This window comes from Marmota monax, unplaced genomic scaffold, assembly GCF_021218885.2.
Source record: "Marmota monax isolate L192 unplaced genomic scaffold, Marmota_monax_Labrador192_F-V1.1 WCK01_AAM20220418_F8-fsc00034, whole genome shotgun sequence".
NCBI classification, from domain to species: Eukaryota; Metazoa; Chordata; class Mammalia; order Rodentia; family Sciuridae; genus Marmota; species Marmota monax.
Genome location: NW_026693934.1, coordinates 8107965 through 8229860, shown reverse-complemented (window position 1 = coordinate 8229860; position 121896 = coordinate 8107965). Strand labels below are relative to the sequence as shown.

The following is a 121896-nucleotide window of genomic DNA, read 5'->3' as shown; positions in this document are numbered from 1 at the left end:
TTACTTTGAAGCAAATCTCAGAAAAGTTATCATTTCATCTGGGATATTTCAGTATGTATGAAATAGAATTCTTAACTGTTAGTTGGCAGCCCTTCTGTTTCTTAATGGCTTAAAAGTGAAGCATTAATTGAACAGCATGTTGCTCTTCCCCCAAACCAGATAACTAGTATGATTTTTATTTTATTACTTAACCCAAACAGGATAAGTTCTTTAGGGAGTATGGTGACAGAAATTGGTGGGATTTTATCACCTATTCAGGGCCTGGCAATCAAAAAACAATTTAAACGAAAACAGACCCAATGTATTTTAGGTTTTTTAATACAATCTTATCCACAGGAATCTAGGACTTTGTTCTACCTTCCTTCTGGTACTTTACTGTAATCATTTACTGTACAGAAAATTTTCAAATATCATTAAGCCAGCCAGACAGAAAGGTAGGGAATACTAAATTCTTATCCTAGGAAAAAAGAGCATTCTCTAGTCTAAGGAAGCTTCATCATCAGAAGGCTGGGCCTCAGGGGCGGGGCCTTGGCGATACTCCGCCCACTATCCCTCACTGCCCTCCGCCCCTCCCTCTTGCGCTCTTCTTCCCGGCAGTCCTAGCGCCCGACCCGGCGCGCCTCAAGATGGCGGCTGACAGTGAGGTGAGTTCCCTGACTCCTATCTTATGTCACTAAGTTCGCACCTCCACGTCATCGCTCTGGAGCTCAGTTTTTTTCATTTCTTTCCCTCCCTTTCCCTCAGCCCGAGTCCGAAGTATTTGAAATCACAGACTTCACCACTGCCTCGGAATGGGAAAGGTGAGTCGCATCTCCGGTTGCCAGTACTCTGGGCCCTGGCCTGCCCCCGCCACTTTCCTAGCCCAAACATAACACTTGTGACGCCGCTTCTGTGAGAAAAGTAATACCCGTAGGTCCCGAGTCATCCTTTTTCTGGTTAGATACAGACCTCTTCCGCATCCCGTCTTGACAAGTCCCGGCCCGCCCCCGTCGGCCAAACCCTTGACCGTGGGGCTTTTAGAAAAAGTTTTGTTTACTTTCAGCCCACTTTCACTACACCCTTGCCCACACACAAAAATAGTTGCCGAAACTACCACTACCGTTCCTATTTTCATTCTTGTTTAACGCATTTGATCATTAGCAATAAACTTCGCAGCTGCATTTTTTCTTCTGTGGACATCGGTATTCCATTTTCAGGATGAGGCCTTTCTCAAGTGTATTGATGGTGGTCCATCTGCTACACTCCCACCATCTCCATCCCGTCTTTCAGAATAACCTTTTTACAAAGTCTGCATATGGCTTAGGAACGTTTTGATTTAAGTTTTAACAGTTCAGTGAGTGATGTGCCAGGCTTCCTGTGCCTGACAAACTCGGAACAGCTGTATGAGTGGAATTGTTATACCACTGATATTAGTGGAAAGCCAGTTTTGTGGAGGAGTGATAGCTTAGATTAAGGTTTCTGTTCGGTATCACAGAAACCCTTCAGTTTTGTCAGTGTTGAGGTCAGTATTTAGATTGTTGAAATTTTGTAATCTTTCTGATTGGGAGGTAAAATTTGTGAACACGTAATTAGATGGCATAGGAAAAAATATTTTATTTTATTTTTTTTTTTTTTAAAGAGAGAGTGGGAGAGGGAGAGAGAGAGAGAGAATTTTTTAAATATTTTTTTTTTTTTTTTAGTTCTTGGCGGACACAACATCTTTGTTTGTATGTGGTGCTGAGGATCGAACCCGGGCCGCACGCATGCCAAGGCAAGCGTGCTACCGCTTGAGCCACATCCCCAGCCCCGAAAAAATATTTTTTAAAAATCCCTGTTGGAATAATGATTTGACTTGCAGTGTTCCCCTGACAAGACTATACTCATCAGGTAGTGTGTCCAGGGTCACGCCAAGGGGAACCCCTCTGCCCCCCACTTAATCCTTATGTTTAAAAAAAAAAAACCAAACTGCAAATAGTTAAAATGAATTCCAATTGGCACTTTAACTGTAAAAATAGTAGTTTAAATAGGGATAATGTTTTGGACTTAGAAATTGTTGGAGATAATTTGTAGAAAAGCTAGGAAATTAGCAGATTTGAAAATAGAAGGTGGGTGGGGGGGAGAAAATAGGCAGTTGAAGCTTAGTGCTGGTGCTTATGGTCCTAGTTAATTGGGAAGCTCAGGAGATTAAGACCAGCTGGGCAAGATAGGGGACCCTAGACAAGACTGATTGGGAAGGGGTTGGTTAGACATGAGAAGGGCTAGACATCTGACTGGCAGGTGAGAATGAACCTTTCTGACTTCATGAAGAAATATTTCCTATTGACAGGAAATAATTAAGATTAATATGGAAGATGAGACCAGGTTGTGGAAAACTTCCAAAGTTAAGTGAAGGAATCTACATTCTATACTTTTGACCAGTGATTCTCAGGTTTTTGTGTGCATTAGAATCATAGATTGCTTGGATCCACCTCAGAATTTCTGATTCTTTAGGTCTGAGGTGGAATCCTAAAATTTGCTTTTAGAACATGATCCCAGGTAAGGCAGATCCTGCTGGTGAGGAGACCACACTTAGAAAAGAACCAATGCTTAAAAAAGTAGTGAGAGAATCTTGATTTTTAGAATGGCCAGGTGAGGTAAAATGAAAGTGAATATCATGACTTGATTCTTAGTTAGGATGGTGATTTGAGGACTGGAGAAAAAGAAAGGAGAATTGTAAGATATTTTAAAGAAGATTTAGATAAATGAATTTGATATGTATGAGAGTGGGGAAAACCAAACATGGAACTGCAGTTTCTTGCCTGAAAGAATAAGTGTCAAAGTGACAGCAGTTTTGGGCCTGTTGAATTTGAAATTGGTATCTTGAAGGTAGTTAGAAAAAAGTAATTTGAATTTAGGAGGGTGGGGTGAGAAAACAGTATTTTGAATGGAAAAATGATCACTTTTCTCTGGTTAAATATTTAAAATATCCTGAAATAGAATATTAAATCCTTTAGTTCTTCATATGGAAACAATTGTATGAGAACACAAAGTAGTAAATTTGTTTCTTGGCTTTTATGCTCTTGTTTGAGAAAAAAAGTTAAGACTTTGAACTTCTTTAAAACTTGAGCTAAACAAGATTATTTCTGCTTTTATTATATATCCTTAAATTAGCCTATTAAACTTACAAGCCTTTTATAATCAAAATGTTAAAATAAAAAAATTATCTTTTAAAAGAAATTATATAATAGGAAAAAAATGTGAAGTTACATATTTAGAGAAAGCTTTTTTGTCTTCTTCCTAGGTTTATTTCTAAAGTTGAAGAAGTCTTGAATGACTGGAAACTGATTGGAAACTCTTTGGGAAGGCCACTTGAAAAGGTCAGATCTATTTGCTGCTGTCTCTAAATTAGTATTTACTTTGAAACCTCTGTTTTTAAGCCCTTTGCTATATTTGGCACATTTGAATTAAATGTTTAATTTTAAAGTTATGTATAATCTGTAGATATTAAATGGCTTTTGGAAAAATTTGAATTTGTGGCAAAAGATATGTGTAAGACATTTGTGAAATGTTTTTTAAATAATAAAGCTATATCTCTATATATAAAATGTCATTCTTTGTGAGTGATTTTTGTTTCATTAGAAGTTTACTTTTCTCTTGCCTTATTCCTTGGAATGTTAGAAAAAATTTTTTTCAAAGTTTTTTAGTTGGTCAAAGAAAAATTGTATTTACCAACTTCTGTGTATTTTGTTTATAAGGAAAATTTTTGGTTTTATAACATGCTGTTAATTAACAATATTTTACTAAATTTTTGTGTTTTGATAACCACATACAGTAACCACTTCCTCACCCATTTTAACTTGTTTTAAGAATTTTATGTAAGAATGAAAAAATTATTCAATATTGAGGTAGAACTCTAATTCTAATCAAAAGTACTGATAATTTTATTCACAAACCACACCCAAATGTTTCCTCAAGAATGAATTCTGAGGAACAAACCTAATTTTTGTTTGATTCACTGAGGGATTCTAACAATTTTATCTTAAGTTTATGTAGGTGTTTAGTATGTTAATTTCATTTGAAGTAAAACTAGTGATTCTTTTTATCATCTATTATTAACTCAATAATAGTTCAACTGCAATTTACACTCTGTAAAGAACTCAATTCTAGATATTTGTAGGGATTTTTAGCTTAGAGCGGCGATACAGAACTTGAGGCTATCAGAAAAAACCAAACATTCGGATGTTTTCTTTATCCTTATGAATATGAGCAGAAAAAGTAACACCACCTATAGAAATCACACATGATATAAAGATTTTTTTGATTATGTAAATTGATTTACTATATTAAATGTTTTTTGTTTAAATTTTTTAATAAAGAGAAAACGTGAAGTTCTCAAACTGTTTGCCCTATTCCACTTGAAACAAATACATAACGATTGATATAGATTCCAGTAAGATTAAAGGGTAGATATAGCTTGGACAGGAAAAGATTTGCATTATCAAAAAAGAGAGTTGAACCAGGTATTTATAAGCCCTAATATTCTTTAATTGTTTGATTTAGGTGCATTTACTGAGTACTGCTATATGCCACGTGGAATAAGTAGTAAACAAAATAAGGTTCATGCTGTCATTGAAGGTAAATTCTAGTGAGGGAAAGAAGTAATAAATAAATAGATCAGATTAAAATAGTAAATTCTAAATTCATTCTGAGATTTAAATTGTCAGTATATTTACAGAAGGTAGCATACTAATAAGTATGTAGTAGAGGCTTAAGAAGTGTTAGTTCAGCTGTTTTCTCCCTACTGAACAGTAGCACATAGATGTGGAATACACAACTAGACTTCAAAGTGAGCTGTAGAAACAATTACAAATAAGATTAAAGAAAGCATAAATGGCAGGGATTATTTGTCTCAGAAAAGAACGTTTAGATAAAGTTGTAATAAGAGACTTTATATAATATAAAGAAGAATAATTACTAATCCTCTTCCAACTGAAGAGGAATTAAAAGAAAAAGTTTTAAAAACTTATGGAAATTTTCAAATAATATGTAAAGTTTACAAAATAGTATAATGAACCCCCAAATCCATCACCCAGTTTTAACAGTATTCTGCCATTTCTTATGCTGTAGTATCTCTGTTCAATTCCTTAACCCTACTAGATTTTTAAATAGTTCTTAAAGATAGAATTTACATACATTGTAATATACAAAATGTGACTGCTTAGTTTTAACAAATCCGATGATGTATTCACATTATTACCAAGATGAAGGATGTTTTGTCACCATTAGAAAGATCTCTAGTGACCCTTTCGAGTTAATCCCCATGCCCCCAGGTATCTGCTGTTTTTATTATATACACCATAGATCACTTTTCTTTGTCCTAGAGTTTCATATATAGATGTCTTCTGTTTCTGTGGTTGAATGAGATGGTAGATATCATTCATACTTTTGTTCTACTTTTGGGTTTTTCTGACTACTTTCAAGATTATTATTATTATTATTATTTTTTAAAGAAACTTTGAGCTCTCTGTCAGTGATGTACAAAGATGTGTTTTCTTTGTGTTTTTTCTGCTTGGGTTTAATATTGGATAAGGTTTTCAGAACCCACATGATTTCTCAGCTCTGTCTTGTCTTTGGTTTCAGAAGTTTAAGTAAATATAGCATTACTTAAAGCAACTATTAAAAAAGATTTTCTAAGGCAGGTTTTAGATTTTAGTATCTTGGACTTGATAAGATAGATAATGTTTCATGACATTGGGAAAATTTAGGCTATTATTTATTCAAATGTTTATTTTTTTTGCCCCATCCTCTATTTTTCTGTGTCTTAAATTATGTTTGACCTCAATACTTCTCCCAAAGGTAGTTTATCATTCTGCTAATCTCAGTCCTTTTGTCTCTCTTTTAGGTTGGATACTTTTTTTGTGATTTTGAGTTTATTTACTCTTTCTTTTGTTGTCTCCAACTTGCTGTTAGGTCCATGTGATGTATTTTTCAATTCAGTTATTGTACCTTTTAGGTCTATAATTTCTATTTGATTCTTCTAATTTCTGTTTCTCTGAGATTACTTATCTTGATTAAAGTTTATCTTGGAGATATGTTTCTTTAGTCCTTGAACATATTTATTATAGCTAGTCTAAAGCCAGTTGCATTACCTAGGTCTTCTTGGAATTGGTTTCTGTTAACTTTTTATTTTTTCAAATTAAGTCACATTTTCCAGTTTTTTATTTGCTTGGCTTTTTGTGTGTGTATGTGTATCTAGTAAATTTTAAATTTTATGCTTAGATTATGAGTGAAATGTAAAGACAATATAACCTATATTTCATTATGTAAGCATAAATTTTCATTGATAAAATTTCTGTTGTGTTCCTATGAGAATTATGTAAGCATAAATTTTCATTCATAAGACTCATAACATTTCTGTTGGATTCCTCTGAAGAGTTTTTGGTTTTTTTGTTCTAGCAAACACTTATTTTAGCTGGTTTAAAATTCCATTCCACGAGACGTACATTGTTACCCTAGGTACATGTATGATTGCACAAATGATGTGACTCTACTTCGTGTACAACCAGAGAAGTGAAAAATTGTGCTCCATTTGTGTACTATGAATTGAAGTGCATTCTGCTGTCATGTACAACTAATTAGACCAAATAAATAATAAAAAATTCCATTCCATTTTTAATGATGCCAGCAGTGCTCTTAATGTGCTCAAGTCTCCATTGTACATGCATGATTTAATAGTGTTTTATACATTTTGAGGTTTACTCCCTTATTGGGGCAGTGTTTTATACATTTTGAAGTTTACTCCCTGATTAGCTTCTTTCCTTCAAGATTGTTTTCACCTCAATTTTAGAATTGCTCTGCCAGTCTTGAGCTCTATTCTCTGTTGACGAAATCTAGCAAAGTTTATCATCGTGCAGACCTGAGTTGTGCATGGATTAGAATTCCCTTAGATTAGCAATTCTTAGTCTGTGATCTGAAGAATTCATCTTGGTGCCTGAGAGCTTCTGAAGGGTTGTCAAGACCCTGCCTTTTCCAACTGCTTTACTTTTGTCAGGCCAAGTTTTCTTCCCATAGTATTTCAGTTGAAACAGTAGATTGGAAATATTGAATGCAGAAGCAGATATGAGTATCCTGTTGTCTTTTTTAAAAAAAACTATACATTAAAAAGATTTGCAAAATGTAAAATAATGCTACTCTTATTAATTTTTTTCCTGGCAACTAGAACTTTATGTTAACATATAACAAGCGCATTATCATTTGAAATTAATATTTATGGGGGGTGCTGGGTTTGAACCCAGGAAAAGAATTAGAAAAGAATTTTCCTGGTTTGAACCCAGGAAATGAATTGTATATGCTAAAACACATGCCCTACCACTGGACTACACTTCCAGCCCCTTTCTCTTTAATTTGTAAACCACTGGTTCCTCAGTATATCCTTGGTTTGGTATAGATAAATGAGCTTTGTGTTCATTTAGCAATTTGTCCAGCCATTGTGCCAGTAGTTGGTATAACCAGGATTTAATCTAAATCTCACTTGCCTTCAGAACCCACATGATTTCTCAGCTCTATCTTGTCTTTGGTTTCAGAAGTTTAAGTAAATATAGCATTACTTAAAGCAACTATTAAAAAAGATTTTCTAAGGCAGGTTTTAGATTTTAGTATCTGGGACTTGATAAGATAGATAAAAATCTTGGTGGTATAAGTATGATCCTGCTTGAAGGAAAGGGAATTAAACTTTCAAATTCCTTTTAGCTTTGTAATTTTATGATTTTATATACCTAGCAAAAATTATAAGTACTTTTTATAAAATGTTAAGTTTAGGTATGTCATGATCTGGTGGTAATAGAGTGATTTAGTCAGTGACTGGCTCTTTCCCCTCTGAAAAATTCATGGAAGAAAAACCATTAACTTTAGAAGGTATTGAAATGAGTTCAGATTTTTTATACCCACTCCGCAGAGTCAAATGACACTTCTGTGCTTAGAGTTTATACAACAAATTTAAAATAAATTTGGACTATAAGTTTTCTCTAGTTTGAAAACTTTTCAAGCTAAGTTATAACAATAAGTCAAATCTTGGGACTGATACAAATTTTATAAATAGTTGAGTTTCCTTTATTTGCATTTTCTCAGAACATTTGGGTGTTTTATGGATCATTAAAGTGAGGAGTAGAGTAATTTTAATGCTGAAGTTTTGGGGAAAACTTCAGATAGTTCTGGGCTAGTCACTGATGGAAATACAGTGTTTCTGAGATGAATAAAATGAAAGCAACATTTATCTGCTCACAATGTTTAAGGAATAAGACTATAATAAATTTATAGTCTGTTTTTTTCCCTCCATTTTTATTTTTAGTATCTATGGTGTCTTTTTCTTTGGAGATCGTACAGAAGAAAATAATTGACATTTGATTTTATTTCTTTTTTAAAGTTTGGGGAGTTTTTGGTGTTAATGTTGTCAAAATTTTTATTTTTGTAAGATAAAAATGGCAAGAGATACCTTCAAGAGGCAGCATAGCATAGTGATGAATGAGGGCTCTAAAGCCATACTGCTTGTATGGAATTTTACCTCTGTTGTTTATTTGCTTTGTGCCATTGTGCTCTTCCAATTAATGTTGACTCTTAGGGTTTTTTTTGAAGTGGGGAAGGGAGGGCAAGTACTTGGGATTGAACTCAGGGGCACTCAGCTGTTGAGCCACATCTCCAGCCCTATTTTGTATTTTATTTAGAGACAGGGTCTCACTGAGTTGCTTAGTGCTTCACTATTGCTGAGGCTGGCTTTGAAATCAAGTTCCTCCTGTCTCAGCCTCCTGAGCCACTGGGATTACAGGTGTGCATCACCACGGCTGGCATTAACCCTTAGTTTTAACCCTCTCTCTCACATATGTCCAGGAGCTGTAGAGGAGAATATAAACAAGTAGAATTACTTAACACCTTTTTTGTAAATAAAAATTATTCATTAATCCTTAGAGCATCTAGCAATTAAAAACCTAACACCTTGCTGGAGGGAAGGGGGAGTGCTTTATGGTATGTAAAGTATACTGGCTGAGAAGGCTTAGGTTTAGTTTTAAGATAATGAGAGAGCTCTATAGACATTTTTGGATCAACTGTTTCCTAATTATTTTCTTTGGCACAGTTTTGAAGATTTGCTTGTTATTTAGTTGCAGCATGATAACTAAATATGATTGGTAAAATTTTCAGTGTGATAAGTCTTAATACACATTATTAATTTCATGTTGAACTTAAATTTGATATGGGGCATATACCACTAAAACTAATAAATAGAGCTGTATAAATATTTTTCTTAGAAGTCTTAGCCAAAACCATTTACTCACTTATTTTATGTAATAAAATGTCTCTACAACATAATTCTAAATAGCAAACATCAGTCTTATATGTGAGCTGTTTATAAGTAATTAATTTCATTAAATGACATCCTCATTTAAATTTTACCACTTGGTTTGGTATAGATCACATTTTGTTACTACAAATGCTACAAAAAATAAAGCTGTGATCATTTTACAATTGGCAATTACATCTCCAGTGCTGTGACCCTTTTTTAGGGAGTTTGGCATACAGAGGATATGATCTAGTAACATTGGTTATAACAGTTAATTTGCTGATTCATTTATTTCTTTCACATGACCCATTGCCTGGTAATCAGTAATCAACCATTAGCTGATTGGTTGTCTCCTCAGAACATGTGATTAATCCTTTGAACTTGTCATGTTCCTTTTGCAAAAGATAAACAGCATAAACAGATGATATTTAGTTGCTTAGAGATTTTGTTAAAATATAGTGATGATGGCATTTTCTTAAGCATTATGCAAAAGGCAGAAAGTCTTTTTTCTATGTCTGGTACATTTTAAAGTAAATAATTATGTAGTTAAATTCTTCTGTGTTTAGTTTTATAAATATTTTCTTTATGTTTTGGTTTTAGTTTTTATTTTTTCCCTTTTTGAATTAATTTTCTCCTTTTTTCCTTCTGACTTTGATTTAGTAATTTTATTTTTTTTCTAATTTTATATTCACTGCAGAGTTAAGTTTTATGGATGAGTCATATTCTAAAATATTGTAAAAGTGGTTGTTTTGAAGCTAGGTTGCATTTTTCCATATGGAGTAATATTTAAATGTTTCTAGGGTGGCATAAAATATTAAATTTCTTGTCCTATTTCTGGGGCCATGTTCTAAGATTGTCTTCCTCTTTTAAGCTATTTCTTTTGTTCATTTATTTGTTTTATTTTATTTTTTAATGTGGTATTGGGAATTGAACTCAGGGCCTTGTGCATGCAAGGCAAACTCTCTACCAATTGAGCTGTATCCCCAGCCCAGTCATTTATTCGTTTATAAAGTGCCAACTATGTACCAGAAATTTTTTCCTTATTTTGTGTTTCTCAAAACAACATTCTCCCTTTGCATTTCCTCACTTCAAGATTGTTGAATCCTTTTCCCTTTGCTCCATGGTCATTTATTCAGTCCGTCAGTTGTAAGTATTTCTGTTGCTCTTTCTAGGAAAGTTACAACTAGAGACTCATAGCTGTTCAGGCAATTAATCCAAACCAGATATCTAAGAAAATTACAGTAGAAGTTACGTTTTATAGTACTATTAAAATTAGAGTTCTGCTGGTTTAAAGGATTTATAACTTTTGGTGGTTAGAAGGATCACCACTGTGTGTGTGTGTATGTATATATGTGTGTGTGTATAAAGTGAGCTCTTTTTTGAGAGATGGTGCATAGTATTCATCAGATACTCAAAGAAGCCTGTGACCCCAAAACAGGTCAAATAAAAGCTGTTTAAAATGACTTTTGTGCCAGGCATGGTGGCACACACCTGAAATCTCAGGGATTCTGGAGGCTGAGGCAGGAGGATTGGGAGTTCAGAGCCAGCCTTAGCAACTTGGCAAAGCACTTAGCAACTCAGCTAGACCCTGTCTAAATAAAATACAAAAAAGGGCTAGGGATGTGACCCAGTGGTTAAGTGCCCCTGGGTTCAATCCCCAGTACCAAAAAAAAAAAAAAGTTTTTTGTATGTTTTTATTATTTTTAAAATTAATGTATTTAGTTTTGGTGAGAATACCTCTGCAAAGTCTTACTTGAACTTGAAATTTTGGAACAGTTTGCATGATGGAGATTGCAAAGCTATGAAGAAGCCGTAGTTTTCTCTCATATACAGAAGTGGTAATTTTTTAGTTTTTAGTTGATGAAATTTGTTTTTGTCTTTAGCCATTTTTACTGATTTCTGCTGTCTTGACTCTGAGGCCAAAAGCTTCAAGTTTTGCTAGCCCTTAAATGTTAAATGCTCAAAATTACCTACTTCTTTCCTTCATTTCTGGTTTCTACCCCATCTTCACTCCCATAGCCAAATGTATGCTAATCTCCATCATTAAAAAATAGTTTTATTAATTAATTTAAAAGATTCGAAGGGCAGGGGATGCAGCACTTTCTAGCACGTATGAGGTTCTGTGTTCCATCCCCCAGCACTGGGGGAAAATTTTTTGAATGAATAATAAATATTCTCACAAAAATTATTTTTGGTTTTGTATTTTATTAAAATACTAAAGGAAAAAGAAAAATGAAATTGACATTGTTATGCTTCTAAGCACAGAGTTCCTTATCTAAATGACTAAAATTAGTCCTCCAAACTGCTTTTGGGCTCCTGTCTCGGAATTTCTTTTCACCATTTAGTTCTCAAGTTTTTAAAAGAATGCTTGTGATTATTACAGAAAAATGTAAGACAAGTAAGTTAACGCTTTTACATTGTTTGGAGAAATATTTTGGAGCAAGAGATCTGTCTATCTAAATTGTCTAGAAGGTTTTCTTGTGGAGTCAGTTTCCTAAAATTAATTCTGTTCTCGTTGTCCTTTGTTGTTGTTTCAATTTTTATTTTGTACTCCCAAATACTTTACTTGAAAAACTTAAAATACCTTTAATTGTAAAATAATGTCACCAAACTAAATGATGTTTGTATTTTAAAAAAGTGATAGTCTTTGCATTATCACTTCCTCTCATCTACTTTCTACAGCTAACAAGTTTTAACAGTTTGTTCTTTTCTGTGTATACACAGAAAAGTATACATATTACATTTTTAACAAGAAAATGATCATATTCTTTTATTACACTGCCTTTAAAAAAAACTTTATCTTGTTGTCACTTTTGCAACATAGGACAAAAACATCTATCATTATTTTAGTGCTTGCACTATATATAGTTCATTGAATGACTGTATCATAATGTCTGTACATAGTCCTATTGAAGAATATTTACTTTCTAGTTTTTGCAGTTATGGTATTATGGTAAGGTAGTAAGCATGACTATGTATACCTTGCATATTTGTATGAATATTTCTGTAATAAAGAGTTCTATAGGGGCTGGGGTTGTGGCTCAGTGGTAGAGTGCTTGCCTCGCCCATGTGAGGCCCTGGGTTTGATCCTCAGCACCACATATAAATAAACAAACAAATAAATAAGTAAATAAATAGGTATTGTGTCCAACTACAAATAAAAAATAAATATATTTTAAAAAGAATTCTATAAGTGAAATTACTAGATCAGAGGGGATGTGATTTTTATATTTAAGGAATATAGCCATGTTTTCTGTCAAAATGGTTAAATGTATTTACACTCTCACATGTGTGTGGGGGAAAACACCCAGAACCCCAGTCCTCCAACATTATTTTCATTTTATTTTTACTAGTATGATAGAATAAAACTGCCTCATTTGTATTTATATTTCCCTGAGTACTTTTAAGCATTTGTGTTTATTAAACACTAGAATTCCCTTTCTGAAGGCTTATCATGTACACTCACCAATTTTCTGCTGTCTTGTTGAATTGTAGAAGGGCTCTTAATGTTTTTATGAGTGCTAACTCTTGCAAATATTTTTCTCAGTCATTTTCTTCTTAATTTGAATGTTTTTGTTTCCCAAGAGTTTATGTATTTTTTACTATGGCAAAAATACTTCACATAAAATTTACCATTTTAAGTGTATATAGTTCATTGGCATTAAATACATTCATGTAGTGCAAATATCTTCACCATCCATATCCAAAACTTTTTCATCATCCCTAACAAAAATACTCATTCAAGAAAAACAAACTCATATAAGAGGAATATACACTGGTTGCCTATTTGTGACTAGCTTATTTTATTAAGCATAATGTCTTCAAGATTCATTGTATTGCAGCATCTGACAGAATTTCATCCCTTTTAAAGGCTGAATAATGTTTCATGGTATGTATATACATTTTTTAGTCGTTCATCTGTTGATGGTCATGGATTACTTCTACCTTTTGACTGTTTTGAGTAATGCTGCTATGAACAGGGGTGTACAAATATGTGTTTGTGTTCCTGCTTCAGTTCCTTGGGGGTATAAACCAGAAGTGGAATTGCTGGATCATGTGGTAATTACACATTTCATTTCTTGAGGGGCTTCTATATTATTTTCTATTGTGGCTGTATCATTTTATATTCCCACTAGCAGTGCATATCCTGTACAACACACTTATTTTCTGGTGTTTTAAATAATAGTCATTTTAACAGATTTAAAGTAGTATCCCAATGTGCTTTTGAATTATTAGTGACGTTAAGCATCTTTTCCTGTGCTTATTGCTTTTCTGTGTATATACTTTGATGAAATGTCTATTCAAGTCCTTTATTTTTTGTGGGGGGGAGTACTGGGGATTAAACTCAAGGGCACTCAACCACTGAGCCACATTCCCACCCCTATTTTGTATTTTTTATATAGAGACAGGTTCTCATTGAGTTGCTTAGTGTCTTGCTTTTGCTGAGGCTGTCTTTGAACTCATGGTCCTCTTGCCGCAGCCTCCTGAGCTGCTAGGATTACAGGTGTGCACCACCATGCTTGGTCCTTTGTTTATTTTTTAATTTGTTTTTTTAGTTGCTGAGCTGTAAGAGTTCTTTAATATTCTGAATGTTAATCCCTTATCTGACATGTGATTTTCAAAGATTTTCTTCCATCCTATTGGTTGCTCTTTCGCTCTGTAGATAGTATCCTTTGTTGCACAAAACTTAACTTTGATAGACAAAAAGAAAAAAGTAGATAAATTGGACTGTTTTTTGTATCAGTAAATCATTGTGAAATCCAGTATCAATGAACTTTTCCTCCATGTGTAAGAGATTTATAGTTTTAGCTTGTATGTTTAAACTGGATGTTTAGTTTAATTTTTATGTGTGGTATATAAGGTATCAAGTTTATATTTTTAAGTAGTTAGACACTTTATGACTTCTAGATTTCATATCATGTGTAATCTTGTTACCTTAAGATTATAAATTTGTTCTTTTTTTTTAGTACTTACTCTTTTAAAGAGATTTATTTTGTTCTAAAATATAGATATCTACATAGAATTAATTTTTGTGAATAAAGTGAGTCAGTCGTCTTTTATTCCTGTAGTTAGCTGTCTTTTCCCAAACTTAATTCTGTTGAGTATGTTTCCTTTATCATTTAATAAGTTCCATATATACTTGGGCCTGATTCTGGATTTCTGGATTCTGAATATTATCTGTTCCTATAAATATGCTTTTTTTTTTTTTCCTGGGGATTGAACCCAGTGCCTCATGCATCCTAGGCAAATGCTGTACCACTGAGGTACTTCCCCAGCTCTAGCATTTTATTTTAAGTACTGCAAATTTATTGTACATTCCATTAGAACAAATGTCGGCCCATTATTTTCCAAGTTTTTCTTGCAGTTTTATTTATTTATTTTTAAATATATATTTATTTTAGTTGTAGGTGAACATAATGTCTTTTTTTTTAAGAGAGAAGAGAGAGAATTTTTTAATATTTATTTTTCAGTTTTCGGTGGACACAACATCTTTATTTTTATTTTTTTAATGTGGTGCTGAGGATCGAACCCAGCGCCCCCTGCATGCCAGGCGAGCACATTACCTCTTGAGCCACACCCGCAGCCCCATAATGTCTTTATTTTACTTTATGTGGTGCTAAGGATCTAACCCAGGGCCTCGCACATGCTAGGCTCTACCGCTGAGCCACAGCCACAGCCCCTCTTGCAGTTTTATTTTTGCCATATTAATTTAAAAATAAGAGTTTTATCCACTAAAAACTACTCATACATGCAGAATATTTGTAAACCAAGGATTGTCTTAAGTTATATTCATTTAGTTTTAAATTGTGGCTTTTTTTTTTAGCCAAATTTAACCAAATGGTGGGGGCGGGGCTGGGGGGACCACCTAATGAAAGAAGGATATCTTCTGGCAACGTTTTTCCAAGTTCTTGCCTTTTTTTCTTCTAATAAGTACTCAATTTTGTTGGATCATCACTTCTGAATCTTTAAATTTTTTTTTGTAGTTGTAGATGGACAGCATACCTTTATTTTATTTATTTATTTTTACGTGGTGCTAAGGATCGAACCTAGTACCTCAGTGTCAAGTGCTCTGCCACTGAGCTACAGCCCAGCCCTCACTTCTGAATTTTTGATATCAAAAAATCTAATATTTATTGAGTATTTACTGTATACAGGACACTTTCTGAGTACTTTATCATCTCAATTCTCAAATGCAATCCTAGGAAGTAGGAAATATTATCCCCATTTTATAGATGGAAAACTGAGGCACATAGAGAAAATCAATATGCTCAATATTAATAAGGTAGTAGGTGATAAGAAGTACTCTGAGTGCCAGGTGTGTTGGAGCACTACTGTAATCCCAGTGGTTTGGGAGGTTGAAGCAGGAGGATCAGAAGTTGAAGGCCAACCTCAACAATTCAGGAGGCCCTAAGCAACTTAGCAAGAGCCTGTCTCAAAATGAAAGGAGCTGGGGATGTGGCTCAGTGGTTAAGTGCCTCTGGGTTCAATCTTGCTGTACCAAAAAAAAAAAAAAAAAAAAAAAGGAAGATGCTCTGTGAACCCAAGAAATCTGCCCTCAGATACAGATTTCCTTTTATGATCACTGGGATATACTATTTTCTCACTGTCTTTTTAATTTCCTCCCCCTGCTTTCATCTTCTTTGCTTTTTCCATTTCTTCTTTCTCCTTCCAGTGTGCTTAGGGGAATTCTAATGCTGTCATCATTTTATAAACCTTCACAGAAGATTTCAGTGATTCTCCGTTGTCTGTAGGGTTAAGCCTAAATTGATATTCTAGTCTTCATAGTCAGTTCTCTTTTTAGCTCTTCTGCTCCTTTAAAGGAAGCTTCAGCTAAATAGGCTATTTGTTCCCTAAATTTGGTATCCAGTTTGCTATACCAGCACCCTATCTGCTCTTATTAGTTTTATCATACTTACAGGCAAACTGAAATCTGATTTTCTGTACAAACCTATTTATGACTCATTTGCTCATTTGGCATTTACCGAACCATCTCCTTAAATTCTAATCTATTGATCTCACTGATTATCTTTTTTTTTTTTTTTTGGATATAATCCAGGGATGCTTTACCACTGAGCTATATCCCCAGCCCCATTTATTTCTTTTTTTGAGAAAAGATCTTATTAAGTTTCTTAGGACCGCACGAAGTTGCCGAGGCTGACCTTGAGTCTGGGATTAAAGGTGTGTGCCACTGTACCGGGCTTAACTTGTTCTTGTATGGACTATTGAATGTGTAGTATCTAAGTACTATATAGTAAATATATATGGCTTAACCTCTAGTGAGAAGAACAGGGCCATGGCATTTCAAATTCTAGCTTTACCCCTTAGTGGTGTGGTAATGTTAGGCAAGTTTTTAAATCTCTTAATCTTTATTTAAAATATATTTTTTAGTTGACAGTGGACCTTTATTTTTTATTTATTTGTATGCGGTGCTGGAATTGAACCCACTGCCTCACACATACTAGCAAGCACCCTACCACTGAGCCACAGTCCCAGCCCTAATCTTTTCTTTTCTATAAAATGAGGTTAATACATCATAGTGTTATAAGGGTTTTTTTGTTTTTTTTGTTTTGTGTGTGTGTGTGTGTGTGTATGCACACATGCATTATCTGGCTTAGTAGCACTTCATTTCTATCCTCAGAGGCATGGATTTGTGATCTTACTTTTTAAAAATATTTGTAATGACTTCAGGTATATGCAATTGGATTAATTAAAATCCTTGAATACACATATAAGATATACACACATATAGATGAGGTCATATATACAGATAAGGTCGTATGAATGGAATCATACTATATGTGGTCTTTTGTATTTAGTTTTTTTCAAACAACTGTTTTCAAAGTTTGTTCATATTGTAGCATTTATCAATACTTCATTCATATTTGTTGATGAACCATTATTCCATTGTATGGATATAAATAATTTGATTTACCCATTTGTTTATTATAGGAAATTTAGGTTGCTTCTACCTTTTGGTTACTATGAATAATACTACTGTTAACTTTGTGGTAGTTTTTGTGTGGATATATGTTTTCATTTCATTTGAGTGTCTATTAGGAGTAGAATTTCTGGGACATGTAGTAATTTTAATTTTTTGTGAAACTATTTGGCTTTTCCAAAGTGGTTGCTCTATTTTACATTTCTATCAGAAATATAAGAGTCTGGATCTGTACATCCTCACCAACACTTATTCTTATCTTCATTATAGCTATCATGGTAGATATGAAGTGGTATCTCATTTGATTTGCATTTTCCTGATGGCTGGTGATGTTGAACACTTTTTTATGTTCTTATTTCTTATTAATATATCTTCTTTGGAGAAATGTCTACCCAAATCTTTTGCCCATTTTAAATGGTGTTGTCATTTTATTATTCAGTTTTATGAATTCTTTATATATTTTGAATATAAATCCCTTATGAGATATATAATTTGCAATACTTTTTCCCCATTCTCCATGTTATAATATGTATATTCTGAGATGTCCTTTACTTTCTTAATAACATCTATAGTTTTAGCTCTTTCATTTACACCTGCAATCCAATTTGAGTTAATTTTTTTGTCTAGTTTCATTTTTTTGCACAGGGATACCCAATTGTTTCAGATATTTAAGGTATAGGGAATATCTTTTGGATTAGAGCATGTGCTATTTAGAATTGTTAGACTAAGTCATAAATATATGTAATATATTAGAAACATACTGTTTACCTCCTAGCATCTTTGGAACTTACGGGAGTTATTATGAATCCTGAAAAACAAACAAATAAAAAAGGTAATTCCTAAAGTATTTACTAAGTGTGCAGGTACTGTAAGTACTGGGCTACAAAGATGCATAGAACATAGATTTTGCTTTTCAATGTGATTAAAAAGTTGACAAAAAGAATAAGGTGCAGATTTTTGTGATTTGAACGAGATCCTGAGAAACAATCACAAACTGCTTTGATAAAGCAGGAATGAATTTAGATTGAATTTTGAAAAATGAGTAAAAGTATGCTAAAAGAATAAAGTACAGAAGAGCCACAGGTATGAAAGAAAGCATACTGCTGGGGAAATACAAGACTTAAGGCATCATCCTAGCACTGAGTAGATGGAAGATAGCTGTGGGAGATAAAATTGGAAAGGGGTAGACTTTGTAGTTCTACCAGTATGAATACCTGGCTTTCTTGGAGGTACTTCTGATGAAACATTTTGTTTCTTATTACACAAATGTTAATATTACATTTTAAATCCATAAAGTTAAATATTTGTTTTATGCATAATATATATAATGTTTAAATATAGGAATGCACAATTTAGAAATACAAATATGCATGTATGTACTCAAAAACTTTTTTTTTCTTTTTCTTGGTACTGAAGATTGCGCTCAGGGGCATTCAACTACTGAGGCACACCCCCAGTCTTTTTTTTTGTGTGTGTTTTATTTAGAGACAGGGTCTCCCTGAGTTTCTTAGGAACTCGCTAAGTTGCTGAGGCTGGCTTTGAACTCTCTATCCTCCTACCACAGCCTCCCAAGCTGCTGTGATTATAGGTGTGCACCATTGCATCTGGCAACTCAAAAAATTTTACTGATAGAATACATGATTAAAAAACCTGAGAGGCCCTTATTGTAGGTTACACAAAACCACTGAAGTATTTTTTCCCATTTTTTTGGCGCATTATAATTATACATAATAGTGGGATTCATCATTACATATTTGTATGTGCACATAATTTAGTAATATAATTTAGTCAGTATCATTCCTCAGTATTTCCCCTTTCCCTCCTCTGCTTGCTCTCCTGGTTCCTTTACTCTACTGGTCTTCCTTCAATTTTCATGAGATCTCCCAACTTTTCTTTTCCTTTTCCCCTCTGTAGCTTCCATATTCAAGAGACAGCATATGACCTTTGATTTTCTGAGTTTAAAGCCATTGAAGTTATTTTAAGTGGAGGAAGAACAAAATCAGATTTGTATTTTAGGATGTTAACCATATGGAAGAGGATGGAAAGCTGGGAAACTAGTTCAGATATTATGAACATTTCAACTAAGGCAGTGAGTGATCTTCCATCTTGCTGAGGTCTTGGGTCCTAGTTTAGAATGTATCTGAGTTACCTAAAGTTTATTGAGTAGATTGACAGATAATTAAAGGACTATTGGGGCCAAATTATGATGGCATTTAATACTGTTGTTCTTTCATAATTGCCATTATCTTCTTTATTTTCTTGTGGAAAAAGAGTATCTTTCCCTCTTAAATTTTTCTCAGATATTAAAACCTTTTTTCCCCCTTTGTTCTTACCTCTTTTTGAAGCACTGTATTACTGATTTTTTGTTGGATTATGATTTATTTACACACAGTTAACTGTACAGAACTCTAGTATATAGTTTGTTCTGACAAAAGTATATACCATCCAAATCAAAATATTCCAGGAAGATTCCTTTTTTTTTTTTTTTGCCAGTCTGAGGTAACTGCAGTTTAGATTTCTTTCACTGTATAGTAATTTTGCCTTTTGAGTTTTGTATATACTTTGTGTTGTTACATATATCAGTTCTTTTTATTTTATGAGTATACTTTAAAATATTTGCCCTTTCTCCTGTTGATATTTAAATTATGTCCATTTTGGACTATTATAAAGCTTTTGTGAATGATTTTGTGAGCTAATGCTTTGATAATTTTTTGATGTATTCTTAGGAGTAGAATTGATAATTTTGGGGGTATTTACATGTTCAGTTTTATTAGAAACTGCCAAACTGTTTTCTAACATGATTTTATCATTTTATGATCCTAGCAATGTGAGATTTCAAGTTGCTCCACATTCTTTCTGACACTTGACATTGTCAGATTTTTATTTTAGTGATTCTTTTAGGTCTGAAATGCTGTCTCATTGTGGTTTAATTAGCATTTTACTGATGACTACTGATAATGAATAATCATTTAGTAATTCATCATAATTACTGTTTATGAGTCATTCATAGTTTCTTTTGCCAAGTGTCCCAAGTCTTTTGCTCATTTACAAAATCGAATTAGTTAATTTTCAGAATTATCCTCATATATCCTGCATGTGAATCCCTTTTCAGATGTATGTATTTTGAGTTTTTTCTTCAGTCCATGGATTCTCCAATTTTAACTCTTTTGATAAGCACAAGTTTTATTTTGATGAAATTCATTTTCTCAATTTTAAATTTCATTGTTGGTGCTTTTTTTATACTATTAAAGGAATCTTTGTCTATCCAGAGATTCCCAGGATCCCAAGGTATTCTGTGTTTTCTTTCCTGTGAATATCTAGTTACTCAAGAACCATTTGTTGAAAAGACCATCTTTCCCCCACTGAATTCCATGACACCTCTGTTGTAAAATCAAGTATAAGTATGGATGTATTTCTGGAATTGTTTTATTGATCTATTAGTCTGTACTTATTCCAGGAATGTACTGTCTTAATTACTGTAGCCAAATAAGTCTTAAAATTAGGTGGTATACTTATTTATCAAAATTTGCTCTTCTAGGTCCTTTGGATTTTCATATTAGTTTAAGAATCATTTTGTCAATTTCCACAAAATGTCTTCTGGAAATTTTAATTAGGATTATGTTGAATTTATAGATAAACTTCAGAAGTTGATCAGATAATTGATCATATAAACTATAATGCTGTGGCTGGGGTTGTGGCTCAGCGGTGGAGCACTTGCCTTGCATGTGTGAGGCACTGGGTTCTATCCTTAGCACCACATAAATAAATAAATAGATAGATAGATAAATAAAGTAAAGGTATTGTGTTATGTACAACTAAAAATAATTTAAAAAACTATAATGGTATAATAAACAAATGCTATCAGGTATAAGATTTTTATTAAAATGTGTTTTAATAATATGTAATTTTTCCTGATTTTTAAAATTTAATCATTTTCAGTTAAAAGTAACCAGTAGAAATTCTGCTGTTGGTAAAGAGATTCTTATTTGCATGTGAAGAGGCATGGAATTTACTGTGTGTTCATGATTTTTATGTAGGGGATCACAAGAAAATTATTTGAGAGTTATAGTTTTTATATGTCACTTGATAGTTAATATCCAAGGAGACTTCTTTCTGTAGTTGATTTTTTAAATTAATTTCTTATGGTTGTACATGATGGTGAGATTCACTGTGGCATATTTATATAGGTATATAGGAAAGTTATGTCAGATTTATTTCATTGTTTTTCCTTTTCCTGTCCCTTCTTCCTTCCCTTCCTTTCCCTTGTCTACTCCACTAAACTTCTATCCTCCTGCCATTGGTTAGCTTCCACATATTATCGAAAACATTCAACCTTTGGTTTTTTTGGGGATTGACTTTATTTTCCTTAGCATGACAGTTTCCAGATCTATCCATTTACTGGCAAATATCTTACAGCTTATTAATATTCCATTTTGTGTATATACCACATTTTCTTTATCCATTAAGCCATTGAAGGGCACCTAGGTTGGCTGTAGGAGACTTTTAAAGAGCCATTGTAGTAAATCATGTTTTTTTTTCATTACGTGGAGGATAGTCATATGATGGAACTTTTAGATTAATAGATGGGAAAAGGAAAATCACTGTGGTGATTTAATAAATATAATAGAAACTATTGAATACTTTAAGATGGATGTTTTCCTATTTTATTATTAAATACAGGGTATATTTACTTCTGGCACATGGGAAGAAAAATCAGATGAAATTTCCTTTGCTGACTTCAAGTTCTCAGTCACTCACCATTATCTTGTACAAGAGTCCGTTGATAAAGAAGGAAAGGATGAAATATTAGAAGGTAAGTTTTTACAACATATTTTTAAAATCTTGACTTTTAAGACTGGTCATAATTTTGAATTATGAATTTAGTTCTCATAATTCAGCAATCTCCTTTCAAACAATTTACAATATGCGAAGTCATTTCACATTTGAATAGAGTATGAGGTACTGTATCTGAAGTAGAGAAAGAATTACAGTGCCATTCATCCTAAAATTAACTGAATCAGCACATATTTATTGAGTACCTAATATATGCTACCTTGTTGAACCCAAACTTAAATGAAATGTACATCCCAGAAGGGGAAATAAGATATTTAATTAATAGTAATAGGAGGTAGAAAGTGATAAATAATATCCTAGGGACAGAAAGAGGTCTGCTGAAGTTCAGAGAAGAAATGGTCATTTAATCAGGAGAGATCAGAGATAGGCAAGTAAGATGGGCTTTGAAAGATTACAAGAGGAATTTGTCTATTAGATAATATTGTGTTTTCATTATATTCTAGAGTTTAGAGTCAGACTAAGTGGATTAAAAGTCTTATTTTCCTAATTGCTAGTTCTTTGACCTTTCTAAACTTTGGTTACCTCATTTTTTTCAATGAAGAAATACTACTAGAGGGTTAATGTGAAGATTTAATTTAATTTAAATCAGTGTTTCTGAGATGAACAGTTGAATGGTATCATGGTATAAGAGAAGACGAATGAATTTGAATAGTTAAGACATTGTTGATTGTGTATGTACTATACAGTATTTTTATTTGGTTGTGATTGAAACTAGTACAGTGGTGGAAGTTACATATCTGTGCCTTTTCTTGTGTAGGAATAACATTATATTACCTTTTCTATTTTATTCTTAGAAATAGAACAATTAGATAGGGTCTGCATTTAGATTCAAAGAACATTGACCATATCACATATGTGTAAGATAATTCCACAGCAAAATAAAATAATTAAATCAGAATATAAATATGAATGCTGTAGGAGTAAGGGAAGAGAAAAATGTTTGCAATTGGCAGGAGATCTGATAATAGCCATGAGATTTTTGGGTCCAGCATTCCATAGAGTAATGAAAGAAACTGTTTAAGACAGAGAAATTTTAAATGCTGTCAATTTGAGAAAAGATCATATATTAAAGGAAAAACTGTTAGAGTAAGAAGGCTTAGAATCAGTGTTTCTGAGAACACCAAACAGATGAAGGGTACCATGATATAAGAGATGAATGAATTACAGTTAATTCATTCAAATAGATGGTTAAGGCATTATTGTTTGTGTGTTTTATACAGTTTTATTTTTATTTGTGGTTGAAACTGTAATAATGGTGGAAGTTACAAGCAAATCATCATCTCTGTTAATTTAGAGATACATAGTTTAAAACTATGTTATCAGAGGTCGGAAGTTTTGAACACGTGATTTTTTTGTTTTTGTTTTTGTTTTGGAATTGCTTATTATTTTTGGTTAGGTATAATGTCAAGTCATTAATGCTATCCCATTCTTTTAGCAATTAGCAACATATAAATTTGCTAAATAATGATACATAGCTATCCAACAAAAGGAAATATTTGTATGAACATAGGTATTTTTTGTTTTAAATTTATTCTGTGAGTATAAATAATGATAATTGATGTATCTTATTATGAATTACAATTGAGCTGCTGGAAGATGAATATGTTAGGAGTGAGACACTGAGTAGAGGTTTTACAAAATTATTAAGAGATCAGGGTGATAGAAAAGGCTGCCTGTAAGAGGTGATGTAGAGTTGACAGGTCTCTAAGTAGAATTTTGAAGAAAAGAGAGAGAAGGGCACATCAGGAAGAACTACTAAAATAAGATTTTCTGGAATGGGTGAGGATTTGGAAGCAAAAATGAACAAACATAGGAATGATATGTCTTTTTCTATGGGCTGGCTTTGTTTGATGCGGAGAGACAGATGGACAGACAGATTTTCTTCCCCTTAAATCTTAGAGCTAGCCTAGATATAAATCTTTGAGCCATTACAAAACTACACAGGCGAATAAGACATATTTCCTCAAAAAAATAGTATAAAATCTGCCTTAACATGAACATCCTTTTTCATTATCAAATATTTTTATAGATGCTATTCCACAGTCTATGCAAGATTTGCTATGTATGAATAATGACTTTCCTCCAAGAGCACATTGCCTGGTAAGATGGTATGTATACATTTTATTCAGATGACTTTTAGTTTGTGTCAGGGAGACAATCAAGAATGTTCTCAGGTTCAGTGATTTGTTAAAGGTACTCACATGACTCAGCATCTAGTTGTACTTACAGCTGATTTATTACAGCAACAGGGTGCAGAGCAGAATCAGGAAGGGAAAAGACATGAGGCCAAGTCTAGTGGGAAGCTTTTAAGAGTCTTAGTAATGGAGTCATACCGGTTATGCTCAATTCCTCAGCAACAAGCCATGATGACTCGTGATAAACATCTATCAGGGAAGCTTGTTAGAGGCTTAGCTTTCAAGATTTTAAATCAGAGACTGATCAGATATGTACTCTATGGCTGGTATATATCAAAATTCTAGATTGCCTGAAGGAAAGCAGGTGTTGAGTATAAACCACATTGTTTGCATAAACAGTTCAAGCACAGTGAATGGTGAGAATCCTTCCCAAATCCAGATTCCTGGATTCTAGCCAAGAGCCAACCTTGTAAACAGGCTTGTCTAAGAATAGCAGTCATAGGCCTCCTGATAACTTTTCCCACACAATGTTTCAAAATCTAAGGTTGTTCCAGACTATACTTCTAATGACTAACATAGAACCCTTAAATATCATAGAAAATTTAATGTGTATTGTTGGAAGTAAAATGTTGATTTCAAACAGTTATGTGATAAAATCAACATGTCTAAACTATAAACGTGATACATTAAGAGGCACATAATGTTTACAAGGTCTCATCTTTTTTATTAGTGAGTCTCTGAACTTTAGTATGTTGGTGTTAAAATATATCACAAACCATCCCTAGTATGAATGTACGGTCAAGAAAGGAAATATCTAGTTGAAGAAAGTTTATATACTCACTTAAAATTTTTTCTGTTTGGTGTGAATTGATCTTTGGACTGTATGGACTGTTTTTTTCTTTTAACTAAAGAGTAATTTCTAAGGGAAGGGAAAATTGTGTTTCTTTTTTTCTTTTCATTGTAATTATAGTAGGGAATATACTTTGTAACACAAAAAAAGAAAACTATTTGTAAATGCATATAAACTGGATAATATTTCTGTTTTGGTACAATCTTTTATAATTATGACTTTAAACAACTAAAAGAAGGAAATTAATAAATACAATTAATTATCCATTTAATTTAATCCTTCTAGATTCTTTTCTGGTATTCTAAAATGTGAGTATGTGCGTTTAACATGACTAAATATATCAGAAGACAGCAGGGGCTTTGTGCATATATACACACATGCCTTTGTTCACCATTAATTGATCACTTGTTGTTGGGCAGGTCTGAATTAGACAAACAAGTTTAATTTCTAGCTAAGGTACTTACTGTCTTTGAGACTTTAGGACATTACTTAATTTCTCTTGACTTTGTTTCCACATTGTTAAAATCAGAATAATAAATAACATAGACCCTTTTGGGTAATTGTAAGCATTAACATATAATTTCTGTTCAACATTTTTTTTTTTTTCTATTTTGGTACCAGGGATTGAACTCAGGGGCACTCAACCACTGAGTCACATCCCCAGCCCTATTTTGTATTTTATTTAGAGACAGGGTCTCACTGAGTTGTTTAGTGCCTTGGTTTTGTTGAGACTGACTTTGAACTTGTGATCCTCCTTGCTTCAGCCTCCCAAGCTGCTGGGATTATAGGCGTGCACCACTGTGCTTGGCTCTGTTCAACTTTTTATTAGATATTTCCCAAAACTGTTTTTTGACTCATTGTCCATGGTGAATGAATAAATGAAATCTTTCTGTGTATTAATGAAAACCACTTATTTGGTTCTTTAAAAAGAACTTTATAATTTTATTTTTTTGATTAAATTTTGTTTTTTAAATTACAGAGAAACTGACCAGTGAATATTTCTCTAAATTTTAACATATATAGATTTTTTTGGGGGGAGAGGGGAGATACTGGGGATTGAACCTAGGGGCACTTAACCACTGAGCCATATCCCCAGCCCTTTTTATTTATTATTTTGAGGTGGAGTCTCCTTAAGTTGTCGAGGCTGGCTTTGAACGTGTGATCCTCCTGCCTTGGCCTCCCCGAGTAGCTGGGATTACAGGTGTGTGCCATCACACTGGTTAGATTTTGTTTTAAGTACTACCACAACTAGAATCTAGAGCAGTTCTATAACCCTCTAAGAAACACCTCTTGTCTCTTAATATTTACACCTTCCACACATTCTTGTGATTCTTGGAATCACAGATCTGTTCTCGGTCACTGGACTTAAGTTTTTTCAAGAATATCATATGAATGGAATATAAACTTTGTAGTGTACAAGCATTTGAGATTGACTTTTTTGACTTAACATGGTACCTCTGAGAGTCTTTTTGAAATTATTCTGTGTATCAGTAGTTTATTCCTTTTTATTGTTGAGTAGTATTTTATTGTAAGCATGTACAACAATTTGTTTACTTATTCATTGGAAGATATTAGGATTGTTTGTAGAAGTTGCAAGTATGAATAGAGCTGCTATAAACATTTGCATATAAGTTTTTGTGTAAACAAATACACATTTCACTTGAGTAAACATCTAGAGTAGAATTGCTAAGTCATATACTAAGTGTATGCTTAACTTTGTAAGAAAATGCCAAACCAATTTCCAGACTACCTGTACCACTTTGCATTCCCATTAATGTATGAGAGTTACAATTGCTGTACATTAAGCGATGTTTAATATTGTCAGCGTTTTTATTTTAGCCAGTCTAATAGGTATGTAGTAGTTTCTCATTCTGATTTTAATTTTGAACATCATTCATATGTTTATTTTCCATCATATGTATTCTGTATGATGAAGTGTCCAAGTCTTTTGCATGCTTTTTAATTGAATTATTTGTTTTCTTCCATACTTTTTAATTGGATTATTTGTTTTCTTACTGTGGAGTTTAGAAAGCTCTTTATATATTCTGGATATAAATCCTTTTTAAGAATGTGTGATTTGCAGGTATTCTGTCTGAGACCAAAGCTTATCTTTTCATTATTTTCATATTTCTCTCTTCTCTCTTTCTTGGGGGGCAGGGAAGCTCTGGGATTAAACCTAGGGATGTTTACTGCTGAGCAATATCCCCTGTCCTTTTTTTTTTCTTTTGGGATAGGGTCTTAATAAATTGCTGAGACAGGATCTCACGAAGTTGCCCAGGCTAGCCCCAAACTTGTGATTCTTCCACCTCAGCTTACTGAGTATCTGGGATTACATATTTAAATCACTGGACCTAGCTGTTCCTTAGATTTCTTAAATATAGTAATTAAAAATTATTTTTGTATATAATGAGCTTTGCATTCTAAAGATAACTATTCATTGTATAATTTGTATTTGTGCATATATATATGTATATGCATACACATATACACATACGTAGCTGGATTAGATATGCTTGTATTTTTGAGAATTTTGTGTCTGTGTTCATGAGGAATATTGATCTATTATATTCTTTTCTCATACTTTGCTTTTGTTATCAGAATATGCTGGCCTTATAATGTGAGTTGGAAAGTGTTCTGTTTTCTGAAAGAGATTGTATAAAATTGATTACACAAATTGTTTGTTAGGATTTGCCACTGAAAATAACTGATCTTGGAGTTCTCTCTTTTTTTAGTTGTTGATGGACCTTTATTTATTTATTTTTTATTTATATGTGGTGCTGAGAAATGAACCCAGTGCCTCACACATGCCAGGCAAATGCGCTACCACTGAGCATCACCCCAGCCCCGAGTTCTCTTTTTATTGAGGCTTGAAGCAGAAATCTTACTTCCAATGTTTCAAATACACCAATCTATCTGAGGGGCCATTCAAAACATTACAACATTTATACTGATTTGAATTGGTGAGAAGTCTTGAATACATTGAAAAGATTCAGAAGGAAGTCAAGTGTGTTTAGGTCATAGTGGAGAGATAGTTGACTTATCTAAAAGATAGGCCTATCATGATTGCCGCATAAGAGATTGTAGTCCTAGATGACAATATCTGACTGATATTATGCTTCTGGAAACAGTTTTTATATTTATTATTAGGCTGGGGCATTCTTGGACATGACCTAGCCTGGATATGTGTTAGAGATCACTTTCTCTGGGATGGGTACACCTTATCAATTTCAGAGTCATAGATTCTCATTATGACTGCTGGGCTAAAAACATGGTATTCCCAGAAATAAGCAAACCTTTCTTCTATCATTCTCAGTCCTCCTGTTCATCACATAACATAATCAGTTTTGTAGACACCTCTGTGAATCACAGAAACATTCAGCAGCTAAAAAGCTTATCTTATAAAAAAATCCCAGTTCCCAGTCCCAGTCCTTAGCTGTCATGCCCTATTTCCAGAGCTGATAATCCTGAGATTCTTCAGAGTCACCTTGTATGCTTTCTTCTGCCATTTATTTCCGTCTTTGTTTGTCACCCAACAATCTCCTTTTTATCCTTTGAAGTTCAGCTGTGTGTTTTAAAAATATCATTATAGGTGATCAAGTATTTTTTGTGTGTGTTTTCAGGAAGAGGGGTCTGTGTCATGTCAGTCTGCTATATTGCTGGAAGTTACTTCTAGATTTTTCTCATTTGATCTTTCATAAAGGTTAGAAAGCCAACAAGCAAGCATTTGAGCATAATTTGAAAATTAAGTGTATTAAAATTATATGTATTTCCTTTTTTTTTTTCCTCCAGAGCTGGGGATTGAACTCAGGGCCTTGTGCAAGCAAGGCAAGCTCTCTACCAACTGAGCTATATCCCCAGCCCATGTATTTCCTTTTATTATTTAATAAACATTAAATAATAGAACATTAGTAGAGGTGATGATGCCTAAGTGAACTTAAAAACTTGCAAGTAGTTAGTAAGCCTGAGTACAGCAGTAAAGGGTTGAGAATAGCAAAAAATGAGAAGGACTTCACTGTACTTGAGTATTTTAGCCTCAATGTGAACTGACATGTTAAGAAGGTTTCATAATCTTCTCTCCTGTTTTATTTATATATTTATATATATATATATATATATACACACACACACATACATACATACACATACATACACACACACACATAAATATGTAGGTTTTTTATTGTACTTGTTAAAAATTCAGTTTTCAACATTTTCAAGGAAACAAATTGTATCATACTTCTTAACAGAAGTTTTCACCTATAAACATTTTCTTTTAAAATTAATGTTAGTACTATAGTAACAACAGTAAAAATTTGAAAACTGTTATGGAATAGTTTTTATTTAAAAATACTAATTTATACCATGCATCTGTAGTTAGTATAGGTTGACTTTGTCAAAATGAGATAAAACTAATATTTAATGCATTTACATTTTTCAAATTATCTTTTTTTTTCCCTCCCCAGTACAGGGGATTGAACATAGGTGGCACACATGCTAACCCAGTGTTCTTCCACTGAGGTACACCCCTGTCTCAAATAAAACTTAAAATAGAATTTTGACATTTATTTCAAATGCTCAGTTTTGGTAATTGAAATTTATGTATTGACCTGTACCTATTTTGATATCTTCTAGCTTCAGTTTTTGTATCCAGGATCTCCCATATTAGCTTTAAGTTCATTTAACTTTTTTAAAAAATATTTTCAGTTGTATGGACGCAATATCTTTAAATTTATTTATTTTTATGTGGTCCTGAGGATTGAACCCCGTTCCTCACATGTGCCAGGCAAGTGCTCTACCACTGAGCCACAACCTAATCCAGTTTATTTTAACGTTTTTTTTTTGGTTGTTGATGGACCTTTATTTTATTTGTATATGGTACTTAAAATCAAACCCAGTGCCCCATGCATGCTAGGCAAGCATGTCACCATTGAGCCACAACCCCAGCCCAGTTTGTTTAATTTTTTAAAGGACATTTGTTTAATGGGTGTTTAAAAGATATGTGGGCATCATCAGTTAAGGAAATTGATCTTAATGATGTAATTTGTTGGATACTTCTCTCCATCTCTCTTTAAGTACCTTTTAAAGGTTTGTTTCCTAAAGCTATCATGAAATTTATTTTCTTGATTGGTATTCCTAATGCTAAGTAAGTAGCCTTGGAAATAACACAGACTTTAGCTGTAGCAGAAATTACTTATAAATGTAAATTTATAAGATTTCTTCTGAGGGAATATTTTAACAGGAAGTTGTGGTAGAACAATGAATTCTCCCTTCCCCACTACCAGACATGTCTGTACCCTAATGTAGGTTAAGTGGCATGATATAGGTTAGGTGGCAAGAAGGAATCAAGGGAGCAGATGGAATTAAGGTTGCTAACAACTGACTTTGAGATAAGAAGATTTATCATGGTTTATGAGAAGACCCAGTGTAGTCACAGAATACTTAAAAATGGGAAAGGGGGGCACAGAATAGAGTCAGTATCAGAGTGATATGAGAACTCAGCCTGGTGTTGCTGGCTTTAGAAAAAAGAAAAGAGTCAGTAGCCCAGAAATGAGGGTAATCTTTAAACCTGGGAAAGGTCAGAAAATCTGTCCAGGTATCAGATATAACAGAGGTGGTATATTTGAAAGATTAACAGAAATTGTCCAGTCCAAAGAACAAAGAGAAAAAAATATTGAGAGAAATGAATAGCATTTCAGAGATCTGTGGAGTCAGTGAGAAGTGTCCCAAAGCATACATGTAATAGGACCCCCAGGTAAAGAGAAAGAAAAGGAGCGATAAAGGAATGGATTCTTTTTTGTTGCCTTCAGAAAGAATAGTCTTTCCAACACTTTGATTTTAGCCTGGTATATCCATGTCAGATTTCTTACCTGTACAACTGTAAGATAATAAATCTGTATTGTTTTAAGCTACCAAGGTTATGCCAATTTGTTATAGTAGCAATACAAACTAATACAGAAAGTAGAAGCATGAAAGCTGTGGATGTCTGGGGAGACTCTAATTAGAGTAGAAAACTACATTGAAGGATGGCTGGATTTAACAAGAGTACAGATTTTATCTTCATTGCTTTGCCTTTTCAGCCTTGTCTTTGGACCTTCAGCTTCAGTCACACAAAGAAATAACAGCAACAACTAAAGAACAATCCACAATCTTGCAAACTGTATAGCTGAATACTTATAACTTAAAAAAAAAAATCATGTTTAGAGTTACCATTCTGAGGACTTCTAGTAATGGTGTCATGAAGTGGTTGGTTATTCTCTGCCAAAAAAAAAATGTAAAACTGGACAAAATTGTCCCCCCCCCCCAAAAAAAAAACAAAAAAACCTCAACCATTACTGATCCCTTTTCCTGGGGCTGTTTCTGTCACTGTCTCCTCCTCTTTGTTATCCATATTAGTGAACTGCAGCTTTTTAGTGTGTGCTGTTCATGAAAACCACTGGCATTGTTGCAAGGTGGGCAGACTTGATTCTAACTGGGGAGCAAGAAACTTGTGACTTTGCCAACTAAAAAAGGCCAACAGGGTTAGAACAAATGGAGAAGAGCTATACCTTTGCTAGGCGAAGTTTACAGTCGCAATTCAAGTGAAGTGGTGGATTAGTGACAAATTTAATGGGGAGATCCTATGTGAGAGCTGTAGAAGGGCTTAGATATACTTCTTCACATCTCTGAATGTCAGGGAAACTACATGTGTGCATCGAGCCCCAAGAAGACCGAGCATCAAAACTGATTGTGACTTTGAATGCATTCCTTAACCCACACTAGCAAAAAGTGAAAGCATAATGAGCTCAGGTGTTGTCCCAATTATTGGCTTACCACTAAGCTAGAAAAACAAGGGATAGTTCCCATGTAAGCACATAAAAATAAGAATAAAACAACTGAATAGAGAACTCGGAGGCTGTATCCTGTTGGGGAAGCAGTTTCTGCATTCAGGTCCAGACAGGTTACTAAATACAAAGAAATTAAAAAAAAAAAAACAAAAAAAAAACCTAGCAACTTAAGAAATGTTAAATAGAAGCTTATTTTGCGACAAAATGTTATCTCAGTGTATAGTTTTCAACTACAAATTACTAAATATGCAGTGAAACTGGAAAGAGTGACCCACAGTGGAAAAAGCAGTCAATAGAAACTGACTTTGGTGGGTTTTGGGAAACTCCCTGCCAGGAACTGCAAACCATCCTCCATAAGCAGAGAGAGAGCACAGACCGAAGAAAGAAGCAGACCAGTCTTATTCAGGGAAAAATTAATGAAGCAGACTTGGGTGGCAGCAAGAACAGGTACATCTCCCCACTTACAGTGCCCACCTGTCCAGTCTTCTATCCTGTGGGGGCAAAATAAGCGAAAGGAAAAAGTCACTGATGGTGTGTTAAACCATTTGGTTGCTGACTTGGTCTACTTATTCTCTGCATAAAGAAAGAGATTGTGCTCCCTATAGTCTAGTCAACATTCCTTAGGGGAAGGAGGGGTAATCTGGATAGCAGAAGTTATCTTGGTCCTTCCTTTGCTGCAGTCTTGCTGACAATTGATTTTAGCCTTGTAAGATCACTTTATGGTAACATACCTAGGATACATTTTCACAATAGTGGGCCAGTATACCAGATTTAGCAATAATTTTAAAGCATTTATGATAAGTAGGTTCAAAATATTAAAGAAAAAAATACTCAAATAATTGAAAATGTACTAATAATGAGTCAAATAGGAATCCTTATTAAGTAGAAACTATAATAAAGAACCAAATGGAAGTTCTAGAGTTGAAAAGTGTAAGTCCCTTAACATGTCCCAAACTTTGAACTTATTATTGTCTTTCTTTATTAGTATTTATGATTATTTTATTATTGCTACTTATAAGTATTTTATTATGTACATATTTGTGTGTATACATACATGCATGGATACACAATATATTTTTAAAGCTTATTTGGTTTTGAATTCTATATGAAGGGCAAAGGGTCATTACCATAAACATTTTCTGAGTAAAAAAAAATTTAAAAAAAGTATAACTGAAGTAAACTTTCATCAGTTGAGCTGAAAATCAAATGAGATGGTAGAAGTGAGAAAAAGTTGCAAGACTTGAAAGATGAACAGAAATTATTCAATCCAAAAAGAAAGAAAAAAGAAAGTGTAGAGAAAAATGAACAAAACTTTAAAGATCTGTGGGTCAGTGTTAAGTGTCCCAAAGCATGCAAGTAATGAGAGTTCCAGAAGAAAAAGCAAATTAGAAGACATAATGGCTTCCCAGATTTGATGGAAAACATTCCTTGAGAAATCCAGAAATCTCAGTGAATCCTAAGTAGGATAACATGAAGAAAACCACACATAGGCACAGTATAGGCCCTGCTGAATCCCAAAGACAAAATTTTAAGCAGCAAGGGAAAAATTGTTACATCCAAAAGATAATACTACTGAGTTTCCATCAGAAACAATAGAGGCTAGAGGGTGTTGCAATATTCTGAGTGTTGAAAGAAAAAATTGTCAACCAAGAATTCAACGTACAGCAAAATTAAATAAAGATCCAATATTTTTTTTTAAAATTTTTTGTTGTTGGCTGTAAGATCCAATATTGATGTCATGTAAACACTGCAAGAATTTATTCCAGATAGACCTGCCTATAGGTAGTACTAAAGGGAAAAAGATGGTAACTTGAATCCACAGGAAGGAAAAGCATTGGAAATATGTACATTCAAAAGATACATTCTCTTAATTAAAAAAAATAAGATTCCTTAAGCAATAATTATGGCACTGTATTTTTGGGTTTCTTACATATATATAACATGTAATGTATATGACAATATTAATATTACATGAGGAAAAAGGAGAGGAAATGGAGCTGTATTTTGTAAAATTATTGATTTTACCAGAATTAACCTGAGCAGATTATGTTAAAGATGCATTTTGCAATATTTAAAGAACACTCAAGATGCAATTAAAAACAGGAATTGTTTACTGAATAACTCCAACTTCCCAGGAATTTTGTAGGCTCTAGGTATTTGTGTCTAAGAGACAGGTTTTTTAAAAAAATTGTTTTTCACCACCATTTTTGTTGATAATAGTATTTATGCATATATACTTTGTACTCTTTGAAGAGACTTTGAATATATATCTAAAGTTGAAGGTTGTAAAATGATAGCATTCAAAGTAGGTAGTATGATGCTATGATTTGCCTATGTGAGATTAACAACACACATGTCAATATTGGTTAATCTTTAGTTGTTGCTTTGGGTCTTTAGTGGAGCAGGAAAAATGCATTTTCAAACAACACCAAAAATGAATGGTTATTATCTTGTCTTTCTTTGTTGAAGGATGATATACTAAGGAATGTTTATACTTAAATTTAGTATACACGTATAATATATAAAACAGTTCATTTAAAAGTATCATAGTGAGATTTTTACTTGTGGGGATACATCTGAGCTCCTAATAAGTTTGAATTACTGGGCTAGTGCTGTGGTTCAACTGTGTCCCCCAAAATTCATTTGTTGGAAACAATCCCCAAATTAATACATTGATCATTATTTGGAGCTAGGGTCTTTGGGAAGTAATTAAGGTCAGATGAGATCATGAAAGTAGGGCTCCTATGGTGGCGTTAGTGGATTTATTAAAAGGAGAGACCTGGACTTATATGCTCCCTCATTCTCATCATAGGTGATACTCTCTTCCTGTTGTGGCACAGTGGTATACCCTTGCCAGATGCTGGCACCTTGATCTTGGAATTTACAGTATCCAGAATTGTGAGAAATAAATCTCTGTTCTTTATAAAGTATGTCTCAAGTTTTCTATTGGACTTGGACAGAAAACTGGTTCTGGCGAAGTGGAACGTTACTATAAAATATATCTGAAAATGTGGAAGTAACTTTGGAATTACATAATGGGTACAAACTATAAGAATTTGGAGAAACAAGCTATAAAGCTTCTATTGTGGTGAACAGAATGTTAATGAAGATTCTGATGAGGACTCCAGAAAAGACTAGAGAAAGCCTGGAATTTCTTAGAGATTACTTATGTGGTCATGAACAGTGTTGATAAAAATAAGAACACAAAGGCCATCATGATGAGGCCTCATGGAAATTATGAAGAAGGTATTAGAAACTGAAATAAAAACCATCCTTGTTATATAGTTGCAAATAAGTTTGCAGAATTATTTCTGTGTCCTAGTACTTTATGGAAGGCATAATTTGTGACAAAGTAGTATATCTTGTAAAAGAAATTTCTAAGCAAAGCCAAGCTGCTGCCCAGCCTCTTTTAACTGCATAGAGTAAGATGCAGGATGTGTGTGTGTGTGTGTGTGTGTGTGTGTGTGTATTTTAGTTTTCAGCTCCTTTGGATAGATACCAAAGAACATGATCATTTGGTAAGAATGTGTAGTTTTGTAAGAAACTGCCAAACTGTCTTCCAAAGTGGCTGTACCATTTCCACCAGCAGTGAGTGAGTTCCTTTGCTCTACATGCTTACCAACATTTTGGTGGAATTTGGGAGTTCTGGATTCTGACCATTCTGATAGGTGTGTAATTGTTTCTCTAATTGCATTTTCCTCATAACATATGATGTAGAGCATCCTTTTATGTGCTTATTTGCTATCTATATATCTTCTTTGGGAGCTGCCTGTTTAAAGTCTTTGATCTATTTTTTGGGGAGGATACTAGGGATTTAACTGAGGGGTACTCAAACACTGAGCCACATCCCCAGCCCTATTTTGTATTTTATTTAGAGACAAGGTCTCACTGAGTTTCTTAGTGCCTCACTCTTGCTGAGGCTGGCTTTGAACTTGCGATTCCTGCCTCAGCCTCCCAAGCTACTGGGATTACAGACATGCGCCACTGTGCCTGGCTTTTGATATATTTTTAAGTGAATTGTTTGTTTTTTACTAAAATTTTTTTAGTTGTAGATGAACAGAGTACCTTTATTTTATTTATTTACTTTTATGTGGTGCTAAGGATCAAACCCAGTGCTTCACATGTTCTAAACAAGTGCTCTGCCACTGAGCTATAACCCCAGTTCTATATTCTTTTTTTAAATTACTTTTACGTGACAGTAGAGTATATTTTGAAATATTATACATACATAGAGTAAGTATAACTTGTTTCAATTAGGATCTTATTGTGGTTGTACATTATGTGGATTTACATTGTTTGTGTATTTATATTTCAGGATAGGAAAGATTCTGATTCATTCTATGTCTTTCCTATTCCCATCCCTTCCCTTCATTCCCCTTTGTTTAGTCCAGTGAACGTCTAATCTTCTCCTCCCTTGTGGGTTAGCATCCACATATCAGAACATTTTGCCTTTGATTTTGGGGGGGTACTGGCTTATTTCACTTAGCATGATACTCTCCATTTCCATCCATTTACCAGCAAATGCCATAATTTCATTCTTCTTTATGGCTGTAGTATTCCGTTGTGTATATGTATACCACATTTTCTTTTTGCTCATTCATCTGTTGAAGGGTACCTAGGTTGGTTCCATAGTTTGACTATTGTGAATTGAGCTGCTATATTCTTAGTTTTAGTTTTAAGGAGGATCTTTTTAAAAATTTTTATAATTTGGACAACAGTTCTTTTCTGGTATGTCTTTTGCAAATATTTCCTCTCTGACTGTGGTTGCCTTTTCATTCTCTTAACAGTGTCTTCTGCAGAGCAGAATTTTTAATTTTCCTGAAGTCCATGTTATTGATTCTTTCATGGATTTTTGTCTTTAATATTGTGTCTGAAAAACCATTGACAAAGAAAGGTCATCTAGATTTTCTTTTGTTATCTTCTGAGAGTTTTATAGTTTTGTGTTGTGCTTTTTAGTCTATGATCCATTTTGAGTTAGTTTTTTTTGTCGAATGTAAGTTCTACGTCCAGATTTATTGTTTTTTTGCATGTGGATGCCCAGTTGTTTCAGCACCCTTTGTTGAAAAGACTTATTTTTCTCCATTGTATTGCCTTTGTACTTTTGTCAAAAATTCATTAACAATTCTGTGAGTCTGTTTCTATCTCTATGAACTAGATTCCTTTAGATACTTCATAAAATTAGAATCATACAATATTTGCCCTCTTTGAGACTGGCCTATTTCATTAACAAAATGTCTTCATGATTCTATTATGTTGTAGCATGTATCAGAATTTCATTCTGTTCTAAGGTTAAATAATATTCCATTGGATGGATGTATTACACTTTGTTTATCCATTCATTTGTTTATGGGCATTTGGGGCATTTCTGTTTTAGCTATTATGAACAATCCGAGCATGGGAGTCTGCTTTTGATTCTTTTAGATATATACCCAGATGTGGAATTGTTAGAATAAATGATAATTCATGTTTAATTTTTAAAATAGCTGTCATATTGTTTTCCACAGCAGTTGTACCATTTTATATTTCTACAAACAAAGTGCAAGTTACATTTTTTTTTTATTGTTGGTTGTTCAAAACATTACATAGTTCTTGAATAGACGAATGGATTAAAAAAATGTGGCATTTATGCAAGTTACATTTTGCCAGTTCTCTTTATCATTGTCAACACTTGTTTTCTGGGTTTTTGTTGTTGTTGTTGTTGTTACAATAATCATACTAATATATGTGAAGTGGTATCTTACAATGGCTTTGATTTGCATTCGCCCTAGTGATTAGTGACGTTGAACATCTTTTCATGTGCTTATTTGTCATTTTTTTTATCTTCCTTGTAATAATGTCTATTCTAGTCCTTTGTCCATTTTAAAATCTTGCTGTTTGCTTTTTGTTAAGGGCTTTGCTTTCTTTTTTAAAAAACACCTCTACTAATGTTTGTTGATTTGATGCAGGTATACTCTTAGATCTCAAGTAGATAGACCTTGACACTTTAAAGATCATAATAATAGGAAAAAGATACTAAGATTCAGAGAAGGAAGTACGTATAATAAGGATGAGAGGGTAGTATTTGAGAAAAATCTTTTAAAAAGGATTTGGATTTGGATATTCAGTGATGACAATAGAGTGTGTGTGTGGCAGGCGGGGCAGGGGGGCCTTACAAACAGAGGAAACAAGCACAGGGAGTAGAAGGCATATTTTAAAAAAAAAAAAGTTCAGTTTGGATAGCAACAGTAATAACTGTTTGGCAGTATCGATCAGTGTTAAAGATGCACATGTTCTTATATCCATCAACTTTCCCTACAGATATATTTGTGGAAATAATCCACTGCATTGTTATTGCAACAGCATAAAAATAGAAACAAAGTACTAATGAAGAAGGGATTGGTTTCTTTATGAAAAGAAGGTACAGGGCCTGGAGTTGTAGCTCAGTGGTAGAGTGCTTGCCTGGCACTTATGAGGCACTGGGTTCAATCCTTAGTACCACATAAAAATAAAAAGTAAATAAAATAAAGGAATTGAGTCCATCTACAACTAAAAAAAAAATTTAAAAAGAAGGTACAGATGTATGTATAGTATGATCTTACTTGGAAACAGGATGGTCATGGGCAGATGGACTATTTCTGGAAGAATGCCAATAAACTGTTGATAGTGGTTTCACACTAGTGTTGGGATGGCATGTTTTCCTCCAAGGACATTTGAAGAAATGAAAACTATTTTTAAAGACCCATAGAGCTTATAATTCACAGCTCTGGGTTCTTTCAGTTATTTATTGCTGCCTCTACATAATTTTGATTTCAGGGGTAGGAGGATGGAGGTGAACTGAGAAGATGAAAATATGTTTTTTCATCTGTATTAGTCCATTTTTCTTTACTATAATAAACACTTGAGGCTAGATACTTATAAAGAGGTTTGTTTAGCTCATGGGTCTGGGGATTGAAAGTCCAAGCAGCATAATGCAAGTTCAATGAGAGTTCCCAAGACCATATCACCTTACAGTAGATGGTACCACAATGGTAGGAGCACATGTGAGAGGGAAAGATCACACAGAGAGACAGGAAGCAGAGTAGGAAAGAGGGACCAATTTGGAATCTTCCAATAGGCCCTACTTCATAAAGGTCCTATCACCTTTCAACAGTATCACATTGTGAACCATAGTATTATCAAGTAGATTATGAATTAGACTTTTTAAAAATGTTGATTTACTGCCCTTTGGAGTATTTCTTAAGGAAAATATTCATTAAAATAAGCCTTTATAACTACATGTCCAGAGATTAAAATAAACCATGCAAACAAATAATGCATTTCTTAAATTTTATTTAAAAAATGATAAAATGAAAATACATTGAGGAATGGCTAGGAGATGAATTTTCAGTAGGCAAAAACAGTCACTAACTTGACCTTACATTTTTTTAAAAAAAGTGTGACAGTAAATTTGTGGTTTTAAATGACTTGGCAACTAAGATGTTTTTGTTAATTTGGATGCCATAGCAAGAATAAGCTGTTTTCTGATAATTTTGTGACTCCTGGGAAATGTGTGTTACCAAGTAAAAGAATACAAGGATTAGGATGCTTGGTAACTGTGTTCTCATTTTTAGACAGCACATGTACATCATAGCTGATAATTATTTTCTTTCCACATTGATGGACACAGTTGTCAGTTATTTAAAGCAAGATTTCATTGCTTGCTTTCTTCTTTTATGTTGTAAACTTTTAAGACAAAAATGTTATTTAATGATCTTTGTGATTCCAGCAAATTGCTTCTAATTTGTAAAAATATAGGAGGATTAGTAGATAGATGATGAAAGTGCTTCTTTTTTTTTTTTTTAATTTTTTATTGTTGGCTGTTCAAAACATTACATAGTTCTTGATATATCATATTTCACAATTTGATTCAAGTGGGTTATGAGCTCCCATTTTTACCCCATATACAGATTGCAGAATCACATCAGTTATACATCCATTGATTTACAATGCTTCTTAAAGAAAATTCAGATTCAATTGCCCCAGGTGGGTGGGTAGAAGTGGGGTGGGTAGCTTTAGTACAAATCTGACTTCAGTTCCCTATACGGAGAATTTTGTATGTTTTTCAGTTAATAGGTTTTTGTATCTTGAAATTTTCTACTTAATGCAGTGTTTGTTTCTTTAAGGTATGGCCTACGTGAGTTTGTGGTGATTGCCCCTGCTGCACACAGTGATGCAGTTCTCAGTGAATCTAAGTGCAACCTTCTTCTGAGTTCTGTTTCTATTGCTTTGGGAAACACTGGCTGGTAGGTGGACATTTTGATAAACCTAGACAATAAGCTAAAAACTATTTTTAGTGATAATTTATGAAGGTAAATGACTAAATGAAACTTTTTTATTAAAAATAGAAAACTAGTATATTAGTTTTTTGCTTTGCTTTCACAAATTTAGTTTATTAAATTGTACCTCAGTATCTAATTTTAAATTTTGAGGATAAATTGAGACGAGTTTTGGAGTAACTTTTCAGAAACTTATTTTTAAGTGCTTTTAGACCCTATTCTTAAATGGAAGTATTTAACAACATGGAACTTGCTTAATTGTATTTCATTTGCATATCAAATATACTACAAGATTCTAAATGTAAACTTGCTAGAAAAAAATGTATTAGAGTGTATATAATTCATAGTATACCCTACAGGAATAATCTAGACTTTTCTAAATGAAAGGAACGACTAAAATATTTATTAACATAGCAATATTAACTTGGGAATGTATTTATATTGCCTGTTCTTATTATTCAAGGTAGTTATGTTTATAAAGTAATCACACTGAATTATTAAAACCTGAACCATTGCTCCTGGGAAAAATACCTTGTTTTATGTTTTTTTTTCTGTTTATTTTTTTTATTCATTCTTCTTAGTTATACATGACAGTAGAATCCATTTTGATAAAATTATATAAGAAGGGATTATATCTTACTCTAATTAGAATCCCATTCTTGGTGAGATTCACTTAGGTATTTTCATAGATGTACATAAGAAAATTAGATCAGATTCATTCTGCTGTCTTTTCTATTCCTATTCCCTCCTTCCCATCATTCCCCTTCATCTAATCTACTAAACTTTTCTACCCACCCCATTTTATTGTGGTTTAGCTTCCACATATCAGCAAAAACACTTGACCTTTGGTTTTTAAGATTGGCTTATTTCACTTAGCATGATAGTCTCCAGATCCGTTTCCTAGAAAATGTCAAAAAGTCATTCTTCTTTATGGCTAAGTAAAATTCCATTGTGTATATATGTCCTAATTTCTATATCTGTTTATCTGTTGAAGGGCATCTAGTTTGGCTCCACAGCTTAGCTATTGTGAATTGTTCTGCTATAATACAAATTATTGATTTAGTAGGATTGAACTCGCAGCCAATATCCCTATATTCTCATCCAGAGTGAAACTTGCCTAACACGTGATCTGTCTATATGACATATCACTGAGCTGGGGTTGTAGCTCAGTGGTAGAGCACTTGCCTAGCACATATGAGGCACTGGGTTAGATCTTCAGCACTAATAAAAATAAATAAAATAAAGGTATTGTGTCCGTCTACAACTAAAAAAAAAATAGACATATACATATCACAGTTTTCTTGTACTTAGGAACACTATACCTCCAGAACTATGCTTGGATTTTAAAGATTTGAAATCATCAACAAATACACACATGATACTAAATAGATCATGAAAAGGATACTTGTTTACAGTCAGTTTAAACAAGAAGGCAGAACATTAACTTAAATTCAGCCGAGAATATGCATTGTTAGGTGACTCAAAATATTGAAGTTCAGCTTATGTCTATAAATTTTCTGTGAGTATTGATTTTGGAGTTACAAATAAATTTAGTAGGTAGGCAACTTTGCAATTATTGAAATCTGAATGATGAGGATCAACTCTATATGATAGTGAGAAATATTTATCAAAGTTGATTTAATTTGAATCGTTTAATACTTGTGAATCAGGTTTTAATATGAAATTGGAAAGACTAATATGATACAATTGCTGTTACTCAAGAAATTTTTCATGCTGGTTTTTATGACTTTTACCCATTTTTAAACAGAAAAGTTTCAGACTCAAGTACCACTAGAAGATAGTTTCCAGTTTATTAGCATAAAGAGAACAGGAACTATAAGTATCTTTGTGGTAAATGAGAATCTACTTTTAAATATTTGAGATTAAAATGACACAGGAAAATTTTAAGGTTTAGGAGTTATTCAATGTTTAATGAACTTGTATTTTATTCCTATTTAATCACCTGCAGTCAAGTACCACTCTTTGTGCAAATTCATCATAAATGGCGAAGAATGTATGTTGGAGAATGTCAAGGTCCTGGTATCCGAACTGATTTTGAAATGGTTCATCTTCGAAAAGTACCAAATCAGTACACTCATTTATCGGGTCTACTGGATATCTTCAAATCAAAGATTGTAAGTTGGCATTGATGTTGTCGGTCTTACTTCAGAGCCAGATAAAAGTGGTAGTAATTTGAACTTATAGAAACATTTCTCTATACTATCAATAATGTAATTGATTAGAAGAAAACTAGAGTATGTTTAAAGAAATAAAATGCCCAATTAGGAACTAATTTTGTTTGTTCAGTCTGTTAATATTTATTGCCAGTGTTTTACTCCTTGTCCTCTAAGTGTTGTTGACAGTCTTCCCAGCTAAGTGGCTTCAGGTGGCTGCTTGTTTGGGGCATTGACTATGAGTGCTTCCTTTGAGTTCTGAAGTATTTTTTTCAAGTTGTGATTTGATTTTTTGGTTTAATCTCTTCTATATTCTATGACTGAGACCTGCAGGGCTAACTGGGATGTGCTGAATATCTTTCGTGTTCTATAAAAGCACTGTCACAGAAATATCGAGGAGTTGCATATGCTGCTTTTGGGGAAAAATTAGGATTTTGAGTGTTAAAAGTTGACACCATCTCATATAAGTGATCAAATTTGATTAACAAATTAACATCAATAATGTTTTATGTATGTTAAAAAATTAATTAAAACAACAAACTAATATGTGTTTCCTGACATAACACTGAACAGCATACATCATAACCTGTGTTGCATTCTCTTTTTTAAAAAAAATTTATTTTTTAGTTGTAGTTGGACACAATACCTCCATTTTATTTGTTTTTTTATATGGTGCTGAGGATCGAACCCAGGGCCCCACTCGTGCTAGGGGAATGCACTACCACTGAGCCACAACCCCAGCCCCCTGTGTTGCATTCTTGCCAAAATGTTTACCATTAATTGAATGAGGAAACCATGACATATTTTGAAGCATGCCCTAAAATGTCAGTATCTTCAAAATGTCAATGGTAGGCAAAATAAAAGCTGAGAGCTGTTTAAAAATTAATGATGGGGCTGAGATTGTTGCTCAGCGGTGGAGTGCTCGCCTAGCATGGATGGGACCTGGGTTTGATCCTCAGCATCACATAAAAATTAAAGGCATTGTGTTGTGTCCATTTACACCTAAAAAATAAATATTTTAAAAAAATTAATGATGCATGACAGCTAAATGCAATGCATGATTCTTGACTGGATACTTGATCAAAATAACAGCCATTAAGGACCTGATTTGGGATAATTGAGACAATTTTAACATGAACACAGTCTACTAGAAAACAGTATCAATGTTAAACTTCTCGAATGTGCTGTGTTATGTTTATGTAGGATAATGTCCTTGTTCTTAGGAATTATTGAAGTGTTTGGGGATGAACTGTCATGATGCCTTATAGCTTTACTTTAAAAAGTTTCAGCCAAAAAAAAAAAAAAAACCACACATGCATATGTGTTAATAATTGAAAAACTTGGTGAAAGTCATATGGTGTTCATTATATTGCTTTTCTGAAGGTTCTTAAATTTTTTAAAGGAAAAAAAATGTGAAAAGATTACTGGAATTTCTTTTTTAGCAATTATTGTTTGTTAGAAAGACATTTAGAATTTGAGCTGGAGGTGTGGCTCAGTGTTAGAACTTACCTAGCATGCATGAGGCCCTGGGTTTTATCTCGCGTGCGCGCGCACACACACACACACACACCCCAAAAAAAAGAAAGAAAAGAAAAATGTGTTTTTAGTGTAGTGGTATGATTACACCATCTAAAATGTAATGTAATCTAAAAGTATGTAATGTATGTACCAAGTTAGGAAACTTAAGTAAAACTTCCTTTTACCCTCTCTTCAAAAGAACTACTGTTAGTTTCTTGTGATTATCTCCAAAAAATTATCATAGCAACATATATTTTGGAGCATGTCAGATATGTGTGTAATTTTGTTTTTAAAAACTTTCTGGGCTCTGAAGTATATAATACTGCTGAATTCTGTCTGGATTATTTTGGATAATTTTTTGGAAAGTCAAGTATGCATTAATTTCAACTCCATCAGTTTTCCCTTTCTTTCATCAGATATCTTTAGTTATATTTAAACTTTTAAAGTCAAATTTCTGGTCTGATGCAAATATTACTTTATTCCTTCCTCTTAAGAAAGCATTAATGAACATTACTTTCAGGTCTTTTTTGTTACCCCTTTATTTTTTTTTAATTGGTTGTTCAAAACATTACATAACTCATGACATATCATCTTTCATACATTTGATTCAAGTGGGTTATGAACTCCCATTTTTACCCCAAATACAAGTTGCAGAATCACATCGGTTACACATCCACATTTTTCCATAATGCCATATTAGTGACTGTTGTATTCTGCTACCTTTCCTATCCCCTACTATCCCCCCTCCCCTTCCCTCCCCTCTTCCCTCTCTACCCCATCAGCTGTTGTTCAATTCTCTCCCTTGTTTTTTTTTTTTTCCCCTATCCCCTCACCATCTCTTATATGTAATTATGTGTAACAATGAGGGTCTCCTTCCATTTCCATACAGTTTCCCTTCTCTCTCCCTTTCCCTCCCACCACTCATCTCTGTTTAATGTTAGTCTTTTCCTCATGCTCTTCCTCCCTGCTCTGTTCTTAGTTGCTCTCCTTATATCAAAGAAGACATTTGGCATTTGTTTTTTAAGGATTAGCTAGCTTCGCTTAGCATAATCTGCTCTAATGCCATCCATTTCCCTGCAAATTCCATGATTTTGTTGTTTTTTAGTGCTGCATAATACTCCATTGTGTATAAATGACACATTTTTTTTATCCATTCATCTATTGAAGGGCATCTAGGTTGATTCCAGAGTCTAGCTATTGTGAATTGTGCTGCTATGATCATTGATGTGGCAGTATCCCTATAATGTGCTCTTCGGCCAATATGGAAAGCAGTATGGAGATTCATGGGAAAGCTGGGAATGGAACCACCATTTGACCCAGCTATCGCCCTTCTCGGACTATTCCCTGTTACCCCTTTATATAGTTCAACTTTTTTATTTTGTTATAGGGACTACCTTGATCTGGGGAGCATGACTCAGATTTTGACTATTTGCTGATTGTACTTTCAAAAGTGTTCCTAATTAGTTGTCACATCATCTGTCCGAATTTTAACTAAATTCACTCTTCTGATATGAAATCTTTCTCAAAATTAATTTGAGGGCTGTGGCTGTGGCTCAGCAGTAGAACACTTGAACACTTGTGGAGGCCCTGGGTTTGATCCTCAGCACCACATAAATAAAAAATAAATAAATAAATAAAGGTATTGTGTCCATGTTATAACTAATATATATATATATATATATATATATATATATTTTTTTTTTTTTTTAAATTGATTTGAGACTGGGGATTTAGCTCAGTTGGTAGAGTGCTTGCCTGAAACGCACAAGGCCATGGCATGTTCAATCCTCAGCACCACAGGGGAAAAAAAAAATTGAGAGGAATGGAGCTTAAAATAATTGACACCTGGTTTGAGTACTTTGAAGTTTTCTATACAGTTAAAGCTACTCTGTATGTGACTTTTTTTTTTTTTACTATCTTTATAAAACTGTCTTTATGAAAAGTATTTTTCAGGTTGGAGATGTAGATCAATTATAGAACGCTTGCTTAGTTGGCATGCATAAGGCCTTGGGTTCAATCCTCAGCACCATTTAAAAAAAACCAAAAAACCCACTGCTTTTTAACATCTACTTACATGCCCCAGGGCAGTCATCTTCATTGGCAGTTTATTTCATTTCACAGAGATCTAATTCTTAGAAAAGGTTTCTTTTTGAGGGACCCAGTTTTTCTATTTGTAGTCACATAAAGGCAAGTTTTAATCCTCTTCTGCCACACTCTAGATATTAAAAACTCAAATCTTTTTCAACTTAAATACTTAGTACTTGTAGATTTCCTCATATTGCACAGTTTTATAACATGATTGTTGATTTGAATAGTTGTCTCTTAAAACTTCAATTTTTTTCCCCCATTTCTGGGGACATTTTGTAGACTCATTTTGAATGTTTTATTTAATTTTTTTTTTACTTTCACTCATATCCATCTGATGATCTTATTGGTTGTTGCCTACCTACATAGTATATTTCAGAACAAAAGTGGTGTTTGGAGTCTCTTGCTCTGTAGTGATGTTGGGTGCATTTCATATATAGCATTAGAATCTTCTATTGCTTGTTCATGTGTGAAAGTGACTTTTCCCTCTCTCACACAGTAATCCACTCCCCCTCCACACACAAACACACAGAGAAGGTCCATAGCTTCTAATAAAGCCACAGTGCCAAGTAGGAATATCCTGCCCAGTCTCTGACTTAAGCAAAGAGGCATGCAATGCCCTTATTCTGGTTGTAGTCCTTTGGTTCCTTGCATCTAATGCAGTCTGTATCTTATGCTGTCGTCTTCTTTTATACCTCTAGCTCAGTAGGCTTGTGCTTTGAGCCCCACTATCCCCTTGGGTTTTTGTACCTTTTCTAGAGTCCACAAAGACATTTATGTCATGTCTAATCCTGGCTGTTTCTTTGCTAATACCTCTCTATATTTGTCCACATTGTTTTGTGACTGGAGCAGAGGTTATTTATTAAAGTGACGTTGTTATGGTTTCTAGACAGATTACACTTGATTATGTGCTTGGGCTCTCTCGTCCAGCGAGGAGGTCCACGGAACCAGGTAGATCAGAGTGTGACTGTAGATTTGATAATCAAGACCTTTGGAGACCAAGCAGGAAGCAGGTCTGATTTTATTGTGCAGTTACCATGTATATAGACGCAGGCAGCAGCTAAGCAGATTACTGGCAGCCACCAATGCAATTTCTACTAACTGCCATTGCAGCGACCAGTCAAGGAGTGGGCCTTGGAGGAAGCACAGGGACTGCAACACATGGCCTCACACCCACGGCTGTGCCTACAGGCTAAGCGGCCTGCCGCCCACACGCCTAGCACGAGGGGATCGGCCTGCCACTCAGACGCCCTTAACATATGCCATGTATGCAGTACTCCATGCACTTGTCCCAACAATTATGGGTCAATGTTCATTTGATATCTGGGCCTGACTAAAAAGATGACGTCTTACCCTGCTTGTCTAGGACACAGCAGCTTAAAATTGGATTTGGGTTTTTTGGTTTTTTTTTTGGTGGGGGGACTGGGGGTAGACACCTTATATTGTGACTTAAGAATGAGCTTGTATTCAGTTAAAGCTACCTGTGACATTTATAGATGCTGCTGCTGAGCTAAATGTCACTTTTTACTTTGCTACTTAACTTAAAATCTCCAGACCAGAAACATTAGCAGCACTTATAAACTACTTAGATATTGAGAAAGGTATTCCATCTGTATTTTCACAAGATCCCTCAGTGATTGCTATACCCATTTAAGTCCAGTTCTACTAATGTATGTTAAACATTATGAAAGGAAGCTGAGATCATGGATAGTATTAATAGATAGTATTAATTTTCTATAAAAAATTAATAGATAGTATTAATTTTTATGATTTTTAGTGAATTAAAGATAAATCTAAATCTTGTTAACTGATTCATTGACCTATCAATTTTGCGTGAATATCTATTAGTTTGTTTTAGTCTAAAATTCTGGCAAAATGTTCCAGACTGGCTTTAATTTGTGTTTATTCTCATTTAAAAGAAAGACATTATCTCCCCAAACCTAACACTTTTTAATAGTTTTACCTTATTTAAAAAACAGATCACCCCCCCCCCCCAGTCAGTATGTGAAATGAATAGTAAAAAACTGTAAAAGTTATTTTGAAAGATCATTTTGCTTAATATCCTTTCCTGGTAGAAGTTTAAACAACTTTATTTTAAAGTAATTTGTTCTCTGGCTTTAAAAAAAAAACCAAAAAACCTAGTGTGTTTTGTATGTGTGTTTTGAGATGGGTTCTCATTGAGTCCTAGGTGGGCCTCAAACTACTGGACTTGAGCAATCTTCCTGCCTAAGGATCTTGAATAGCTGAGACTGTAGGAGTACCCCAACATTAAAGCATTCCCCCTCTTTTTTATAGCTACACAGCCTTTTCATCAAATGAAAATATTTGTGGAAGCAGTATAAAAAAATTGTAGAAATCCTTGTATACACAAATATGTGAACAAATATACAGTGATTTATTGATTGATTGATTTTAGTTGTAGTTGGGCATGATACCTTTATTTTATTTATTTTTATGTGGTGCTGAGGATCGAACCCAGGGCCTTGCACATACTAGGCAAACGCTCTACCACTGAGCCACAACCCCAGCCCCTATACAGTGATTCTTTGCAGAGTTTACTTTTCCTTTTTTTTTTTAAACCGGGTCTAACATTTGCCAGTACTGTTCCTTACATTAGGGTCTTCCTTCCTTTTTTTTTTTTTTTTTTTTGAGAGTGGAAAGTAGAAGGCTTTATTAAAGGACAGCAGAAAAGACTTCTCTCCGGAGGAAGAAGGAGACCTGAAAGGGGAGTCTTCCTTCTTGATTTCCTAAATTCTGCACCTTTGGTCTAATAACTTCAGTGATTTACTTTTTCATTTTAACAACTAGATTATGCACACTATTGTTTAATACTATATGCTGAAAATACAGGTTTCCAAAAGGCAGTATTGTAGCCATTCCATAAGTTTGAAATTTTGATGTTGAAGGGCCTCATCATTGACACAGTATTGTCTTTTCATGTATCTCCTAGGGATGTCCTTTAACTCCATTGCCTCCAGTTAGTATTGCTATTCGATTTACCTATGTGCTTCAGGATTGGCAGCAATACTTTTGGCCTCAGCAACCTCCAGGTGAGTTAATTTAGAACTGTATTAAATTATTGAATATAAATGGAAAAGAAAATATATTCAAAAATTAAAATTACTTAACAATGCTTCCAGTGTTTTACACGGAAATATTTGTAATTCTTTTTTTTTTTTGTACTGGGGATTGAACCTATGGACACTTTACTACTTTACTACATTCTTAGCCCTTTTATTTAATTAATTAATTTATTTATTTATTTTTATTTTGAGACAGGGTCTGGCTGATTTGCTTAGGGCCTCACTAAGTTGCCAAGATTGGCCTTGAACTTGCAATCCTATTGCCTTAGCCACCAGAGTCGCTGAGATAATAAGCGCGTGCCATTGCACCTGGCTTGTAATTAATTTTAAATATTGCTGATTTCATTGCTTTTATGATTTTTTCTTTCAATAAATTTTTTCTTTTAATGCTCTATAGATTTTCTAGTTAGCATTACTCTGTATTTGACAATTTGTCTTCAAAAGCTGTTATTTATAAAGCACCCCATGTGCTATTAATTACTATGTAGTGAATGATTTTAAAAAATGTCTGTTTTAGAATATAATGAGAGAAACCATCCTTGTAAACCAGCAGGCAAAAAACCTTAAAGAGTATAGTTTGAAGAGTGCTAAATAAAGAAAGGAGAGAAGAAAAATATGTATGTATATACACACATTTGTGAGGAAAATAAAATTTTACTTTTACTTGCATTTTATAAAAATATAATTAAAGTCAACTTGCTTACTCATTGATGAAGTTAATTCAATAATCATTATTAGCCTTTAATAGGCCAAGCTGTATCAATGATACAAATATAAATATGACATCGCCTAAGTGTTAGCAAAGCTCAGCCTGATGGACATACATCTTAATGAAGTTAGTCTTTGATTCCTGGGTATGTATTTCGTCTGAGTTTAATTATATTCAAGCTCATCTAATAAGAAATTTAATACAAACTTATAAGTAATCATAAGGACTTCACTAGCTTAAAAACATTTTTCAGTCTGCTTTCCCCAAAGAGAAATAATATTCTTTCCTGTTTATTGTTTTCTCAAGTAGTTGGTTACTTATAGGAATAAAAGTAATATTTGATAGGGATAATGTGAAAGAACTGCATCTAAAGTATAGCAAAGGGAAATAAAAGCTAAGCTTTAGAATTATATTAGTCTTAAGACTAATTACTTAAGACTAAATTACCAACTGTGTATGTTGGTAATTTTAGTTCCCAGACAATACCCACTGGACAATTTGTAGTCAATTGCTTGATGGAAGTTTCCAACTCTCCTTTCCCTTTTTTTCCAAGGTCATTCTGTTATTAAGCATTTTTAAAGATTTCCCAAGGTAGAGGCTGGGGGGGTGTATCTCAGTGGTGGAGTGTGCGCTTGGCATGCATGTATAAGAACCTGAATTTATTCTCTAGTGCCTGCATGCATTTGCACACTGGCACACACACAGACACACTTGCATCTTGCTGGAAAAAGAAAAAGTTTTTGGGAGGTGGTGTATCTGCTGCTGATCTAAGAAGTCCAAGGGCTAAAATCTTAGCATTATAATTCTGATTCAGTAAGGTCTTTGTTAATATTCTGTTGCCAAAATTTTTTAAATTGGGATTAAAAATAATAATCTCCCTCAGAGGATTAAAGGCCATATAAATTCTTAATATTTACTTTCTAAGGGGAAGGCTGACATGTAATGTGGGCTAGATGCTGTGCTTGGCATTTTATATAATGTTTTATGTAATTCTCATTTATGAAGTAGGAATTATGTTTCTTAGAGGTTGTCAAGAACAGTCAGTTACTAAAACCTAATGTCTTATGGTCACAAGATCATAAAGTTTGCATTGACCCACTAGTCAAACTCAAATTCCCTTGTATTTTTTTACTCTCAATCTGTAATTTAGTTAATATTTTCGTGCAATTATATTTTAGTAATTTTTTAACTCACTAGTTTATAAAAATGCTTCTTGTCACTTTTTTTTCTTTTTATAATTTTGAAGCTCTTAAAAATTCACATCTTACAATAAACTAGTCATTGTGATTTGTATTATTGTAAGCATTCTTTAGTTGGGAAAAATGGAATGAATTGGCTTGAGAAAATGTACTGAAGCAAGTAATTAAACCATATTAATGACTAATTTTTAGTAATTTAGGGTATAGAAATTGTCAAAGATAAATTAAGCAAATCTGGAAAGTGTTCATAACTCAACCATAGACTTTAATTTAGGAATTTGTAGTGTAATGTAAATAATGAAAAACCATCATCTGTGTTATTTCAAAGAGAATAAAATCCTTTTAATGTCTTTTTTTAAAAAAAAAAATCTTTGTTTTATTTATTTATTTTTGAATGTGGTGCTGAGGATCAAACCCAGTGCCTCCCGCATGTGAGGCGAGCGCTCAGCCACTGAGCTACAGCCTCAGGCCCATATTAATGTCTTTTTAAGAAGCATTTATTAGTTCTTCAGGAGGAACAGAACTGAGAAGGGTGATTTACCCTCAGTTTTCCCCAGTCTCAAGGAGCATTCATAGTGGGAAGAAGGTTCTTTTCTGAACTTCAAATATTTCTGTCAACTGTCAACCAAAATATTTTGTTAATAATGACAGGTTTGCTAATTTGTTATTCAGAAATTATTGATAACAAAACTGACAAATGTACTTTGGTGATTACATTTTTTAATACTCAGATAATCTTTTTAGATTATGTAAATCGCATTCTTAGAATGTGTAAAAGAGTATAGGAATAATATTCTCTTGAGTAATAGTTAAGGAATATTTCAAATGGGCAAAATTGAGAATGCATGGATTGAATGAAACACTGAATAGGAAATAAGTGAATCTTTTTACTTGTTCTCAGGGAGATTCTTTAATACTTGACTGTATGTGTTGTAACATGCTTTAACTTGCAAACAACATATTCTGTGTATTCTTTTATAGGTACTTTTAAAGCTGTCAAAGGGCTTCTTCCAAAGGGCTTAGCCTAACTAGATTAAATCATTGTTACTCTATTTTTTGCCAAATAAGGGAAAATACTTATTTTGTTTAGATATAGATGCACTTGTAGGAGGAGAAGTTGGAGGCCTGGAGTTTGGCAAGTTACCATTTGGTGCCTGTGAAGATCCTATTAGGTGAGAATTTCAGATTATAATTTGAATTATTGTAATTTGAATTATTTTTAAATTTATATTGGTATTGATTTTACCATGCTTTATGATATTGTAGCCTGCTGGAATGAATATAGTACTGGAAATTGGGAACTACCCCTGTTTTCTTTAATTGATAATATTACATGAAAACTTTCTGATTTTTTTTTTTTTTTTTTTTTTCTTGTGATGCTAAGGATTCAACCCAGGGCCCTGTGCATGCAAGGCAAGCAGTCTACCAACTGAGCTATATCTCCAGCCCCTGGTATTTTTAAGAGATATAAAAGGAAAAAAGTCTAAGAACATACTAGAGACTGTACCTGGCTAATATTTACTCTCTAGAGTAGAAAAGGATTTCCAACTCCTGACTATAACATGATTTTTCAAAATTGAGAGAGAATTCACCTACCAAATTCACCAAATGATGAATTTTAATTCATCATTTTAGGGGTTGTGGTTTGTAGCTCAGTGGTAGAGTACTTGCCTAGCATGTGTGAGGCCCTGGATTCAATCCTCAGCACCACACACACACACACACACAAAAAAATAATAATAAAATAAAGGTGTGTCCATCTACAAATAAAATTTTTTTAATTCATCATTTTAAAGTGTTTTTGATATCTATAAGAATTTTGCAACTGTTATCACTGATTAATCAGAATATTTTCATTATCACAAAATTAAAAAAAAAAAATTTAGTTATCATCTGCTCTTCAACCATTCACCCACTCTAGCTCTTAGGAAATACTAATCTATTCTGTCTCTACGGATTTACCTATTCTGGATATTTCATATAAATGGAGTCATACATTGTGTGACCTTTTATATCTGGCTTCTTTTACTTAATATGATGTTTTTGAGGTACATCTATGTTGTAGCTTGAATCAGTACTTGGTTGTTCTTATAGCCATAAATATGCCATTGTATGGTTATACTGTGTACCACAATTTTTTTAACCATTCATCAGTTGGTAGATGTGTGGGTTATGTGTACTTTTTGGTTATTTTGTATATATAAGATGATTTTTATATTGGAAAATATTAACTTCATATGGATGTGCTACCATTGTGCTACCATTTGTTTTTAGTTTAGTATACATAACATCACTTTTAACATAAGTACACCTTTGGTTATTTCTAGAAGTATGATTGCTGAGTCAGAGGACATACCTATAAATATCAAAGTTTTTGATATGTTTTCTTTATTTTAAGTGAACTCCATTTAGCAACTACGTGGCCTCATTTGACTGAAGGAATCATTGTGGATAATGATGTTTATTCGTAAGTATATTTTAAAAATTTCAGTAGAATAAATCAACTACCAAGTGGTTAGTTTTTGTTTATACTAGTTTCTAATAAAGTTAGTTGAATTTTTTCAAATTCTTAATAGTCGCTTTTTTAGACCTGTTAATATGGATTAGAGAAGCATTTTATGTTGCTGGTTTTCCTTAAATTAAGAATAATGAAGCCAGGCATAGTGGCGCATGCCTATAATCCCAGTGGCTCAGGAGGCTGAGGCAGGAGATCTCGAGTTCAAAGCCAGCCCAGCAATGGCGAAGCTCTAAGCGACTCATTGAGACCCTGTCTCTAAATAAAATACAAAATGGGGCTGGAGATGTGGCTCAGTGGTTGAGTGCCCCATAGTTCAATCCTTGGTACCAAAAAAATAACAATAATAATAATAATGAACTTGAATCTTACTGTGTTTTAGCAAAGATGTCTCTAAGTTTCTAAGATTCAGCATATAATTCTTTTGAATTTTTCTTATAAGAAGCATTTCATAAGTTTGAAGAGATGATGATCATCAGAATGTGTGGGAATAATATTTGATCATTAAATGTTTTTAATAATAAAACATCCATGCCCTAATTTCTGTGTGTGCAATAACTTGAAAATTATAGCAAATATTCTCCAGGAAGAATGTAGCCAAAGAGGGAGGCAGTCTTAGTATCTTCTCATTTTAGATGCAAAACAGTAAGAGATAGGACACTTTGTTTTCATGAAGTACATTTATTTGTATATTTGCTGATGGTCAAAGTAATATGCAAGCTCTTAATTAGATTATTTAGGTGTTAAAAAAAAGTAAAACTACTAACAGTCCTACTATTTAAATTAGACAATATCTGAATGTTTATATTTTTAAAGTTTATATCCTTTATGCCAATTATTTTTTTTACGGCTGCATAGTATGCCATTAGATGGATCCACCATATCAACTTTAGAAAACAGGGTACTTTTGATTTTGTACAGGTTTTTGTAACCTCTGTGTGTGTGTGTGTGTGTGTGTGTGTGTGTACAGTGATAATGATAAACAGGTTGATACAATTCTGCATACTTGTTTTATTCTCCTTCCTTTTTTTTATTCTTTTAAAAATGTATTTATCTCGGGGCTGGGGTTGTGGCTTAGTGGTAAAGCACTTGCCTAGAACTTGCAAGGCTCTGGGTTCTATCCTCAGCACCACATAAAAATAAATAAGTATTGTGTCCAACTATGCTAAAAAATTAAATTTTTTAAAAAGTATTTATCTCATTAGGCTATTAGTGTAAATTGCTTATTCAGAACCATTTTTATATATTTTAATATTTTTATTTTTGGTATTCCATTTATTGGAATTTTTGTTTTGGTCCAAGAACTTGATTTATTAAGATTTTACTTTTAAAAAACTTATTCAAATGGCCATATGTCTGAATAACAGTAAGGTTGAGAAGCAAAATGAACTGCTTTTCCTTCTATAGAATGTTTTTATTAGACTGTATTTTGATAATTTCATGATTCTTGCAGATTGTCATAATTAGGATTTGCTTATTGTTTTGCATTTTAGTGATTTGGATCCTATTCAAGCACCACATTGGTCTGTTAGAGTTCGAAAAGCTGATAATCCTCAGTGTTTGCTAGGTAAGATGTAATATGTTCCTTTTCTGAAATGCCATCAATCTACCTATTTTCCAGATTAGAAATACTGAATACATTCTTTATACTTTATTTCACTTATCAAAAAATGTTTTATCATTATGACCTTCTCAGTTAATACCATGTAGAAAAAAATCTTTGCTGACATCAGTAGCAGGATTTCTATATTGTCTTTCAGTTTTAATGCATCTATACCTCAGAATTTTCCATTACTTTATCACTGTTTTAATTTTTCTTATGCCTTCATATTATTTCCTTACCTTTCTTTGTGGTTTAGTCTGCATCTCCTAGTTAGTAAATCCCTTTTTGTCTTTTGTTATCCTTCTGGACCTGTGGTGTGTGATGATAGGGCATTGATAACAGCCTGCAATTTTATAGAATTGTATCACATCTACAAATCTGTATTTTTTTTAAAGGAAAAGAGTTGTAAATATACCTTTTATACCTCATGGGGTTATTTGAAGAATTAAGTGAAATAAAATAAGTTTGGGTATTTTGAAAAGTAGTAATTGCTCTTCGGGTTCCATGTCTGGAATTGTCTATTCCTTCTCTTTTTATTGGTGCATCTCTTTTGTGAAGACTTCTTAACCTTGCTCATCCATGTACCTTTCCGAGTTTCTCCCTTATACTTGTACACATAAAAATATTCTATGTCTTCTTTTTGGTCATGCTGCCTTAACTACATATTATCTTATATATTACCATTCAACTGATAGAATTACTAAATATTTATTTATGACAGTTATGCATTTTTCTCTAAAGCATTCTTTTTTGAGCTCTTTATCATTTATCATATGGTGTTCATCAGATGATAATTAGCAATTGTCATTTCACTAATAGTGAAGAAAATTGCTTGCCCGTGGTGAGTTTGGAGACTTAGAGTTGAAATGAAGAGTTTCAGAGTTAGATAGACTCAGGTTTACAACCTGGACCCACCAGTTTGGCCAACTTTTTTAATCTTTTTAAGTCTCAGTAGCCTCATCAATAAAATAGGGAACAGAAATGCACATTTCATAGGATTATTGGGAGAATCAAATGAGATCGTGTGTGTGTGTGTGTGTGTGTGTGTGTGTGTGTGTGTATCCCAGGTAACACAGTGCCTGTCATATAACAGTACAATAAATGGTTTCTATTGTTTAATCATTGAATTAATTTTATTATTAAATTTACTTACTAAATTATTTCCTTATATTTTATTATTTCTCATCTACTGACTTGCATAATTACAGTAGACCTTAGAATTCAAAGTATTCTCATTTCAAATTACTGTTCCATGATTTCATCCTACATTTTTAAGTAACTTTTATGACTAGATAATAAAATTTTCCTACCCTTCTGAAGAAGTCTGGAAAATGTTCTAGATTTATTCAGACCTAGTTGATAAATTCTTAAACTTAGATATATACCTTATTTTAGTATTAAAGATTGTTGTTAAGCTTTAATTTTTGGTGTAAACATACCTCATTGCAGCTCTTTAAAATTTTTCTAACCTCTTTGGACCATCTTATATAAAGGACACATAAAACATCATTAATATACAAAAGAAGCGAAAATATTTTTATCCCACGTGATTTCTTAATCCTCTAGAAATATCATTGTTTGGGGACGTTGGGGATTGAACCCAGACGCACTTTACCACATCCCCAGCCCTTTTTTTATTTTCTATTTTGAGTCAGGGTCTCACTAAATTGTTTAGAGCCTCATTTAGTTGCTGAGGCTCTCCTCAAATTTGTGATCTTCCTGCTTCAGCCTCCCAAGGCAGTGGGATTACAGGGATGTACCACCATGCCTTGCTAGAAACATATCTTTTTTGAAAGTTTCTTTTTAATGTATATTTTTTAATGGATTCATAGTTCTTATAGGATACAAAGAAGACTACGCACATACATTATATTGGTACCACACATACATATATTGGTACTTATACAATTAAGATAATAGATACTGTTTGTCTCATTGAAGCATATAGAAAGTACTTAATATTGTTTGGTACTTTTTTTTTCCCCCTTTCATTCTAGAAGTAATTCTAAGGAAAAACTTTTTTCAGTATCCTGGTGAGGAGATAGGAAGGAAGAATAAGACTACTTTTGAAATAGTATTAATTTTTTTTTTTCTTCAGGAAGAAAACAGTCGGGTTTCTTTTCTAGTTAATAGCTAGTTTTCTAGTTAATAGCTTTTATGAGAAGACATATACTTTAATTTATATGACTAGTTTCTTTCAGTTAAGTGTCAGACATGAGTAACATTTTTTTCTAAATAGGTGATTTTGTCACTGAATTTTTTAAAATTTGTCGTCGAAAGGAGTCAACTGATGAGATTCTTGGACGATCCACATTTGAGGAAGAAGGACGAGGTGACCTACTTTTCTTTTTAAAACATAATTTCAGATATCTTGCCCTATTTTTTTTTTGGCACATTCTCTGGCTTTTCATCTGTTTTTCTTATTTGGAATTAAGTTGGAAAAGTAAGTTTTGATGGACTAGACAGCTGTCGTTTCTTTCTAGACTATATCTAGAGCTTCTTAATACATTTAGGGCATTTAATAAATTCTTTTCATCCAAAAACATAAGCTATTTTGAAAAGCAGGGTTTCAAATATTAAGTCTTCTAGGGAGAAATAAATTGTGTGACATTTTTTCCACTTGTGCTTCCATACAAAGCTGTGTGGACTAAAATATTATAATTCTGAGACCATGTAATGCTAGAATAAAGAATGGTTAAAATATTCTATACTCTGACCAATTTACTCATTGCTCTAACATGCTAAGGTTGGTAATGTATGCATTTCTACTCTTTTTAGAAATTGCTGATATAACTCATGCATTGTCAAAGTTGACAGAGCCAACACCAGTTCCAATTCATAAATTATCAGTTTCAAATATGGTACACACAGCAAAGAAGAAAATACGAAAACACAGAGGTTTAGAAGAGTCACCATTGAACAATGATGTCCTCAATACTATTCTTTTGGTAACTAAATGTATTATTTTTATATGTCTCTATGTATAACATTTATTCATTATATATTCAGTCGCTTCTATGTGGCAAGCACTAGATTGGAAATGTAACATGAATAAAACAAAGTCCCTGGAGAATTATCACTTATTATTGGGAAGAAAGAAAGCAAATAATGGTTGTAATCCCATGTTGTATGTGAAAAGTCAGGCAAAGGGGCAGTGAGAAGATAACAGAAGATTCATCTCTGTCTCTGGGCAATGGGAATTAGGGAATGCTTCATGAAGAGAATTGAAGAAGGCTTTTAAAGCAGAGGAATAGCAGAGGCCTGAGAGCATGTTCAAAAGTTGGTATTTTGTAGAATGCTTCCTTGGGAGTGATCAGGGATGAGGCTGGAGAGATAGCAGGTAACCTGCCATGCTGAAGTGCTGTACTTTATCTTATATTTTATTATTATTTTAAGCAGATGATTGGCATGATCAGAACTGTGTTTTTGCAAGGCTACTTTGACAACAGTCTAGGGAAATCTTTATAGTGAGGATTGAAGGAAGGTAGAGGCCTAAGGTGTCTCCTACTGCAGTTGGAATGGGCTCAGCTTGGAAGCCACATAGAGGTTAATTCTGACTTACTGCATGACTTGGAATAGTCACTTTAGTTACTTCATATCAAATAAGGCTAGCAAAACCTTGCGAAATTGTCATGAAAATTAAAGGACCTTAGACTGCCTGGCATTTAATAGTTCTTAGATAAATTATAGCTATGCTTATTGAAATTATAATTATACTTCTGGCAGTTTGTGCATTAAGATAATCTTGGGGAAAACTTTAAAAAGTATTGAGAATACCGGACTTTGGAACATCATGTTAATGTTGGTAGACATCTTGCCATTTACCTCAACAAGACTCTTTAGCCAAATTTTTAGTTCTTGTACATTATAAAATATAGGCAGTGATATTTAGTTCACAGTGGTATGAGAATAGGATAATGTTTTAAGTGTGCCTAGTATTGGCATTAAGCACATTAGTAGTTCCTCAAATCTTCAAAATTCTGTTGAGTATCAGTTTTTAAAAATGAACTCTGATAAAAGGAGTGAAAACAAAAAGGCTTCCTGAAGATTATATTCTTAGAGATTTTATTCAAATTATAATATAAAACTCAGATGTCATATACACTGAATTTTTTTAATACTTGGTTTATTTCTTTTTTATGTATATATTTCTTTTTTATGTATATATGACAGCGGAATGCATTATTACACATATAGAGCACAATTTTTCACATCTCTGGTTGTATACAAAGTATATTCACAGCAATTCATGTCTTCATTACCTGTACTTTGGATAATAATGATCATCACATTCCACCATCATTAATAACTCCATGCCCCTTTCCTTCCCCCTCCAACCCCTCTGCCCTATCTAGAGTTCGTCTATTCCTCCCATGTTCCCGCTCCCTATCCCACTGTGAATCAGCCTCCTTATATCAAAGAAAACATTCAGCATTTGGATTTTTGGCATTGGCTAACTTCACTTAGCATTATCTTCTCTAACTCCATCCATTTACCTTTTTTTTTTTTTTTTACACACACACACATACACATGAAACCATGTAAGAAAAAATAACATTGATATTACAATTGTGGCTGCTTTTCATTTTCTACAGATATCTCCTAAATTAAAGTTACAGGTCTTTAATATACTTTACTTAATATACTTTACTATCTCACATATAAAAACCTGTGGATAATTCTATATTTCCTCATGAATAGATAGATATCTTTAAATTCTTTTATAGTTTTGTTTGCATTTAATAGTATTAATACTTCTAAATTTTTTAATAGCATTGGATAAGTATGAAATCACAGTGAAATGTTTTGCTTTTTCATTGTCCTTCCCACAGAATCAGGTGGTTATTTTTGTGGAAAGATACCTGATTGCTAAAGTTGGCTAGTCAGGGAAATTTGGTGTATTGTAGAAAAATATAAAAAAATTTTGAGAACATAGAACCAAGTTACCAGTACAATAAGAACATTCCCATTTTTAAATAGCAAAGCCCCTGAAAAGTCAGATAGTATTTATATGAATTATAAAAAATCAACAAAATGGGAAATATGGTCTCATGTAATTATATCCCCTCCTTCCCCTGGCCCCAGTTCTTATTTCCAGATGCTGCTTCTGAAAAAACATTAGATGGAACTACTTCAATAGACAACAGTAATCTTCCATCAGAGAGTGAAGACTATGTAAGTTGGAGTTCAATATTAAAACATTTTAACTGCATTGAATTAACTGGGGTTGGATATATTTCTAGTTTGATAGCCTAAGTATCTTTTTATTTTAAAAATCATCTTTGGGAAATTGAATGGAGAGCAGAGTTTCCTGTAGAACATTGGCATAGATACATATTTGGAGTAGCAAGAATTTCAGGAAATATTGTGAAAAAAAGCATAAACATACTGTGCCTAACTGTAGGATTTCCCTCATTTTAGAGTTTTTGTGAAATTGTTAAATTTGTTTTACAACAGATTCTTGTATATATTTCAAAACTGGACAGTGAGATGGAAAGTAATGAAGTAAAATTTTCATATTCTCCTTATCTGAGAAATTGAGAAATGAGAACATTTAAATGACAGATGTAGAGATAGATCAAACTATTTAAATAGTTATTGTTGAAAAGTAGATTTCATAGAGTGGAAAAACAGAGCCTTTTATATTTTCAGTTTATACAGTTCTACTTTGTGTTTTTGTTTTGACAAGTATGTACTCATTTTATAATTAAAAGATTTTTTGAACAGCACATGAAATTTGAAATGCATCTTAAAGATTCCAAAGCAGAAAATGAAAGCTGTAATTTTAACTTCACTTAAACTATAGCTTTACTTTTGGATCTTAGTAGAAATCTTGTAAATATCTATCTGCTTAAGAACAGTGTAGGCAGTAATGTATGAGACATATTGATAAAGCTAGTTTTTGTAAAGTTAATTTTAATATTAAAATCTCTTAACTTTTTGATTATGCACATAAATATGTTGTTAATAAGTTTTGCTTTGTTTCCATTTTGTTAAATTTAGAATCTCTACAATCAGTTCAAATCTGCACCATCTGACAGTTTAACCTATAAACTGGCTTTGTGTCTTTGTATGATCAATTTCTATCATGGAGGGTTAAAAGGAGTGGCACACCTCTGGCAGGAATTTGTTCTTGAAATGCGCTTCAGATGGGAAAACAACTTTTTGATTCCAGGGTAATAATTTCAGTTTCTAGTTGTTTGGTACATTTTTTGCTTGTTAGCCAACACTTGACTTTTGACTGTCAAGTTTTCTCCTTTTAGGAAATCTGCCCAGAAAAAATGGTAAGAGACTTGGACATGACTTATGTTCATAGGTGTTTACTGCAGCACATTTATAATAGGTAAAAAGCAAAACAACATAAATGTCCACATATAAAAGAATAAATAATCCTCTATCTCTACAATAGAAAAATAGAGAGTTATTGATCCATTACAAATTTTGCTTTAAGAATCTTTGCCGGGCTCACACTTGTAATCCCAGCAACTTGAGGCTGAGACAGGAGGATCACAAGTTCAAAGCAGTGGCAAGGCACTAAGTGACTCAGTGAGACCATGTCTCTAAATAAAATAAAAAATAGGTCTGGGAATGTGACTCAGTGGTTAAGTTCCTTTGAGTTCAATCCCCAGTACCTGCCCCCCCCCCAAAAAAAAAAACCCAAAGAATCTTTAATAAAGTATTATAATATTTGTAATCAGGTATAGTATTAAATATACAGAATGCATTTGATTATGCCGATATGTGTTTATAAAAAAAGGATTGGAAAGAAAGACTTCCAAATGTTATTAGTAGTTTTCCCAGGTATGAAATTGTTTTTAATTTATTTTTCATACTTCTTTTGTATTTCCTAAGTTTTCTATAATGAACATATTTATTACTGAATAGAAAACATCTTTAAAGTTCATTATAAGTTCAGACATCAAACATTACCTATAATTTAAATTGACATTTAATCAAATTAATTTTAGTTAGTATGTGTGTGAGTTAGTGCTCAGATATCCATGCTAGGGAAGAGGAATAGTGATGTGATATGTAATGGTGATTGATCCAAAAATGTTAATTATTAAGTCATCTGTCATTCTCTATTTAGCTGGATTCTCTCTTGCTTCTGTTTCACTCTGGAACTCATTACAGATCCAGAGGCATACTGAATATAAGGGAGTATCTCTGGCTGATTGCCAAGAACCTAGTGGTTTAGAGCTAGAGGGAATCTAGAATCGCATTGGCAAAATGGAGATCTTTTATAGTGAGAATTCACCATAGTATTTGAGAACTGACTACACAGATTGATTTACTTTATGTGGTGCAAAACCCTGTATGCTAGTTACTTCAAGGGGTGGATTTAGAGACTTTCTCATTTTAAGTTTCTAATTAACCTGAAAGCTATTAGTAGTTTGCTGTTGGTGATTTGTGAATTAAGAGTATAAAATAAATTTGATCTTTTACTCATATGTGCTCGCCTTCTGGAACTTAGTTTCCTTACCTGTAGAAATTTAGTTTTGACTTCTTATCAATATAGCTAAAAATTATGGTAATATAAAAATAGGCAGATATGAAGCAATTTTACTGAAATTAAACTTTCTTTTCTCACTGTTTGGTAGGTTAACAGGTGGACCCCCAGATCTAAGATGTTGTTTACTGCATCAGAAACTACAGGTAAAGATTTCCCAATAGCAGTATATAAATGTGGTCTTGGTATAGTTGGAGTTTATTCTAATACTGGATAAAATAGTGGGTCATAGGCTGTTTTCATCATGTTGCTATAGGTTGCTTATAGTCAGTGCAGTTCACAAAAAGGTCCTGAGAAGTAGAGAATGAAAAAGGAAATATACAAGCAGTGGTTAGATTTTAATTTTTCTGTAACTAATTCAACTATAAATGTTATTTCTGTTTTCTTAAGATGTTAAATTGTTGTATTGAAAGAAAGAAGGCACGTGATGAGGGGAAAAAGACCTCTGATAATATAACTAATACATATCCAGGGGATGTTGGAAAAGCTGCAGACCTGTTGGGGCCAGACCATCGTAAAGATACAGATAAGGAAAAGGGAGAGGTGGGGAAATCTTGGGATTCCTGGAGTGATAGTGATGAAGAATTTTTTGAGTGCCTAAGTGATACTGAAGAACTTAAGGGAAATGGACAAGAGAGTGGCAAGAAAGGAGGACCTAAGGAAATGGTAAATTTAAAGCCAGAAGGACGTCTCCATCAGCATGGCAGGCTTACACTGCTACATAATGGAGAACCTCTCTACATTCCAGTCACTCAGGTAGGATGTGCTGGCTCTGCCAGTTTCTCTTTGTTGTTATTTTTTAACTTCATTCTAGAAGGGAATGATTGCTTTGGGTAGGAGAATTTTTTTTTTAAAGTCTGTTAAAAGATTAAGGTTTGAAATCTAAATTATCTTCTGGAGGCTTTTAGGTCTACCATTTCTAAAAATGAAAAATGTTTTGAAGTTTAAATAGATAGTAGCTTATCATGCATAAGGCAGTATGTTAAATTGAATATTGGGTATTCACGTGTTTAAAGACAAAACCCCAAAACATGAAAAAATAAAAGTAACAGTTCTTCAATTATACAACTAGTTTTTATTGTTCAAACATGCAATTTGAAGCCATTTTATACCATTAGGATGTAGAATAGCAACATCTAAGAAAGAAGAATAGTTTCTCTTCGTTTGTTTTTGTATAAGTAATATGTGAAATAAATGTTGTGAAACATTCAGTCTAGAAAAAGTGGAAGCCACCACCAATTCAACTTCCAACCATAAAAGTAACTGCTATTATTGATTTTTATATATATTCATGTACATATATGTTTACATATTGATGTGTAGTTTTATGGATTGTTTTTAAACATGTTCATTAGTGTGCACATTTTTATTTAACATGTCTTGAAGATTTTTCCATATAGATCTATTTCATTACTTTATAATTGCCACATAATATTCCATGACATAGAAGAGTGATAGTTTATTTAATGATTTCATTCTTGATCACGGTGTGTTATTTGAAAATGTTACTGTGTAGTTTTTGTATGTTGTATATATTTTTGTATATTTTCACATATAAATTCCACTGAGAAATAGAATAGCTAGTTAAATAGATATGCAAATTACCAAGTTCTTTAAAAAGATATACCCATTGTGTACTTGAGTAATGTAGCACCTGTTCCCTTCCCAACTTTCCTTCCTCACTTTTTTCCCTTCATAAATATGTATACCAACCATGATTCTAGACCTTGAGAATTTAGTAGCAAATTAGGTAATGAGATTCTTAGACTCATATTTTTTAAAAAAAATAAGTTTGGGCCAATATTGATGATCAAAAGTAGTATACTAAGGTTTTAAATTTTATTTCTCTGATTTTTAATAAAACTAAATATCTTTCACTGTATTTTTTGGCCATCCTTTCTTCTGAATTACCTATTATGTTTTAGCTTTAGTAAATATTTCTAAACGGCCTCTTAAAGTGACTGAATTAATTTATATCCCCACCAACAATGTGTAGTAGTGTGGTTATTCTATATCCTTCCTGCTTGATGTGTCAGGGTGTAAGAACAATCCCAAGTTGCTAGTTAAATAGATACATATGTTACCAAATTCTTTAAAAAGGCGTACCCATGGTGCAGTTTGCTGGGGGGACTCATAGGGCTCAGCATGTAGTCATGGCTATCATTGACTACAACAAAAGGATACAAAGCACAATTAGCAAAGGGAAAAGGCACATGAGATGAAAATTGGAGGAAATCCAAGCACAAGCTTCCAAGAATCTTTTGGCCATGTAGTCACATAGATGTGCTTATTTCCTCCAACAATGAGCTGTGACTATGTATATGAGATGTTGTCTACCAGAGAAGCTTTTAGAAATACAGTGGACAGGAGCTGGTCACTTAGGGACCCTTTGCTTAGTACATACCAAAATTCAAGACTCTAGGAAGAAAGACATGAACCATCTTGTTTGCACAAATCATGTAGGTATAGTAAGCCACTTTTATAAGTTCTGAGAATGGTGGGGACCCTCCCAAAATCCAAGTTCCCAGATGGTAGTGAAGGGCCAACTTTGCAAAAAGCCCTTTCTGAGGATAGCGGTCTCAGGCTTGCTGTTAACTCTTTTCTGCACACTTGATATTTAAAATCTTTTTAATTTTGTATTTCTGGTGGGAATGAGATAGTATTTCATGTTTTTACATTTCGCTGATGAATATTACTATGGAAAACATTTTTTCATGTTCTTATTTCCTATTTAGATGTCTTCTTGATATAGTACCCACTCAAGGCTTTTGTGTAGTCATTTATTGATTTTTTTTCCCCCTTATTCCTTTGTAGGAATTCTTCATATGTTCTGGGTCCTTAGATATTTATATTACAAATATTTCTTCATAGTCTGTTACTTTTCACTTTTTTGATGCTTTTTGTTGGAATAGATGTTCTTAATTTTAATGAAGTCTGGTCTGCCAGTGTTTTTCATGTGTGTAGAGTACTTTTGGGGTTCCATTTAAATCTTTACCTACCCCAAGACCCTAAAAATATTCTCTCATGTTTTCTTCTGGAAACTTTATAGTTTTCCCTATTTCATTTATGTTTGATTCACTTCAAGTTACTTCTCTCTATTGGTATGAGGAAGAGGTTAAGATTGTTTTAAATTATTCCATCACCATTATTGAAAAGATCTGTCTTTTCCCAATGAGTGGCTACTGGTGTTTTTGTTTAAGTCAAGTGACTGTATGTGTTCATCTGTTTCTTGACTATTATATTTCGTTAGTATATTATCAGCACAAGCACAGAAAAACTATCATTATCATTGCAGCTTGATAATAGGCCTTTCTATCTGATAGTATCAGTCTCCTTTGTTCTTCAAGACTATATTGGCTATTAAAGATTTTGTATTTTTATGTCAGTTTCCCTGTACAGGTACATTTCAAAATCCCAGCATAAATTTTCTTATTGCATTGAGTTTATGGATCCATTTATAGAGAGTTGACATCTTAGCAATATTAAGGCCTTGAAATACTCTTTGATCTTACTAAAGTATGTTTTATTTCCACTGTAAAGGTCTTAAATTCTTTTCATTAGATATACTGCAAGCATTTAATTTCTTAAATAAGTAGTAAAAAATTTTCATTTTCTAATTTTGTTCTTTGATATACATATAGATATACATGGACACAGAGAGTGACACACAGAGACATTGAGAGAGACAGCAAAGACGCACAGAGACAAACGTAGGCAGAGAGAGAGACAGATATCTATCTACCAAGTTTTCTACATTTCCTTATTATTTCTAGTAGTTTCAGCAGCATATGGGATTTTCTGCATATAAAATCGTGTTTGAAGACAGTTCAATTCTGATTTGCTAGTCTTTGTACTTTTTACACTGGCTAGCACTTCCAGTATTAGGGTTGAATACTAGATATCTTTTTCTTACTTCCAACCTTAGAAGGAAAGTGTATGATAATTCATATTATAGAAGTTATAGTCCTAGTTTGCTTAGAGTTCATGAATAAGTATTTCATTTTATCTAATACTTTTCCTGTATATTGAGGTACTCATATTCTGTTCTCCTTTATGCTGTTAATGCAAATTGCAGTAATTGGTTTTTGATGATTAAAACATCCTTACATCCCTGGAAGAAGTCCCACTTGGGCATTGCCCATTTTTATATAGCTGGACTTTTTTTTTTTTTTTTTAAGTTGCTTGGGGCCTCTCTGAGTTGCTGAGGCTGACCTTGAGATCTTCCTGACTCACTGGGATTACAGGTGTGTCCCACCATGCCAAGCTCAATTTTATTTTTTTAAAAGGATTTTTATACCCATATATGAGAGATACTAGCCTTTAAATTTTCTTTCTTATAATGTCCTTGTCATTTTGTATTTCCTCTTTTTCTGTTTTCTAGACAAACATGACTATTAGTTGCCCACTGCCCAAGATAATACTAGACTTCATATAGGTCCTTGCTTTATTAAAAAAAAAAAAAAATGTTTTACTGTGTTCCATTTATGTAGACTTAGATCAACCTAAAATGTATGGCTGGGAAAGTAAAGATTTTACCTAATATTCTAGAGACAGAGCTAAAAGAGGAGTCTTTAGTAGTTCTTAAAGTCATTGTCACATGGATGAGTCTCTCTTCAATTTGCAACTTGAGCAAGGCCTTTTTCACTACACTCAGTCTGATCCCCTCATTGATCACATTCAATCATGTATATGAGAAAACTTTGAACATATTCACAAGTAGTATATGAAAATGTGTAGTCCCCATGCTGCGTGCTGCTAATTCTCTTTATCCCTTCTGGTTGTAGATAGGGCTATTAAAAGTAGCCCCTTCTTAATAGAAGGAATGACTGTTTCTGTTCTTAAGTTCACAAATTACATGGATTTCTGATTAAGCACTACACTTAACTAAGTATTTTTCCTTTAAAAAAAATTAGGTATTTTAATAAGCATACTTCTCCTTTGTCAAAGAGAAAGTATTTTAATTGGTAGTGTTTGAGCATGTGCCAGGATTTTATTATTCACAGCCCAGTCTCCAAAAAGTTGAGGATTACCCAAGGTCACAGAGCTAGAATTTGGGGATGGGCATGTTATCTCTGAAGCCCAGGCTTCTAACACTGTGCCACATGTCCTTACTGATTATCCATTACCCTGAGTATCAGTGTGATATTCTTGCTCGGTACTTGATATTTTCTTTGCTGTATAATGAATATAAGAATTCACATTCCATAACCAGAGATGAATCACTGTAGAGCAATTTATTCCCATTTTTCTATTACTTAAAAACATTGTTGCAACTAGTTGATGACATATATAATATCAGTAGAACTTCATTTCTGTATCATAGTCATGAAAATATGCAATAGACCCAGATTTCTCTTTTAGCTCTCAATACTTGTCTTGGGAAACCTGGTGATCTTGGGTGGGGGCATGAAAGTCATATTTATCCTTTTTACCTTTTTTATGTAGGTTCTGAAAAATGTTGTGCGTTTCTCTGAATTCTTTCAAATACATGTCTTGTGACTACTAGGGCAGAAGTAATTGTCTTTATTCTATTTTTATAGTTCTTCTTTGTCTAAATAGGGCTGTTCATGAGCTTTGTCCTTTTATACTTCACAGGAACCAGCACCTATGACAGAAGATCTGCTAGAAGAGCAATCTGAGGTCTTAGCTAAATTAGGTACATCGGCAGAAGGGGCTCACCTCAGAGCACGCATGCAGAGTGCCTGTCTGCTCTCGGATATGGAGTCTTTTAAGGTGAGGCAGACTTTCAAAGCTCTAGGGTCTATTTTGAGCTATTCTGGGCTGAAACTGTGAAAGTCACTCTACAAAGTGGTGTGAAGGCCTAATGTTTTTTTTTTTTAATGTTTGTATTTCATTAATAGTTATAACACCCTACCTCCATTCCCCCAAGGACATAGTCAAACTTGTCTCTTAAGTTTAAAAAAAAGAACCAACCTGTTATTAATAGTTGAAAGTTGAGAATTGAATCATTTCTGTGTGTATTGAGATGCTTTCTTCCTCTGTGTATATTCAGCCAATTTAATTCAAGGCTTTTAAGAAGCCCTTAGGATTCAATGTAGGTCACTGCACTCAACACATCTTTGAGTGCTTACTGTGTGCCTCAAACTATGATTAGATAAGAAAATAGTGTTTACCCTCAGTTATAGTCTGAGGTTGTGGGAGAAGATGTGTAAATGATTATATGATGAGTTTTCAAAGGAGGCAAGGGCAAAAAGGTGACTGCTGAGTGGGTAAGGAAAGGTTTCTCAGAGAAATCCACATTTTAGATGAGTATGTATTTGCTACCTGGAAAAGAATATTTTAAGCTGAGGCCTGTATATAGAACACATAGGATTCAGGTCATAGTGACATTTAGCTTACTAATATAAAAATCCAGGAATAAAGGACTTTTTGAGTTGTTATTTGAAAGCAAGTCCACCACAAGTGAAAAATTTTACACAATGGAATGCAGTTATTTAAAATACATAGAGGCTGGAATTGTGTGGTAAAGTACTTGCTTTCCATGCATGGGGTACTGGGTTCAATCCTCAGCACCACATAAAGGAATAAAATAAAGGTATTGTCCATCTTAAAAAAAAAAAAAAAAAAAAAACCAAAACACTTCTGGTGTTTCAGATAAGAGATACTGAATCTATATTTTATAAAAAGGCCACAAATGGGTAGCCCACTGGGCTATTACTTGTATTCTAAACTGTACCCCAGGCCCGGACTTTGCTTCTTAACATGTAATGGCCTGTGTCTCACCTTGTTCAGTCCTGTATCTATGCAGACCAGCTCAAATTTGATTTTTGTCTGAAATACTTTTTCTTTTAAAACAGACACACCATGAATAGCTCTGCCACTTTTATTCTTCTCTGGTAGCAGATTTAAGTAAAAATAAAAGGGAGCCTTTTACTTCTGCATCTTTACTAAAAGGAAAAAAAAATACTTCAATAAACACCTCTTAAGAGCTGTATGTTTTCCTTGGAGACTAAAATGATTCAGAAAATCTTTTATTTTGCCAAGAGGAAAAAAAAAAAAAGGTTGATACAATGGATAAAGAGAAGCCAGCTGGCTATCAGGGCAGATAGAAAACCAGAAAGGTAAAAGAAGGTAATTGACCAGGCATGATGGCACACACCTGCAATCCTAGCTACTTGGGAGACTGAAGCAGGAGGATCTCAAGGCCAGCCTGGGCAACTTAGCATGATCCTATGTCAAAAAGGTCTAGGGTTAGCTCAGTGGTAGAATGCTTGTCTTGTCTAGCATGTTGGAGGCCCTGGGTTCAATCCTCAGTACAGGATTTCAAAAGGGGGTGGGTGGAACTGGCTGAGGGTTTGTGCACAGAGCAGGAAATACTAACCTACACAGCAGTTGTTTTCCGTCTGTCCTTGCAGAGGCAAGTATAGGAAGGGAATTCTACATTGGAACCATAAGAGTTTTTGCCCCCTCGAAACACACTAGTTCTTCATGGTAAGATTCTGTACAGATCCTTTAGCACCATTTATGACCAAAACTATGGTTCATTAAACTATTTTGGACTAACTGGGCACCAGCAAATCTGTTATAACATTGAAATATAATCTATTTTCTGATAAAAACAAATAGCCACCCTATCAATGTGCCCCATGTGGAAAGCACATAATATATTTAAGGAAAATTTTTCATATAGGAATGACTTAGTATTAGGGTTCTTGGGAGAGTCTTCAGAGTGTTAGATGAATACTGACATGTGCCTAAGGCACCTCATAGTTCCAGAAGGCCAGGGCCTATTTTGGAGCCTGGCCCTTTTAGAACATATCTAAGTCATAGCTAAAGTGAGCCTTCACCCTCTTTTAGTAGCTATGTAGTAAGTCAGCTTGACATAATAAGGACATGCAGAAAGAAGCATTCTGGGGTAAAATATCTTAATCTTTAATGGAGGAATTGAATATCATTTTCTTATTAATCTTGTTCTCTCCATTCAATCAAATGGGTACAGTGTTGCCTGGTTAAGATCCAAGTCTTTGTACAGGAATCCTAAGTCACTATTATGAAATAATCTTGACCCACTACAGCTCCCAGCAGTTCTTTGCTGCTGTGGACCGTGATATAGCCCTTAGGAGTTTTTGTTGAATTAGGTGACCTTCCTCTGATTTTCAGGGGCATCCCCTGAGGTAGTAGGAATTGTCAGACTGGTAGCCATTGAGCCCAATGAGAAAAATCAACAGTTTTGTTCTACATATTTAGCCCAGACCATTCTCATCGTGTTGGTTTTCATGCACATCCTTAGTGTTCTACTAGTACATGACAGTAATTTGTTATATAAGTCACAGGAATTTGATGTCTGAATAGAATGTGTTTGAGGTTAGGTGATATTTATTGCAGCACTAGTATTCATTTATTGAGGAAAAGAGCAGAATTTTTATATTTTTATTTTGATCACATTGTGTATTACAAAATTTACTTAGGTAACAGAATATGATTAATAAAATTTTCACTTCACATGAAGATTTTTCAATAAAATCAAGATAGTAAAAAATGCCTTTGGCACTTTAACATCTAATCTCTTAAAAGTGACAGTTTAAAGCTCAGCAGTGTGTATGTACATGAAAGTATGATTTTGCACACTAGCTTATCAGTAAATGTTGATTTTGCTGAATTTGTTGCCTCATTTTAGGCAGCCAATCCAGGATGTATTCTGGAAGATTTTGTGAGATGGTATTCACCCCGGGACTATATTGAAGAGGAGGTGATTGATGAAAAAGGTGATGTGATTCTAAAAGGAGAGCTGAGTGCCCGAATGAAAATTCCAAGCAATATGTGGGTAGAAGCCTGGGAAACAGCTAAACCAATTCCTGCTAGAAGGCAAAGAAGGCTCTTTGATGATACACGTGAAGCAGAAAAGGTAATTTAGTATTGGGTCTCCAATACTAGCATGCTCATTATTATTCTTAAACCTTAGAAACTATCATAGAAGAGCTTTGGGCACATGTGACAAGCAAAGCATTGAAATTTAATGAGCCTTTTTATATACCTAGTATTCACATTTAAGTTTAAAACTAGTTGCAAGTAGGACAGTGAAAAGACATTCATAGTATTTATGAAATGCTTACCATTATACTGCATTAAAATATATATATCAGATATTAAAAATGGGCATGTCATTTATTAATGAGAAATAAACTTTGTCAAACAGCATTTATAGACAGATCTTTTAATGAAACAACTGAAGTTTCTAAAAATAGGGGTTTCAATAAATTATGTTATACATAATCTTATGGTTCCATAAGATTATAATGGGGCCAAAAAACATCTATTACTTAGTGTTATAACCATCAGAACATTTTAGTGCAGGGCATCTATTACTCACATGTGTGGTGTTAATACCAAACCAATTGTGCTGCCCATGTATACAATGTATAGCACCTAAATTATAAGCAGTATGTAATACTTTATAACTAGATCACTGTGTTGGAGATGTATGTACTTTACAACTATACTATTTTTTTTAAAAAAAAAAGTTACTGCAAACAGCCATATTACACAGGTAGCAACCTCATATATATCATGTTTACTGTGTCTCTTGATTGCAATACCATTGAGGTTTGTGGAATGTTCGTACACAATGAGAGACTAATGATGCATTTCTCCTAACATCCCTGTCATTAAGGGACGCATGACTGTATACAGAGAAGGAATGATGTCCATTGAAAATAAGAGGGGAAAATTAAGGATAGTGCAGAAATTAAAGAAAAAGAGGACTAGCTTCTCCTACCTAATCCCTTTCCATTAAAGAAGCCATGCCAAAGAGGGCACTTTCAAAATGTGACATTACCAGGAATATAAAAAGACCCCATTCATACAAAATATGCAAAGCAGATCATTTTAGCAGCCACAAAGCAAAAGAAAATTGTAACATACTCCAAACAAATATGGAGGATGTTTAATAAGAAATACTAAATCCAAGAGTAGAAATGGACCCAGTGAAACAAACTAATTTAACTCATGGTTGTCTTTTTTCTTCTACCCTATCAAAAATGACTAAATTACAGGAGATTCTAGAGAATAGATTCATATTTAATCAAAGGCATTGAGGAAAAGCTAGAAAATAGCCCAAGTGAATCGGAGTGAAAGAAGTGGAATGAAAGGCAAGAAAATAACAATTTTTATTAGTTTCCTTGAAGAAAAAAATCACAACCCTAAGAACTAATATTTATAACTGCTTTCCCAGAAAATCTGTATTTACATATTAAAAGGGTTCACTAGGAACAGGGAGAAATAAACCAGAAGCAATAAACTCACAAAGATAAAATCTTCAGGACCTCCAGGCAAAAAAATTTTAAAAGGGCATTAGATTTCTCAAAAAGAGCATACAAAGAAAGGTAATATGGAGCAACATTTCCAAGAAATATAAGGAAAAATGTGAAATAAGGATTGTATATCCAGCCAAAATATCTAGCTATTACCAAAATTATAAAAAACATACTACATACATGTGCCCTTCCTAAGGAATCCCCTAGTGTTGTACAGTCATAGAATTTCTATATTAGAAATGTTCTATATATCTATGCTGTCCAAAATGGTAGCCACTAGCCATATGGCTTCCATGAGTACTCAAAATCTGTCTAGCAAAATACAGCAACTTTTAAATGGCTGTATGTGTCCACTGACAACCTTATTGAGTAATATAGTATAGAAGGATGAACCTTGTTCGATTAAGAGATGTCTGGGAATTAAAAGAAAATAAAATCATGGCATTGCAGGTAAATGGATGGAGTTAGAGAAGATAATGCTAAGTGAAGTAAGCCAGTCTCAAAAAACCAAAGGCCAAATGTCTTCTCTGATATGGAGATGGGGGATGGGGCAGAACATGGAGGAATAGATGGACTTTATTATCTTAAGTACATGTATAAAAACAGGAATGGTCTGACCATTCCTGTTTGTGTTCAACCAGAGACATGAAAAATTATGCTCTATTTGTGTAATATGAATTGAATTACATTCTGCTTTCATATATAACTAATTAGAATAAATTTTTAAAAGATGGCTGGGAAAACTTTGGCAAAGGACTGATGGTGAACATGTCATTTATTTAATTTAGAGCTAAGACTTAAGGTGAGGATGTAGAGTATAACTTAAAAAATTGGTAGTAAGAGCTGGGGCTGTAGCTCAGTGGGAGAGTGCTTGCCTTCCATGTGGGAGGCACTGGGTTCAATCTTCAGCACCACATAAAAAAATACACAAATAAAATAAAGGCTTGCTGTCCATCTACAAAAAAAAAAAATTTTAAATTGGTACTAAAGGAGGGGGTAAATAGAAAAATCATTGAGTCTTACACAGAAAGTAGATTACAGGATACCATTTAAAATTGTTAGACACGGGCTGGGGTCATGGCTCAGCGGTAGAGTGCTCACCTAGCACATGCAAGGCCCTGGGTTCAATCCTCAGCACCACATAAAAACAAACAAAATAAAGATTGTGTACAAGTAAAAAATAAAATTGTTAGACTGTATTACAAAGGGGTTAAAGATACAAAGGAATTAATAGCACCACAAAAGGTATTAAGGCAAGGATATTCTTTAGAATAAAAATGTAAACCTTTCTAAATATCCAAATTTTTTTTTCAGAAAGCAAAGAGAAATAAGTCTTTACCAATAAAAATAAAAGAAAGAGGGCTGGTATATAGCTCATAGGTGCAACACTTGCTTAACATGTGCAAGGCCAAGTTTTATTCCCCCTGCACCATGTAGCAAATAACTAAAAAGAATGAAAATAAATGAATTCCTAACTCAAAAGTCTAGGAAAAGAACAAAGTAAAACCTAAAGAAAACAAAACAGAAAAGCAGATTTAACAAACCTAGTTCTTTAAGAGAAAAAAAAAGAACCATTAGCTTTTGAAACAAGAAAAGCACATGCACAAAATGAATGACAAAAAGGACAAATAACTGAAAGAACATTTTTTAAAGCTACTTTGTAATATCTGTGTATATAAATTTGAAAACCAAGTCAAACTGGGTGATTTCCTAGGAAAATATAGTATACCGGAACTAACCCCAGCAAAGACAGCATGTAAAGAGACCAGTTTCCGTAGAAGAAATAGAGAACAGTTATCAACTACCACATAAAATAGAAGCAACATGGGGCTAGTGCTAAGAGAAATTGAACTAAATATTGAAAATCCACATGTAGTCCCAACGCTCCATAAATTGTTTAAACATAGCAAGTGGAAGAAAAATTCCCAATTTTTTTTTTTTTAAATCAACTTCTAACACTGGTAGCTAACCAACCTGATTCAGGATAGCATATTAAAAGAATAGACTAGTAATACTTAAGAAATTTAATTCAAAAATCTCAAGTGGACAGATTCTCAGTAGAACTTTTAGAAGATAATACATGTTGGCTGAATGTAAGGATGATCATTTGGAAGTCTATTTACATAATTTATTTCACTAATAGGTCTTTATATCATTATCTTCATATGTGCCAAAAAAGCCTTTGATAAAATACATATGAATTTTAGTCCTTAATCCAGATCTGATATAGGGGAGGCCCCAGAGATCACTAAGGAATGAAACAAAGATACCTATTATCTCCACTGCCATTAAACATTATTCTAAAGGTAATGGCCAATGTAATTAGATAGGAGAAGGCAAAGATAGAATTACAAAGAAGAATGCTATAGATGATGTTGACAGTGTGTGTACCTAAAAAAATATATAACATCAATAATTCAAACAAAAGAATTTGGCAAGATATAAAATTAATATACAGCACTCACTAGATTGACAGGCATAAATAATCATTCGGAAAATTTCATTATAAGAGGGGATAAAGGGTTTGAAATCTGAAGGAAAATAAAACAGTACTCAAATACATCTGAACAAATAGATACCTGTTGATTTTAGGAAGCCTCAACATCATTAAGGTCAGTTCTCCCTAAGTTATAAATTTAGTGCACTCTTAATTAAAAAAATGCCAAGAGACTTTATTATGGAGCCAGGCAAGTTTATAATAATGTTCATTTGGAAAAATAGATAATAGTGACTGCTAATGAGTTTCTTTTTGGAGTAATGAAAATATCCTAAAGTTAATTATGGTTGTGGTTGTACAACTCTAAATATACCTTAAACCATTTAATTATATGCTTTAGATGAGTGAATTGTTAGTTTTAGAAAACATGCAAGAATATCTGAGAATAGATTGCAAAGGAAGAACTATGTGGGGGGTGGGGGAGATACTAGTCCTACCAGATATTAAAGCATACTTTATGTTTAAATTATGTGATAGTGGTATATAAATAGCCCACTGAAACAGACTAGAAGGTCTAAAAATACATATGGAAATCTAGTACATGATAAAGATGGCATCTCAAGTCACTGGGGCAAAAGTCACCTTCATAATAAATGGTGTTGATAAAGGTAAAATTCAATCTCTTATACCACACACAAGAATGGACTGAAGATAAAACCATGTGAGTACTAGAAGAAAACATGGATGGAATCTAATCTGAGTCCAGGGAAAGGTTTTCTAATTAGAACTTAAAATCCATACTGCAGTTTAAAATTTGGGTAAAAATAAACTCTTGATGACAAAGAAAAACAAGTCAAATAGCAAATGATAAACAGATTTGTGAACTGGGAGAAATTTGCATATCACATAGAGCCAAAATAAATTAAAACTAGGAGGTTTTAATGCAGACTTATAGGTTTCTAAAATATGGATATGTGGGTATGCAAATATGTAAGTAGGTATATGTAGAAGTATTGGCACCACATTAATAGTGGACACATATGTTGTTGTCTAAAACACTCTTTATAAAGTAGCCATGCTTTTCCTCAAATAACTGGCCAAGCCAGGTACAGTGGCATAAACCTGTAATTCCAGCTACTCAGGCTGAAGCAGGAAGATTACAAGTCTGAGACCAGCCTGGACAATTTAGCAAGACCCTGTCTCAAGATAAATATAAAAACCAGGGGTATTGCTCAATGGTGGAGTGCTTGCCTAGCCTGCAAGAGGCCATGGGTTCAATCCCCAGTAATGAAGAGGTCAGGGGTTTTGTGGAGAAAGACCGCTGGTTTTATGGCTGGAGCAAGGAAGGTATAAGATGAGCCTGGAACATAATATTGCTAGAAAGTAAGGAAGTACTTTAAAAATGAGAGAGGAAGGTATTTCATGAGGACCTAGATTGAAGGGACTCTGGCTCATCTGGGGCAGTTTGCCAAATAAAAAAAATGGACAAAAATGAATTGGATATATTAAAAAATGAGGAAGAAGGGAGGGCATTTCTTATAGAACAAAGATAACTGGTAAAGGTGGAGGATATGTTGGAGTTGGAAACTCTTCATTTTACAACTATATACATAATGAAGATTGGTTTAGGCAAGAGTCATTGCCGCAGTCTGGCTGGGCACAAAATCAGGAGCCACTCAAGCAGGAACAAACTTTATTTTTGAAACTGCTGCCAATGCCGCTTACGCTCCCGGGAGGATTGCCCACCGACCCACCCACGCAGCGTTCTCCCAGACCCCAACAGGAAGTCCCTCCTCTGGAATTCCCTCCTACTGCACTTCCAACAAATGGGAACTCTCCAGGAGTCCTGTAGCAGGCCAAGGTGGACAGCAGGAGTCCAATATCCATATGAATGCAGATCCTAACATAATCATATCATCTCAATGGCTTGCTGGCATCACCTTTCAACCAAAAATGCCATGCATCATATTACTTGGCTGTGGCTCTTAGCAGGTCATCATTAGCTTTTAATCTAAGTGAAAGTTTGGGTGAAGAGCACCATACTTGCATGGTTTTAAAGTGTTTTCCTAAAGATTGTTTCTTCATTGCAAGGCAATAGTGACTATATCATGGCAAAATGGAATGATATTTTCAAAGGATGGATCACACTTAACATCAACAGTAAAGACCAGATGGAGATTACTTACATGAGAGGTGTGATACTCTGAAAGACACAATACTACTTAGTGTACTGTTTGATCCATGAATGTGTATCATAAATCTAGTTATGAGGAAACATTAGATAAACCCAAAATGAGAAACATTCTATTTCTAAAAGAGCTTTAAAAAAAAAAAAAAAGACTCCATGTAATTTTGAGGGTATGTTAAAGGGACACAGGAGCCAACTGACAGAGCTCCCAGTGGCCATCACAGAAGCAATGTGAGCAACAAATACAGTGGTAATTACATTATAACTTGAAGTAAAAAAATAAATATTCTTGAGTTCATACTGATATAAATAATTGAATAAGCCTGGCACAGTGGTGTACTCCTATAATCCCAGAGGCTGAGGCAGGAGAATCGGATTCAAAGCCAGCCTCAGCAAGAGTGAGACACTAAGCAACTCAGTGAGACCCTGTCTCTAAAACACAAAATAGGTCTGAGGATGTGGCCCAGTGGTTTGAGTGTCCATGAGTTCAATCCCCAGTACTTCCCCCGCCAAAAAAAAAAAAATGAATAAATAAATGGGTCAGAAGATACAGACCTCTGTGCAGAGTTAACTACTTCAAGTATGAGCTTTACAAAGTAACTTCTAAGGAATTCAGGTATAAAGAAGAAAATTTCAGTGCAGAAACCTGTCAGAACATTATCTTAGCCAGGTAATGAAGGCTGTTAACAACAAGGATAAATCACATTGACTTGCATTCTTGATGCGATGTGAAGAGAATGATACTTTCTGGTCTTCCTCCCCAGAATACATAACTCATCATGAGAGAAGCAGATAAAACCCAACTGAGGGACTTTTTACAAAGTAGCCAACTTGAACTCCTCAAAACTGTCAGGGTCAATAACAATAAGGAAAGTCTAAGAAACTGTCACAGCCAAGAGGAGCCCAGGAAAATGACTATTAAATGTAACATGATACCCTAGATGGGATCCTAGAATAGGAAAAGTACAGATAAAGTTGAATATATGAATGTTGGCAATATTATTTATAATGGCTAAAAGATGAAACAAATGCAAGTGTCTATCAGCTGATAAATGGAGAAGGAAAATGTAGTCTCTCTAAACAATGGAATCTTCAACCTCAAACATGAAGTATTGATATATGTTGCAACAATGGAAGAACCTCAAACATTATGCTAAGTGAAGGAAGCCAAGAAAAAAGTCAGATACCACATGATTCCATTTGTATGCTATCAGAGAGGCAGAAAGTTAGATTTAAGTAGTTGCCAGGGAATGGGGATAGGGATTGAGCATAGGATGGGCAGAAGGGAATGGCTACTACTTCCAGAATGAACTTAGATAATGAAATTATCTAATGGAACTATCTGGATTTAGATAATAGTGATGATTAATCAATCATAAATATGCTAAAAACCTACATACATGCTATATGCATAGCATATAAACCTATAAGTATGCTAAATCCCATGTGCATCTATATTTCTGTATTTAAATTGGCATAGAAACATATCTGAAGAAAAACACAAAAGATGTGTTGGTCTTTGGGAAGGAGAATGTCTGCATTATACTTCCCTATATTTGTTTATTTTTGAAATCTTTGCTTTTACTGTTGAATAAGGTAGAGTACATGTGTTGAACATACTTCTCTGTATTTTTATAATAAAAAGAATTAAAGCAGGCTAGGGATGTGGCTCTGTGGTAGAGCCCTTGCCTAGCATGTCTGAGGCACTGGGTTCGATTCTTAGCACCACATAAAAATTAAAGAAAAAAATAAAGGTATTATGTCCATCTACTACTATTTTTTTTTTAATATAGCAGTTTGCATCTTGGGAAAAAACTCAGTACCAAAACAATTAAAACACTTTGTAGAAGGTCACTACTAATGTTTAGAGATATTGAGAAAAGCAGTTTACAAAACAGTATTGTACATATTTATGCTAGTGTCCTTTATATATTCTATGTCTTTAAAAAAATCCTAAAATGAAAATGCTGTGTCATTTTCTTTGTATTTTCCTAATTTACATGTATGACATGGAAACAGGAAAAATGAAAATATTTTGGTTTTATTAAAGTTGAAGTTCTTTACTGTTTTCAGTGATAACATGCTTACCTTTGGGAGTGGTAGCTACTTACCTGGGTGAGTAGGGATAGGTAGCAAGAGAAGAGATCCATTCTCTCCTGCCAGGATGTGGTTGAGGTAGAAGATTCTGTACTTTGATAGGTGGCTGCTTCATGCTTTGGCACCTGTAGTGATCATCATGTAATGTTGGGTCTCCTGCAGGTGCTACACTATCTAGCATTCCAGAAACCTGCAGACCTTGCTCGGCACCTGTTACCTTGTGTGATTCATGCAGCTGTACTCAAGGTAAAGGAAGAAGGTAAATGTCTTATTTGATTAGTTATTAATTCATTTCTAAAATGGAAGTGTATAAGGCTTAATTTATTTAACAATGGATTTGATCTTTTTAAAAACCAGAAAGTCTGGAAAATATTTCTTCTGTTAAGAAGATTATAAAGCAGATCATATCTCATTCCAGTAAAGTTTTGCACTTCCCCAATCCAGAAGACAAGAAATTGGAAGTAAGTTTGGTATAGTTTCAGAATCTTGCCAAATGTTCATCCCACTTGGCAATAATTTTTTTAAAGAAATGTTTTTAAATGGCTTTGCTTTTTGCCATTTTTCAGTGTACTTCTCCCTTTTCCTGTTTTAGGAGATCATCCATCAAATTACTAATGTTGAAGCTATAATTGCTAGAGCCCGGTCCCTGAAAGCCAAGTTTGGAACTGAGAAATGTGAACAAGAGGAGGAAAAGGAAGATCTTGAAAGGTAATCACAATTTAATTATCTCAGGTTTGTCCTTTTAACCACCATTCTCTTTAGAAAATTTAGAATACTGAAATTATTTTGTGGTATTCATACATTATTTGAAACAAGCATTCACTAGAGAATTAATTATCCTAGGATTTGACCTCTGCTCTTAACTTTTACTGGGTGTTTCCTTTTCTTCCATTTTCAGAAACTGTCTAGCAGAGTCTCTTTTTCTAGGGTCCTTTGCTCCTTGAGATGTGGTGCCTGAGGTTTCCTGTAGCAGAACTGTTTGCTAACTCCATTATTTGTAGTGTCCCATATGTGGCTCTCAGCAGTCCCTGTTCCTTGACCATAGCACAGTGTTCTGGAACTATACATCTACTCACTGTTCCTAGTTATTTTAAACAATGTTTGTCATAGCAAAGGCACGTATCTTACAAATATGTTTTGGAAGAGTGACCATATGGCTTGTCCCAAATAAGGCAAATGATTGGGGCAGTCTCTCCCTCTTTGAGACAACATTTTTACCAGTAGAGTCTGTCACTGTGAGCTTCTGTCCATTTTTACCCGTGTTACTTGAAAGTACAGTGTTTTGATGTGACACAGGTTTCCCAGTTTTTCATAAGAAATCATTGATGTTAAATAAAAGCTATTGCAAATGCTTTGTCATATATTATCAAGTTCTTGTTTGAACTTGTATCTTTTGTTGAGTGAAAATTTCTCTCAGCCTACTTTACTCTTGAAAATGTCTTCCTTTTAAATGAGCAGAACAAGCTCTAATCAAGGGAATCATTCCTGAAATAGCAGTATGAATTAGTGAGCAGGTGGTGTTGCTTGGTGGCTGTGTGCCTTCGACTGTTAGTTCCACTGTACACTGTGACACGCTTTGAAATTCAGTGTTTCTAGCACATCATGGCACAGCTTACAACTGCAGCTATGCCCAGTAAAAACATAGATTTTTAAGCACACACACACACACACACACACACTTTAAAAAGAAAAAAGAAATATGGATCATTGCTTTGCTAGATAAATAAAATTTGGTTTCTATGGTCTAAAAATCCTTATTCTGATCTTCAATATAGCATTTCCCAAATTTCTAGTATGAAACAAATAGACTGAATATTTCTTACATTGACAGAGATAGGCTTTTTAGAACTTGTAGGAAAACAGAAAAGCAGTAAGATTGTCAATTAATTTTAATTCTAAATGTCCTGTCTAGCCTATGAAATTTCCACTCCGGCATTACTAAGTTTAACCAATATTAAATTTTATTGATAAGTCCTCAAATTATCTGAGACAATGCAAACAGTGTCCTGAGCAGCTGCTCCCCATCCATTCATCACTTTTCTCTCCTAGGTTTGTGAGTTGCCTGTTGGAGCAGCCCGAAGTGTTAGTCACCGGGGCAGGAAGAGGACATGCTGGAAGGATCATTCACAAGTTGTTTGTGAATGCTCAGAGGGTATGTGAGACTCCTTACTGACTATGGTGATCTCACCAGACCTCTGTTTGGGAAGATGTCATTTTGAGCTGCTAAGCGACAGGCATTGGGTTTGGATGAAGAGACAATGACTCTGACTTCTGAGTCTGAACTCAGAAGTTTCCTACATATTTAAGTAAGACAAGTACATCTTAGGAACTAAATTTCAGAAAATAGAAGTATGAAATCCATTGTTATAGAAACTGAACATAACTATGCTGTGGAAAACAAAAGCCTCCTACTTTCAAATTACAGTTCAGTTTTAGACTGATGGAACTTTAGAGTTCCATCTTTAAACCCTACATACTTCAAAACAAATTCATAATTCAGTCTGAATTGTAACTCTAGTCTAATAACAGTGAAGAGATCTAAATTAAGAGATTTCCTTTCTGGAAGACAATGATTTCAAGTTTTTTTAGTACTATGGAAATTTAAGCTTCAGCACGGAAAGAAAGCCCAATTGAAAAATTGTCATCATTACCTACTAGTGAAAGAAAGTTTTTATTCGTACGTAGTACCTTGGTTACTGTTAACCAGGTACTGGCTTCCCACAAATAATAATTATTTCAGGGCGCATTACTATTAAAGTATTATGATGTGCACTAAATACAGGTTCCCCTGACCTGGGAATGTGATGACACTGGAAACCAAACCGGTTCAGTGTTGAGAGTGTAATTCTTGTAAGCAAAGATTTTCATTGGTCTACACATGGAACAATCCCTGCTGAGTCGGTCTGGAGTACTTCTAGTTAGAATATTCAAAATTATGGTCAAATATTTTGATCCAAATTGTTTGTAAGTGCTAACAACAGATTATTAAATTTAGAGAGCTACTCCATAAATAATTTCAAGTTAAAAACCAAATATTTTGTTTCCTTTTAAAAGTCTCGAAAACAATAGATGCTTGCTTTGTTTTGTTTTCTGGCATGAAAATGAGTGGATTTGGTTTTCACATCCTTCACCAGCTTCCTATGCAGAATTTTACAGGCCTGTGTCCTTATTAATCATTACTATGAATTTTCCTCAGCAAAACTCTTCTTTGATATTTTTTTTAATTTTGTATACTAAAGCAAAATTATTTTCAACATGAAAATAATCTCCAACTATGCATAGGCTGCATTTTTATTAAATTTTTGACAATGCAGAAAATTAAAAAGAAAAAAATGACAAACATCATTGGGTAGGAAAACTTAACATTTAACATAGTCTTGTTTTCAACTTGATATGGCTTTCAAAATTAGTAAACAAAGCAATGTGTTTTCAGTGTCTGATTATATAGCTAATGCCCTTTAATAGACACTGAAATTATAAATTCAGCCCACATTGTGTAATTTTTTTAAAAAGATTTCAATTTTTCAGACCCTGCAGTGAATATGTTTAAAGAATTTGTAGACTTGTATAATTCGTATAACAAGCATCTGGTTGGTACATTTTTAAACTTGGCTCTTAAATATCTGGCTAAACTGTTGAAGTTTATTCATGTGAATTCTTCATAATTGACGCTTCATATCAATTTTACAAATAAATCAAGATTTTAACATTTTTAAAAAGTTGTGATGACATCTGAGAATTCTACAGCCTATAAGATGTATTTAAAACTTTTCTTTAAAATTACAATTTTTATAAACTTAATTATAGGTATGTACATCTTTAAATGGAATTCAGCACAAAATGATTTTTGCTTCAGTTTTGCCAAGTCCTAGACATTTATTCACATTCACTGGAACATCTATTTTTCAAGCAGTACAAACCTTAGGCAATAAATTCAGAAAGAGCTAGGCTTTTGTTAAGATCATTTGCTCATTAAATGACACCCTATCTGTCACCTGTTGAGCCATCAGATGCATGAGTAGTGGGATGTGTCTGTTCTTATTTGACAGCTAGGTGTGTTGTATGTGGTGTGACTTTATTCATCTTAAAATATTCTTTTGATAGGATCATGTTTCTTAATGTAGTGCATGCCGTCTTGGAAATAATCTTGAAAGCTCTTGTCTAGCTCTTTTTAAACCATCTTGCTTGTTCCCTTTCATCACTGTTTCTTTTCTCACTCTTTCTCAAGCTGACTGAATCTTCTGATGAGGTAACAAAATAGCTTTTGTCCCTCATAGTTCCTTGTTCCTTCCCATCCCTCTAACTTCATAAGGTCATTTAAACTAACCACCTAACAGTCTGGATTTGGCATAACTTTCTTGCTGGTGTTTAGCTTAACATGATTCATGTTTCCATTGACAAACCAATTACTCTTTTTTCCAAAGCAATGGTACCATGAAAGTATAGTGACCAGAGTTTTTAAAAAGGCTCTTATTTTGTGCAATGATAATGAAAAAATTGATGCCTTTGAGATCATCTACTCTTTTGTGGCCATTGCTATATGGACCTCTGTCACTTCTGTAGTGCATTAACTGCCCAGCAAACAAGACCAATGTCCCCGGTTTTCATTTGGTAAGTTAACCTTACAAAGAATTGATTGAAAGGGTAGAGATAAAAATCTTTCCAGACTCTGGAGAGAAGATAGCTCCTTACCAACTTGGAACTCTGACTTGGACTTGGGTCATTGCTTGAAGAAACAGAAACCGGCACAGCTCCATGATTCCTTTTCATAAGATGTCTGAGCATAGCCCTCACTTTTCAAAGCAGATTGCCTGGCGGTCGTTTCCTTTCTGCCTATTACCAGTCTACTGGCTCATGCAGTGTTTCAAGCTTCTGGCATTTTCTGTGTTATTTATTTTGAGCAATCATAACATAGCTAACTGCATTACTGAGTAATGTAGGACATTTTTATGTATATATCATATTCATCTGTCCTCAAAAGTACCTGAGTCTAGCATTCGACTTGTTCTTGAGTTTAGCCTTTGATTCTATTCAAGGCTGCAGCCATGGCTCCACCAGAGGAGGAACTGAAGAGAGTGGGCTGCCCAGAGGAAAGAAGGCACAACCCAGTATCTGACTTCCCTGCTCCTGCTGGCCGGGAACTCATCTTACGCACCACCGTGCCGCGCCCTGCACCCTACTCCAAAGCTCTGCCTCAGCGGATGTACAGCGTTCTCACCAAAGAGGACTTTAGACTTGCAGGTGCCTTCTCGTCGGATACCTCCTTCTTCTGAGTCTCCTAAGCATTACCTCAGTGGGGCTTCAGAGGCACTGCCACCTGCTTCCACAGGAACAAGTGCCAGAAAAACCTGAGAGGCCCCACACAGGTGGCCCTGCACAGCTGAGCGATCAAGAGTCACACCAGCATCCGAAGGACTTTGCAGCACCAAGCTTAGGCTCTCTTGTACCTTGATGGGGGCAGAGGGAATGGGCTTGAGTTGTTGAAAAGATTTCTGACTCAAAGAAATGGACTTTGAGTATGGGGGAAAACCAAAAATCAGGAGAAGCTCTTTGTCCTCACTCATCTGGGATACTTTTTATCTCATTCTCCTCTGTGACTGTCCTCTGGGCCACTACCTTGCACTCATAGTCTGTAAACAGTTAATGGTTGTATTTATTAGGATCAAGAATGCAAAATAGAATATCTGTTAACTCAAATTTCTGGATATTTTGGTGGTAGCTTCTAGTCCCAGAATCTGTAATTCACTACATACATGACCATATTCTGTTTATTCAGTCATCTGGTGGTCATCTGTATTATACTAATTAACTTTTGATGAACATTTAGAATATTCTAGGAGAAAGCCTAGAACTTCACTTCATTTTTCCTTTTACCTTCTGGTAAAACAGTACATTAAATGTCACTGTACATTAGTTATGCATATATTGTGTAAGATTTGTTTTGTCATTGGTTCTCCTTTGGGTTGCCCAAGTTACCAGCCTGTAAAGTTCTCCCTTCTCTTGCCATGCAGCATGCTGTCTTTGGTGGTTGCTGCTGGGTACTGTATTTAATGATGTAGAGATGAGCACATGCTAAAAATAGAGCCTTGTTACATAGAGACGATCATGCAGTTAGTATAATTTGGTATATGTGCTAATGTAATGAGTAGAGGATTACTTTAATGCACTATTTTGCTTTTGCATTTTAGTTAAAATGAAAATAATCTCTGGGGATGTATAGCACCCAGGTTAAGGATAACACCACTGTATTTCTAGTTTTGTGAGGACTAGGATGTATTAAGTCTATGATGCTATATGGCCTCTTGTTTAGCAATCTTATTTTTAGGCCTAAAATTTCCACTTTAATCCAAAGTAAAAATAATTATACTGAAGCCTAATTGTTCCTGTGTACCTTTAAAGGATTGCTAGAGTTGTGCAAACTGTTATTTTTGTTTAAAAAAAGTCTATACACACAAAAATATATAGTATATGTTGCACACATGTGTCTGTATGTGAACAGGACAGAAGAATGGCCTGGTTGGTGACCTCCCAACCTTTACAGTGCTTTTCTGAGATGCTAGATTTTGTTGCTACCGCCAAACAACAGATGCAGGACTGAGGACTGGACCAAGTACAAGACATTTCTCTTAAAGACAATTTGTCTACTTTCAAAGAATGTTAAAAACTCTTATGGAGAGATGGGTTTTAAAACAGTATTATGAAACTAATAAAGGAGAATGTTTCTGTGGCTAATTTTCGTTTCTCCCTTCTGAGGAACATTTCAGTCTTATTTTATTTAGCTTTGTGCCATGTCAAGCCTTTCATTAAGATTTGCATCCTAGGGTTGTGGCTCAGTGGTAGAGCACTTGCCCTGCACGTGTGAGGCACTGGGTTTGATCCTCAGCACTACATAAAAATAAACAAAATAAAGGTATTGTGTCCATCTACAACTGAAAAAAAAAGAAAAAAAAAAAGATTTGCATCCTCTTGCTATCTGCAATGGGACATACCTGTAATCCCAGCAGCTCAGGAGGATCGCAAGTTTGAGGCCAGCCTTAGCAACTTGGTGAGATCCTGTGTTAAAATAAAAAGGGCTGGGGATGTGGCTCAGAAGGAAAGCACCTGAGTTCAATCCCCAGTATCCCACCCCCAAAATAAAACGCAGCCTGTTGAGTGTTACCCAGCAATGGTCTCAGAACATTATGCCTTTTTAAAAGGTGATTACCTTATTTTCATTATGTGCCTCTTTATTTCAGGCATTTTAAAGGATCAGGCACCATACTCGGAATTAAGGCAAAAACTACAATACCCTCCTTTCTATGACCTTCCTGTCATATAGGGAAGACATTGCCATAGAATGGAGAACATAGGGTGTGAGTGAGAGTTCCGATGTGTATCAAATCCATTTGTATGTTAATTAGAGACAAGATAGAATACCTTATACTAATCATGGCATGTCTCTGAGAAATAGTTTTCACTCAGGCTCTGAGAATCAGGAAAATCCTCCCAGAGAATGTGATTTCTGGATTAAAATCAGAAGTAGGAGTTGCAAAGGAGTGGGAAGCACAGAAAGCTTTGCTAAGAACCACAGTAATTCTCCCATCCGGTGTGCTTGCCCCACTTCGCTGTGATTATGCTGCTGCTCCCATCAGAAGTAAAGATTATGTCTCCACCCTTTCCATCTCTACTTAGCCATGTCTCTCTTTGGTCAGTGGGACATCAGCAAGTATGATCATGCGGACATTTAAGTAGTACTTGTACATGTGGCTTGCCTTCCCATTAAGAACCTGAGACCACCAGCTGAAAGAGCCCCCCCCCCCCCAAGGATGAGAGCCAGGAGGTGTGTTAAGCAGCACAGTGAACTGACAGGAGGGCTGGGGGTGGCAGAGACAGAGGAAGCAGCCTGGGCAGAAACCCTAAAACAAGAGAAAGTACATGTTTAGGAAGCAGCCAGCATTTCAATGGAGAGTACTGTCCAGAGCAGGAAGGGGCAAGAAATGAAAATGGTAAACTGAGGCAACATCAAGAAGTTCCAGGTAACCCCTAGCAAGAAATTTAGGCTTTATCTTCAGGGCAGTGTTGAGTTTCAACACTGAAGGGTTTCAAGCAGGGGAGTAGTGGTGGATTTTAACACTTTAGCAAGCAAATGGAGTGGAAAGGTTAAATATATACACACTCCAGATCTTTTGCTAAATTGTAAACTTGGAAAGAGGACAGCAATTATATATTGTTTTGTTAACTTCCTATATGCTTTGTACTATGCCCCAAAGAGATGCACAAATGCTTGTGGCACCAACATGGATTGGTCTCACTTTGGGGCTCTCCTCCACGTAAGGATCCCTATACCACCAAAGTAATTCAGCTTGGAATTACTAAACCTTAAGCCTTTATGTTTATATTTCGTTCATTAGTCCAGCAAATACTGAGTGCCTCCTATGTGCCAGATACTGCTATAGGTACTGGGGAGACTGGCATGAGCAGAACACATGAAAGGCCTTGCCCTCATGGGGGTGACTATGAGAGATGCCAAGAATAAACCCTGTGAAAGAGAGGAGAGGGCACTCTTCAGATTGAGGGGTTGGCTTGTGAGGTGGAAATGTTTGAGCAGAGACCTGAATAAAGTGAGGCAGCAGGCCTTATGAAAGGATATCAGAGAGCTGCTTTCAGAGAAAATGGCAGTGTAAAACCTCGAACAGGGAGGATAGGTGGTGTCGCACAGGCACAGCAGAGAGGCCAATGCAGCAGGCACAAACTCTGAAGGGAACCAATGGAGGAAAGAAGGCTGGACAGATGCACAAGATCCAGATTACATCATACCTTAGGAGTTTGGCTCTGTTTTCTTAGCTGAAAGGGGCAGCCAACACAAAGATCTGAATGGGGCTAGAGAATTTTTAAAACCTGCTCTTTGGCTACTGTGTGGAGAATATGCTGCTTAGGTGGGATGGAAGCAGTAAGCAAATTAGGAGGTGTGACGGCTTGGGCTGGAGTGGTAGCAGTGGGAGGGGTCGGAGTGCTCAGATGTGGGATGTGTCTTGATGGCAAAATTTACAGAATTTGTTTATGGGTTCCACAAGGGCAAGAGTCAAAGATGACTTGGAGGTTTGGGTCCTAAACCACAGAGTTACTGTCATTTACTGAGATAAAGATGGGGAAGAGCAAGTTTGGGGCTGATCTGAGATTGTGAATTAGGACATGTTAATTATGAGATATCAACTAGACCCCTGTGGTACCCATTCTCTGCAGTGACTCAGTGGTCCCTGCCTCCTGCCTCTGCAATACCCCTGCACCCTCCATTGTCCCAGGATTGTTCTGTGACCAACAGAATATGTAATAAATGTGGGCATATCAGATTATAAAAGACACTGCCACTTCTGTTTTGGTCTCTCCCTCACCTGGCAGGAGTCAACTTCCTTGTCACAAGCAACCCTAGGGAGGGGCCCATAATGTGGGAAATCAAGGACTCCTGCGAGAGCCCTGTGCATAAGCTTGGAAGTGGATCTTCTCTGGATGATTGCCGCCTGCTGACCAGAGCCATGCAACTAGACTGTTCCCAGATTGCCAACTCTCAGAAATTGTGGAATATTAATTCCAAGCTGCTAGACTTGGGAGTAATTTGTTGCATAGCACTAAATAACTATTACCCAAGCGGTTAGTTATGTAAGTTTGGAGTTTAAGGAAAAGGTTATGGCTGGTTATAAATTATGCAAGAGACTGTCTAAGACCACCTAAAAAGTGATCTCATGGGGAAGAGTGCAGGGGTTTGAGTCAGAGACAAGAGGACCAGCAGAGGGAATGGCTACTGGGGTAGGAAACCGTAAGTGTGCTGTTCTGGAAGCCAAGAGAAAAATATTTCAAGAAGGTGGGAGCCAATCCACTGTGTCAAACGCACTGGGGACATCAAGATGAAGACTTGACAGTTGCATATCTGTAACACAGTAAGAAATCCAGAGCGGTAAACTGGAGTTCTTACTGGGAAAGGATAGAGAAGTGGCTGCCAAGGAGCAAGTTGGCATGCCCTAGGCCCTCTCCTGGCTCTGGCAGGTGCACTTGAAGCTTACACCTTGCTTTTGTTTGTTGTGCACTGTTCCCTGTCAGGAATGGTGGGGAGGATATGCAAGAGGGGAAGCCACTGTCCACTCTATTTCAAACTCATACATAATCCTACCTACTGCCCCTGTTCTGGCTGCCAGCTCCTTTTTTCTGGGCACTCTGTAATGGATGCCTCTGTGGAAAAAGAAGCCCACTGCTGTGTTTGAATCTCCTAGCCTCTTTAATTTGGGGCCACTGGGCACCAAGGAACTAAAACACTTCAGAATATCAGCTCCTTAAATACAAAGAGCTGTTGTGGCCCTTCTGCAGCTTTGGGGAGTGGGACTTGGCCACTTGGAACATACACTAAATCTGGGTCATGTGAGCACAAACCTCTTTGCAGCACTCTTCCCCTAGCAGCTTGGGAGGTCTGACAGGTGCTGCAGGGAGTGTTCCCAGGCTAGCTCATCAGCCAAGGCAGGCAGCCAATAGGCAGACCCATACTTGGGCTCTGTTCCTCAGGGTCAGAGCCCAGCAGCACAGGGCCCTCAGGCCCCACTTGGCCAAGACCTCACTAACTCAGGGGCTCCCTGCTGCTGCCAGCTGAAGGAGCCTATAAGGGAGGCTTATTTTAAAACAAACAAAAAACATTTCTTCCTGTCAGGCTGGGTCCAGATGGGTTTTATCTTATACAAAACCAGATGGAATCTTTGGGTTTTGTTTCAGTTTACAGGCTTGTCCTCATCTTGACCCAGAACAAGGTGGGGATGGGAGTGGGTGAGGTGTACAGAGATAGGACTGGGCTAGATCACACCAGAGGAGCTGCCAGCTGGGCTGGAGCAGGTGAGCTGGTTCTCGTCTGTGGTGCTTAGACTGTGAGAAGAGGTATTTCCTAAGAGAACAAATTTTAGCTGTGGTATTAGGTTCCTAGGGTTGCCCTGATGAAGTGTTACAAACTGGCCCACTCAACTCGTGGTTCTGAGGCTTCCAGTCTGGGATGAAGGCGTCCACTGGGCTCCCGGCTAGCTGGAGGGAGAGCCCTCTGCCTCCTCTTAGCTTCCGCTGGTCACCTACATGGAGCTGCAGGTGCTGCAGGCTCCGCTCTGTCATTAAGGATCTCTCCTCCTGTGACTCCAGTCATGTTGGCCTCAGGACCCAACCTGCCCCACTAGGACCTCACCTTAACCACTGATGTCTGCAGTGACCCTATTTCCAAACAAGGTCACATCCCGAAGTACTAAGGGTTAGGATTTTTTTTGTTGTTTAAATGGATGCAGGGCAGCCACTGGCCAGACAGATGCCCATCTTTGGCTGGTGTAAGCCATGAGCCTGCTGTATAAAAGCATGGGCCCTGGTTCTGGAAAGTTCAGGTTCAGATCCCAGCCCTCCTTACCAGCCAGCCACAGGTGCCAGGTTTTTATGTACTTCTCTAAGCCTCTGTTTTCTCCTCTGCCAAATGGGGACAACAATATATACCCAACAAGCTGTTATAAAAATTAAAGTCAAACACAATGGCATATGCCTATAGCCCCTGTTCCCCAGGAGACCGAGGCAGGAGGATGGATCACTTAGACCCTAGGAGCTCAGGGTCAGCCTGGGTAACACAGCAAGAGCCCATCTCAAAAAAAAAAAAAATTATGATTAGATGATATGTTTAAAAAGTATTCAACAGGGTACTTAATTGCTTAATAAACATAAATTGTTTAAATTGTACAAAGTAGCAGTTATAGATGAATGATCAGTTGTCAGATGTATGTTCCGTTTAATGTGAGGACACATGGATGAATCCAGCATTCAGAGACTCTGGTCCCAAACCTCCTGCCACCTCAAATGGGCTGCCTTCTATCCCCCACCCCCGTTTCTCCTTCTTGGGTCACAGAGGCTTCAGGAAAGAAGTGACACCCAAGGCAAGGGGCTTTGGAGAGGCGGAGGGAGGGTGGGGCTTTCGGGAAGAGCATCTGCACTCCAGACTGGAGTTACCTGCAGGGCTGGGGCAGCGCAGCTGGAGGGGAGGAGGTGGGCACCAGGGTGCTGGGCGGCCCAGCTCTGTGGGAGCCTTGCCCACCTGGTGAGAGAGTCCAGACCTTGTTCCCAGAAAGCAGAGGCACTTTGGAAGGTTTTCAGCAGGGGAAAGGTTGGGACTGCACTGACCATTAGCCACCAGCCATCCCAGTGAGAGGCAGTGGCTCCCCCCTTAGCAATTCTAGGGAGAGACGGAGTGAGCAAGTGGCAGGGGAAGGACTCACTGAAGGACTGGAGGTGGGCGATGAGAAATGACGCCCTGGGTGCCCGGCGGCTCCATCTGCATTCCGAAGGACTCACACCCTGTTCAGTGTATGACGCACAACAAGATGGTGGTGGCACCCATCCAGTGTAGCCAGGGTGCCATAGCCGGACAACGGGAGGAGCCCTCTGCGCCTGCCTGCCCTTGGGCCGTGGCCCCTACACCTCTGCTCAAAAATCAACCTTTGTCAGGAGAGGGACATGGGCCTGTCAGTGGCCAGTCAGACCTGAGAAATAACTGATAGGACTCTGAACAAAGAAGTTCTCCAGGCCTTTGGCACTGAGTAAATAATGACTTGTTGGAGCTATTTATTCACATTCCTTTCTCGGCCCTATTTTGGGATGAGAAGGCTTTCTCCCCCGTTACATAAGGCGGAACACGTTCTTAGCAAACCACTGTCACTCCCGTGTTATCTTGCCTATGTGAAGAAAGGAAATATTTTTAGAGTATGAATTTCCCAAACGTTCCCAACTATTCTGGGCCTGAAGCCCTAACTTCACAGAGCAGCCCGGTGGTGGGGAGGCCCAGCCCTCTGGCTGTGCTGAGGCCTGACCCATCCCTGCAGGCCCTGTCCACAGGAATAGGCTCCTCTCTGCTAGGCCTTTCACATTACCAGTGGCCGATTCCAGAGCCTAGGGATATTTCTGCCTTTCAAAAGACAGTCTTGAAAGGTACATGAAAAACAAACAAGGAGCTGGAGTCCAGCTATATTGCCCCAGCTCCTGGCCTCAAGCAATCCTCCTGCCTCAGCCTCCTAAGAAGCTGAAGCTACAGGTATGAGCCTCTGAACCAGGCTTCACCGCCTCTCTTTACTCCTACGGTTTCTTTGGGGGTTGGGGGTGGTGACTACAAGTAATGACCTCTCAGATGCTCTCAACTAAGAGGCCAAATCCCCTGTAGGAAGTTCAAACCCAGAAGAGCAGGGCAGATGCAGGGACCGTCACGCTTCTGTTCAAATACTCGCCCAGGATATAGCACATGGTAGCTATGACATGGAGTCATTTGCCATCTGGCTGACTTGAGTTTAGATCATGACTGGAGGTAGGAGTGAATCTAGCCGACCACCCAACATCTGCCTGTGGTGGGCGCTTCAGGTTCTTCGTGAAAACTTGGTCTTGTAAAGAAAGCTAGAGAGGGGAGAGAAGAGATTTAATAAAGGGATGGTTTAAAATGAAAACGGTTTTTCCAATCTGGTTGGTTAGCAACAGTTACATACAGTAAATATCCCTAGTACTTAGTGGCAGAACTTTATGAATGACTTTAGGTATATATTTACAAAATCATTAAAGATCACATATAGCTTCAAGTTTTATAAGGAAATTATTGGTTTTAGGAAGAAATCTAGTTTTTTGTTTTTTAAACACACACACACACACACAGGACTGAACCTAGGGCTTTGTGCATGCCAGGCAAACACTCTGCCACTGAGCTACACATCCCCATTCCTTTCTATTTCATTTTGAGAGAGTCTTGCCTCTTACATTGCCTTAAACTTCCAATCCTCCTGCCTTATTCTCCCAAGAAGCTGGAACTGTAGTCATGAACAACCAGGCCCGGCTTAGTTGGTCACTTTTGATGGTGTGGAATGAAGACCCACTAGCTTGGTGAGGGTTCATGGGGAGCATTGAGGGCCATGAAAGAAAACTGTTACGGAGCCTGACCTCAAGACGTGTAGAGGCTGGAGGTGATTTGGGACTTGATCAGCTCAAGGGAACCCAAGCTCCAGGAATCCACGGGTCTCACCCAGCATACGAATGCTAATGTGGCTTGGCTCTAGGCTCCTAGTTTCTGTGCCAGTAGGCTTCCTCTGCTTGCTCTTGGTTTATGCCTCTGCACCTGCGCTGTGCTCAGGGCCCACGTGGCCGCTCCTCCCGCCTCCCAGATCACCACCTCCCAATACCAGCCTCTGCCATTTGTCCAGCCCTGTTGGTCATGAGTGGTGGGCTGCTGGAGGCCAACGCGTTCACTTTCTCAGGTCACCCCACCAACTGTGGCTGGGAAATAGTCATGGATGTGACACGTTCCTGATCAGGAAGGAATCCTTTAGAAGGTGAGGCAGCCATCTGCATGTGGTGTCCATGACTTGAGTCATTCCTGAAGATTTAGCTTTTTATTTGGAAGTTATTTCAGATTTAGAGTGAAGGAATTACAAGAAGTTCTGAAAAGTTCTGTCCATTCCTTTCCCAGATTCAACCATTATTGATATTTGGTTTTCTAGGCCTACATTTTTAATAAATCTACATCAAATAAAAACTGAATGACTCTACTTTTGCTTCCTCCCTTTTGTTTTGACAAGGAAGGGGAAGCTATATTGGGCCAATTCTCAGGAAAAAAAAAATTTTGTCAAAATGATCATAGAACTGATTTAGGAAATTTATTTTCAAATTTGAACTGACATGGTAGAGACCTACTATTACTTCATTGTCTCAATGTTTGTCATGCAAAGTTTTGCAGTAAAAAAATGGCCTCCTAGATATCAAATAAAATAAAACCCATTGTAACTAAAATAGTGTGTAAAATATTTAAAAGCTTTATAAATGTATACTGCAGGGGCTGGGGTTGTGGCTCAGCAGTAGAATGCTCGCCTAGCATGTGTGAGGCCCTAGGTTCGATCCTCAGCACCACATAAAAATAAAATAAAGGTATTGTGTCCAACTAAATAAAAAAATTTTTAAAATATATACATGGCATATACTTTAATTAAAAATAATTTGTAACAGCAAAACAAGTAAATTTGGCACAAGATATGCAAGAGTCTTTAAAGGAAAAAAAATCACAAAACTATTGAAAATTAAGACAAACTGAAATATGTGCCAATTTACTATTGTCCTTACATAGTCTCGGGATCATGAGAATGCCCATTCTCCCCACAACAATCTGCATAATCCAAACAAATCCAAAGGCTGTGATATGTTAGTTTTTCATGGGACTAGAGTAGTTGAATCTGAAATGTGTATGGAGAAGTGAAAGTTCATGAACAGTCAAGCTCTTCCTAAAGAAGAGTAAGGCAGAGGTGCTACTCTGTAAGCTATTAAGGCAGCACAATGCTATGCTAATTGGTAGAATGTTCTATTAGATCACTTTAAGTAGAACCAAACTTATACCAGTAAGAAAAGTTTTGATAGAGACAGCAAGTAGAATATTCAATGGTGCTTGATAAGAGTTTATCCTTGTATCATAAGACGGAAAATAAGTGAAATTGGATCTTGATATCACTCCTACTCAAAAACCAATTTCTTAAAAGGCAAGTACGTTAACATTTAGAATACTGTGTGGGAAAGTCACTTTAAAATTTCAGAGTGGGAAAGTCTTAAATAAGACACAAAGCATGAATCATAAAGGAAATGCTGATGAGCCTGGTTGCGTCAGTGTTGAGGACTTCTGTTCACAAGCATCCTACAGAATGAAAAAAAAAACAAGCTACAGACCGGAAAGCACATGCCTAGCCAACACAGATCAGTGCTCAGAACAGATTTTAAAAAGATTCCTCCCTCGACTCAGTAAGACTAGACACCTAATAGCAAAAGGGCCGTGAATAGGTCTATCACAGAAGAGGATATCAAAATGAACACTTAGATGTTCAACCTCATTCATAATTTGAAAAATGCAAATCAAAGTCACAGCAAGATACCGTTTCACACATACAAGGTGGGTGCCAATGTTAAACAATATCCGGGTATTAGCAAGGATTTCAAGCAAAAGGAACACTTCACTGCTGGCAGGAGTATAAATTGGTACAACTTTGGAAAATAATTGTGCATTACCTGATAGAGTTTGAACAAGCACATACACTACATCCCAGTAAATGTTCCCAGTGTGTGCTTAGGTAGTGGCATTCAAAGGGCAGTCCCTAGACCAGCAGCATTCGTCACTTGGATACTTGTTAGAAACAAATTCTCCAGCCATCCAGACCCACTGAGCCACTGAGCCAGAATCTGGGGCAGGGTCCAACAATCTGTTCAGCAAGCCCTCCAGGTGGTGCACATTCAAGTTTGAGAACCACTGCCTCAGAGAAGCATTCATACCTGTGGCCCCGGGAGACACAAACATCCCTGATCACACAACACTGTACAAAACCCCACAGACTGGAAACCTTGATGCCATTCAACAGTAGAAGAGATCATTTGGCAAATCCAGGGCACAATGAAAATAGGTGAAACACAAATGAGCGGAAGAACTTGTCATAGGGACGCATATGCCGTGTCAGTTCATTCACCTCACTGGGGACAGGCCACTCTCAACAATAGATTGTTTAGAGAGATTAAAAGTGAAAATGCCTTCAACCAATTAGGTTATTTGAGCAAAACAAAACCAAATAGTGAATCTGGCAACTTCCAGAACCAGAACAGATTCTGGAAATCCCAACATGATGAGAAAGAATTAATAGAAGACAGGTGAGAGAATGATGTCACCGGCTACAGCCTAGTCACCCAGGCTGTCCACTGGTGACAGCTTACCTAGCTGCAGGGCCTTCTGCAACCAAGCAAAGTTCAGTAACTGAGACTAAACTCTACACTGGTTTGGTGTGTTGGGCCCAGTGTAGGTAGGTACCTGGTCCAAATCCATGGCCTTCTAAAAATACTATCTAACAATCCCCATCCCACCTCCTTCAGTCATGTTCTCATCTAGTGGGAGTTTGACCAAAAACCCAGGGCATCAGCACCATGCATTATCCACTGGTTACTGTGTCCTCATGACTCATTTGAGTTCTTGTCATTCTAGCTGAAGAGATACCACTTAGCATTTAGCAGATGTCTGTGCCCTGGCTTTGAAGCCTCAGAGAATACAGCACACTTGGAAGATTGCTGTTAGGACTACTACCAAGGGTCTGGAGCATGTGCCTTAGCCAGGGTCCCCATGCACCAAGCCAACCAAAACCCAGTTGTCATAAAATGGGCCAGATGAGGAGTCCATCTGCTTTAACTAAATAACCAGTTTTTAAAACCAACTCTCCATAGTACTTAATGTATTTACCCATGTGTAACAAAAATTATTGGCAACTGTACAGAGCCCTTCCTATTTAGCAAGTAAGTAATCTAGCATCCTATAACTGGGTTAAACTAAAGCATGCGGTGAGAATGTGTCTTGTTGAGAGAGTCTAGTCCTGTCAAGGAAAAAAATAAAAACAGGTCTACAAGTCTCATTATGAGAAGCTTAATTTCAATGTCTGAGGAAAGCTGTCCACATCTTAAGATATTGTCTGCTTCTGAGGAAGTTTTTCCTGGGTGAACTTTACCTTAAATTCTCCAACAGGTGTACAGTTCTAGGAATCCAGAAAAGTTCCTTTATATTCTAAGATACTGACCCAACATTCAAGATCACAAAGCTTCTGCAGTGTGAATAGGGAGAACTTGTTCCAGTCCCTGCCAATAGGGTAGAAGAGCCCATTCTGAGTACTGTCCATTAAACAGGCCACCATGGGCACTCTGATTTGAATCAAGCTTAAGGAATCTGATTGGCACATCTCCCCTATTTTAGCCTTGGCTAACCCAGCACAAAACTCTGAGAATGCATTTTCCTGGTATTCAATCAATTCCTGTTCTGCCTGATGTTGGATTAGCAGTCTTATGAACAATCAATCTCTCCTTTAGAGTTCTAAGAATTCTTACCTACTCCAATGATATGATCTCCAAGTTATTAAAAAAAAAAAAAAAAACTCATACTTGTCAGAGTCCTTCCCATTAACCATCTCCCAGATGATAAAAAATCTCTTGGACTGTAGCTCACTCCAAGTGCTTTTAGAAAAGAAGCTAAACTGACAAATCTTCCTTTTCTTCATAAGGAACTATTTCTAATTACTATATAATTATTTTAATTATTAGTAACCTTATTTTCTAGGGAAAACAGTTCAAAATTGCTTGCTTTCTGACAGGACATAGTAGACAAACATCTTATAACCTTTAGAAACATGTTTCCCCTTACAACAACTCCTTCATTTTTAGCAGAACCTGATACAACTAGCTTTCATACTGCACAAGCACAGACTTCTCTACTTGCAGAATTTATTCATTATTGAACATCAAACGGAGACCAGCACTATGTTTGGTACTAAATAAACAGTAACAAAAAAATGTCTGTCATGAGTTCAAGCCAACAATCCATCTATGTGGAGATGGGACCCAGTGTGTGGGTGAGCCTCTTGGTAGTACTCAGAGTTAATTCCTTCTACTTTCTTATATTGTTGCTAATTGTCTGTTTGTCCTATGACACTCCATGAGGGAGGGAACCACATCTGATCGTCATATCAGATCGTCATATACTGGCTCTTTTAGAACATTCTATACAAAGATGGCCAAATATCTGCTAAGTGCCCGGCACTATCATCAGCTTCAGTCAACCATGTGTCATTACTCAAGGTTTTGTAACTAGTCAGGATACATTCCATATTTTCCTAAATAAAAATAATGGATAGTTTTCTTCAGAAGTTTCTAGATTTCAGTAATTTCCTGATTACCCCAATTGACAAAGGTAATCAGGAAATCTACTATTAGTCAGAATCACGTGGATTCTACAAGTTTTAGTATTTTAATTCTCTTAAAAATGATTCAGATGTTTTATAAATATCTACCACTTAATTCAACATAACTTTAAAACCTCAAGTTGCTGAAAAAGATGTCTGATCTACAAATAGCCATCATTTACATTCACCTGACTTACTTGTTCTTAAATGTATTCTAATTACACATTTTAAAAGTTAACCACAGGGCTAGGGGTGTAGCTGAGGGGTAGAAGACACGCTCAGCACAAGCAAGGCCCTGGGTTTGATTATCAACACATGTGCGCATACACGCACACTAAAGGACAAAGGGAAATATCACTTCAAAATATATTGGGTTAATGTATGATTACTTGAGATTAAAGGCACTTGAAAAAACACCAAAATACAAGGCTTCGAGTTCCCCTGCATTCTCTTGCAGAGGGTCTCAGGTACTGTCAATCCTCTGAAGATAAACTCCTCTCACAGGAATGGAGAGTCCACCACCAGATGGATCTTGTTACAAACCATCTGTTTTTCCTTAGGGCCTGTTTATCTTTCTCAAAAACCATTTGCTCTGAGAATATTTTCTTTACCATTGACCATTTACTCATTTCAAGAAAGGGGTTTGAGTCAAAAGTCCGTGCCTTTTCTTGACCTGCCTAATTGTTACTCTAAATGAGATTTCAGGTCTGAACACCATTACCTGCCCAGACAAGAAAAGCCCAGGTAGGAAGCCTGGCCGGGACAGAAGGGTCAAAGGAGGGTCCCCTCGCACACCTGAGCCCCCGCCTCTTCACTCTCCTCCAGGTTCAGAGGGAGATGACCTTATAAAGGGAGACTTTCTCCACAGGTACAATTTACTTCACTAAAGACACATCTCACAATAACTAAAACAGGCAGCTCCCAGCCCAGCCAATATTACCCAACTTAGCGAGTTCAAGGTAGGGCTGCCAATGACAGGGCACTCGAAGCACTTCCAATGCCAGACAAAGATGCCTCTCCTTATCATTCCAAGCTTAAGATCTGAACAGTAGAACCAGAGGAATGAGAAGTTGTGCTTCATTTGTGCACAGTATGTCAAGGGGCATTCTATTGTCCTGTATACCCAATTAGAACAAATTTTAAAATAAAAAAAATAAAAATATTTTAATTAAATTTTAATAAAAGATCTTAACCAGGGCATAAAGGTGGTTAAAGAAGCAAACCCAATGGCCTAAGAGCTCACCTTCTAAAAGTGATTCCTCCCCCATAACGCTGCCCATTTTGGCTTCTAAAAGCCTGTGTGTGATCATTTGAAAATGCATCCCAGCTGTGCCCCATGCACACACCTGTAATCGCAGTTACTTGGAAGGCTGGGGAAGGAGGATGGCAAATTCAGGACTAGCCTGAGCAATGTAGTGAGACTAGGGGTATAGTTTAGTGGTAGAACCCCCCTGGATTTCACCAGTACCACAAGAAAAAAAAATGCATCCCATTGTTTCTGTGAATAGCATAAAACTTGTAGGCTCAAGTGAACCTCTTGCCTCAGCCTCTCCAGTACCTGGGACTATAGGCAGAAGCCATTATGCCCAGCTTCTGTAGAATTTTTGGTCCTTCCTTTTCTAATGTACTCTTAAAAAAAAAAATGCACTCATTGTGGCCACTGTAATTCCAAAATATTTCTAGATAGCATGCCCAAGACCCTGAGTTTGATCCCCAGCACTAAGAAAAAGAAAAAAAGAAAATGCTCCAAATTATTTCTGGTAAGGTTTACCCATTTTTCTAAAATAGCACAGCTTCTGGCAAATTTTTTTTTTCCTGGGGATTGAACCCAGGGGTGCTTAATCACAGTCACATTCCAGTTCTTTTTATGTTTTTATTTCGAGACAGGGCCTTGCTAAATTGCTAAGGCTGGCTTTGAAATTGTGATCTTCCTGCCTCCGACTCCAGAGCTACTGGGATTACAGGCGTGTGCCATTGTGCCTAGCTCTGGGAATTCTTATGCATGTAACTGGGCAGAGTTTCAAATGGAAGCATTCGCAGGCCTGAACGAGTGCAGTTCCTGACTCTGCAACCATCATGAACCCTCAAAAGGTCACATGCCCTCTCCTCCACAAACCAATCCTTGGTGCTATCCAAGGATAGGCACTCTCACACCATAAGCTAACCCTGGGTGGAGCTCCAGAATTCGGAGTTCTAAACTCCCTGGATCCAGAAGAGCCACGACTCCTGTTTTTAGCAAACTTTCCTTCCTACTGAGCCCAGTCAGACACACAAAGCCTCTTCATAAGAGCCAGCAATGTTCCTAATGAACACAGTTCCTTTGCTATCTGACACAGACACCTGAGACTTCCCTACAGGACCCAGCCCTGTCTCTGTCACAAATTTCCAACCCCGTCTGGACCAAGAAGTTTGCTCAAACAAATCCAGACAGCTCAGAAAATGAATCCAGGAGAAAACTTACCCACCAATCCCAGATGCAGCAAGAAGACAGTGCTCTAGGCCCAGAGGGATTGACTCCTGGTTCCTTAGTGCTACTGGGAGTCACTGCCACTCTGCTTTGGATCCTGCTGATTACATACCTGTTGAGGGACGATTCCTTAAACCAATTACATTTACAATTTATCCAAGCAAAACAAAAAATGACCCACGAACCAAACCACTCCCTGAGCAGTCCTGAGAACTCCAACCCACACGGTGATCAGATAGCATTTATAGAGAAAGAGAGGAGAGACTTTGATAACAACTTAATTGGCTGCAGGCTTGTCAATCAACCAGCAAGATGGTTATGGCTTAACTAGTCAGTGCTTTACAACTTAATGAGTTAATTAGCTACAGAACCTTCTACAACCAACTAAAATGCAGTTACTATGATTAAACTATATTGGTTTTGTCTGTTGTGCCTAGTACAGGTGGTCAGTCCAAGTTCATGGCCTTCTACAAAACATAATTTATAGGAATATGTACAAATGCAGTACTGCTCTGTGGAGAAGCAAGGGGAAATTTTGCATATAATTCAGGAGAATGGCTGTGTTCATGCAGAAGGAAAGAAGATGTAATTAGAATCCAGAGGACTTAAAGATAGGGGGTATTCTATTTTTTTTAAGTAGGTAGTAGATATATTTCTGTTGATTTTGATTTTTTTTAAGTACATTTTCACACAACTGAGCCCAGCAGAAGTTTCTATCCTGGCTGAGGTAGGACGGCATCATCGAGTCATGGCCTTAACTGCAGCAAAGCTGCTCAGCAGGTCCAGCCCAGCCGAGGGCTCTGGCCATGAGGTCCAACTGAGAAATGGATTGGGACAATTCTGGATCTTATGACAGACTGGGGAAAGCAGAGGCCTACCTTCTGCCTCTCACCCCGAGAGACCACTGTCTACCATTTTGCCACTTGCCCTCCCTCTGCCCTCCCTGTTTCCTCTTCTCCCACCCAGGATAAGAGCTTCCACCAGGCGTTGATGGAGCCTAAAGTTATTGGAACTCCTATCACAGTGCAATGCATTATCGTGAAGTCTTACTGCATATGTCTTATATACACATACACATATGTATCCCAACAAAGAAAGGATGTTTATTATTATGAACAGTAGTTTTTAAAGACTTAGTTCATTAACATGAGACATTTAGGAAAGTCATCTGTCTATATATGTTAAAAAAAAAAAACTTTAAACATTTCCCTAAAATGATGAGAGAAGATGAACAGGTCATTCAGTCATAGGACAGAGGAGATTTAGCCTCTCCGCAATCAGACCCACTTAAAGGAACATCTCCCAGAAGCAAAAGGTAATACCACACCCCCTCATTGTGAATGTGGGGTTTCTCTCAGGAGTTGATTTGAAATAGATCATCCAGCATGGAGAAAACCTGCTTTCTGAAACCACGTACTGGTTCAGTTTGGATCTTCCACACATCACGGCTTCAGGCAGAGAAGGAACACTGCCTGAATCTGTGTTTCCAGCCCCATGCACTGAAACTGAGAGCACCTGAGGGTGCTTCCCCAGAGCCAATGGATCAGGTGGTATTTCCCAAAAGTTACAAAGACTTTCATACTAAAACAAATATGGATATAACCAGGAGCAGTATGCAAAGTCTGAGCTGTTGAATACTTTTTAAGAAAGGGTGGCCTTGATGAACCCCCTTTGGGATAGTCCTGCAGACATTCTGGGGGTAAACTGCCTTTATATTTCTCTGCCATGAGAGGTGCTGAACTTGGGTAGAAAATTTTGCAAAACACTTCCACTGCCCCCTGGCTACAAGGCGTTATAGACCAATGGACTGCAAGTGAAAGTGACAAAGTGGTCAAAGGCCATTGTTTCCCTCCATGACAGACCTGGGGAACACATTCCTTCCATGTGATATAAGTAGTAGATGGAGAAGGGTTTTCCATGAATGAGAAATAAACTTATATTTTAAGGTGTGGAGAACTGGCATTTCCCCAATGTGGCAGCTAGTCCTGAGTATCCTAATGATATTAATAATGGAAGAACAGGGCCATGCTCACCTGATGTTTTATAATGACCGCTCAGGTGGCTGTGTGGAAGGCAGGTTAGAGGAAGGCAAGGCGGATTTGTGGCCCCTGAGAGCACATTACCTGGGGCTGCTACTGTTCCTGAGAGTCACTGGTGTAGATAAGTGCTGGGGGAAAACTCTGGCATTCATAGCTTGTTTATCATTTGGCTGTTGAATTGCTTGTGCCTAGGTTACAACTGCACAGAGCAGGTAAGAGGGTTTCAAGGTTTCTGGAGCTAAGGAAGGTTTGCTCTGCTTTGGAGCTGTGTCTCTCCCTCAGGTACAACATTCAAGGGAGGTATTTATGCAAGGATTGGGGCGGACCACCCTGAGAAGTGGTTAAGATCCAAACTTAACCAGTACGTGGTTTCAGAAAGCAGGTTTTCTCCATGCTTGATGATCTATTTCAAATCAACTCCTGAGAGAAACCCCACATTCCCAGCAAAAGACCTTTCTTAGCAGCCTTTTTCAATGTCAGGAGGTTGGTCAGAGACCCTGCCATCTGGGCTGTTGGCAGATCTCTGTGTCTGTGACACGAGCCAGGCCTGGTGGCTGGGCAGCAGGTTTCTCAGGGCAATGCCACGCAGGCATTATTTCACAGAAGGCTCACATTTGACAGAATAGAATAGTAAGTTAGGTCCATGAACACAGATCTGAGTTCGGGGTCAGGATGAGAAGCCGGGGACCCAGAAGGTCAAAGGGACTGAATGCTGCCACCCAGGGTCCTCACAGCCCTCAGAACATGGTCATGAAATCGATACTTGTGCCAATTTATTTATTATGATAAATGAATCAATTGGCACAAGTGTCGATTTCATGATCATGGAGTTGTTTCCAAGCCCAGCTACTTCAGAGACTAAGGCATGAAGATGCCAAGTTCAGGGCCGCATGGGCATAACAGTGAGACCCTATCTAAAAATAAATCTGTAATCCCAGAGACTCAGGAGACTGAGGTAGGAAGATCACAAGTTCGAAGCCAGCCACAGCAACATAGCAAGGCCCTAAGCAACCTAGTGAGATTCTGATTCAAAATTAAAAAATGAGAAGGGCTGGAGATGTTGCTCAGTGGTCAAGCACCCCTGAGTTCAATCCCCAGAACCCAAAACAATAAGTAAGTCCTTTTTACTTATTATTTTTATTTATTTATTTTGGGTTCTGGGGCTTGATCCAGGGGTAATTTTCTTTCTACTTCTTTGATTAAACTTGCTCATCTTCCTTTCCCCACCTCCAAATATGGGCATTTCTTAATGGTGAACATTCCCTGTTCTCTCTCTCTCTCTTTTTAATTGTAGTAAAACATACCTTAACAAAACCTGCCATCTTAACCCCTCTTTTGCATACTGTTCAGTAAGTACTTTCATGTTGCTGTGCCATTTTCAGAACACTTTTCCTCATGCAAAACTGAAATTCTGTACCCATTACCTATCTCTCTACTTCCCCCTGCCCACCTGGCAACCACCCTTCCATTTTCTGTCCCCACAAATTTGACTACTGTATGGACCTCACATAAGTGGACTCATACAGTATCTCTCTGTGACTGGCTCATTTTACTCAACATAATGTGATTGTTAATTCTATGTCCATGTGCCTGGGTCACAGATATTTGGCCAAACATTATTCCAGATGTTTCTGTGAAGGTGTTTTTTTTATGAGATTAACTGAGAATCCTGGCTAATACATATAAGGTACTCATCCTCAATGTTCATTCACACTGTAGCATGTGTCAGTCCGTCCTTTTTAAGACTAAATAAATCTTCAATCTTCAATTGTATGTATATGCTTCATTTTGTTTATCCTTTCAGCCATTGATGGATATCTTCTTCTTCTTCTTCTTTTTTTTTTTTTTTGTTCCTAGAGATTGAACCCAGTGGTGCTCTACCACTGAGCCACATCCCCAGTCCTTTTTGTTTTTCATTTTGAGTCACAGTCTAAAATAGGGGCTGGCTCAAGTCTGCTGCAAAACTCAGCAGCTGAACAGGTCACAGAGCAGTTGAGGTACCCTTTGTTCCTTGATCAAGACAAAGTGGGAGAAACCAGAGACCCTAAACCATTAACTGATAGAGTGTACAGGATTTGCCCCAAAGTTTCAGAATTATTTTATTTTAATATTTTTAGTTGTAGATGGACATAATACCTTTATTTTACTTCTTTCATGCAGTGCTCAGGATTGAACCCAGTGCCTCACATGTGCTAGGCAAGTGCTCTATCACTGAGCTACAACCCCAGACCCTCAGAATGATTTTAAAAAATATATTAGAATGCGCAGACACACTTGCATAGGAGATTTCTGCCACCTTCTGTGCTGTGGGGCAAAGCTTGTTCCTCTTCTGCTCAGCTGCACAAGTTGAATTGACCAAAGCAATGGTTATAGGAAGCAGAGTCCCTTGTTGGTCAGATGGGAATCTGTGAGAAAGTATTACACATGGCTGAATCCAGGCCCTAGACATGCTACATAGGTTTTATGGAAAGAACTCTTCCCATGTCCATGGGGGATTGGATTCAAATGGAAAGCCAGAAGATGCAGTCTCTGGACAGAAAGAAAGTCACAGGAAAGTGAAGACACAAAACTTTACCAAGGCCACACCAACATTTGCCATGTTGATACCCATGCTACTCTAAGTGATCGTGTGGTGGTCCAGGTGATGGGGAGGCTATCAAACAACAAGGAGGCTTTGTGGAGATTCATGCAGACGTTTGTCCTTGCTCCTAAGTGCTCTGTTGCAAATAAATTCTGGGCTCATAATACCTTAGACACCACCATGAGTTCCTTGGTGGTATTGTCACCAAGACTCAGGAGGAATCAAGGAGAAGTAAAGGAACCTGCAGAAAGGCAGCAGACACCTGAGGTGGTATCTGATGGTTCTGGAACGTTCTACCATCAGACTGTCAGCAATGACTTGGAAGAACATTTAGAGAAGACTGTTTCTGAACCAGAGCGTCATCCTGAACCTGAACCAGAGTAATATCTGAAATCTGAAATCCAAGAGGAAAAGTTAGACGGTATTAGAAGAAGCCGCTCCTGAGGATCTCAGAGGAGTCCTTCTCCAGGACCTACAGACCAACTCAGACAGTACAGGAAGACTTGAGGACATGTTCTTGGTCATCTGTGACCAGTAAGAACCTTCTTCCAAATGGATCTATTCCTGTTCCTGGGATACCACCTTCTGTTGTTAAAGGACCAGCTTCACAGCCCATCCAGAGCCTGAGCCTGAACCTCAGATTCTACCACAGAGGCCTCAGAGAGGTCAAAGAGGATAAGAACAATGAATAGATGTTCCTCCTCAGAGGGAACCCAAACCAATCTGTGAGGCTGGTGAGCAAGGTGATATTGAGCACCGAAGAACTATGAGACACCCTGACGGTCACCATCTCTTCAAATGGCAACCTGCCTCATGAGGTGAACAAATCAGAACGTAAGGATTTCTTTCTAAATTATGGGAATGTCATGGAGCTACACATAAATTGTGGTGGAAAATTACCCAATTTTGGTTTTCTTGTGTTTGATGATCCTGAGCTTGTTCAGAGGTCCTTAGTGACAGGCCCACCATGTTCAGAGGTGAAGTCCTGCTGAATGTGGAGAAGAAGACTCGAGCTGCCAGGGAAGGGGACTGTCGAGATAATCTCCTGCAAGGTCCTGAAGGCCCTGGAGGTGGGCGGGGTGGTGGAATGAGAAGCCCTGCCCATGGAGACTTGATGAAGAAACCAGGATTTGGAGAGGGAGGGGGTTTGCTCCAAGGCTGTGAATTAATCTTCACTGATCTTCATAAAATCCCTGCCTTCTGCAGAATGGTAAATTTCTCAACCAGTCTTGTTATCTCGGAGTAAGATGACCCTAGTCTTATAAACTGCTTATGTTTGTACAATTTTACTTCTTTTTGTGTTAATGGTGTGTGCTCCCTCCCTTCTCCTTTCCTCTCCTGGCCTTCTAGTCCTTCACTTCCAGTTTTGTGCTATTTTAGGAGTAACAAATTTTTAAAGAAGAAAAAAAAATTAACACTGTGTTGTTGTTTTTTTAAACAGCCATTTCCCCAAAGGAATATGTCTTGCTTATTACTGACGTTTGTTATGTTTCGTTCATCGGAATATTTCTTAAGTATTTTCTAAGTGTTTCAAAGCCTGTGAGAAATACAGTATTCGATAAACATTTTGGAGGCAGAAAAAAAATCCAACTTGTTTATTCTTTGAGAATTATGACAACCTTCTGATGTGGAAAAATTGCCATTTAGAAAATTGGACATTTGATTCTCCTTGATGTGGTTAAAAACTGAATAAAAGGTGTCAATAGAAAATAAAATAAAATACATTAGAATGGACTCAAGTTATCTCAACAATAATGTCACTTAGTGGCAATCGAGTGACAGGGGGCTGGGTTATTGGCATTCCACTGTACATGCCCACAGCTGTCCTTTTTATGCTCCAACCTGTAATCTGAACATGCCTGTGGAATGGCGTCAGGCATGGGAATTTCATCCAGCATGTGTGAAGTTACAAAAAAGATACCCCCCCCCCGCCATGTTCCATGCTGTTCTGTCACCCTGTTCCTTCATTCTGTTGTGGGAACCTTTCTTGAACATTTAAGGACATACTTCTAGAGCTGCCTGGATCACTCAGGCTTACTCCAATCTCTGAGAACTATGATGGAAGCCAGCTTGTTTTAGAATGAGAGTATACATTTTATTGACAAATGCTGATATCCAACATTCCTCTAGGGAGATAAAGGACAAGAAGCATAATGTGTCTTCCAAGACCAAAACTGGCTCCGTAAAGTTAATCCAAAGTACCCATCCTGCTGTAGGAAAGGTGGGAGGGACCCCTTTAGAGAAACGCTCAGAACTGCTGGGCAAACATCTGGAAAGAGCTTTGCTTTCATCTTTAAATATTCCCAGGGACTCCTAAGGCTGTATTTTAGACAGACTCAACTTCTCTAGTTGGACTTTTAGATTTGGTGTTTGTGTCTCCTCTAACCTTTTGTATAAGTTGGAGATTATAATCAGTGTTTCCCACACATTCATTGTGCCATCTGCATAAGAAACTTGGAAAACCTTGGAACCAAGTCCAGATTTTCTTTTTATGATTGTCACCATTATTGCCTTGCTGTTTGACAGTCTTAAAAATGCATTTCTTCCTCTCCGGGCTGTGATGCCAGAAGCTTTGAGGAGGTTGCTGCTCAGCCTGGAAGTACAGAAAAACCAGGGCTTCACACCTTCATCCGATTTTTCCAGTGTTGGGTCTTCAGATCTATCAGTCTACAGTATTTAGACTTGGGGTGTGGGGGAGCTGGGCTTAAGCTGTAACAGAAAAGATGGCAAAAATTTCTTTTTTTTAATATTTATTTTTTTAGGTGTGGATGGACACAACACAATGCCTTTGTTTTTATGTGGTGCTGTGGATCGAACCCGGGTCCCGCCCGTGCTAGGTGAGCGCTCTACCGCTGAGCCATAATCCCAGACCCCCCAAATTTCTTGATCATAAGAAGTTCTGGGCACTAGATATGGATGTAAGCATAACTAGGACCACGTCCTTGGGAACAGTGTCCAGCTGCCTAGGTGACATGGACAGTCATTATAAATAGTCATAGTAAAGAGCAAATCACTGAAAATTCATTTCCAAGCTGGAGGCTTGGTGCAATAAGAAAGGCAAGGAGAAACTGAGGGATAGAGGATTTCAATCCTGAATATACTTTCCTGAGACTACTGACAGGTTGGGAAAAGGAGGTTACTACACAGTGGAGACCTCATTTGAAAAAAACCAAAAAGGAGCACCAGTTGTGTGACCTGTTGGGGTCAGAACTGCAGCCGGGGTTAGAGCCAAAGGCGACAGATACTGCTTTTTAGTTATTAGAGTCCTTGACATAGCACGGCTGCTCTCTGAGAGCAAACCATAAAAGAAACAAGAACTTGGCCATCCCTGGTTGTCTGCCAGGTGTTTCTTCTGAGCTATTATATCCTAAAACAGCACATCCAAAATGTCATTTCCCAGCAGGCCCCGGGGCGCTCTAGCCCCATTCAAACTAGAAAGCCAACACCCTGGGGATCAGTACTCGAAACACTTAGAACAGCAAGGACAGCAAGCCTGTGACATCCACATCAGGATACTCAAAATAGACACACACATTCTTAAATACAAAAGGATTTAGAAGCATTACTCATAAATGCAAACATTCTTTTAATTTTGTCTCTGAATCAAAGGAAGGAATCTGCGACATGGAACATAGTAAAGAGCAAATCACTAAAAATTCATTTCCATTTGGTACTAGAATGGCTGGAACGGTTCCACCAACTGTCCCAAACACCCCAATGCCCACTCCTACCTCTTACGGGGCAAAGAACTGTACTCTGTTGAGCTCCCACATTCAGAGTAAAATCTGAAATCTTTACCATGGCTGGAAGACCCAGCATGATTCTGGCCCCACTGCTGTTCTCTACTCCTTGTGTCACTACATACCAAGGGTTCAAGTCAAAGGGGACAGATGCCATGGGAACAAACTATCAAATTGCAACAAAACAAGGAAACACTAGTAATGATATCTCCAATGCACTGAGAGAAAGCCATTGTGGGTGCAGAACTGTGTCACCAGTAAAGCTATCTTTCAAGAATAGCAATCAATACTTGAAAACAAACAAAGCACAATACTTAACAATACTTAAGCACAAACAAGGCACACTATCTGTGGCGCACACCTGTAATCACAGCAACTGCTGAGGCAAGAGGATCCCAAGTTCAAGGCCAGCCTCAGCAATTTAGTGAGACCCTGTCTAAATATATATATATATATTTTTGTACTGGAAAAAAAGAGAAATTTTTGCCATCTTTTCTGTTGCAGCTTAAGCCCAGCTCCCCCACACCCCAAGTCTAAATACTGTAGACTGATAGATCTGAAGACCTAACACTGGAAAAATCGGATGAAGGTGTGAAGCCCTGGTTTTTCTGTACTTCCAGGCTGAGCAGCAACCTCTCTCTCTCTCTCTCTCTCTCTCTCTATATATATATATATATATATATATATATATATATATATTAAAACCCAGAGTGGATAGGATTTTAACCTATCCTGTACCAGCTGCACGTCATCCTCAGGTATGTGATCCATGTTTATGTTCTTAGTTGTTAATCCTAAAAATCAGACAGTTTAAAATCCTTCCAGAATTCTTGAGCCTTGGGGCCATCCCTTTTCCCAGGCTCAGTAGTGAACAAGAACATTTGTAAGGCAAAGTTAGCAAGGAATATATCTAAGAGATGCCTTGCAACCTAGATGTCAGTGTCTTAATAAAAGAACAACCCTCAGAGTGTCTGTGACCCAAAAAACATTGTCAGCAGGTGACAAGCCAAGCATGAACCCAGTGTATTAAACTTCATGGGGTTCCCATACCAAAAGAAAGATGGACAAGGGAAACATGACAATTAAGTTTGCAAAAATGAAATATTCATTCCCAATCAACATAGAAAAAAATTTAACCAGGCTGGTGATTTTAAAAATATTATTAATCAAAATTATAAGAGAGAATTTTTCACATATCAAATTGGTAATGATTTTTAAAATGTTACCCAAGGTTGGCAAATGTGGAATTTTCCGGTAAATGAATGAAACTGGAGATTTTCATGCTAAGTGTAATAAACCAGTCCCCAAAGTCAAAGGTTGGATGTTTTCTCTGATATGCAGAAGCTAATCCAAAATGGGTGTGGAGAGAGACTGAAAGGAAAAAAAAAAGAGAGGGAATTTTATCAAAATAAGATCCTCAGAGTGGAGGAAGGGGATTGGGGGTGAGGGTGAAATAGGAAAAGGGAAGAACAGTGGAATGAATCTGACCAAACTTTCATATGTACATACATGAGTATACACAGTGAATCCCAATATCAAGCATATCCACAAAACACTAATTAAAAAAAAAAACTATAAATAAATTGCAGAAAGAATAGTAGAGTCAAGGATCGGGAATGGGGGAGAGAATGGGGGTAAGTGCTGGAATTGAATTAGAGCAAATTGTATTCCATGCTTTTGTGGTTATGTCATAATATATCCTAATGTTATATGTATAACTAAAAAGAATCAATAAAAATGACAGAGCCACAATATTGAAAAGTACGGAGTGATTAAAATAAATTATTTTGCCGGGTATGGTGGCACATGCCTGTAATCCTAGCAGCTCAAGAGGTGAGGCAGGAAGAGCACAAGTTCAAAGCCAGCCTCAGCAACTGAGTGAGGTCCTAAGCAACTTAGTGAGATCCAATTTGCTGAGACCCTGTCTCAAAATAAAAAAAGGGCTGAGGAGGTGGCTCAGTGGTTAAGTATCCCTGGGTTCAATCCCTGGTATGAATCAATGAATACATGAATAAATAATAAATGATCTCACAAATCCATCTATACAATGGAATTAATATTACACAGTCAATAAAAATAATATTGAGCTGGGTGTACTGGCACATGTCTGTAATCCAACAGTCTGGGAAGCTGAGGCAGGAGGATCGAAAGTTCAAATCCAGCCTCAGCAACTTAGAGAGGCCCTAAGCAACTTAGCAAGACCCTGTATCAAAACAAAAAATAAAAAGAGCTGGGGATGTAGCTTGGTGGGAAAGCACCCTGAGTTGAATTCCCCAGTACCAAAATAAAAATAATAATAATGAAGAATATATAATCATATGTATTTATACCACAACAAGGGAAAAACTATACAAAATTACAATTTTAGAAAGTGCTTATGTAATCGTGTGTGTGTGTGCACGTGTGTGTAAATGCATACATGCCTGTTTGGGTATGTAGTATATTCTTAAGACAAAAACTCCAAATGGATGCCTGTATTTTAAAGCATGAACCTGTAATCCAAGCTGTTTGGGAGACTGAGGTGGGATCACAAATTTGAGGCCAACCAGAGCAATTTAGCAAGACTCTGTCTCAAAATAAAAAATTTAAAAGGCTCAGTGGTATAGGGCCCCTGGATTCAATTCCCAGTCCCACAAAAGGGGAGAAAAACAACTCTAGAATCTTAGTAGTAGTTAAATCCAAATGGTGGAATTTGTTTTCCACCATAATGGCATTATTTGTTTTCTTCTTTTTGCTGATCTGAATTATTTAGGTTTTCTAATATTAATGAATACCACTATTGTGGTCTGAAACAAAAGTAATTTGGAAAATCCACAGTTAGGTTCTAGCGGCAATGATGTTTTCTTCTCCCTTCAAACGTCTATAGTTCTTCTCCCCAGAAAGCAGAGCTCAGACAGCCAGGGGGACCCACTAGAGCTGGGGTACAGGAACAGAGCCTCCTCTGCCTCCTCTGAGCCTTGCTCAAGCAACCAACTTCTTTAATCAGATGAAAGCCAGGAAAGGAGTCACACCTTGGCTGTGGCTTTGCCCTTGAACAGGTCAAGAGAGCTCCCCTGCTGAAGAGGGGAGAGGGGAATCTGCAGGGCAACTACTTTACTTATGAAATTGACTGACTGCTCTGAGGCAGGGCTGGGGCATCTTGGGAAGCCAAAGCTCTGGAACAGTAACTTTCCCACCAGCAGATGTCTGCCTATGCATACCTGCAGAGCCAAAGATGGGGGATGCTGACCATGAGAGGGTGGCCCTGGGACTCCTCTAGAGACCTCACAGCCATGCCTGCTCACACCGTCCACAGCAGCAGCAGCTTCAAGGGCTTGAACATGCAGATTCAGATGCCCCTACACTTCCCATCCCAGCAACATCACAGAGTCAATGGAGACCTCATGTACAACAACAAGATAAGGGAGACCCAGGTTGGGACGTTGGCCGTAACACTTGCTGGCTTCATTGTTTTTATCTGTAGGGCTGAAATACAAACCACAATCTGGGGGTGAAGCTCAGTGGTAAGCCCGTGATTAGCACAAGCAAAGCCCTGGGCTCCATTCCCAGCATCCAGAAACAAAACAGAAAGAAAATAAATGAAACCTACCCACTCTCCCTCACAAAATTGAAGGCTTCAATGGCATAATGGATGTCAGAGTGCTTTGTAAAGTGCTGTTTGTAGATAAGGGAGTATCAATTTTAGGATTACTTGTGGTAGCTCCTAACCAATTTGTGAAGCCCTCAATCGCTTACTTTTCAACAGGGATTCCTGATCTCTTGCCTGTGTTTGATTTTACAAGAGCCACAAGCCCTTAACATCATGACAACTGACCTAAAGTTCTGATACCTCCTGCCCACATCTCTTCCTCCCACTCTAACCTGAAGACCTCAGTCCTATCACCATCTAGTAACCTGGCAGGAGCTCCCAGCCTTTGAGGCAAAGACTGCAAAGTTGGGAGAATCAACAGTGGAGAACCAGAAACTGGCATTCCAGCCATGGCTTTTCAGAATATGCTAATGATTAACAATGAGAACCAAGGGACTGAAGGAAGCTGTCTTCTGCCAGTCCTCTCTTCTTTGCCCACCGAGCCTGTTGTTGAGTCCCTGATGTGAATATCGTGACCAAGCTTCCTCAGGGACTCATTCACCAGGAAGTCTCCTCTACTTCCTGGATGTGATCGCTGAGTGTGGTATGTGGGAACACCTGTGTGACTGATGACCAGCCAATCATGACAGTCAGGGCCCCTCCATCGGCCTATGGAATGGAGAGAAGGGAATCCCAACCTCCAATCCTGTGACTCTCCAGGTTGGAAAACCATGAAGAGGGCTCCAAGTGCCTGGGCCAGCCCAGAGGGTAATGCCAAAGCGGTGGCTGCAGAATGGACAGACAAGGGTGGACTCATGAAGAGGGAGCCAAAGGGAAGGGGGCTGTACTCTGGCAGAAAAGGGATGAATTAGGCCTGGAGGTGGCAGGACAGAGATGACCAGGACCTTCACCACCCTGATATTATCCTGAAAGCTAAGCAGCAGTGGGACTAGAAAAGTGGAAATCTCTTTTCAGATGGAGGCTCTAGCCTTGAATTTGAAAACTCAACATAGCATGTGGCCCAGGGCAGGGGTGGCTGAGATCCTCACCTGCTTACTCTCCTGCTGTGAGGCACAAAATGGAGATGAGATGGCAGTGGTTTCCTGGCCCTGCCTGGCCTACTTCCTCCCACACCTCGTTCTTTATGTCCAAAGCAAGCTGATTGCATTGTGTTTATATCCTGTAAAGACAAAATGAGCTGTGTGTCGGAATAATTCTCTTTAGACTCCCAGAGCTAGGAGGCCAGTTGATAAGACACAGTGCTAGGGTGACCAAGGTCATCCTTTCAGTTCTACTGTTGTGGTGTGAACTGATAAATAAAATCAAGAATGTAAGTTATAGGTTATAGATTAGTAAAAAATATAGATTATAGATATAAGATTTTGATAAGTGAGATAAGACAATTATAAAGCAAGAACTGTCATAGACAGGCCTAAGACTCCATTTTGCTGCCTTCTATTAAAAAAAAAAAACCTGTTACATGAGCTGTTTTCTTATAATATATTGTTTTCTGTACTTTGTGCCCCGCAAAATGTACTCAACCAGGATATGGTGGTCTTGGTGACCCAAGGCTTTGAAGTAGATTCTTGCCCCCACTAACCACCTGTTCAAACTCAAGATACAGTTTTCTAACACCTGCTCAAATCCAAGATGCAACTGTGAGTTGCTGTGCAATTGCTGCCTTAGCTTCTATAATTGGCTTGCTTGCATGACACTAAGGAAAGCCCCTGAGTTGTGTTTTTCGACTTTAGGTCCCCAGGATACAGGTTAGGAAATTGCTGTTCTCCAACAGAGCTTCAGTCTCTGTGGGTGGGTGACAGTCCCTGGCCAGGTAAATAAAGCTCTCATTGATTTGAATTCGGACTTAGAGTGTTTTCTGAAGTGGCTCCCCATAACACTACTATGTAAGATCAACAGCTTCTAACTTTTTCTCCTTCTAAAGGTATAGCTGAAGAAGTCCACATTTTTCAAAATACAGTTTTCCTACTTATCCTGGGAATAAAATTGTTTAGACATCCATTAGCTTGTATTAATTAACAATGATCACAAACAGCTAACCTTTGTGTGCTTTTTGGAGGATATTGCATATTAGCTGAACAAATATTTTTTGAACATCCACTAAGTGTTGACCACAGAGCTAAGTAATAATGATGTGGTAGAACTGAACACAAGAGCAGACAGTTCAAAAAGTTGAATGTAGACATTATAGCTTAATAACTAAACAGAAAGATGATTCCATGTTAGTACTTTAACTTAAAAAACAGAAAAAAATTATACGCAGAGGAACTCAAGATGGATGATTCAGCATTACTTCAGTTATCTTTTCTTGCCTGAAACAATTAGAAGAAATAGTAGAGATCTACTTCTAAATTCATAATGGATTTGAAATATTAGATGGGGCTGCCCCTGAGGACTAGCATATCTTTGAAAGACAAATAGCCAGTAGAATGGGAATCAAAGTAGAAACCACAGCCCACAGTATGGGGCAGAAAGGACTACTCCAGGAGATGGCAATGGATCTGGGAACGCTCTGAGCTTGGGGCTGTGAATATAGGGAGCAGAGGGAACCCTCAGCAGCCAACAGGATGTTTTTTTTTTTTTTAAACTCACAGGATTGAGCTTCTCCTTCCACCATGCTTTCCTAATAGTCCCCTTTACCAAGTAGTACATGTCACCTCAACAGAACAGGAAGTTTATAGACCAGACACCTTGGTGTCTGATCATATCCAGGAAGAGTAGAGGGCCCCCCGTTCAAAAGATAGAATATTGACACATTGGACTGTTCACATATTACTGTATGTTCTCCCGCAATTACTGAAGTCCGGTTGCAGTAATAGATATCATTTTCAGAGAAATCTCTAGTATAAAAAATGCCAGAAAGCATCACCAAGAATCAACACATATCTAGGAAAGCTACCGCTAAAAATAAAGGAGCCACATTCCAGAAACAAACAAAAAAAAAAAAACCTAGCATTCATGGACACAGTTAATAATACAACCTGAACAAAACTTTAGAGAGAGTATAATTGAATCTCCAGAAAAGTTTATTAAAAAAGATATTGAGTTCATTTTTAAAGTGCTCAGAAATTCAAACTTTGATATAAAAGTAAATATAGACAAAGAAAAGGCAGGATCCCCATAAGATAAAGAAATAGCTATTGGGATCATACCATCAACCAGAAGAAGAAAATAGAGAGCACCTGTTTCATAACAAAAATAAATGAATAAGTAAAAATTCATTTGATGGATTTAATAGTAGAATAACCACAGCCAAAAAGGTACATTTGTAAGAGGAGAGTCAGCCCAGGAATTCTCCCAAAGTGGACAAAGAGATGGGAAATATAAAAGTTAAGAAACATGGAGAATAAGTTAAGAAACATGGAGAATAAGTTCAAAAACATTGCACGTACTGTAACAGAGAAAAGAGGACATACTAAATTTAAAAATAGAAGAAAATTTTATGGATGATAAAATTAGAGAGCTTTGCTTCAGTGAGTGGCCTCAGTTCAAATGACTTGGCAAATGGTCAAGCAATGCTGGGTGCCCAGATTTCAGAAGCTCTGCACTGTACTCTTCACATCACCAGGCTGCCACTGTGCAGATCATGACCCTTTCATATTTTTTAAAAACTTTTATTTTACTTATTTATTTTTATGTGGTGCAGAGGATTGAACCCAGGGCCTTGCACGTGCTAGGCGAGTGCTCTACTGCTGAGCCACAACCCCAGCGCCTCATATTTCTTGATAAGTCTTAGAATCCTGACTTCCAAGTCTAGCAATATAGAAAATAACAACCTTCCTACTATAGACGTCTTTATTTTATTTTATTTTTAAGAAACAAAGTTTTTTAATTAAATGCAGATTTTAGAAATACATTCATTATGTATTTCTACCATAATAAAAATGGATTTTCCCAGAATCACTTAAGTATCCAGTGAAATTAAGAGGTGAACTTTAATTTTTTCAATCATATTCAGAAAATCTAATGTGTTTACTTGCTTGTTGAGTCTTTGCCAGTCTGATCTTTTCAGCTTTGGTGATTAACTTCTCAGTGCCTCTTTTCTTTTCCTGAGGCTGGTTAAGTTTGGCCTGTCTATCTACCAAAATCTTCTGCCAATACCTCTATTCGTGATCACCAGAAAGGACCTCGAGTTTCCAGCAGTGCTTTTTTTAAAATTTCAGTATATGCATTCAATACTGCTTGAGCATCCTCAGGAGTTTTAAATCTGACATGGCATTCTGTATCTCCTTCTAACAAATCAACATAAACAACTTCTGAGATTGCGGCCAAAGTATCCTGAACTTGTTTCCTGCCAGGTAGAGGTTCTGTGCTAATGATCTTCACAATCACTCCACTCACAAACTGTGGTCCTGGAGCATTAACCTTCTCCTGAGGGTGATTCTCTTGACTGTGAGCTTTTTCATTTCTCATTTCAGAGTTATTAGGAACTCCTCTGTCTCCATTCCTGATTCTGATTTTATTTGGGATATAGTTTATTTTAAAGAAGCCATGCTGGCTTTTTGTAATGCCAAATACTCTTTTTTTAAATCCATCCATTCACTCCTATAAGGCAAAAAAATGAAGTAGGAAAAGGGACAACAGTTGACTTTTTTACTTAAACATATAAATTAACGTAAACAAGTACATTCACAATGAGTCCTGAATACACTCCTCCCAGCTTTTCTCTTTGTCTACATGCCTTAGCGGCAAATTATTTCTTAGTTCCTAAATCTATCTAGCAAATCAAAGTGAGTTCTTCTTGCCCCAGCATTCAGAAGAGGTGTTTTAAGTTTCCAAATTAGATTACTGTTTTTAACATTTTACGAATGTCAAATTTTATAGTTAATTCGTTAATTAGTAACATTTACTAGATCAGTTATTTTGGGGGAAAAGTGAGAGATTAAAATTTAAAGGTTGTTAAACTTCTTCCAATTTGGGAGATAACATTCTTCTAGTACTTACTATAGACGTCTTTAAATACCACATATAGCATATCAAAAATATTTTTTTGAAATTTGTAGTTGATCTTTCAGGAAATTAAGAAGGAAAAAAAAATACCCGGAGGCCAGAAAGGAAGTGTTTGCCTCTCAGGGTGGATAGAATTACTGGTCTCAATAACCCAGAGACCTATGTGTAAGAGTCAGCAATGGTGGGCCATGGACAAAGATGCAAGAAAAGCCCTACATTTAATGCTCAAGGGGCCAAGAAGGGAATTCAAAATGTTTGAAAAAAGTGGAGAAATCCCAAATTGCTCTTTCTTTTCTCCAGTCTCTAATGCAGCAGGTCTAAGCGGGCTCCCAATAGGATTGGAGGAGCCACAACTCAGAGGAAGAGGAAAATGACTGTCCATTCAGAGCAACTGTGGCACCCAAAGGACAGAGAGACTCCTTATTTCTTAGTTTTAGGTGGACACAATATTTTTATTTTACATGCATGTGGTTCTGAGAATTGAACCCAGTGCCTCATGCATGCTAGTTGAGCACTCTACCACTGAGCCACAACCCCAGCCCTAGGATGTCTACTCTTAGCATTCCTATTCAACATTATACCAGAAGTCCTAACCAATGCAGTAAGGCTTAAAGTGAAATAAAAGGTTTAAAATTAGAGAGGAAGGGCTGGGGTTGTGGCTCAGTGGTAGAATGCTTGCCTAGCATGTGTGAGGCACTGAGTTTGATTCTCAGCACACATGAAAAATGAATAAATAAAATAATTGATATTTTGTCTTTCAACAACTGTGGTGGTGGGGATTGAACCCAGGGCTTTGTACATGCAAGGCAAGCACTCTACCAACTGAGCTATATCTTCAGCCCACTAAATTTTTTTTAAAAAAATATTAGAATTAATAACAATTTTAAAAATTATTCCTATGTGAAATCCCAATGAATATACACATATGTAAAAAATTCTAAAGTAATATAAGTTCAACTCACAAAACTCAATTGAATTTCTACAGGTTAGCAATAACATCGTCCAGTAGGTATCTACTACTAACTGGGAACCAGTATACCGGAGCAAAGCAGAACCTGAGAGGTGGGAAGGAACTAGTGAAGTGGCACTCGCTTTCTCCATAGAAAAGTCTTAATTGGGCTTCTCCGAAATATTCACCATGGCTTATTTTAGGACTATCAGCAAAAGAGTCTCTGCAAAAGAGTTCAATGTAGATAAACTTCCTATTTTTGTGTCGCCCTATTTTACTTGGCCACTGGCCGGGAAGATACCAGCACTCCAGGTGCTGCACACTCCCTTACTAGTTTTTCATAAACATGTATCCAGTATAGTAGTTTGTAGAAATGTGCAAGCAAGGTCTCTGGCCTTAAATGGGCTTCAAAAAGATGTCTACATTTTTAAGATAAGTTACCAATTGGACTCCATGGTAACAGCTGGCAGGGGGAGGAAAGAAAGGGGAGAAGAAGCTTTCCCCTTCTCAGGTGTTGTCCTTGAAGGGTTAACTTGCCCCAAACAGTGAAAGAAAAAGCTGCTTTTATGTGAACTTCTGTAGACTGTGAACATCTGAGTCCCTGCCCTTACATGCTGGGTATAAAACTCTGAAACTCCCTGAACTCAGGGTTCAGAGGATTGATTGATTACAGCAAAAGCTGTGCCCTCTGAACCTGGCTGCAGCCAAATAAAACTGTTTCCTGCTATCTTCGGTGCCTTGCCTTGTCTGTCCCTGAAACACTAGGAGATAAAGAAGTGAAAGCAAGACAACATAAGGTCAAGGATCAAGAAAGGTAGAGGGGATGGCACACTGTTACCTGAAGTCAGTTGAGAATGTTCCTGATTTTTGGCCTTGTAGAGCTAGAGAGACAGTTCATTGGCTTCTCTCTTATTAGATCCAATGACAATCTCCCATGTCCCCATGCACAGAGATCAAGAGAATGATAGCGCATCTTCTTTCCTTTCTCCCCCTCTTCCTTCACCCCAGTGGGACATAAAACCTTTAGGGACTTCCAGTGATTGGGCTCTGATTGACAGCATCTCTTTCTCACTCCCTACCATACTGGCCCCACAGTACTTACCCCCACTTGGAGGAAACGAAAGAGAGACTAAGGTAGGAAAAAGAAACTGAAGACATGGATTTCTTTCCTTGGGGCCTAGCCTAGGAGCCCATGAATGGTTTCCTAGGGAACCTTTCCTCTCCTCCTTCACGTCTCCCTCCTGAGTGCTACTTGAAACAATGAAGCCTACAGTTTTTAGCTCTGGAGGGTGTTGTATTGCAAGGTGATAGGCTGGTTGCTCAGGATGGGTGTCATCAGAGTCAGGGCATTCAGGTAATCCACCTTCAGATTGCTATTCTATATCAAGCAGTATGCTCAGAGACCCCAAAGGGTAGAAATGACCTTGGGGCCAGGGATTTCCACCTGCAACCTGGGGGAAGAGGAGCTAAGCCTCCAAGTCCTGCATTGTTCCTCTGAGGGAAGCTAAGGAGGGGCGAAGCCTGTGACCCCCCTGCAGGTCCCTTGCAATACCCTGGCAGGTCAGCCCCTCTCAGTCCCTTAATAGGAGCTCCCCCTTCATAAAACTCTTAAATTAGAATATGTCTGGCATCATTGTCTCTCAAAAGATTACCTTTCCACTGAATATTATCTTTTAACTTTAGGATGTCCAGTTGGGTAGTAGATGGATGGCAAAAGGGACGAGCTTGTCCTCCCCAAAATAGGGATGTGCTCTGGACAAACAGTAAAGGTAGAAAGTTCATTTGGGACCCCTCTGTCTCCCCGGAGTCCTTCCCTCTATAATGTGCTAGGGAATTTTGGCATTACTCCTCCCTTCAAATGAGAGGGCACTGAAGAGCCCTCCAGCAGGCAAGGAGACACTCCACCAGAGCTAAAAGGCTACTTTCCTCAGGCTAGTCAGTTTCAGAATAGCAGGTGAGGTAAAAAAGGAAGATTTGCAAGAGGTGAGAGAAGGTAACTGTGAGAGCCCCGCCCCCTAATGTGCATTTGAGGCCATCCATCTGTTCCTTGGAAGGGAAGAGAAAGATAAGGATGGGATGTGGGTAACGTAGAGGAAGCAGGAAGGACCTTTTCTACAAAGATGGTAACACTATAGGACAAAGGTCAGGATGGCATCCAAATGCCAGAAGCTAGCTCCCTTTCTCTGAGATAATCTTGCTTAAATAGATGTTGCTACAGACCAATCCCCCTTCCCATTGCTGATGTTCCTTTGGGGGGAAGCAGGAAACTTGCCTTCTCCTCACTTCATCCTCTTTGCCTGATAGGGAAACAGAAGCCCAGGAAGGAAAAGATTGCACAGAAGGCCCTGAAGGGGAAACAGGCCTGAGGAATGGTGAATTTTTTTGTGGGAATGGTGGTTGCAATAGCAGGGCCTGAAGCATGGACTTGAGGGAGTGAGGACAAGGACAACTTCCCCAAAGTTGATCAGACAGAGAAGAGGCTTCATAGATGATCACCAGGCCTGAGAGAAATGGGGAGGCTGTAGCAATGGCAGATGCTGGCAGAGTTCCCGGGAATGCCATCACTGTCACCAGGTTGAGGGTGTACGACCTGTCCTGGTTGGTGAGTATGGTAACATCAACTTGCAGATGGTCTGGAGCTATCTTCAGATATTGCAGGGGCACCATGCCGAGTGCCACAGCAATGCCCTACAGCAGGTACAGTGCCAGCCCCATGCCATAGCTTAGGGTGTGCTAAGCACCTACTGTGCTTCCCCAGGACCAGGGGATTAGAGAGAGGGAGGGAGAGGAAAGGGAAAGAAAAGAAATAGAGGAAAAACATGGTCTTCTAGGCTTGAAGTTTAAAATCCAGTTGGGGAAACAAACATCCTGGCAAGACATAATGTTTTTTATTTTTATTTTTGGTAGTTGTAAATGGACAGAATGCCTTTATTTGTTTATTTTTATGTGATTCTGAGGATTGAACCCAGTGCCTCACACATGCCAGGCAAGAGCTCTGCCACTGCACTACAGCCCCATCCCTGGCAAGACATAATTTATTCTAGATTATAAGAATTCAAGTCACAAATCCGCAAAATCTTGAGATTGCAAATCCTACACTATAGATTAGAAAATACTCTTACAAGCTAGGAATTCAGAGAAGGGTTGTTCGGAGGTAGGAGCATAGGGTAAGAATAAATCCAAGTCACATTATCAACAGGATTGATGGCTAATTAGAGGAGAGGAGATGGAGGTGAGGAAACTTACAGATGATGC

At 36.5% G+C, this 121896-nt stretch overlaps 1 protein-coding gene and 2 pseudogenes across 2 annotated transcripts; 2 read left to right on the top strand and 1 right to left on the bottom strand.

Annotated features, from left to right (window-relative positions):
* Positions 1-553: 553 nt before the first annotated feature.
* Rab3gap1 (RAB3 GTPase activating protein catalytic subunit 1) lies at positions 554-86309 on the top strand. 2 transcript variants are annotated; one of them, XM_058585388.1, is made up of 25 exons: positions 554-644; positions 745-800; positions 3260-3335; positions 21909-22041; positions 24112-24190; positions 40033-40152; positions 42155-42320; positions 48913-49012; positions 52044-52125; positions 53352-53420; positions 54962-55035; positions 57311-57403; positions 57850-58019; positions 60157-60246; positions 61075-61247; positions 62673-62727; positions 62972-63337; positions 68177-68314; positions 71220-71447; positions 79740-79836; positions 79935-80038; positions 80170-80285; positions 81627-81729; positions 83806-83826; positions 84614-86309. In XM_058585388.1, exons 1-25 carry the CDS (start codon positions 627-629, stop codon positions 84848-84850), a joined length of 2964 nt encoding a protein of 987 aa, XP_058441371.1. In that variant the 5' UTR covers positions 554-626; the 3' UTR covers positions 84851-86309. The 2 variants fall into 2 exon arrangements, with proteins under 2 accessions (XP_058441371.1, XP_046319679.1); XM_046463723.2 differs by lacking the exon at positions 83806-83826.
* Positions 86310-103653: 17344 nt separating this feature from the next.
* On the top strand, positions 103654-106662 carry LOC124106164 (ras GTPase-activating protein-binding protein 1-like; annotated as a pseudogene).
* A 9955-nt stretch (positions 106663-116617) lies between these two features.
* LOC124106163 (la-related protein 7-like) lies at positions 116618-121308 on the bottom strand (annotated as a pseudogene).
* Positions 121309-121896: the final 588 nt, after the last annotated feature.

Excerpts from the sequence above, each read along its gene's own strand:
- Rab3gap1 (XM_058585388.1), top strand. Across the intron at positions 42,321-48,912 it reads ATATCTTCAAATCAAAGATT|GGATGTCCTTTAACTCCATT; the intron begins GTAAGTTGGCAT and ends TGTATCTCCTAG. Across the intron at positions 68,315-71,219 it reads CGGATATGGAGTCTTTTAAG|GCAGCCAATCCAGGATGTAT; the intron begins GTGAGGCAGACT and ends GCCTCATTTTAG.